Source organism: Coregonus lavaretus (genome assembly GCF_964263955.1).
Source record: "Coregonus lavaretus genome assembly, chromosome: 2".
Classification (NCBI taxonomy): domain Eukaryota; kingdom Metazoa; phylum Chordata; class Actinopteri; order Salmoniformes; family Salmonidae; genus Coregonus; species Coregonus lavaretus.
In genome coordinates this window covers 36,693,589-36,837,767 of record NC_139989.1, presented here as the reverse complement: position 1 = coordinate 36,837,767, position 144,179 = coordinate 36,693,589, and the positions used below count along the sequence as shown (strand labels likewise).

At 42.9% G+C, this 144,179-nt stretch overlaps 5 protein-coding genes across 8 annotated transcripts in view; 1 reads left to right on the top strand and 4 right to left on the bottom strand.

Annotated features, from left to right (window-relative positions):
- Positions 1-1,169: 1,169 nt before the first annotated feature.
- Positions 1,170-9,490, top strand: LOC311105088 (nuclear receptor subfamily 1 group D member 1-like). Its single transcript, XM_084147083.1, has 7 exons — positions 1,170-1,529; positions 5,027-5,305; positions 5,414-5,647; positions 5,770-6,431; positions 6,553-6,738; positions 6,871-7,081; positions 8,528-9,490. Exons 1-7 carry the CDS (start codon positions 1,469-1,471, stop codon positions 8,722-8,724), a joined length of 1,830 nt encoding a protein of 609 aa, XP_084003209.1. The 5' UTR covers positions 1,170-1,468; the 3' UTR covers positions 8,725-9,490.
- Positions 9,491-22,566: 13,076 nt separating this feature from the next.
- LOC311101702 (uncharacterized protein) lies at positions 22,567-30,844 on the bottom strand. The gene is made up of 9 exons (XM_084142854.1): positions 30,811-30,844; positions 30,474-30,570; positions 30,207-30,330; positions 29,896-30,053; positions 29,540-29,682; positions 29,047-29,227; positions 28,467-28,606; positions 24,615-24,777; positions 22,567-24,317 (listed from the first exon to the last, which is right to left on the bottom strand). Exons 1-9 carry the CDS (start codon positions 30,831-30,833, stop codon positions 24,252-24,254), a joined length of 1,095 nt encoding a protein of 364 aa, XP_083998980.1. The 5' UTR covers positions 30,834-30,844; the 3' UTR covers positions 22,567-24,251.
- Positions 30,845-38,876: 8,032 nt separating this feature from the next.
- On the bottom strand, positions 38,877-99,662 carry LOC311102318 (insulin-like growth factor 2 mRNA-binding protein 1). 4 transcript variants are annotated; one of them, XM_084143620.1, is made up of 15 exons: positions 98,913-99,662; positions 97,604-97,664; positions 47,309-47,357; positions 46,140-46,191; positions 45,308-45,371; positions 42,974-43,261; positions 42,504-42,638; positions 42,175-42,297; positions 41,683-41,818; positions 41,342-41,464; positions 41,001-41,117; positions 40,179-40,253; positions 39,729-39,860; positions 39,395-39,508; positions 38,877-39,221 (listed from the first exon to the last, which is right to left on the bottom strand). In XM_084143620.1, exons 1-15 carry the CDS (start codon positions 99,085-99,087, stop codon positions 39,057-39,059), a joined length of 1,809 nt encoding a protein of 602 aa, XP_083999746.1. In that variant the 5' UTR covers positions 99,088-99,662; the 3' UTR covers positions 38,877-39,056. The 4 variants fall into 4 exon arrangements, with proteins under 4 accessions (XP_083999746.1, XP_083999747.1, XP_083999748.1 ...); XM_084143621.1 differs by having other exon boundaries at positions 41,342-41,458; XM_084143622.1 differs by having other exon boundaries at positions 45,308-45,362; positions 98,913-99,510.
- Positions 99,663-128,119: 28,457 nt separating this feature from the next.
- On the bottom strand, positions 128,120-138,338 carry LOC311104510 (ubiquitin-conjugating enzyme E2 Z-like). The gene is made up of 7 exons (XM_084146369.1): positions 137,546-138,338; positions 136,133-136,205; positions 135,220-135,407; positions 134,283-134,394; positions 133,771-133,883; positions 131,201-131,291; positions 128,120-128,854 (listed from the first exon to the last, which is right to left on the bottom strand). The coding sequence occupies exons 1-7, from the start codon at positions 137,980-137,982 to the stop codon at positions 128,678-128,680; spliced, it is 1,191 nt and encodes a 396-aa protein (XP_084002495.1). The 5' UTR covers positions 137,983-138,338; the 3' UTR covers positions 128,120-128,677.
- Positions 138,339-142,517: 4,179 nt separating this feature from the next.
- Positions 142,518-144,179, bottom strand: part of LOC311100473 (ATP synthase F(0) complex subunit C3, mitochondrial-like) — a 4,746-nt gene continuing 3,084 nt past the window's right edge. The window contains exons 4-5 of the mRNA XM_084141393.1: positions 143,111-143,289; positions 142,518-142,847 (exon numbers count right to left, since the gene is read on the bottom strand). Of these exons, the coding sequence (XP_083997519.1) occupies positions 142,733-142,847; positions 143,111-143,289 (294 nt within the window). The 3' untranslated portion in view covers positions 142,518-142,732. The remainder of the gene's footprint in view (positions 142,848-143,110; positions 143,290-144,179) is intronic.

Sequence of the window (144,179 nt, the reverse complement as noted above, 5' to 3'; positions counted from 1 at the left end):
TTTCCTATTACAAAAACACTGGTTATAAAATGGTAATAAGTAAGGTGTTATGATACTGTCTGCATTTATTCTGGAGAGTTCTTGGACAGTTTTATTTTTGTATTCTGTACCACCATCACCAACCCTTCCAATTTCTTGCACTGCTGCCAGAAAAGCTGAATAAAAGCTAATCCTTGTTCTTGATGATATTAAGATGTTTGAAATGCCATGTTCCTCGCTACACAACAGGTTGCACTAATCTTTTTATTTGTTCTAGTGAATGTCTGTGGTCACATCCACATTCCCACCAGACATGAAAAGGGGAGCCCTTTGTGAGCCAGTATCTCAATTGAATTAATCCCACTGTATATATATTACAGACATCCGCTCCCTCCCCTATATATAATGGATTTTTAAATTTAGGGATTTAGGCTCAAGTTAACCAAGGAAAAGGGTGCTTGCTTGATAACCATTAGGCCTATATTTTCTAAATAAGGTTAGCACAAGTTGTTTGTACATAAGTACAGTCAGGGGGATACGGCTCATAACACCACATCACTTTACAACAAAGTCTGTAAAAAAATATTTGGGTAGAGCAATGAAAGGTCAAAAGTCAGCCCTATCACTCTCTTATCCTTCACAGACATACAATTTATGCAACAACCCTCACAATCAGTTGGCCTTTTTTCTAAAATATATTATGGTGTAATGGTTGGGCACATCCTCCCTTTTCAACTGCACTCCACATTATTCTCAACATCAGTAGCCTACTCTTGAAAATGACACGTCCAATTAGACCCAAATTAGATACCATTTGAATGATGGATGGAACATGTGCCATGGCATTGCGCAATGGCGTTGCGTAATTGGGCTACAAGAAAATATTGTGCATATGTCTGTCCTATCGCCTATAGTTAAAAATGGTAGCGTTAAAATAGTATTTTCCCACATTAAAGAACTGCAAATCCCGTTTTCGTAGGCGGAGTTACCATCTCCATGTGCACAGGTTTTTTTTTTTTATGCTGGAGATGTGTTTGGAGAAAAAGTGTGTCACTGGGACACGAGGCACTCCCGGGGGTCACATGGTCCCGTTTTCAGCCGCGTGCGGGCAGGCATGCAGTGCGTCCTCGTTCGTTTCCTAGGGATGAGCGAGACTGAGCAAAACCAGGCCGATTTGGAAACTGCGGCTCAGACCTACACGGATAGAGCCAGTGACAGCATAGACGCTTTTCGTAATTTTTTCACTGACACTGCTCACAGAGAAGTGATTCTCTTTACGCAGGAACTTGGTCGATAGCAGATGCATCCTTTGGTACAGTTTATTAACGTTGGTTCTAAATATTTTAATGAGTATTCGAACTCAAACAGAGCTATTATTATAAAGAGGAACATAATGACATCGTTATAACAGAGAATATATATTAAGGACCTGCTTTTTGCCAAGAAATTATCCTTTCCCAAGCTGTTTTCTTTTTTCACCGATATCTATATGAATGTTTTGGAGCTCAGGATGGCAACAACAGCAATGGACACAAATAACAACAATACAGGTAAATGTTCAGGATTATTTTGTTGTGCGTGTTTAATGGATGCCGTATTTGGGGTTATAATGTGTTTTACGCATATTGTTTTGGCTACCTGGCTTGCTGGCAGTCTGCTGAAGCTCTTTACAGTTTGTTGTTTATCAGTCCGAAATGCGTAAATCAATGATGAGTTGTATTGTATTGATGTACACCTGTCGATTAAGTAGAGCCACTTTTGTATATGGGACTTACGTGGCATCCTTGTGATGCAACACTAGATGGGGGAAAGTTCAGTGGGTCTCTGTACAGTTCTCCTCATGCCAAACCTCTGCCAAACCTCAGTGCATGACTGATTATGCTTGAAGTAGGCCTATTCCTTATACAGTGTGTATTTTGCATTCACTGATGATTGTGTGTTATCGTTACTGTAGCCTATAGATTTTACCCCAACTGTTCGACATAATTGTCATTGTCAAGGTCGAATTACTGGCCTCAGTAAAAGTAAAATGAAGAAATATTGTATCGTGAAGTTTGTAATAGCCTATAAGTTATCTGTACATTTCCTTAAAGAAGTATTTCAAATACTATACATTGTTTGATGGTGTGCGTGTGGTAGGTAGAAAATCATGGGTTAAGACAGTGTTCTAAAATAGTTCGGGGGGAAGTAGGTCATGTCAGGTGTACGGACATCCCTTTGATGCAGGCATCCGCGCATGTTTTTGGCCAATTCACATGGCCCGCCAAGCTAGCCATGTGCGTTTTGTTTTCAATCACTGTTCTCCACCAATCACCATTGGTATAGAGAGCAAGCTCATTACATAATTTCTCGTCAGAGTCCCATGTGTGAAGCAGTATTGGATGCCATGTGCGCACTGCTATTGGATAGCTGGCGGGTGAAATTATTGCGATTCGATCAGGACGTCTTTGAGTCACGTGTTAGATTGAAAAGTGGGACACGAACATTTATGTAAGGCATCGTAATTTATTGTTTCTGGCATAATTACACTGGCATAACCAAATACTTGCTCGGTGATTTGGGCATTTCCTTTCGATATCGAAGATGTCCAAAATAAAACTACCTTTATTATATTATTATTAGGGCAAGGCGATAGTAGGTCTAATAAAGCATTTATAGGTTCATTCATTCGAATATAGGTTGAGTAAATACATGTCCAATACAGAAAATAATATTGTACAGCTACAACATAGCAAAGTGAAAACATTGATAGGTACCAAGCTTTTCAGTTCTATTCAGCAAGTATGCTGTAAATTACATTAGAATATCTAATGAGTATATTGTGGGAATTGACTGTCTATTAGGTACCATGGATAGCGCCAGGCGGGTGGGAACGTGAGGCTGTCCTAGAAACAGTTGGTGTGTTCTATGGGCGTGTATTGCGCAACCAGTCAGGTTGACAGTCTTTTTATTTTTTTTATTGATTGAGGTTGCCAGTCTCGTTGAACACCCTGATGTCGGAGGCGCGCACGTTGAGTAGGGGCGTGACTAGAATGTACTCCAGCCAGCCTACACTAGTGTTGCTCCTCGAGCAACACAAGTCTTCTGCCCAACCTGTTTTCATTCTATGGCTCTCCCACGCATAGCTTTCGATGTATTATTATATTTATTTCAAGTACTTCACTCTGAATGTATGTTTACTCACAAAGACTAATTCAATATTCAGAGCTATATCTATTGATATTGTTTCATCATTTCACATTGACTTTACAAGTGTTGGTTTAAATGGCAGGTTATTGATTTTGATAGAAAAGCAATCTTTATTTTCCACTCACTGATTGGTTATTGTGGGTAATACATTTTTTTTAGATAGAAAGACAGGAGGTGGAAGACAGAGCAAAAGGGAGTGAAAACATGAGATGGAGAGAGAGGGAGGAGCGTTAATACTATAACACCAGGCAGGACAAGCAAGTGCACATGTTGTGGATATTATGGTGACACCTGACACAGTGACCCTATAAGACCTTATGTTCCTTTCCACAGTGAATTATGTTTCTCCCTCAGGGCTGCCTGGTTGGCTGGAATCTGAGATTGGAATGTCTCAAAAAGAACAGAACAGGACAGACAAACATTCTCTCACTGTTTGTGCAATCATCCAGATTTAAATGTCAGGATCACAGAACAGAAGTATAGAGTTTGGTTTTATTGAGCACAAAACAATGATCCCATCATTCAATAGGCCTCAACAACACCAATAAAATGTCCTGCAAAGGTATCAAAGACTCCTTAAAACAACACATTATCTCCTCACAACAACACATTATCTCCTTACAACAACACAATACAGTTGATCTGGTATTAGAGCACAGGTTAATTGGGGTCAACAGGAAGTGCAGAAAGTATTGGGCACATGCTTTGTAGGTTCGGCTTTCGGCAGGGACGCTGTGTGTGGCAAATGGCGGGGCACACCACTTGGCATTTAAAAAGCGATTAGCAATTCCCGGTAGCCTTGTGCGTGGCACCCCCCGGCGACCGGGCACGAGTTGGTGTGTGGGTGGCCAGCTGTGGCGAAACGTGATCCTTGGACGGAACTTGTGAGAATTAGCCTTCACAGCGGGAGAAACTGAGACAGCTGGATTAGAACAAGAGGCAGGGAGAAAGAGAATGAAAGTGAGAGAGGGAGAAGAGAAACAGAGTATGAGCAAGATAGAGTACAGAGGAGAGGGGGTGTGAAGAGAAAAGAACAGGGAGTTTCAAGGAGAGTGAAAATAGAGAGATGGAGAGAAAGGAAAGTAGGGCAAGGGAACGTTGTCAGGAGAGTTCCAACAAAGAGAGAGAGAGAGAGCGCAAGAGTATCTACATCCACTCGTGTGGGTGGCTATGTCTGGCCAATGAGACTGCACAACAGCAATAGCACTGTCTGTGCTATTGGGCAGCATCCAAAAAGAACATGCTCATTCTTCATGCTGCATTAGCGTCTTCCCATAATGTAAATAATGTTCTGTAGGCGATGCTTGCTCACGGGGCACAACCCACACAGGACAATCTTGCCCTTATGGCTTCCTATAAATGTACTCTGTGGTCAGGGCATCTGTTTTGGAAAGAGTGGTGGCCTCTGAACTAGAGAAATAAACGGAAAGCCAGTCAGGGCAGCCTTTCCTGCCAACATTTCCTGGAAAGCAGTGTTCTTTTCCAGCCACTTGTCTTCTTGGACTCTCCCCAGCCACTCTGTTGCTATGGGTATCCTAACATTGCCACGGTTTCCTTGCCTTGCATAATTGTCCTGTGTAGCTAAGGGAACATTTGGAATGTACAGAATTATACAAAGTTGCAGCCACCCCCTCGTTTTTTGTCAGTGAACGTGAATGGGCGCAATATCAATCCGAACCAGTGGGCGTCCTCTCTCTAACCCTCTTCCTCTTGACCTCTTCTGTCAGTTGACTGATGTCCAGTGGTTAGAGAGGCAAAGAACGGAGCACTAAATGTGACAAATCAAATGATCTCACTGTTTTTAAACCACACATCCATTCTAACAAGTTGTCCTCTCGCTTTTGCATTTGTCCACCAGGGGGCGTAATATCCTACATCGGCTCCAGTAGCTGCTCACCGAACCGCACCAGCCCGGTGTCTATGTACAGCGAGAACTCCTTTGGGGCCTCCTTCCCTCCCTCCCCCAACAGCTCCCAGGGCTACTCCAGTGCCTACTCCGGCAGTGGCAGCTCCAGCTCCTCCAATGGTGATGATGGCAACTCCTCTTCCGGCTCCGGAGGGTCCCCAAGGCCTAGGGGTCGTAATGACAACAGCATCTCTCGCTGCTCCCCCAGCAAGTCCGTGGCAAGCGTTACCAGTAAGTAGACCCCCATACCAGAACCTATCTGTCACTGCTGGAACTGCAGCTTTAAGTGTTTTTGGAGCTTGGACTCATTGTCTGACCTTCTCTTTATGTTTGTAACAGAACTAAATGGGATGGTGCTGCTGTGTAAAGTGTGTGGAGACGTCGCCTCAGGCTTCCACTATGGCGTCCATGCCTGTGAGGGCTGCAAGGGATTCTTCCGACGCAGTATCCAGCAGAACATCCAGTACAAAAAGTGCCTGAAGAACGAGACCTGCACCATCATGAGGATCAACCGCAACCGCTGCCAGCAGTGCCGCTTCAAAAAGTGTCTGTCCGTGGGCATGTCCCGCGATGGTAAGCATAGCTTTACATGCTAAAACATGACACAAATAGCCACAAAATGGCTGATAGATCTATTACACTCTCATCCCTATTAGGACTGTTGACTTGACATTGGTCTCTTTCTCTCTCTCCAGCTGTACGCTTTGGCAGAATACCTAAGCGTGAGAAGCAGCGCATGCTCGCAGAGATGCAGAGCACAATGAACAACATGAACAACATGCAAAATGAGTTCCAGCTGGCCAGCCTGACCCACAACTCTCCCCCTTCTCCCACTTCCTCCTCTCCCTGCCCAGGTCTGACTGTGGCACCCCATCCCCAGCCTCAGGCCCTGCCTTTCGCCCCTTCCCCCTCTCCTCCAGCACAAGCCCCTGCTTCCCCTCTGCCCCTACCATCCACCCAAAGCCCGTCAATGTTGGCCAGCTCTCCACCCCTGTGCCCCAGCCCTGGGGTGGACTGCACCATAACGGCCATTACCCGGGCGCACCGTGAGACCTTTGTCTACGCCCACGATAAGCTGGGCGAGTCCACGAGACAGCATAACGGAGAGGTGGACAACTGGGGCTCCAACTACTGTCCTGCAGGCTACCATCAGAACGGCCTCAACACAATCTACCACCACAACAACAACGTGGCCCTCCAGCACCATGGCTTCCAGGCCATGTCTGACAGACATCATCAGAACAACGGCAAGCAGTTCCACAACAGCAACCTGTTTGGGAGCCACCAAGGCATTGAGACCAGCAGCGTCTCCCAGGGGCAGAACTTCCCATGGAAAAACCACAAGGACATTGTGCTGGTGAGTCACTAAACAGAGCTGCAACATTGAAAAGATCTTGATGTTAAAGATTGTCAATAATAGTGTCATGTAGTCATAGCATATAGGAAAATGCTGATTACGATTCTCCTCACTCCTCCAGGCATGTCCAATGAACATGTGCCCCCAAGCCGAACCCAACAAGACCCCCCAGGAGATCTGGGAGGACTTCTCGCTCAGCTTCACGCCGGCTGTGCGCGAGGTGGTGGAGTTCGCCAAGCACATTCCAGGGTTCAGTGCACTCTCAGAGAACGACCAAGTCACCCTGCTCAAGGCCGGCACCTTTGAGGTAGGCATCCGTGAAATGTGTGCAAACACAGATATGCAAAGAAACTTCACTCAGTGATCAACAAAAATACTCACAGCTTGAGAAGATACGATGACTCACCACTCACTCGCTTTTCCCTTGCTTCTGTTACAGGTCTTGATGGTGCGCTTTGCCTCCCTCTTTAACGTGAAGGAGCAGACGGTCACCTTCATCTCTGGTGCCACCTACAGCCTGGAGAGCCTGAAGGGCATGGGCATGGGAGGCCTGCTAGACACCATGTTTGAATTCAGCGAGAAGCTCAACTCCCTGGAGCTCACGGCCGAGGAGCTGGGTCTCTTCACCGCTGTAGTGCTAGTGTCTGCAGGTAAGAACAATGAGAAGCCTTATTTATTACTTTAACAACATATCTAAGCAGTCAGAGCTCAAGTACTGTACTTCTCCTGCCAGTAAATCACCATGACTAATGTTCCCTCTAAGCTGTGTGCGGGATTGCCGTGCAGAATAAATATCAGCCCGCGCAGAGAAGCATGAGATTGAACTTCACTCAACTTTCTAGAGTTTTCCCCCTTAGTTGACACTATCAATGTTTCCCTTTACTGTGGGAATTGTGATCAAATCAACGCAATATTAGCCACTTTCAATGCAACAAAACAAACTATGCAAGGGATTTTGTTGTAGGCAGAATGCATCGGAGTAGGATTCTATTGCATTGACACGCACGACTCAGCCCGTACACTACACAGACTGGTGCGGCATAACCAATCAGAGCTGCAGTAGGCCTATATGCAAATAGGCTATTACCATATATGGATCTGGGCCATTCACTTTGAACTGGACTGTGTTTACAGCATGAGCGGTCATGAGTAGATGCGCTTGTTTTGAGATAAAAGCAAGCGCTGCATGTAGCCAGGTGTTCATATCCTTTGCTAGTCAGTGAGTTATTAGCCCAGTTGGGGCGGCAGGTAGCTTAGTGGTTAAGAGCGTTGTGCCAGTAACCAAAAGGTCGCTGGTTCTAATCCCTGAGCCGACTAGGTGAAAAATCTGTCGATGTGCCCTTGAGCAAGGCACTTAACCCTAATTGCTCCTGTAAGTCGCTCTGGATAAGAGCGTCTGCTAAATGACTAAAATGTTATAGATCATTTGTAGTCAGCAATGGGGGAGTGAATGCTTCCTACAAGAGCACAAAACGTGTACATTTCTAGAGTTGGATAAAGAGCTTTTTTTTGTCTTGTATTTTGAGAGAGGCTTGAATAAGCTATGTTTCAAAAAGGCAGTGGCATCATTTGTCTGATTCTCTGTAATAATGGTATGGGAATAATAATGCATTTTATTTTGTAAAGTAGTTTCATCAAACAACACAACAACATTTTCAGTCAAGCCCTGCATGTTTTTTTTCAAATGTCTCATGGAATGTAGGCCTACATTGAACACCACACATTACTTTAGGCTGAATAATAGAACAGCTATTTCCATGTTAAAATGTTATGGGATGCATTTTTTTCTCCATTGTTTTTGATGGTAGGCCTACATTATGATCAAATAGCCACAGTAGCCTACTTAACCACTGTCTGAAACTGTTACTTAAAGCGGGTACAGCCTCAGTGTTTTGTGCACTGGAAGTTGCACAGAATTTTCACAATGTTCAAGTTTGCGCTCAGCAGGCCTGAAATTTGCTCAGTGCCGAAGAAAATTAGAGGGAACATTGACCACGACACTTAAAAAAATCACTCACTATTATGGCATAGTAATGGTCTGTACTAACGTGTAAAGTAGTCTAACGGTGCTCTCTTTCTTATCTGTCCTCTTTCAGATCGTTCAGGCATCGAGAACATAAACTCAGTGGAGCTGCTTCAGGAGTCTCTGATCAGAGTGCTGCGTGCCCTGGTCAGCAAGAGCAACCCCTGCGACGCCTCTCGCTTCACCAAGCTGCTACTCAAGATGCCCGACCTGCGCACCCTCAACAATATGCACTCAGAGAAGCTGCTGTCTTTCCGCATCGACGCATAAGAATGTCGCCACTGATGACAAGAAAACCCGTCTGGAATCGTCGCCTATCTCCACCTCACAGACAGTGGTGGTTGGGCGGCTAAGGGGTGGGGCAAGTTGGGAGAGGTGACAGGGGATCTTATTCCACCTGCTCGCTTGCCCCCTTTCAGGGACACCCGCCCGCCTCCGAGTTGACTGATGTGCACATCAGCCAATGACATGGCCGAGAGACAGTGACTGACAACTGAGAGGGGTAGGGCCAATAGACCCATGGAGAGGAGGGAGACGAAGCCCTCTACATAAATGATTTTAGGTGGTCGCAGCTCAAAACTGCCCAGAACAAGTGCCCCCTCTACACCAGCTGGTCTGAGGGGGCCAGAGACCACTTGTCGGTTGAGGTGACCCAAAACCAGCATAGGGATTTACTACCCCACATGTCCAGCTAGGCCTGGTTCCTTCCAAGAGGCTGCTATATGCATATTAAACCATCTGCTCTCTGTTTTATCACAACTGTAAATAATCAGTCAAATGTATGCAGTGTTGTACACTTGATTCATACTGAAAACTGAGTTTGTACAAATTTGTAAATATAAACATCAATAGGCCTACTTCAAATGTTTGGACAAATATTTTTTTTTTTGTTAAGATGAAATGCTCAAAGGTGCAAAGTTATAAATGTGTGGGTACACATGTATACACTTTATTTAAGTGTATGGGTATGAAAAACAATATCCTGTAGTTCAAAAATGTTTTATGTAAAGAAGGCATTATAAAAAAAATACTTGAATTCCTTTGTGTGATCTTTTTCTGTAGTATCGATCTTGTTATTCTACTTCTGTCTGGGACTGGGTTGGAGAGACATCACCTAGCTTTTAGAGGGCTGAGCTATGTAATCAATTAGCCACATGTCACCCACATGTCACAACACTCACTGATGTTGCCTACTGACCAATGACCAAGGCTGCACATTTGCTTGGATAAGGTCTTAGTTATGGAATCCATTTCTAGTTTGAGTAACCAAGTCCACTTTGACCTTGAGATTAATTTATTTGAAAGGACATGCTGACAGTAATAATAACCCCTTCATTAGTAACAGATTATTGCCGTAGTTCAAGGTCTTATCAATAATTATTGAAGGGTAGTGGGGTATCTTCAGTTGAAACAGACCATGTGAGTGTCAGCTCTGAGTGACAGTGTAGTGCCGAAAAGCATGCTCTCTTCAGAAAACCAAAATTCAATCTACTTTCATAGAACACACTACAAGCAGGTGTAAATCTTATCCATTTATAAAACCACTCAAAACATTTCTCATGTTTCTGTTTGTTTCCTCACCGCGTCATGACAGCGACCACAAAGTACTGTATATGTTCTGCATTGTAGCCAATAGTCAAATACACTGCTCAAAAAAATAAAGGGAACACTTAAACAACACAATGTAACTCCAAGTCAATCACACTTCTGTGAAATCAAACTGTCCACTTAGGAAGCAACACTGATTGACAATAAATTTCACATGCTGTTGTGCAAATGGAATAGACAACAGGTGGAAATTATAGGCAATTAGCAAGACACCCCCAATAAAGGACTGGTTTTGCATGTGGTGACCACAGACCACTTCTCAGTTCCTATGCTTCCTGACTGATGTTTTGGTCACTTTTGAATGCTGGCGGTGCTTTCACTCTAGTGGTAGCATGAGACGGAGTCTACAACCCACACAAGTGGCTCAGGTAGTGCAGCTCATCCAGGATGGCACATCAATGCAAGCTGTGGCAAGAAGGTTTGCTGTGTCTGTCAGCGTAGTGTCCAGAGCATGGAGGCGCTACCAGGAGACAGGCCAGTACATCAGGAGACGTGGAGGAGGCCGTAGGAGGGCAACAACCCATCAGCAGGACTGCTACCTCTGCCTTTGTGCAAGGAGGAGCAGGAGGAGCACTGCCAGAGCCCTGCAAAATGACCTCCAGCAGGCCACAAATGTGCATGTGTCTGCTCAAACGGTCAGAAACAGACTCCATGAGGGTGGTATGAGGGCCGACGTCCACAGGTGGGGGTTGTGCTTACAGCCCAACACCGTGCAGGACGTTTGGCATTTGCCAGAGAACACCAAGATTGGCAAATTCAACACTGGCGCCCTGTGCTCTTCACAGATGAAAGCAGGTTCACACTGAGCACGTGACAGACGTGACAGAGTCTGGAGACGCCGTGGAGAACGTTCTGCTGCCTGCAACATCCTCCAGCATGACCGGTTTGGCGGTGGGTCAGTCATGGTGTGGGGTGGCATTTCTTTGGGGGGCCGCACAGCCTTCCATGTGCTCACCAGAGGTAGCCTGACTGCCATTAGGTACCGAGATGAGATCCTCAGACCCCTTGTGAGACCATATACTGGTGCGGTTGGCCCTGGGTTCCTCCTAATGCAAGACAATGCTAGACCTCATGTGGCTGGAGTGTGTCAGCAGTTCCTGCAAGAGGAAGGCATTGATGCTATGGACTGGCCCGCCCGTTCCCCAGACCTGAATCCAATTGAGCACATCTGGGACATCATGACTCGCTCCATCCACCAACGCCACGTTGCACCACAGACTGTCCAGGAGTTGGCGGATGCTTTAGTCCAGGTCTGGGAGGAGATCCCTCAGGAGACCATCCACCACCTCATCAGGAGCATGCCCAGGCGTTGTAAGGAGGTCATACAGGCACGTGGAGGCCACACACACTACTGAGCCTCATTTTGACTTGTTTTAAGGACATTACATCAAAGTTGGATCAGCCTGTAGTGTGGTTTTCCACTTTAATTTTGAGGGTGACTCCAAATCCAGACCTCCATGGGTTGATAAATTTGATTTCCATTGATAATTTTTGTGTGATTTTGTTCTCAGCACATTCAACTTTATAAAGAAAAAAGTATTTAATAAGATTATTTCATTCATTCAGATCTAGGGTGTGTTATTTTAGTGTTCCCTTTATTTTTTTGAGCAGTGTATATTGTAGCTAACCAAAATGCAGAATTGTTGCGCTCTATCTGCCCGGTAGTTGTTACCAAGTAAGGGTATGATACTAGTGATCAGATTAAAAATAAGGAAAGACGATGATTTTGTTAGCAAAAGTCGATGAACTACAGTCCTGCAGACAAATCGTAGGTTAGAAACTGTATTATGTAATAAATATGTATACGTAGGAACATTTCCAAGGACGCCAGGTTCTTCATGAATGAGCTATTTGTAATTTACTGTATATAACCGTTATACACTTCTATAACATAAACAACAAGTAATTGTCTGTGTAAAACTGCCCTAGGGAAAGCTAGGGAGCTCCCAGTCCATAGACACGGGTATTACTTGGGGACAAAAACAAAGTAGGATTGATGCTGTTTGATAAGACTACAATATCACATTGAAGAGAGAAAAACAAGATCCCTTTCACTTGGGTCCACAGTGTAATGGAATCTGATCTATGAAGAAGATTATCAAACCCCCCAATCCCTCTTCAACCACAAAGCAAGGAGAGGAGACTGTAACCTAATTACTGCAGAAGCTGCTGCCACATGGATCAGAAGTGGGTCAAACCGTCAGCATAACCAACTTTTCACAGCTCCGACATTGGCCCAGCCTGCTGCATCCCGGGGAGCCTATTGAAAGGCAGCTGGTGAGGAGTGAAGCATGAAGGGTACCTGTGACAGGTATGAAAAGCGAGAGGGAGAGCAGGCTCTGAAGTCGAAGCGCCAAGTAGCTCAAACGATTAGTTACCGGAGTGTAACTCCAGTTCTATGAGTGGAGCGGAGCCCCATAGGGGAGCTCTGCTCCTATTGGTTTACCCACTGCCCTAAGGCAGCATCAGCCTGAGATAAAATTATGTACACACCTGCAGCCAATAGGAGTACAGGTGTCCCTATAAGAGGGGATGCCTCCCCTCAATCAGCCTCCCGAGATATTTATCTTCAGCGAGACTAGAGAGGGTCGGCAGGGCCTTAAGTCCTATGGGGCTCCGCTCCACTCATAGAACTGGAGTTACACTCCGGTAACTAATCGTTCTATATTGTGGAGCTCCGCCCCTCTCTAGCTCTGCTCCTATTGGTTTAAGGCGGAGCGTAGCGCTCCAAAATGTACTCCCTGCCGAGCCCAACACTTCCCATCAAAATGAAAAGGTCAGGCCTAGCAATGGCTAGGCCTGAACAGCGCCGGAAGAAGATGGCTGCCGTTTTACAGCCCTCTAACCAATTGTACTATTATGTGTGTTTTTCCGCGTTATTTGTAATTTATTTTGTACATAATGTTTATGCCATCGTCTCTTATAACCAAAGAGAGCTTCTGGATATCAGGACAGCGATTACTCACCTCGCGTTGGACGAACCCTTTTTCTTCAACGAGGCGTTCGCGAAGGATATTCTACAGACTCCAGACAAGGCCCAGATCCCCGTCATTCGCGTGAGGAAGAGACGGAGATACCGTGGACGTAGGTCGGGGTGCCTTGTAAAGATCCGACGGCGAACGAGTAAACTGCCTCTCCCATCAATCCTATTAGCCAACGTTCAAGCTTTGGATAATAAAATGGACGATTTAAGATTACGGTTATCCTACCAACGGGACATTAAAAACTGTAATATCTTATGTTTCACGGAGTCGTGGCTGAATGACAACAATGACAACATTCAGCTAGCAGGCTATACGCTACATCGGCAGGACAGAACGGCAGACTCGGGTAAGACGAGGGGTGGCGGTCTCTGTATTTTTGTAAACAACAGCTGGTGCACAAAATCAAATACTAAGGAAGTCTCAAGGTTTTGCTCGCCTGAGGTAGAGTATCTTATGATAAGCTGTAGACCACACTATTTACCAAGAGAGTTTTCATCTATACTTTTCATAGCTGTCTATTTACCACCACAAACCAATGCTGGCATTAAGATTGCACTGAATGAGTTGTACAAGGCCATTAATCAACAGGAAAACGCTCATCCAGATGCAGCGCTCCTAGTAGCAGGGGACTTTAATGCAGGGAAACTTAAATCCGTTCTACCTCATTTCTACCAGCATGTTAAATGTGCAACCAGAGGGGAAAAAACTCTAGACCACCTTTACTCCACACACAGAGACGCATACAAAGCTCTCCCTCGCCCTCCATTTGGCAAATCTGACCATAACTCTATCCTCCTGATTCCTGCTTATAAGCAAAAACTGAAGCAGGAAGCACCAGTGACTCGGCTAATAAAAAAGTGGTCAGATGACGCAGATGCTAAGCTACAGGACTGTTTTGCTAGCACAGACTGGAACATGTTCAGGGATTCTTCAGACAGCATTGAGGAGTACACCACATCAGTCACTGGCTTCATCAATAAGTGCATCGATGATGTCGTCCCCACAGTGACCGTACGTACATACCCCAACCAGAAGCCATGGATTACAGGAAACATCCGCACTGAGCTAAAGGGTAGAGCTGCCGCTTTCAAGGAACGGGACTCTAACCCGGACGCTTATAAGAAATCCCGCTATGACCTCCGACGAACCATCAAACAGGCAAAGAGTCAATACAGGTCTAAGATTGAATCATACTACACTGGCTCTGACGCTCGTCGGATGTGGCAGGGCTTGAAAACTATTACAGACTACAAAGGGAAGCACAGCCGCGAGCTGCCCAGTGACACAAGCCTACCAGACGAGCTAAACCACTTCTATGCTCGCTTCGAGGCAAGCAACACTGAAGCATGCATGAGAGCACCAGCTGTTCCGGACGACTATGTGATCACGCTCTCCGTAGCCGATGTGAGTAAGACTTTTAAGCAGGTCAACATTCACAAGGCCGCAGGGCCAGACGGATTACCAGGACGTGTACTCCGAGCATGTGCTGACCAACTGGCAAGTGTCTTCACTGACATTTTCAACATGTCCCTGACTGAGTCTGTAATACCAACATGTTTCAAGCAGACCACCATAGTCCCCGTGCCCAAGAACTCTAAGATAACCTGCCTAAATGACTACCGACCCGTGGCACTGACGTCTGTAGCCATGAAGTGCTTTGAAAGACTGGTCATGGCTCACATCAACAGCATAATCCCAGAAACCCTAGACCCACTCCAATTTGCATACCGCCCCAACAGATCCACAGATGATGCAATCTCTATCGCACTCCACACTGCCCTTTCCCACCTGGACAAGAGGAACACCTACGTGAGAATGCTATTCATTGACTACAGCTCAGCATTCAACACCATAGTGCCCTCAAAGCTCATCACTAAGCTAAGGATCCTGGGACTAAACACCTCCCTCTGCAACTGGATCCTGGACTTCCTGACGGGCCGCCCCCAGGTGGTAAGGGTAGGTAACAACACATCTGCCACACTGATCCTCAACACGGGGGCCCCTCAGGGGTGCGTGCTCAGTCCCCTCCTGTACTCTCTGTTCACCCATGACTGCATGGCCAGGCACGACTCCAACACCATCATTAAGTTTGCCGACGACACAACAGTGGTAGGCCTGATCACCGACAACGATGAGACAGCCTATAGGGAGGAGGTCAGAGATCTGGCCGTGTGGTGCCAGGACAACAACCTCTCCCTCAACGTGACCAAGACAAAGGAGATGATTGTGGACTACAGGAAAAAAAAGAGGACTGAGCACGCCCCCATTCTCATCGACGGGGCTGTAGTGGAACAGGTTGAGAGCTTCAAGTTCCTTGGTGTCCACATCACCAACGAACTATCATGGTCCAAACACACCAAGACAGTCGTGAAGAGGGCACGACAAAGCCTATTCCCCCTCAGGAGACTAAAAAGATTTGGCATGGGTCCTCAGATCCTCAAAAAATTCTACAGCTGCACCATCGAGAGCATCCTGACTGGTTGCATCACCGCCTGGTATGGCAACTGCTTGGCCTCTGACCGCAAGGCACTACAGAGGGTAGTGCGTACGGCCCAGTACATCACTGGGGCAAAGCTCCCTGCCATCCAGGACCTCTATACCAGGCGGTGTCAGAGGAAGGCCCTCAAAATTGTCAAAGACTCCAGTCACCCTAGTCATAGACTGTTCTCTCTGCTACCGCACGGCAAGCGGTACCGGAGTGCCAAGTCTAGGTCCAAAAGACTTCTCAACAGCTTCTACCCCCAAGCCATAAGACTCCTGAACAGCTAATCATGGCTACCCGGACTATTTGCACTGCCCCCCCCACCCCATCCTTTTTACGCTGCTGCTACTCTGTTAAGTATTTATGCATAGTCACTTTAACTCTACCCACATGTACATATTACCTCAACTACCTCAACTAGCCGGTGCCCCCGCACATTGACTATGCAACGGTACCCCCCTGTATATATAGCCTCCCTACTGTCACTTTATTCTATTGTATATATAGCCTCCCTACTGTCACTTTATTTTTTACTTCTGCTCTTTTTTTCTCAACACTTTTTTGTTGTTGTTTTATTCTTACTTTTTTGTTTAAAATAAATGCACTGTTGGTTAAGGGCTGTAAGTAAGCATTTCACTGTAATGTCTGCACCTGTTGTATTCGGCGCATGTGACCAATAAAATTTGATTTGATTTGATTTGATTTGAACCAATTCCCGCAGTACTGTAACTACTGTCACCCTACAAGTGTCACAATATACTGCGTCATCGGTTAAAAACCCGCCCCACCTAGTCCAATGGCAACACCAATGACTAGTGGGCAGATCACCAGAATACAGGCCATACTAATCTGTACTAGCAGATAGATGGTACCTCAATATCCTGTTACAATACTACCGACCACTAATGGAATGACACAAAGTGTCACTCTACATTGTGTACACGGTAGGCCGCCTCACTCAATCAATGGAACCCCAGAGATTGGTGGGCAGATCCCAGAACATGATTCATACTAATCTGAACAAGCAGATAGATGACGTCACATTCCGTCAAATTGTCATGACCGGTCTAATAGTATCGTAACCAAGTTACTACTATTATCCCCCATCATTCCGCCTCACTCCAGTGAATCACTGGTGGGCAGATCAATACATGCCCTCTACTGTACTGAACCTGTCAGTCAGGAGTCATGCAAAAAATATGTCCTTCTATCAGAAGCGGACCTGATAGAGACCCTGTCTCCACAGTCCTGCATTCCTCTCCTCCTAGCTCAGTCTCCCTTCAGCCACGCTGAGTACAGACTGAGCCAAAGAGTTAGAAGACATATCCAAGAGATAGAAACTGATAAATGGAGACGGTGTTGACCATGACGCCGCTCTACATATATATCCTCTACCCCTGTTCCTCTGAAAAGGGCAGTAGAAGCTGCTACTCCACGAGTGGAGAGAGCTCTGATACCCTGAGGCAATTGTCGCCCGCTGCCTCATAAGCTGTCTCAATGCCCTCACAAAGCCAATGAGACAGACGCTGTTTCGAAAGTGGTCTACCTAGTGCAGCAGCACCATGACACACAAACAGCTGAGGCGATGACCTAATCGCTGCTGTGCGCTCGACGTTACACGCCAAGGCGCGTACTGGGCACAGGCGATGGAGCCTTTCCTCACTCCTCTCTCTATGAGGAGGAGGAGAAAAAGCCCACAGCTCCACGGTCTGTGATCTATATGAACTCCTAATAACCTTCGGCACAAATGCCGGGTTAGGATGTAACACCGCTCTGCTCAGATCGCCATTAATGGCCAGGCAGTCGGGTCTCGTCGAAAGAGCACACAAATCACTAACACGCTTAGCCGTAGTCAAAGCGAGCAACAGTGCTGTCTTCAAAGACAGCATCTTGAGGGGTATTTGATTCAATGGCTCGAACGGCGACTTACATAGCGCTTCGAGTACCAAAGCCAAATCCCACTGAGGAAGCGTTGCTCTAGGTGTTGGCCTAAGTCGCCGCGTTCCTAATAGGAAACGTTTCACTAGAGGGTGACTAAAGACATTGTCTCTGCCAAACCCCTTGTGACAATGCTGAAATCGCCGCTGCAAACACCTTAATGGTGGCGGGCAATCTCTGCTTGTCAAACATAAGCTGTAGGAAAGAGAGAATACTCTCAACCTGACAGTTCATGGGGTCTACACCTTGTGTGACACACCATTGTGAAAACACGTTCCATCTACTGGCATACATCTTAGAAGTGGAATTGGCACGTGAACCCTGTATGGTCCTGATCACCGCATCAGATAACCCACGGCGCTCTAGCCTGTCCCTCTCAGCAGCCAGACCTTCAGTGGTAGGCCGATTATGGGCAACTGCCCTATCGTGCCCCCCGCCTGAGACAACGCGTCCCGTCGATGTGGAATTGGCCAAGGTGGCGCAATCAACATCTGACTCATCTCCGCAAACCAAGGAGCCCCTGGGTGATCGGGGGCTACCAGTATCACTGACAGCCCTCCTGACCTCACCCTGGCTAACAGTGGGAGAATGCAGGACAGCGGAGGGAATGCATACAGAAGAATTCTCGGCCACGGGTGGTGCGCAAAGGCTTCACACGTGACGCAATAGATCCACCTCGGCTCTCCCGAACTGTTCCCAAATTTGGAGAACAATGTCCGGATGCAGACACCACTCGTCGTCTCGAGGACCCCCTCTTGACATGAGGTCTGCTCCTACGTTCAAGTAGCTCGGAATGTGTGCTGCTCTCAATGAGCGAAGGTGCTCGTGAGCCCACAGCCACAATTCCTCTGCCGCCCGATGGAGAGCAGGAGACCTGACTCCTCCCTGGCGATTTATGTGGGCTACTCTGGTCCGGTTGTCTGACCAGACCAGCACATCGTGACCCCGAAGGGTAGATGCGAAGTGGGTCAAAACCAGTCGAACCGTTTCCAACTCCAAGAGGTTGATGTGGCGACTCGAAAGAGGCCACACACCTCCTATCGCTTGGGTCTGTCATGTCCCTCCCCATCCCGTCAGAGACGCATCTGTGAACACTGGGATGTAGGAGGACACTTTGCCTATCGGGACTCCGTGCGTGAGAACGCGCGGGTTTCTCCAGTAGTTCAGATCTGCACTGAGCGAGAGGGGAACCACCACCAACCGATGACGTTGACGCAATGGGTCTAGTCTTAGTTGGGCGAACCATCGCTGCATCCTGCACATGTGCAGGAGTCCCAGCGGAACTACAGAGTGGGCTGACGACATGAGACCCAAGAGTGACATGATCGACAGCGCCGTCACCGTGTGATTCGGACGACACTTCCTCAGGGCTAGCAACAGGGCTACCCTTCGGGGGTCCGAAATTCGAGCCCTCAACATTACAGTGTCTAGCTGTATCCCCAGGTAGACAATCTGATGACTGGGCCAGGGCGCGCTCTTTTTCCAATTCACAGGGCCGTTTGGTTACGCTCTCGTTGAGAATGCGTAAATCCAATATTGGCCTCACCCCCCCCGTCTTTTTGGGCACCAGGAATTAGGGTGAATATAGCCCCTTGTTCCTTTGCTCCTGGGGAACCACTGTGACCGCCTCCTTCGCCAAAAGTTCCGTAATCTCTGAAACCAGAGCGGCCACTTTTTCGGGCGTTTTCATCACCGTCTCCACCACTCCCCTGAATGGGGGTGGGGTCCGATGGAATTGGAGAGCATAACCCTTCTGCAACATCTGTTCTAGCCAGCGTGAGAGAGTGCAGCTTCGCTGCCACTGCCAGCAATACAGAGGAAGCTGTGGTACATTCAGTAGGAAGGACCTGTATTCCTCTATGGCCCTTGCCGCCGCTGTTCCCCAACACTGAGGTGGTGGAACAGCCCAAGGCGGGCCTCCCATGAAAGGGAGAGGAAACATTAGTGCGTTCTGAACCAGAAGGAGGGGCAGAGACGTCAGTTAAACCCGTAACCGTCGTATTCCTGCCCTCCGTGAACAGAGCGCGGGTCTGAATTGCACTGACCGAGGCCACAGCCTGCGACAGGGCACCATCCCCAGCAAGCGATTGCTTCATCGTAGATGACTGCAATTCGCTATTAGAGCCCCTCACTACAATACTGATAGGAGTCTGTAATATGAGGTCTCTATGAGGTAACACAAGGCGGCGCTTTGATACCTTCTTAACCTTCACCTTCTGTGTGTGTTCAACTCTGCACCTCTGGTGGGTTGAGTCACGCTCAGTGTGGTGAGTATTAGCGCGTTCTGTGAGAGGTGGGGGCGCCGATACGTTGGTTATTCCCGTAACCTTAGTAATCCGGCCCTCCGTGAACGCAGCATGGGTCTGAATCGCACTAACCGAGACCTTAGTCTGCGATAGTGCGCCATCCCCAAATAGCGGCTGCGTCATCATGTCTCCTGACTGAGACTGCAGCCTGCTATGAGAGGCACTCACTACAGTACTCCTTGGAGTCTGTAATGTGAGGTCTCTTTGAGATAAACTAAGACGGCGTCTTGGTATCTTTCCTCCTTTCACCTCCTGTGTGCGTTCAGCTCTGCACCTCTGGTGGGCTGAACTACACTCAGTGTGGTGAGCATTGGCACGTTCTAAGAGAGGTGGGGGCGCCGATACGTTGGTTACTTTCGTGACCGTGGTAATCGGGCCCTCCGTGAACGCAGCATGGGTCTGAATCGCACTAACAGAGACCTTAGTCTGCGATAGTGCGCCATCCCCAAATAGCGGCTGTGTCATCATGTCAGTGTCTGACCGAGACTGCAGCCTGCTATGTGAGACACTCACTACAGCACTCCTAGGAGTCTGTAATGTGAGGTCTCTATGAGGTAACACAAGGCGGTGTCTTGATACCCTTTTTTAACATTCACCTCCTGTGTGTGCTCAGCTCTGCACCCCTGGTGGGCTGAGCTACACTCAGTGTGGTGAGCATCAGCGCGTTCTGAGAGAAACGGGGGCGCCGATACGTTGGTTAAACTCGTAACCACAGTATTCCGGCCCTCCGTGAACGCAGCACGGGTCTGAACTGCACTGACTGAGACCTTAGCCTGAGACAGAGCGCCGTCCCGAATAGCGGTCGCGTCATCATGCCATTATCCGGCTGAGACTGCAGCCTGCTATGTGAGACACTCACTACAGCACTCCTAGGAGTATGTAAAGTGAGGTCTTCATAAGGTAACATCTTAAAATTAATATCCTTTTTATACCTACCTTATGTGTGTGCTCAGCAACGCACTGTGGTGGGCTGAGCTGCACTCGAGTGGTAAGAGAGAGAGCGAGAGTGAGGAAGGTCGAACGCTCTCGGATGTATTATGGAAAAGGGGCTCTTTCTTTGACAAAGTCAGGTAGAGCCAACTCTTTATTACACACATCAACAAAAAACATTCTCCTCCATACACTCAACGGTAGGGTGGGGGGGAACAGTGGGCTCAGTCACACCAGGCGCTGCGCCGTCTTCCGTTCTCTCCCCCTCGCCATGTCATAAACGGCGTCTCTTCTGGCCGCCCTTCGGGTGATGCCAGGATGACGCTTTAATGACCTCTCTCGCCGGCGGAATGGTCGGCACCTCTGGCGCTGCAGGGGGGGGGGCGAGGCCCGCTCCCTTGCTGCTGGAGGCCGCCGTCTGACGCCAAGCTGTAGCGAGAGTAACGGCCGCCCTCCATCATGTCCACTTCCGGGTTGGAGGGAATGGGGGGCAGCTTAATCTCCCGCTGTTTAGTAGCCCACTCAATGAGACCTGAAAATTCAGAGCACAGAGAGGCTGTGGCGCCATCATCCAGGGATGTAAATGACCTCACACTTTCCTGAGGGAAAAGGGGTGTTAAACATCTGGGTCAGTGTAATGAATTGTTCCAATAGAATATTCATTTCTTCCCCAATAGCCCTGTCATCTCCTGAGTCAGCGCCTTCAGATGATGCCTCAGAAGCTGAGGCTAACACTGATAGCACATCCTCAAGAGGAATATCCTCCCTAAAAATGCCCAAAGCTGCTTTCTCTCCTTCAAAAAAGGAGGGCGCAGCTGGCGCATAGTGGGGGATTAATGAGGCCGTCCCTGGCGTGCTGTGTCCCTCAACCCACTAAACATAAGTCGGGGGGGGGGGGGTCGACAGCCACCAAGGGGAACAGCGACATTGAGCGCTGAAAATAGCTTTTGTTAAATACTTACCCTATGGATAAGCTTGGTGTGCTCATTGTAGGACGACGTCGATGATCTGGAAAATCGACGGCGTTTTCTTCGTCCTGAGTCTTCTCCTCGTCTCTTCTTGGCTTCTTCAGTCTAGTCGCTGAAGATAAAGGGAGGCTGATTGAAGGGAAGCGTCCCCTCTTATAGGGACACCTGTACTCTTATTGGCTGCAGGTGTGTGCATAATTTTGTCTCAGGCTGATGCTGCCTTAGGGCAGTGGGTAAACCAATAGGAGCAGAGCTCCCCTATGGGGCGGAGCTCCACGATATAGAACAAACCACCAAAGGGCCTGTCTTTTCAAGAATATGATTGCAGGTTTTGTAAAAAGCATGTACGTTAAGTTACAAAGGCAGGTGGGAAGAAATATAACACATTGCTTGTGGAACCCGTTGAAGACCCATCTTAGATAGGCTATTTCTCTTCAGGCTTTTGACAGCCTTCAGGGTTGACTTTGTCAAGAGCCACAGGCTCCGTCTGCCAACCCATAGATTATCTAACCACATTATGTCAGCCTACGGGGAGCAAAATAACTCAGCACAGCCACAGGATCAAATCAAATTTTATTTGTCACATACGTGTTTAGCAGATGTTATAGCGAGTGTAGCGAAATGCTTGTGCTTCTAGCTCCGAGAGTGCAGTAATATCTAACTATGCAGTGTACATAGTTACTACACTCTAGTGGTGAAATTATGGAAATACAACAAACACCATATCCTATAGGGGTGCTGATGACTAAAAGAGCCTACATTTTGATAAAGAAATACAAGTTGCACTCTTCATTCACCACAACGTGGTTTATTTATTTTGAGTATAGAGTATAGAGTGCACAACTTTCACCTCTTCTTTAAGTGTAAATATTAAGAAAAACCAATGGACAAAAGTTAACAGAGAAAAGGTTTATTTCTTTACACGCGAGTGGTAATACCGTTATAACAATACATAGATAAGACAACAGATACATCTAGAAGACAAAACAGAGCAATATTAGAAAAGGAGTCATGAGATATTTATTAGGGATGTGTAGCTCTCCTTTCTTGAATTATTCAATATGCATCTAGATACATGAGCTCTGATATGACACAGGAACTATATGTTTTAATCCTTAACAATTCGTGCGATTCGGTTTGATTAGGGGAACGAATTGACGCGATTCGGTTCGATACAGTAATTTATTTTGCATGAACACATTAATTTTCCATTTAAAATTAATATCTGCTAATGATTGGAGCTCAGGAGCTGGGCCTCTGACTGGATCTGTCAGAGATTACTTCTATTTTTTAAACTGAGTGGCCCTCTGTTAATGTGTGTGTGGTCCTCTGTAGCTCAATTGGTAGAGCATGGCGCTTGTAACGCCAAGGTAGTGGGTTCGATCCCCGGGACCACCCATACTTAAAGATGTATGCACACATGACTGTAAATCACTTTGGATAAAAGCGTCTGCTAAATGGCATATTATATTATTAATGGTGTAGGCACCTGAGCTGAGCCATAGGGCAGACTGAGCATATACCACCCCCATCAGATTAGGGGTGGAGGCAATTGATGCTTTTTGTCCCCCCACTTTTTATCTGCAATAACCATCACCCACTCATTAACTTCTCATTTTGGCAGATAAAAAATGTTGCGCTTGTACTATGTCAATATTTATCTTTAGAAATTATCGTGGCATTTAGCCAATTAATACAATGCAGCGTTAGATTTTACCTGCCTCAAAAGCTAATGGTTTAGACCGTTTGGAATTTTATGGAGCGCTTCTCCAGCTCTGACTAATGAATATGACCGAGCATGCGATGCTCCTAAAAATGATTGCGGTCATTATGAAATTACCTTGATCTATGTAAAAATGCACAAATACACTGACTGTAAAAAAAATTAAAAATAAAAAAAATTTCTCATGGTGACCTGAACAATTTAAAAAAAATCGGAATGAATGAAAAGCCCAATCAGCAGTTCAATGTTTGTTGTGCCCACTTACTCCAGTAGACCACACAACTCCAGTAAAAAAAAACCCAGAGCATTTGGTAACAATGACTCAGCAAATTACATTGTCACTCAACTAATAAACCCTACGATATGACATTGTGAAAGCCATTTTTCTAAGCATCTGAATGCTGAAGGTGCCGCTGATGTACGAATAGCCTATTAGAAGAGGGATAGACTACCTCTAGTTGGCGCAAGCAGCTCTGACTACCTGCACTGTGCGCACAGTCGTTATCTGACAGTCATATGCAGTTACATGCATAACAGTTCAATAGCCTACTGAACTGATGGAGAGGACGCATCAATTCAGTCACAACACATAGGAGGTAATTTCGGAATAAAACAGTAAAAAACATTAATGAACTGGCGATTGTAACGTTTGAATCGGTTTTCTGACTGATGCATGCTTCATTTGGATTGGGCTCCCGCAGAACCATGCACTAGTATCTTAAATATTTGAACCGGGAGCGATGCATATCAGTGAATTGTTACATCCCTAATGTTTACATATTAATTGAGGCAAGGGCACCCTTTAGTGACCATGGAGAGAAATAGCCACTTCCTCTGTGTAGACTAGAGAGAGGATGGTCAGATGTACGGACTGGAGGAGAGGAACTCCAGCCACTCGGTCAGAGAGGGGGTCTTCTGGGGAGGCTGCAAATTAAAACAACATACATGTCTCACATACATTGTAATGGAATGGACAAATCAACAACATCACTTACATGGTTGTATGTAGCTGTGGATATCTGATTTTAAGGTGATCTCCAAAAAAGTACTGACCCCCAGAGGGTAGAACCTGAACAAAATAATACATTTTTAAGGGTAGATAATAACTAGAACAAGGGAAGTGCTCCCTCTTTGCTAAAACGTTTTTACTAATACCATTTCTACGTGACTCGAATGGGCCTAAATACATCAATTAACAGGTAATGGCGGTGAATGTGTTACCTGTAGGACAGCGTTGTCAACCAGTTCTCCGTCCCTGCGTACAGAGATGAGTGTAGCTGTGCCTTTGGAGGGGTAGCCCTCCTCCACCCCCAGGTTACACACCCTAGAGGCAGTCTTCAGGAAGACTAGCAGTCTCTGGCCTGGACGCCAGTCTATAGCAAACCTACAAACAGGAGAAATTGTCACCATGCCAAACACAGGTGTTTCAGAATGAAAGAAGATTGGATGTTAGAAAACTTCATGTGTCATTGTGCTTGGAATATGAAAAAAGTCCACAGATATGAATAAGCTCTCACACACTAATTCTTGCTTAGAAGTGTTGGAGTATAAGGTTATGAACATAAACAGTGTTCCAGTGTGATTGAGAATGTATGGGAAAGGTCCTGAATATTTGCTGACAACTTCTACTCACATTCAGTAGAACTGAGTAGTTCAGAAGTAATACTGTGAAGATATTATATACACTGCTCAAAAAAATTAAGGGAACACTAAAATAACACATCCTAGATCTGAATGAATGAAATAATCTTATTAAATACTTTTGTCTTTACATAGTTGAATGTGCTGACAACAAAATCACACAAAAATTATCAATGGAAATCAAATTTATCAACCCATGGAGGTCTGGATTTGGAGTCACCCTCAAAAATTAAAGTGGAAAACCACACTACAGGCTGATCCAACTTTGATGTAATGTCCTTAAAACAAGTCAAAATGAGGCTCAGTAGTGTGTGTGGCCTCCACGTGCCTGTATGACCTCCCTACAACGCCTGGGCATGCTCCTGATGAGGTGGCGGATGGTCTCCTGAGGGATCTCCTCCCAGACCTGGACTAAAGCATCCGCCAACTCCTGGACAGTCTGTGGTGCAACGTGGCGTTGGTGGATGGAGCGAGACATGATGTCCCAGATGTGCTCAATTGGATTCAGGTCTGGGGAACGGGCGGGCCAGTCCATAGCATCAATGCCTTCCTCTTGCAGGAACTGCTGACACACTCCAGCCACATGAGGTCTAGCATTGTCTTGCATTAGGAGGAACCCAGGGCCAACCGCACCAGCATATGGTCTCACAAGGGGTCTGAGGATCTCATCTCGGTACCTAATGGCAGACAGGCTACCTCTGGCGAGCAAATGGAGGGCTGTGCGGCCCCCCCAAAGAAATGCCACCCCACACCATGACTGACCCACCGCCAAACCGGTCATGCTGGAGGATGTTGCAGGCAGCAGAACGTTCTCCACGGCGTCTCCAGACTCTGTCACGTCTGTCACATGTGCTCAGTGTGAACCTGCTTTCATCTGTGAAGAGCACAGGGCGCCAGTGGCGAATTTGCCAATCTTGGTGTTCTCTGGCAAATGCCAAACGTCCTGCACGGTGTTGGGCTGTAAGCACAACCCCCACCTGTGGACGTCGGGCCCTCATACCACCCTCATGGAGTCTGTTTCTGACCGTTTGAGCAGACACATGCACATTTGTGGCCTGCTGGAGGTCATTTTGCAGGGCTCTGGCAGTGCTCCTCCTTGCACAAAGGTGGAGGTAGCAGTCCTGCTGCTGGGTTGTTGCCCTCCTACGGCCTCCTCCACGTCTCCTGATGTACTGGCCGGTCTCCTGGTAGCGCCTCCATGCTCTGGACACTACGCTGACAGACACAGCAAACCTTCTTGCCACAGCTCGCATTGATGTGCCATCCTGGATGAGCTGCACTACCTGAGCCACTTGTGTGGGTTGTAGACTCTGTCTCATGCTACCACTAGAGTGAAAGCACCGCCAGCATTCAAAAGTGACCAAAACATCAGCCAGAAAGCATAGGAACTGAGAAGTGGTCTGTGGTCACCACCTGCAAAACCAGTCCTTTATTGGGGGTGTCTTGCTAATTGCCTATAATTTCCACCTGTTGTCTATTCCATTTGCACAACAGCATGTGAAATGTATTGTCAATCAGTGTTGCTTCCTAAGTGGACAGTTTGATTTCACAGAAGTGTGATTGACTTGGAGTTACATTGTGTTGTTTAAGTGTTCCCTTTATTTTTTTGAGTAGTGTATATCGGGGGTCATTAAAAACATCGTCTTTGATGGGTTCGTAGCTGAGCAAGTTATGGTTTATCTGGGATGGTAAATCAGACAAGATAAAGCGTGCCTATCTATATAATGAATATGAATTGGGTGGGTTAAGATCATTAAATATAAAAGCACTAAACCTCTCTCTAAAAGCATCACTTATTCAAAAGTTTTACTTTTGAACCCTAAATGTTTCTAAAGTAGATTACTAAGAAAAGCTCATCCATTGATTAAAAATGGCATTTTTGCCTTTGTGCAGATTACCATGTCTCATTTTCAATTAATTGAAAATGATTTTTTTCTAAGTATCTCTCTTTTTCAAACAAGCATTGCAGAGCTGGCTACAATTTCAATTTCATCCCCCTGAAAAGATAGAACAAATATTACAACAAATATTATGGCTGAACTCAAATGTGCTGGTTGATAAAATACCTGTATTTATGGGAAGGTTTGAAAAGGGTATTTTGTTTTTAAATGATATTGTAAATTGGAATGGTAGAGTTATGTCTTTCATGGAGTTATCCGAATTGTATGGGAAGGTCTGCTCAATCCAAGATTACAACCAATTGATTACAGCATTACCCCAAAAATGGAGGAGGCAACGGGAGGAGGTAGGGAACTGGTCTGTCTGCCCAATATAAAGGATCAAAATTGGCGGAGGAATGAATAGCAAAAAATAGGAAATTATACTAGTTTCATTTGAGGACCAGAATGTTGACAGCTGTGCCATACAGATTGCAAAATAGTTGGGAAGAGATTTTTGATGTACCGATTCCATGGTACAGGGTGTATGAGTTGATATATAAAACGATGCAAGATTCATGACTTCATGGTTTTCAGCTAAAACTATTATATAGAATTCTTCCCACCAACAAAATGTTGAATATTTGGGGCATACAATTATCGAAGCTCTGCAGATTTTGTTGTGAGGATACAGAATCAATAGACCATTTATTTTGGTATTGCCCTCAGTTAGCCTGTTTCTGGCCTCAGGTTCAGGAATGGCTGAAAATGCATAACATTGATCTAAAATTTACCCTAGAAATAGTACTATTGGGAGATCTGGAGAGACCGGGTCATTCAATTACTAATACTCTTAGTAAAAGTACTTATCTTCAACTCGCAATCTGTGGATTTTATTCGATTAGATAGATTGAAAATAAAGTAAACATAAACATGGAATTATTTAATTTTTGTCGGGGGGGGGGGGGTTCTCGGATGGTTGAGGGGCAGCTCTTGGGGAACTGTGGGGCTGGTGGCCGGGCGGTTGGGAGCTTGGGCCGGTGGCTGATGGATCGCTGGTTCGGGTCCCTGTTTTTGACCTTGTGGGAGATCTGTCGATGTGCCCTTGAGCAGGGCATTGACCCTGGTTGCTTCTGTGTGTCGCTCTCTCGATGGGAGTCTGTTAGATGACTAATATGATGTAGTTGTTGAGCGGCTTCACTGCAAGTATATTGTATGTTTTAAATATTCAATCAAATAAAAATAAAAGTTATGGTTGTTGAACGCCAATCCGCATGTTTTAGTTTGCAGAAATCGCTCCGTTTTGACTGTATACAACTGTTTTACATGGGTTTTTGTTAGTGTTTGTGTGTCTCAATGATCCCTCTCCAAGAGAGAGGCAGTGGGATATATTCAGACGGCTGCTTTTAATGCTTCAGATCATGTGGTAAGGCCATTCAAACAGCAACAGGATTCAGTCTCAGAAAGAAACATAATTCCACTTTATCAATGAACATCAAGGGTCTCGATTCTATGATCACTGACTGATCTTTGCAGGCACTGTGTGTGTGTGTACCTGGAGTGCAGGGCCTGGATCTCAGTCAGCATCTCTCTCTGGCTGATGTAGCACTGCATGACCTCCAGCAGGGCAGCACTGAGGTGAGAAAGGTGACCCTTAATTGACTCCTCTAACAGCCCTGCAGTACCTTGATACACCTAGAGGGATGGAGAGGGACGGGGGAGAAAGTGGGGGTTGTGACTAATGGTGGCAAAATATATATATTTTTTTCTCAATAGGTGCCAAAAACTGAGAAATAATGTAGAGAGATATCTTACTTGGCTAAATCTAACAATGATTCTCATCTAGGAGACAGGGACAGGAAAGGGGCTCAGGGGGAGCTAAGGAGAAGAGGTGTAGGAACTAGGATGGAACCGGAACAGGGGAAGGAGCTATGGAAAAGTGGAGAAGGGACCGGAAACCGAACCAAGAGTGTATTCATTACTCACACACCGTAGCAAAAAGTTTTGCAACGGAAACCGATTACTCCAAACTGAAAACTTTTTGCAACTAAAACGAGAGTTTCTATTGGACACATTCAGGTGGGTCCCTCCCCATGTTGTTTGCTTCACATTCGGAGGTCAGTTGTGTTGTTTACCTGGAGGTGGAAGTGGTCATCAGGGCTCCAAGTGACGGTCAGTCTGAGGGGCTCCAGCTGGCCAGAGGAGGAGGAGGACCCACAGGAGTGGGGCCTCAGTTCCACACACAGCTCCGAGGACCCCACCGACAGAAGCCTACACTGCATCACCCCCTGTGTCTCCTCCACACAGCCCTGCAGGCTGAGGACAGGTGACAATAGGGGAGAGAGGTGAGTACGGACTGCAGCAGCGCAGTCAGGTGCCCACCCTCGTTTGCAATTACCAAGGGGCTAGGTTAGGGGTTCTAGGTTGATTTTAGACTGGGCGAATCTCAATTTGTCTTTCTCACGTTCATTAGGAAATGGGAAATTGAATGAGAGTTCTAATAAGCTGAGTGAACAACATGGAAGTGTGGTAGCGCAAGACTAGTCAGGGCAAATTAGTGGGAGAGTAGAAATAGGACACGTTTCTGCAAGGACGTATGATTGGTGGATAGAGCTGCTTGTCACTCACGCTTCTCTCAGGTGCTGCCCGTCAGCCAAGCGGTCCAGGGAGGCGTCTGTCTCCGCCCTCAGCTGGGCCAGCTGCCCCTCACACACACGCAAGGCATTGTGGGCCGTCTGGAGGGCCTTCCCCATCTGCAGGCTGAGATCTTTCTATGGGAGAGATGTGGAAAGACAGATTCCACATTCAAAACGAGGCACAGGACTAATACAAAGTAACCATACGAAAGACCATGTCCGTCGAATGTGTGCAAATTGTGAGGGGACCGTTGCTTTTTTTTTCAAAGATGTGAAAAGTCACCATACAGAAAGTGTGTGTGTGTGTGTGTGTGTGTGTGAGTGTGCATCGTGTGTGTGTGTGTGTACCTTCTTCTCTAGTGCTGTGACCAGGTGTGTCAGTCTGTTCCGTTTGTGGTGCAGTTTATCCATCCTGTCCTGTAGGGTGCTGATGAGTGTCTCCACCTCCTGGACTCCCTCTTTATATTCACTCTTCAGGGCCTTCCAGCGTCTGTGAGCCTCGTTGCCTGAACACAGCAGACCAGTCATTTACAAAAGTACTACACTGGGGTAGACCTGACCCTTCCGAGTACCATTACATGGTACTCAGATGCCATGGAAGTAAGGATATCTTGAGTGGCATTATTGCTGATTATGTGTTGGGTGTGTCTGTGTGTTACCGGGGTTTGGGGGGCAGGGTTCATTAAGCAGCTGGTCAGTTGACTCCAGTCTCTCCAGAAGCTGCATCATGTCATCCAGCACAAACAACTGTCTGCCCATCATCTTCTGTATGCTACGACTCTCCTGAACAACAACACACAGATAGTACTTATAAACGTAATTAATGCCATGCATACATTTTTCTTTGACCATCTCCAACATTTTGACGAGTTGTTTGGTCAAGCATTTCAAAGTGTCTAAAGTAGGGGATGTGTTAACCTACTCACAGTTAGGTAGGGCACCATCAACTCCGCTTCCCCACCCTCCTGATGCTCTGCCCCATCGTACAAATCCAAATGTACATGGTCGCATCTTTCAAACAACCTGAAAACGATGGTTCAGAGTCAAACTCCGAATAGTTAGCTAACGTTAACAGATAACTTGCTTGTCTAGCCACTCACAACATCATCTTGACAGTTCTTTTTAGGGGTTTATAATTACCTAGACTATTATAAGAAGACTTACCTCGATTCAAAATGTGACGAAAGGCACGATATTATGGAATAGGGCTGAAATACATTGTATAACAGTATTCAATTAGATAAAAATGCTTAGGAAACTTACGCTTGAACAGCCTCAGTCGCCATTTTGGTTTTCAAAATTGAGCGGCCGCCGTACAACCTGGGGTGTAATTGGATAGATTATTGTCCAATTAGGTTGAAAGTAGACGGTGCGTCAAGGAAAAGGGAGCGGCTTCTCTCATAGAAGACAACATTTGAAAGAAAATCTATGAAAAGCCTAGAAATTGTCTGCTTTTTCATTTTCCTTAATTAAAAAAAATATATATATTAGCAGCAGCAGAGGCTCCTGACTACCGAACTCAACAGTTTGGTAGACATAAATACACACCACAGTGCTGGTCTTAAACAGGTATGAAAAAAAAAACAATTATGCACTCACTAACTGTAAGTCACTCTGGATAAGAGCGTCTGCTAAATGACTAAAATGTAAAAATGTAAATGATTAGTGACATTTCAATCAGGAAACTACCCAGCTAGCACATTTGGTTCCTTGGAAGTTGTGGGAACGTACGTTTTTGGTTTCACATGGGTTCTGGGAACGAAGTCATACTTTTCCTGACCGGTAAAACTGAAAGGTTTTAAACGTTCTGAGAACAGAAGTGAACATTTCGCTTGTTCTGAGAACGTTCATTTTTAGGTTGCAGGAAGGTTCTGAGAATGTTTTACTATGGTTCCCTGAAAGATTTCCTGGGAGGTTTTATTAACGTTCTGAGAGTGGAAATTATAGGTTATTTGGAGGTTTAAGAATAACTTCCTTAAAACTTAAATGAATGTTTTAATAAGACTTTTAATAACACTGCTAGCTTAGTTTGGGTTAACTGTTTTGAACTCCAAGCACAGATAGGACACATGGAAATTATTTTGCTTAGGCATTAATCATGCAAAAACGTTTCATTTTTTATTGTGGCACGGGCGTCAGTTAGGCTCAAACCTATGATCTTCTGTTCTCTATCCATGGAATTAGTCCACAGCACCACCAGGATGGAGCTAGCATGACATGTGTTTTTAACTCATACAAAGCGGTTCATTTTAGTGTATTCTAACACACCCCATTTCAAAGGAAACAAGCACTCATTAAGATCAGGTGTCGCCAATTAGTGCTCTTGGCCAACACACTTAACAAGATGGAGAATAGAGAGATTTTTGTTGGAGCTGAGAACGGAATGTCCCCTGTAGCTCAGTTGGTAGAGCATGGCGCTTGCAACGCCAGGGTTGTGGGTTCGTTTCCCACGGGGGGCCAGTATGAAAAATGTATGCACTCACTAATTGTAAGTCGCTCTGGATAAGCGCGTCTGCTAAATGACTAAAATGTAAATGTTTTTAAGTAACATTCTTAGAACGTTCTTTGAGCATTACTAATATTTTCTTGTGGTTTTTATGGAAAGTTTTCTTAATGTTCATTAACTTTAAATAGAACCATGAGGAAACCTGCAGAAAACGTTATGCTGAAGTACTGAAATTCCCACCTAAGAAACATATGGTTCTCAGAACTTTATGTGCTAGCTGGGTATTTTTTTATAAGAGGGGGCACTGTTAAATGTATAGACTGTAAAAACATTTAATTATAGGACCTTGACCTAGCCAAGTGTGTACCCATTATATAATTATTCTATGTGTCAGAGGAACACATTGCCTCAGAAAGTAAAGCATTTTGGTAAACTCCTGTTAAGAGTGTCTCCAGATATAGGCTTAAAGAAGTATATTTGTTAATACTAGTGTTTTAGGTTGCTTCTAAGAAATTCCAAGAAAGTTCAATACCTAAAGTGCATCCTCTTTGCAAATATTTGCAGCCCATCTGAAATTAGCCCACCCAACTACCTCATCCCTATATTGTTATTTATTTTGCTCTTTTGCACCCCAGTATCTCTATTTGCACATAATCTCTTGCACATCTAGCATTCCAGTGTTAATACTATTGTAATTATTTTGCACTATAGCCTATTTATTGCCTTACCTCCATAACTTGCTACATTTGCACACACTGTATATATATTTTCTGTTGTATTTTTTGACTTTATGTTTTTTACCCCATATGTAACTCTGTGTTGTTTTTATTGCACTGCTTTGCTTTATCTTGGCCAGGTCGCAGTTGTAAATGAGAACCTGTTCTCAACTGGCTTACCTGGTTAAATAAAGGTGAAATAAATAAAATAAAATAAAATATAGCCGTAGAGTCCCTAGACTTTTCATTGATATCTTTGATTGGAATTCCAAACGCTAGATCGAGGCCTCTGATGTGACATGATACACAGTGTTCCACTCATAGAAATATAATGAATTATTCTAGTTCTGTGGTTCCATTGTAATTTTTCTGTAAAGACCACAGTGGGTGAAGAATAATATGCCATTTAGCAGACGCTTTTATACAAAGCAACTTACAGTCATGTGCGCATACATTTTTACGTATGGGTGGTCCCGGGGATCGAACCCACTACCCTGGCGTTACAAGCGCCATGCTCTACCAATTGAGCTACAGAGGACCACAGTGGCAGTGTGGTGGAGGTACTGTATAGAGTAAAAAGATAACACAGAAAACACACAAGACAGAAGCGGGTTCCGGTTTTCTCGTCTTTTAATAACACATTCATATCTATGCTCTGTTTTGTTTACAAGGAGTTTAAAACAAGTCTTGATGAGAACTAAAGAAATCAGGCAGGCAGAAATAGAAAGGCCAAGGCCCCAGAGGTGGAGGAGGGTTGGCAGCAGAGCAGAGCCCGATAGATGGGCCTCTCTCTCTCCATGTCCTCCTCCTCCAGCTTCTCCGGAGACTGCAGCTAAACAGGTCCTTTCTTTTCAAATGAATCATTAAAAATTAAAATAAAAAATCGAATCGTTTAGACATCATGCTGCTCTGAAAAGGTTTCACCGAGTGTTATTATGTTGCAGTTCACAGAGAGAGAATCCTAATGCATCCAAACACAAGAAATACAATCCTATGTCATTTGAAAAAGCAATCAGAAAATAAATCAAACAAAAAAAGATGAAGAATTTTGAGGCTAAAACGTAAGTCTAATGAAGAACAAAAATGCAATTGGAAATTAAATATTGTTATTTTGTTTTTCGATAAAAAAAAGACAAGTTAATCTCTCCCCCTTGACTTTTTCCATTTCATAATCCTTTCAAAACAATTTCTAACAATGGAGAAAACGAAATCATCTTTGGAAGAAGTAAAAGTTTTTATTTTCCTTTAATAAACTATGAACTACAGTATATGGAGATACCGCTACCCAGTTATTTATTCATTTACTTAATTTTAATTTAAGCATTTTCAAATGTTACACTTTTTTTGTGTCCTTTTCTTATTTGTCCTTTTACCAATTTTTTTCTTAAGAGGTAGATCAACAAAAAAATTACATGGTTACAGGTATCGTGCCCCTTGAACCAGGAAGTGAAGACAAAGGGAGGGATGGTGGAAGAGGGGCAGAGCTGGAGGAGGACTGTGGGAGGAGGAGGGTGGGACACTGGGCCTCATGACCCCAAGGTGAGGGCCTCTGGGGAGCTGGTTATCCAAAGTGGTCACGGAGAAATGTGGAACAGGCACAGAGTGTGGTTTATCTACTGAGGGATAGAATACATTTCAGGGCCCTCGGGTTCTCATTCAAGAGAGACCGAACAACCCTGCTCCACCAAAAGAGCAACAAGGGTTTAGTTTCCCATTTATTCACTTTGTTCCAATCCTCGGTGGCCCCTTATCACTCAAACCAACATGTCCCAGGCCTACTAGATGCCCATAATAGACCCAGTCGCTCCCCACACTTAGACCTCTCCCTCCCTGCTCCTGCACCCCACTTCACCCTCTGTATTTTTATTTAATTTTTACAGTCCCAAATCTAAGCCGGAGAGGTAAAATGAAAAATAAAACAAAAAATTAAAGTGAATGAAAAAAAATACTGTAACATGCATTGTTCGCTCTTGCCTGGTTGATAAAAACAATCTTATGGCTAAGTCTTGAGGTAGCGTTCCCAGTTATGTGTGAGGTTTGTTTCATCTTTGTAGCATCCATCTATGATGTCTCGTTTAAGTGAAGACCAGAGTCTACCAATGAGGAAAAAACCATTGTGGTGTGCATCTTTGTTTCAATAATCATAGCTGTCATTACGAGAGCTTGAATCTGTCGTCAATATGCTAAGCTACAAGCTTTGATGGGAAGTTTCAAAATAGTTTTGTCATATTGTTGTGGGTTTGTTTTATCAGTGGATAATCAACAGTCCACATGCCAAATGTCAGTCATGAATACAGCTTGTTAACATATCACTCAAATTGCATAAAAAAGGACTTCAGTTTAGAGATGAGAGGAATTTTGTTTGTGGACACAATAGTGAGTCATTCGCTTTGCCACAGACAACGAGCATGGATTTCATGTTATAGTGCTTCAAAGTGTGAGGAACAGAGAGTAAGCCACTCAGTGAACAGACCAGGTGTCATCCATTCCAGATAAAACCAAATTCTTATTCTTTCTCTTTTTGAGTACAAAAACTTGTTTGGCACAGTTATTACTTACATCATGTAATGCGTTACATGTTAGTATTTTTTTTTTTTTAGTAGCTGTTTAAGAGATCTGTGCATTTAAAAAAGGATCAGAAAAAAATGTAATCAACTATTTTTCCAAACTAAAGCAACAGAAACAAATTGAAAAAGGTATATGTAATAAAACTAGAAACATCTGAACAGAAGTGAGAAAACGAACACAATCGAGGCCAGCGTGAGAGAGGGTGGAGGACTCTGTAGTTCCCCTCAACTCCAAAAAAATAATTGTTTTTTGTTTTTTTTAAGGTCCTCCTAGTCCTGTGGAGTACAGAAAATTACAAATACAATCCTGGTAGTAAGAGAGTGTGGGTAGAAGGATCTTAAACCAGGGTGATGAGATAGTGAAAGAAACCTAGAGGACAGGAGGTGGTTACTTGTGTGATGTTAAGTCCACTTTGACCGGACTATATGGTCGGTCTACAGTTGCATTTCCAGTGACGTAAAACAAATAGGCAATTCTTGTACGTCAAACAATGGTACACTATTTTCTGTCAGTCTATGACATAGTAGATAATAGTCCCTCCCCCGCTTTCCCCAAAAGATTGGCCCATCTCCCATCACTCTTCTACGCCTCCCTTACTAAATTGCATCACGTTTTAAAAAGTCCTGGAGGTTCTCGTCATTTCAATATTTAGTTGTTTACATTATTCAATTAGTGTAACAGTATTTAACCAGATGTCATGTCCAAATAAAGCTTGCTGTATAAAAAAAAAAAATGGCTGCAGTCTGAATAATCCAAAATAGTGTGTCTTGGTGTTTGTGAACAGAGCTCTATGGGTCGGAAAGAGACGGAAACTTCTGAGGAGCATTTGTACCCCACATGATGATGGAGTCATACGCTCATTGCCAAGGAGACCTCTAAACATGTCAGGTTAGCTCTTGCCATGGTGAAACAAGAAGTTGCCGTCTCTTGAAAAAAAATGGAAGCATAAACAGTAGAATAGACTTTCACCTGTCAATGGTAAGAAAGTATGTTTCAAAGCCGCTGGCCAGTCTACTGGATGTGTTTAGTGAGTAGCTCAGGTTGTGGAAATGATTATATCTGGCAGTGTCAATCGTGACCTGGCACGTTTTAGTCTTCGGCTTTTCCATCATTTTTTCACGATTTTTCCCCCCATAGTTATTTCAAAAATACAAAAGTCTGGTTATCGGTTTCCTTTTACATCTTATGAACAGGTTAAATCTATTTATTTTATGCATTTTTCAACTTCCTTGCTTTTTGCTCCCATTTTTAAAAGGTTATTGAATACCCTCTGTCTATTGAAAGACAAACCGAGGCCATAGGTTATCGTTCTACTTTTTTCTGCTTTTTTACACCCCACCACTTCCCCCACAAAAAATTTAACACTTAAAACCAATAAACAAAAAAACACTAACACACCCAAACCCACACGCAATCACACTCACAGATCAAGAGCATGAGAAATGGGGAGGGCTGAGGCTTATTGGTCAGTGCACAGAGCTAATAAATATTCACATTCAGTGTTTTCAGAGCAAGGGGACAGATTGAACGCCCTTTAGTCTTACATCAACATTTCTCTGGCACAGCACTAAAGATGGACTGCAACATGTAAGTAAACATTCTGCGCATTAAGATGATGTCATCATGAAACAGACAAGAGGGCCTCAGATACACAGTGGTCAAAGTCATATCATGGGAGTTCTGCCTCAAAAACCTGGCCTGTCATGTTGTCAGTATTCTAGTTCAGCAGTATAACAAATTATAGCTTGTATGACAAACATATATAATCATAAATAACCTTTTGAACATGTCAAAAACATACCTGATCCCCATACCCATGGTGTGGTATGGACCAACATGTGCCCAGAGACCCTCTTGACTAACAGCGCCATTCCCCATTGGCCAATACTCTGATTTTAAAGACCGAATGCTCCAATCATACTTCAGCAAGAGCCAGAGGCTGCCCCCAAAGCAGGCATGACAACACATGACATGGTCCTCTATCACCTGGCCATTGTTGGCTAATTTCATTTTATCTTCTGGGGCATCACCTCTAGGTCATTCTGATTTTGAAAATAAAAGTCACACCAAAAAACAGAAAAAAATTACCAAAGCAACAAGACAAAACCTAAAAAAAAAATATGTTTTCCCTTAAAAAAATAAAAAATATTCAGGACTATCAGCTTTATATAAAACACCAGCAAGCAAAAAAAAGAAGTTAGGAATACTGAGGTAACAATACCCTGAGGTAGGTTTTTATTTTTAATTTCATTTTATCTAATCTTTTCTAGTAACCATGCTTCTACCCCTCCTTCATTAGGTGGGGTCTGGAAGCGTCACCGGTAGGCCTTCAGCGGAGGGGAGAGAGAGAGAGGAAGCCATTCCCCACTAACTGTTATTACCTTTCCATCTAGAGGCAAGGACTGTGGATCAACCCACCTGACCCATGTAGTCTTGGTCCTCAAAGACCCCTGTGTGTACTGTTTTTGATTCCATCTGGTCTCCTAACTCGTTTGTGACCACAGTAAGTGTGGGTCCAATCCTGCTTGGTATCAAATTAACCAATGGATTTAGTTTTTGACGTTTTCGTAGATCCAATAAAACAAAATCCAGAACACACAGGGGGTTCCAAAGAACCGGTTTGGGTCTAAATAGGGTCTGAGCATGAAAAGGAAATGAGCAAAATCACATAAGACCTCGTCTGTCAGTCATTGCAGGACTGCTACATATCTGGCTCAACTGTCCACAGTATTTATCCTTGCCCTCAATTCATTCTCCCGAGGGACCGGGTTAACTCACATATCATATATATAATATATATAAAATATGCCATTTAGGCGTGGGCCGCTCGCCAGCGAGCATGGCTAGCTAGTTTACGGTCGTTCTCATCCGCGTCTCGGAGCTAAGCCTCTGCAATAGAACTGCAGGACTAGCTGCGGCCTCCACGCACTTACTGAACTCTCACTGCTCCAACCACCAGACGCCTATCGAGACCTCAGGAACAAACAGTGCCTCGGAAACTAGGCAGACCTGAGTCTTGAGGCGACCCCAAAAGGCAAGGCAATCGAGCACAGCATTTCATTACATTTCATGAAGATTATATTTACAACCTCATATTTTCTTTTTTTCTTCATAGTTTTCTATGAAGGAGTCAAAGAGCAGTGTTAACAACTGCAGCCCCTCTGCTGAACTTTCATTGGCTGACGAAGGGTCACTTGATCCATGACCCCACCCCCACCGCAATGGCTTCCCCGCCCCCTCTCCCGGCTCCCGATCACTGCATTCTATTAATAATACCTCTGAATAAACATTTCTATACATATATCTTTATCTTTAAAAAAAACACCCTTAAAATATAGGACTGGCTGGAGATGGTTAAGAGTTCAGTGTGGGTTTAGTATCAAGTAGGCTGGCCCATCCAAGTGTGATCAGGGAGAGTAGTCGATCTCCATATGAGGAGAACCAAATGCCCCCCATTGGTGTGAGAGAGAGACCCTCTCTGAAACACACAAGGAGGCCTCTACCTGCCACCTCCTCCAAACAACCCACCATTCCCAGTCAGTCGCTCTGGCCTGGCATCTGGTCTCTGTTTTCTCTAAGTATTTTTTCTCTCTTTTTTTCCTCTCTAAACTTTGTCCTCTCTCAGGCGTTTCCTCTCTCTGACTCAGTTTGACTCACATCTCTCCCTGTCTATCGCTGGGTCCGTGTGTCGCTCTCTTTTATCCGTCCGTTCATCTATCCTCCGTCCGTTTTTCTGTCTGTCTGTCTGTCTGTCTGTCCGGTAAGGTCCCTCTGCCGCGTCACTTTCTCTGGGGCCGGGGCTCCTGTGCCAGTCCCTGGGAGGGCCCCATCTCAGACAGGGCCTGTGGGTGTGGCCCCTGGCGCTCCCCCTGGCGCTCCCCCAAGCCTCCCTTCTGTTGCTGCCTGACCTGCGTAAGAATGTCCCTGATCTTCCTTTGGGCCAACTGCAGGAGAAACAACAACATATGAGTGAGCAAGTGAAGAGACTGAAGAGTACTGGACAAACTGTTGATGGAGATGATGAGGAGAGGTTGGGGCCTCTTCAAATCTCAGTAGGTTCTATAGCCAACTTCTATAGGCAGCTTATGGAAGAGAGTGAGGACTAGGAGATCCTCACCTGGCTTGCGTAGAAGTGGCCGATGATCTTGACAATAACCTGGTCATTCTCGTCTGGGGTCTGTTCGCGAGGGACCACCACCTCAGCTGCAGTGAGGTTCTGTAGCTCATTCACCTGAGGAATAAGAAGGTTTTGTTAGTGATTTGCACTTAGATAAAACAAACATGACTGTTTGTAGTGATTAGTGGTCCTATGCTCAGTTATTCTAGCTCAGGAGAGGATAGCCACAAGGAAATAGAGGAACAGAATTGATTGTAATACAGGGTACAAGCTATGCCAAAAAGACAACGTGATGGATCCTGAACAGGACCCAGAGAAGACCCTCTACACTCACCGTCTTTCCGCCTTTTCCAATGACTCGGCCAGCAGCGGCAGCGGCTACCTTGATGTGCGTCTCCAGCTTCACTTCCTCCTTTGGCCCAAAGAAGTTTTCCTCCTTCAGTTTGCCATAAATCCTGCCCTGAGCCTGAGGTGGCGACAAAGAGTCAGTCAGTTTGACATCGAAAAGTAACTACACCTGGCTTGACATGTGACTTGAACAGGGATATGGAGGGAAAAAGACAGTAGGAAGGAGAGGAAGTGTAAGGCTAAAGGTAGGGAAATACAGGGTGGAGGAGAGGAAATGGATGGAGGAAGAGAAGGAAGGACAGGCAAGCAGAGACCACTCACAAAGAAAGATGCAAACACCAAGAAGAGGGCTCCCAGTTCTGAACAATGATATGAACACTATGACAAACAGAGGCTGAAAAAGAGATTGTCTGATCATGCTCCCATTCTACTGTACCTTGAACTGGGCCTCAGGTGGGCCGGTTACGATGACCATTCGCATCTTGGAGTCTGGAGCCTCAGCTGGGGCAATCTGGAGGGGAAAATATATGAAGGTCAATTTAAACCACATAGATAGAGGTCTGGAAGGGATTATGGAGATGTAGCACATGGGGATGTGTGAAACTTACTCCTCAGCCTGAACTGTCCCCACTTGTGCCAGTGAATAGCTAGCTTTTCGCGTGGTGCCGACTGGTAAGACGCTTCAGAAGGGCGATCATGTGTGCAAGCAAGGCAGAGGTCCGAGTTTGAGCCAGATATGGGCCGAATCAGAAGGAAGTGGTACTCGCTAAACAAGCAGCGTGACGTCCTTTACATGTGGTGCCGTGACCCGGATCTACAGTTGCGCTCAGCTCAACGCTAGGGTCGCTGTTGAGTAAGTTTGAGGGGTGAATGTAGCACATGGGGATGTGTGAAACTTACTCCTCAGCCTGAAGTGTCCCCACTTGCACCAGTGAATAGCTAGCTTTTCGCGTGGCGCCGACTGGTAAGATGCTTCAGGAGGGCGGTCACGTGTGCAAGCAAGGCAGAGGTTCCGAGTTCGAGTCAGGTATGGGACGAATCGGGAGGAAGTGGTACTCGCTAAGCAAGCATCGTGATGTCCTTTACAGAGACATGATAAGTACAAGTATAGGTGTCTCAAAAAGTCATTGTTTTTTTCCTAATCAGTTTCAGAGCGGTGATGAAATGCACTATTTACATCAGCTTGGTGCATGATCTTTCCTCATTGACCAAATTCCTTGTTTGAGTGAATGTCTGTGTATACTAGTAAATGTCTCACCTTGATTGATGCTCCAGCGAAGCGGCTCAGCTGTTTTATATGCTGTCCCTTCTTGCCGATGATAGCTCCTACTGCCTGGGCCGGGATGTACACATGGACTGTCTCCTGCTCAGGGGCCTGTAGGGTGACATGAAACAGTTACAACTATATCACAACATAACCACAGCCCAACCAATATGTAACCCACTGATCTAGAGGTTATTCCCACACCACAACCCAACCCTGCGACAGACAGAGGTAATGTTTGTGAGAGCTAGCATCAGTGTTTGTAAACACAGCTAACTAAACTAAAGCTCAATGACTGCAACCCAACTAGCTTAGATAGAAGCCTGTGCACTTACCCCAAAAGAGCCGTAGGGGGCTCCGGATGCAGAGTTGCCTGGTGGGGGAGGGGGCATGGAACTGGAAGGGGGGAAAAGTCCAAGCGCTCCCAGGTTCAGTCCGGGAATCAGATGAGTCTGTTGCTGGAGACAAGAAGCAGATAAGTGCCAAAGGAACTGATCTGAGAGTGTATGATAGTTTGAGTGCACGTGACAATGACTGTATGTACGTTTCTCTCTATTAAAGTCAACAAATACAGGTGGCAACCTAAAGTGCCAGGGGCATGGGAAAGATCTATGTGAGAGACCATTGTGTTTTGAAGAGAATTGAAGGCCAGTAACTTTATTGAGCATTGACTCACATTCATGGCGGCCATGTCATTGTCATAGGCCTCACGCACTTTCTTCATGATCTCTGTCTCGGCCAGACAACAAGCCTCGATGGGTCCCTTCACTGTGATGGTCCTCTCTGGGTTGTACACAGTCAGGTCCTGCAGTCTGCAGACAGGAGCGGAGGGAATGAAGAGACAGGGTGGGAGAGGTGAAAGAGGAGGAGGAGAGGAAAGAGGGAGAGGTCAGGTGGAAAAGGAGGAAGATAAGAAACAGAAAGAAAGAAGAAGGAGAGAGGAGAAAAAGGGAGAAAAAGGAACCATAGTTGATAATTGGCGACTACAATAATGAACAAAGAACTCAGTACATTTGAACAGTCTCAGTCATTGGATGTTGTCATAGGTTTCCATCACATGTTGCATGATCTTGCCTAATTGACCATGGCAACTCTGCGTAAACATCCCCAGGGACCTGTGTGTTTCATGATGTGTGTAGATGTATGTTTTTAGATGTGAGTGACTAACGGGGAGATGGTGATCTTGGTGTCAGTGTCCTGCTCCACTTTCTTCAGGTTGCGCCCCTCCTTGCCGATCAGTCGGCCTACAAAGTTATTGTGAGCCAGGATCTTCAGGGGTACTTCCTCAGCACTGAGAGGATGAGGAGAACACAGTATTAGATTCAACACAGAAGAAAATCATATATATTGTTTCCTAACTGCATGCATAAACATCCAGCCCTTGCACAATTGGAGATAACGTTTTTCAATGGGAAAAGTTACAAAATAGCTGGAGGGTCACTTTAAAGTGTTCACACTGTGCAGGTTTGACAGCTGCTTCATGGACACTGCACTCACGTCTTGGTGTCCTTAGCCTCCTGTTGCATGATGTCCAGGATCATACGGCAGGCAGAGGAGCAGCCCTCAGGGGTGGAGTGGATGCTGATTGGCTTCTCAGCTGCGCCGGCATTCTCTTTGCGATGGACGTCGATTCTAGAAACAGGGACGGAAAACGTAGGAGAGTCTGTTTGGCCATACAGTATGGTGTCCACAAACAGGTGGGCAGGACGAAGACAGCAATTTCCACCACTTTTGGTTTGTTTGAATTTAATCGAAAGCCCTTTGGGTTGTGCAATGCTTCCAGTACATTTTCATATTCACTTTCAAAGCCTTAACAAAGATGGGATGTAAAAGCCTCATTTCAGTAATGGCTTTGCTCTGTCTATTCTAGCAACATGTTCTCTTTTAGAGGCCATATCGGTGACTTGCACTCACTTGATCTGGTTCTCATCTGTTACTTATATTGGTCAACTCATATTTGTACTCACTTGCTCTGGGTTTGTTTGGTGATGTTGCGGATGGTGGCACCCTCCTTGCCGATGATGGCCCCCACGTATTGGGTGGGCACCAGGAGTCGCAGGGGGATGTCAGCGTGCTGGTGTTTTGAGGGCATGCCCGAGCCCGGGGAACCGCCACGTGGGCCGCGGGGTCCGTAACCAGGGCGACGACTGTTGTCTGGGCCGCGTTGGGAGTCGACATCGGACGTCTCATCTGGGATGTAGGAGACGCGCAAGGAGTTGTTCTCAAACTCATAGCCGTTCAGCTTCTGGATAGCCCTGGGAGAAAGAGGTGGATGTTAGATTTCACATTTAATCATACATCGACAATATCAGCAAAACTACAAATTGTCATTTATGAAATGGTCATTTATAAGGATGACAAAAGAGAAAGAAAGAGTTCCCGTGGCTTGTGTCTTTCACCCATGAGGTTTTATGAAAACCTTTCTATAACGATGAGTTTTATCTGTTTTCACTCAAAAAATTTTTTACCTGGACTTTGAAAGCCAAAAGTCTCAAAACAGTGCTTTTCTTAAGTGAAACCTTCTACTTTGGCCAAATCCATCGGCTGCATGTGGTGTAGTTAATCTTTAATTTATTTGATAATTTTTCCTGTTGCAGCACAATCCCCAACTGCAGTCCTACTATCATACCACTAGAGGTCACTATATTTACAAAAGTATGTGGACGCCCCTTCAAATTAGTGGATTTCAGCCACACCCGTTGCTGACAGGTGCATAAAATCGAGCACACCGCCATGCAATCTCCATAGACAAACATTGGCAGTAGAATGGCCTTACTGAAGAGCTCAGTGACTTTCAACGTGGCACCGTCATAGGATGGCACCTTTCCAACAAGTCAGTTCGTCAAATTTCTACCCTACTCGAGCTGCCCCGGTCAACTGTAAGTGCTGTTATTGTGAAGTGGAAACATCTAGGAGCAACAACGGCTCAGCCGCAAAGTGGTAGACTACACAAGTTCACAGAACGGGACCGCTGAGTGCTGAAGCGCGTAAAAATCGTCTGTCCTCGGTTGCAACACTCACTACCGAGTTCCAAACTGCCTCTGGAAGCAACGTCAGCACAAGAACTGTTCGTCGGGAGCTTCATGAAATGGGTTTACATGGCCGAGCAGCCACACACGAGCCTAAGATCACCATGCGCAATGCCAAGCGTCGGCTGGAGGGGTGTAAAGCTCTGGAGTAGTGGAAACGCGTTCTCTGGAGTGATGAATCACGCTTCACCATCTGGCAGTCCGACGGATGAATCTGTGTTTGGCGGATGCCAGGAGAATGCTACCTGCCCTAATGCATAGTGCCATCTGTAAAGTTTGGTGGAGGAGGAATAATGGTCTGGGGCTGTTTTTCATGGTTCCGGCTAGGCCCCTTAGTTCCAGTGAAGGGCAATCTTAACGCTACAGCATACAATGACATTCTAGACGATTCTGTGCTTTCAACTTTGTGGCAACAGTTTGGGGAAGGCCCTTTCCGGTTTCAGCATGACAATGCCCCCGTGCACAAAGCGAGGTCCATACAAAAATGGTTTGTCGAGATCGGTGAGGAAGAACATGACTGGCCTGCACATAGCCCTGACCTCAACCCCATCGAACACCTTTGGGATGAATTGGAACGCCGACTGCGAGCCAGGCCTAATCGCCAAACATCAGTGCCCGACCTCACTAATGCGCTTGTGGATTAATGGAAGCAAGTACCCGCAGCAATGTTCCAACATCTAGTGGAAAGCCTTGCCGGAAGAGTGGAGGCTGTTATAGAAGCAAAGGGGGGACCAACTCCACATTAATGCCCATGATTTTGGAATGAGATGTTCGACGAGCAGGTGTCCATATACTTTTGGTAATGTAGTGTATCATGCATCAACATGTGGAGTTTGACAAAGATTCAAACAGCTGGGAGTCTTATCAAGTATTACTGTGTTCAAATATTGAGAGTAATTAGTGCATAATTTAGCCCTATACACTTCATTCATACAGTCCCGTGTAGCTCAGTTGGTAGAGCATGGCGCTTGCAACGCCAGGGTTGTGGGTTCGATTCCCACGGGGGGCAGTATGATTTTTTTATTTTTGTTATGTATGCACTCACTAACTGTAAGTCGCTCTGGATAAGAGCGTCTGCTAAATGACTAAAATGTAAAAAAATATGTAAAATGTATGCACTCATGACTAAGTCCCTTTGGATAAATGCGTCTGCTAAATGGCATATATTATATGGACACAAAGACATGCAGATAAGCAAGGTGTGAAAGGATATGGAGTGGGTACATTTGGAAGTAGAGATATAGAAAAGATCAGGCACTATGGGAGACTTACTGTCTGGCATGTTCCCGAGTTCCATATGTGACGTTGACAACCGCAGTCTCACTGTCTGTGTTCACTAAGAAAAGGAGCCAGAGTGAGAGGAGAGGGGAGGAGAGAGATGCAAGGAGAGAGAGGAGGAGAGGAGAGCAAGAGATGTGAAGGGAGGAGAGAGAGGAGGGGAGATTGCATAAGTCAGAGGCTATAAACCCACCTCCTTGTCAGACCCATTTCCTGAACTGTTGAGCACTGAGCGTTATTATTGATTGACCTATGACAGAGCATGGGATATCCCATTGATCAATCTGATTCGCTGACTGAGAAGCAGCGATTTACCACTGACATAAAGACTTCCCTCTTGCAGGGTTTCCGGTAGACTGGTATACTCAATCTATTTCTTAATGAGCTGTATTCACGAAGGGAGGTGCTTGGACTACAGAAGGAATCTCAGAACTCTGATCAGACCCCTTATTCATAAAACGCCTCAGATTAGGAGTGCTGATCTAGAATCAGTTTTGCCTTTTAGATCTTAATGATTAAGATTACCTGGACAGGTAGTACCTGATCCTAGATCAGCACTCCTTCTGTGAGACGCTTTATGAATATGTTTTTGTTTTGTAGCTCAGATGGATAGGGAAAGCAGATCCGGTCAGGTCTCAGGGATAGAAAACAGTGAGCAACATTTTTGTAGTGCAAAAGCATTGTGCGAAGTGCAAGAAATACTGTGAATCTCATTATTATCTCACCCAATGAGTGTGTAAATGAAGCCTTATCATCAGATTTGCAGATGAGGTGTTCAGAGCGAAGTCTGACTGGTTATGAATAGAATAGAATAACTTTATCTTACCTTGTTCGCAGTTCTCAACGGTTCCATATTGGGCCAGCAGACCATCCAGCACCTAGGGAGGGGAGAACACGATTTCATTATTGTTGTGTTTCAACATTTGCACCTAAACTGGGTTTCTCCAATGTTCTCCTATTTGTCTCTCTTGCTACATCAGTTTAAAGCAGTTCCAGTCCTCAAGAGCCAAAGTGTCTGCATCATTTCAACCTGCCACTTAATCGATTAGTGTGACTGATCGGAAAGAGAGGCTTCCCTGGTCCAAATCAGACACTGATGTCCTGTGTAGCTCAGTTGGTAGAGCATGGTGCTTACAATGCCAGGATAGTGGGTTTGATTCCCAGGACCACCCATATGTATAATTTATGCAGCCACTACTGTATGTGGTAAAAGTGTCTGTTAAATGGCCATCCAGAAGCTTGGTTTGACTGCCCTGGTGTAATGAGTTAGAAGTGTCTCTAACAGGGTTACTAATTCTGACATTGGGCCTATTTTTTAACTCCTTGCTGACTGTGGCTCATGTTCAGGGCTATAATGTGGGTGGAGAAACGTCACCCTCGTGTGGCCAGCTAGGGAAGGACATGCTGCGCTGCACGCGAGCGCTGGCAGGATGGAGTGGAGTGGAGTGGAGGGAGAGAGAGAGAGAGAGAGAGAGAGAGAGAGAGCCCCGCCTTAGCAGAGCCATGTGGCCTGTCTTCGTCCAGCTGTCAGCGGCAGTGTGCGCCGCTCAACGCCCACGCCAGCACACACACAATAAAGACACAAATGCACACACACGCTCACGCCCGCAGCCAATCTAAATGCCCTTTACCCCCCTAACTGACTCACATCTCAGATGACTACACATAACATCCTGAACAGATTTTTTCAGATTACTTACCTTTGTTGTACATTTACATTTCATTTAAATTTACATTTCAGTCATTTAGCAGACGCTCTTATCCAGAGCGATTTACAGGAGCAATTAGGGTTAAGTGCCTTGCTCAAGGGCACTTCGGCAGATTTTTCACCTAGTCGGCTCGGGGATTAGAACCAGCAACCTTTCGAGTACTGGCACAACGCTCTTAACCACTAAGCTACCTGCCGCAGGGACTAACCTATGCTTTTCCATATAAAAGTAACACTAACTGGTTGAGAGACGCTAACGATGTTATGGTCAAACTAGGGGCACTCACCTCCCACTGCAGGTGTGGAGGAATGTTTCTTATCTGGAGTTTCCGGGTCCTAAGAGTGAGTGAAAGAGAGAGAGAGAGAGAAAAACTATTAGAAGATATTCAACTCAAACATGGCTGTAAAACATTTACATATTTCATGCAGTCAAATGGTTTTGGTCAAACTATTGCCTGGTGTGTGGTTAGACTATGTTATACAACGGGTGGTTCTAATCCTGAATGCTGATTGGTTTCAAACCGCATTCCAGCCGGTGTCTATTCCACAAGTTACCACCCGCTAAACCTATGAAGTTAAAATGCCTATTTACTCTGTTCCATCTGACTGCGCAATCCACTGTCTCATCAGCCCAGCAAGGCAAGTTATAAACTTGATCTCCACTATAAAAAGCATCTAGACATTATCTCACATTTCTTTTTTCAGTTTCCAACAGCGGAGATTTGTATAAATCTTACTGTCTGTCTCTCCGACATTTGCAACATTGTTTCAATATTGAAATTCGATCTCCAGCTGTCCCATAGTAATGAACGTGTCGGGACGAGACAGACAGGCAGCGTTTCTCAGCCAGTCGAAATCATGAATCAGCTGGCATCATTTTTATGGATATAAACAAATGTCAATTTTAAAACGAAACAAAGTGTTGCTAGTTTGCAGTCTTTCCAGCTTCAGTTTGAAGTGATTGTGTTAGCTGTGTTGTTGTCTAGCTCCTCTGAACAACAGTGTCCTGACGAATGAGCACATTTTCTATGCCAGGCGAAATCGCGCCTCATTAGCTCATTGTTATGGATGTATCCAAATAACTGTCACTAGAAAACAGCTTAAACAAATGCAAGGTTACTTTGCTGTTATCTGGCTGCATTTTTTGACTTGACAGTAAGTTAACCGTAGTTGGCTAGCTAGCAAGCAAGGGATAAAAACGTTGCCAGCCAGTACAGCAATGGAACATTTAGATACAGAACAAAAAGACTGAACGGCTGTATCACGTCTCTAGCAACCGAACCGATAGAAGGAACAACCAGCCGGCTTGGGTAGCAACCCTAGATTTGTGTCGGGACTATATCTTGTGGAAGGATGAAATTGTATGAATAAATAAATCAAAATAACATTTTTAATGAAAATATGTCTATCATTATTTGAATATGTAGGGCGGCAGGTAGCTTAGTGGGTAAGAGCGTTGTGCCAGTAACCGAAAGGTGGCTGGTTCTAATCCCCGAGCCGACTAGGTGAAAAATCTGTCGATGTGCCCTTGAGCAAGGCACTTAACCCTAATTGCTCCTGTAAGTCGCTCTGTATAAGAGCGTCTGCTAAATGACTAAAATGTAAATGTAATGTTGGTAACCCTTTGTAAAAAAGTGATAATGCCCTCAAAGCCGGTGTTTGGATGATATATTGGCACGGTTTGCCGGCCCTCCACGAATATATCCTCCAAACACCAGCTTCTCGGGCATTATCACTTAATTAACCATCCAATTCGGAAACTTTTTTACTGTAAACCTACATGAAAATTTACCAAACTGGGTGCAACATAAAAAAAATAAAAAAAAATGTTGGGGGGGGGGGTCATTCTTTATTTTATTGAATCAGCAGCATGATTGAGTTCTCTGGTTCGCAGTTCAGCATCATAAAATACCAGTGTATCTCACAGTTTGCCTGCAGCGACTGTGAGAGGAAAGAGCATCGGTGTCACTACTCCATATATTTTATACTAGTTCACAAGTACAATTCCAATACTTTGAGCCTCTCAACTGAGAAGTCTGTGACCATAGAAAAAATGATGAGCTCCATTGTACTGACTGCCAATGCCGCATTGAAAGTTATGACAAGCTGTCAAGACAGACAGACAGACACACACACGGCTGGCAGTCTTGTGTTTCATGTCTTAACATCCTGGTTCAGTACACATGAGCGACGCTGAAAGTGTGTGTGTGTGTGTCTCAGCTCATCAGCATCTGCCAGCTTGCATATCCCGCTGCCTGTTGCTGGCCTGGACTCAGAGAGAGAGAGAGAGAGAGTGTGTTTGTGTGGGCAGGGGTGGGTTGGATGGTCTGAGGGGTGTATGGGGAGAAAGAATGGGTTTGTTGAAACCGGACACTGACGACAGCTTTAGTACTCTGCCAGCTGCCCTGGAACGTTCCCAACGCATGGGCACAGAGAGAGAGAGAGAGAGAGAGAGAGAGAGAGAGAGAGAGAGAGAGAGAGAGAGAGAGAGAGAGAGAGAGAGAGAGAGAGAGAGAGAGAGAGAGAGAGAGAGAGAGAGAGAGAGAGAGAGAGAGAGAGAGAGAGAGAGAGAGAGAGAGAGAGAGAGAGAGAGAGAGAGAGAGAGAGAGAGAGAGAGAGAGAGAGAAAAAAACCATAACCATGAGTGGTCCTCTGTAGCTCAGCTGGTAGAGCACGGCGCTTGTAACGCCAAGGTAGTGGGTTCGATCCCCGGGACCACCCATACACAAAAAAAATGTATGCACGCATGACTGTAAGTCGCTTTGGATAAAAGCGTCTGCTAAATGGCATATTATTATTATTATGAGGGAGTATAGTAGAGGGGGAGAGCGTGTGAGGTTGGCATTAAGCGAGAGAGAGAGTTGACTGCAGGGGGATGCATGCGAGAAAGGGACAGAGTGTGACAGAGCGCAAATAGGAGTGAGAGAGAAAGAACTGGAGCATGGGGAGGACAATCTCCATAACAACAACATCAAGGTTCCCCAAAAAACTTGTATATTGAACCACTCAGTACCAAAGTAGTACTCAAAGATGTATTCAAAGATTTGGCCACAGAGAAGGCAAGGTGGAGGATATCAGGGAAACATAGTGAGGAGAGATGAGAGGATAGGGAGAGGTAGCAGGTAGGTATTAGAAGCCTATCAAATCTTCCTGATTTAACCCCTTAGAATCTCTGGCTGGGAGTAGGATGACATCGCCCCTAGATGTACGGTCAGTTTTCGCATTTCCCACCAGATTTTAGAGGGTAGGCTGATGCTAGATCTGTATGCCTAAGGGCAACTGACACACAGAGCTGGGAATTGGTTGCCAGCGTCCTGATTGAAACTCTAGAGGGAGCTCTAATGATCTATGTGAGAGGTGAGGGGTTGTGTGTGTGTGTGTTGTGTGTGTAGAGGAGAGAATGGGCGCCAGGGGTCATAAGGGAGGGGCAGCTCACAGCTCTGCTGGTTTGTAAAGGGTTAATATGTGGGAATCCCCTGGTGACCTCTGAACCCTAGTTTCCACACCCAGGAGACAAAACCCAATAAAAATTCCCTGCCTCGCCTCTTGGGCTCTGCGCGACAAAACACATGGAAGGGCCAATCTAAGCTCATCTTGCCTCAGGCAAACGGCATTCTATACATATATTACCATAAAGCAACCCAATACAAACACGGCATGGGTTGTTTTCAAGAGCAGGAACATTCTGAACGGTTTCAGGACATTTTGGTGATGAGGTTAAGAGGTTCCCGTTTCCTGTGCAACACTGTTGGATGGTAGTTCAGCAATGCGTTGTATGTGCCCTAACAATTAAGGCACTAATGACTCTTTAGCTACATAGAATGATTCAGTCACTCGAAGGCCACCACAAAGTCTTGAAAACAAATCATTTTGGCCATTTTGGGGAAACGTGTGAAAGCCACCAAATCAACAGCCAACATCATGGCCGAGCTTCAGGCTTCACCACCCACGGTTGGCTATTTGTGAGGGGAGCAAGTGAGGGGGATGGGTGGGCCTTTGAATTGGGGTTGAGATTTAGGCCTGGTTTGATGGGGGGCATGCTGGTCTGGGGGGTTAGGGGAGAATGTGGGATGGTGCAGTGAGCAGCACTACCAAGGCCACCAAGCTCCTGGGACTTTTCCTCCTCGGCGAAAACCCTTCTTCATCCATCAAAGTCCCTGTCCCGCAAATCAATACATCAATAGACGTAACCATCCACCCAACCCCCACATCTACATACCCCCCCACCCAACACTTAACTCACATTTGCCCCATCATCCCCCCTCAACCATCGGCCCCACACCCACACCAACTGTGAAATTAAATGAACACAGACAACACTGACCGCCAACTCCCAGGCATCTCATTGGCTGACGCCATGACGACAGGGGAGGGGAAGATGAATGAGCGGTGGGGAGACAATATGGTTGCACCCGTTCATCTGTTGTTGTTCTTCACTTCAGGGGTGGTCTTCCCTCCACATGCTCCCAACCTCACATAGCAAATACTCCAAAATGAACAAACATTTTAAATTCTTGAAAAACGAAGCTCAGCTGAAGCTTAATGAATGTTTATGTCTGCGTTACGGACTTTGTCCTTGAGGTAGCATCTAACGTATCTAGCGTGTGTTGGTACCAACAGGACAATGGGAGAAAGAAGAGGGGCCTGGTCACTTAGAAGCCTGAAGCCCACAGCTGTGCGCTTGTGGGGTCAAAAGTGAAGGGCCTTTAGACTGATCAGGAGACTCTGAAGGTGGGGGGTGAGACCATAGCATTGTCTCATAGGAGGGGCTTGAAGGAGTTAGTTTACCATGTGAAAGAATATAATGGTCAGGGAATATGGGGTGGGGTGGGAGAAGCACAGCAGGTAGGAAGAATAGAGAGAGGGAATAGAGAGAGAGAGAGAGCACACCATAAAGGACAGACATCCCAAACATGGTTGAAAATGAGAAAGAGTGAAAGTGTGAGGAAACACGTTTGCAAAGACCTGTGAAGGTCCTAACTGAATGGCTTGACTCTCTGTCCTCCATTATACTCAAGTCATCAATTTTTGTTCCCGTGTACCACTCCTTTGAAGATCTCCCGCAACATTTCACTCAAGGATAGGCCTCCACGGCAGGGGTCCCCAATTACATTCAGCCGTGGGCTGATTTTTCCTTGAGTGGATGGTCAGGGGGCGGGAACATAGTTATAAATCATTTGTACACCACAAATTGACTGCAAGAATCCTAAACAGATATAGTATTTTACAAAAACAGAATAATTTCAAACCTTGATAACATTGGGATACGATCACATATGCCTCTATTTATGCGTGGGAATACTTAGGAACAGATTTCCTAATTTATAATCACTTTGAGCTCACTACTGTAAGTCGCTCTGGATAAGAGCATCTGCTAAATTACGAAAATGTACAGTGGGGAAAAAAGTATTTAGTCAGCCACCAATTGTGCAAGTTCTCCCACTTAAAAAGATGAGAGAGGCCTGTAATTTTCATCATAGGTACACGTCAACTATGACAGACAAATAAATAAATAAATTACCAGAAAATCACATTGTAGGATTTTTTATGAATTTATTTGCAAATTATGGTGGAAAATAAGTATTTGGTCACCTACAAACAAGCACGATTTCTGGCTCTCACAGACCTGTAACTTCTTCTTTAAGAGGCTCCTCTGTCCTCCACTCATTACCTGTATTAATGGCACCTGTTTGAACTTGTTATCAGTATAAAAGACACCTGTCCACAACCTCAAACAGTCACACTCCAAACTCCACTATGGCCAAGACCAAAGAGCTGTCAAAGGACACCAGAAACAAAATTGTAGACCTGCACCAGGCTGGGAAGACTGAATCTGCAATAGGTAAGCAGCTTGGTTTGAAGAAATCAACTGTGGGAGCAATTATTAGGAAATGGAAGACATACAAGACCACTGATAGTCTCCCTCGATCTGGGGCTCCACGCAAGATCTCACCCCGTGGGGTCAAAATGATCACAAAAATTCCAGAACCACACGGGGGGACCTAGTAAATGACCTGCAGAGAGCTGGGACCAAAGTAACAAAGCCTACCATCAGTAACACACTACGCAGCCAGGGACTCAAATCCTGCAGTGCCAGACGTGTCCCCCTGCTTAAGCCAGTACATATCCAGGCCCGTCTGAAGTTTGCTAGAGTGCATTTGGATGATCCAGAAGAGGATTGGGAGAATGTCATATGGTCAGATGAAACCAAAATAGAACTTTTTGGTAAAAACTCAACTCGTCGTGTTTGGAGGACAAAGAATGCTGAGTTGCATCCAAAGAACACCATACCTACTGTGAAGCATGGGGGTGGAAAAATCATGCTTTGGGGCTGTTTTTCTGCAAAGGGACCAGGACGACTGATCTGTGTAAAGGAAAGAATGAATGGGGCCATGTATCGTGAGATTTTGAGTGAAAACCTCCTTCCATCAGCAAGGGCATTGAAGATGAAACGTGGCTGGGTCTTTCAGCATGACAATGATCCCAAACACACCGCCCGGGCAACGAAGGAGTGGCTTCGTAAGAAGCATTTCAAGGTCCTGGAGTGGCCTAGCCAGTCTCCAGATCTCAACCCCATAGAAAATCTTTGGAGGGAGTTGAAAGTCCGTGTTGCCCAGCGACAGCCCCAAAACATCACTGCTCTAGAGGAGATCTGCATGGAGGAATGGGCCAAAATACCAGCAACAGTGTGTGAAAACCTTTTGAAGACTTACAGAAAACGTTTGACCTGTGTCATTGCCAACAAAGGGTATATAACAAAGTATTGAGAAACTTTTGTTATTGACCAAATACTTATTTTCCACCATCATTTGCAAATAAATTCATTAAAAATCCTACAATGTGATTTTCTGGAATTTTCTTTCAAATTTTGTCTGTCATAGTTGACGTGAACCTATGATGAAAATTACAGGCCTCTCTCATCTTTTAAAGTGGGAGAACTTGCACAATTGGTGGCTGACTAAATACTTTTTTCCCCCACTGTAAATGTAAATGTAATTTCCTGGTATTTTATATCCAAGAACGAAAATGATATAGATTAAAATATATATATAAAATATAAATACACTACATGACCAAAAGTATGTGGACACCTGCTCGTCGAACATCTCATTCCAAAATCATGGGCAATAATATGGAGTTGGTCCCCTGTAGCTCTGTTGGTAGAGCATGGCGCTTGCAATGCCAGGGTTGTGGGTTCATTTCCCACGGGGGGCCAGTATGAAAAATGTATGCACTCACTAACTGTAAGTCGCTCTGCTAAATGACAAAAAATTTAAATGTAAAATGTCCCCCCTTTGCTGCTATAACAGCCTCCACTCTTCTGGTAAGGCTTTCCACTAGATGTTGGAACATTGCTGCAGGGACTTGCTTCCATTCAGCCACAAGAGCATTAGTGAGGTCGGGCACTGATGTTGGGCGATTAGGCCTGACTTGCAGTCGGCAATCCAATTAATCCCAAAGGTGTTCGATGGGGTTGAGGTCAGCGCTCTGTGCAGGTCAGTCAAGTTCTTCCACGACGATCTCAACAAATTATGCACGGGGGCATTGTCATGCTATAACAGGAAAGGGCCTTCCCCACTGTTGCCACAAAGTTGGAAGCACAGAATCGTCTTGAATGTCATTGTATGCTGTAGCGTTAAGATTTCCCTTCACTGGAACAGCTAGTGAAGGGAACAGCTAAGTGAAGGGAACAGCTAAGTAAATAGCCGAATCCACAATTTGAAGGGGTGTCCACATACTTCTGTATAGAACAGCTCAAATAAGCAAACAGCTAACCCGAACCACAAGCTTTACACCACTCCAGCCAACGCTTGGCATTGCGCATGGTGATCTTAGGCTCCAAGCGGCTACTCAGCCATGGAAACCCATTTCATGAAGCTGACATTGCTTCCAGAGGCAGTTTGGAACTGGGTGGTGGACAGATGATTTTAAAGCGATGCGAGCTTCAGCACGGCTGAGCCGTTGTTGCTCCTACACGTTTTCACTTTACAATAACAGCACTTACAGTTGACCGGGGCAGCTCGAGCAGGGCAGAAAGTTGATGAACTGACTTGTCGGAAAGGTGGCATCCTATGACGGTGCCACGTTGAAAGTCACTAAGCTCTTCAGTAAGGCCATTCAACTGCCTATGTTCGTCTATGGAGATTGCATTGCTGTGTGCTCGATTTTATGCACCTGTCAGCAACAGGTGTGGCTGAAATAGCCGAATCCACAATTTGAAGGGGTGTCCACATACTTCTGTATATATAGTGCATACATACAGTACAAGTCAAATGTTTGGACACACCTACTCATTCAAGGGTTTTTCTTTATTTGTACTATTGTAGAATAATAGTGAATACATCGAAACTATGAAATAACCCATATGGAATCATGTAGTAACCAAAAAAGTGTTAAACAAATCAAAATATATGTTATATTTGAGATTCTTCAAAGTAGCCACCCTTTGCCTTGATGACAGCTTTGCACACTGTTGGCATTCGCTCAACCAGCTTCATGAGGAATGCTTTTCCAACAGTCTTGAAGGAGTTCTCACATATGCTGAGCACTTGTTGGCTGCTTTTCATTCACTCTGCAGTCCAACTCATCCCAAACCATCTCAATTTGGTTGAGGTCGGGTGATTGTGGAGGCCAGGTCATCTGATGCAGCACTCCATCATTCTCCTTGGTCAAATAGCCCTTACACAGCCTGGAGGTGTGTTTTGGGTCATCGTCCTGGTGAAAACAAATGATAGTCCCACTAAGCGCAAACCAGATGGGATGGCATATCGCTGCAGAATGCTGTGGTAGCCATGCTGGTTAAGTGTGCCTAGAATTCTAAATAAATCACAGACTGTGTCACCAGCAAAGCACCCCCACACCATAACACCTCCTCCTCCATGCTTTACGGTGGGAAATACATATGCGGAGATCATCCGTTCACCCACACCGCGTCTCACAAAGACACGGTGGTTGGAACCAAAAATCTCCAATTTGGGCTCCAGACCAAAGGACAGATTTCCACCGGTCTAATGTCCATTGCTCGTGTTTCTTGGCCCAAGCAAGTCTCTTCTTCTTATTGGTGTCCTTTAGTAGTGGTTTCTTTGCAGCAATTCGATCATGAAGGCCTGATTCACACAGTCTCCTCTGAACAGTTGATGTTGAAATGTGTGTGTTACTTGAACTCTGTGAAGCATTTCTTTGGGCTGCAATCTGAGATGCAGTTAACTCTAATGAACTTATCCTCTGCAGCAGAGGTAACTCTGGGTCTTCCATTCCTGTGGCGGTCCTCATGAGAGCGAGTTTCATCATAGCGCTTGATGGTTTTTGCGACTGCACTTGAAGAAACTTTCAAAGTTCTTGACATTTTCTGTATTGACTGACCTTCATGTCTTAAAGTAATGATGGACTGTCATTTCTCTTTGCTTATTTGAGCTGTTCTTGCCATAATATGGACTTGGTCTATTACCAAATAGGGCTATCTTCTGTATATCACCCCTACCTTGTCACAACACAAATGATTGGCTCAAACGCATTAAGAAGGAAATAAATTCCACAAATTAACTTTTAACAAGGCACACCTGTTAATTGAAATGCATTCCAGGTGACTACCTCATGAAGCTGGTTGAGAGAATGCCAAGAGTGTGCAAAGCTGTCATCAAGGCAAAAGGTGGCTACTTTGAAGAATCTCAATCTCATTTGTTTAACACTTTTTTGGTTACTACATGATTCCATATGTGTTATTTCATAGTTTTGAAGTCTTCACTACTATTCTACAATGTAGAAAATAGTAAAAATAAAGAAAAACCCTTGAATGAGTAGGTGTGTCCAAACTTTTGACTGGTAGTGTATATATATATATGTTTATTATTTATTATATTTTATTTTGCTCAGAAAACTTGGGGGGCAAATAAAATCACCCGCGGGCCGCCTATTGGAGAACCCTGCTCTACAGTGTCATCTCTCCATTTAATAAACAAAGACAACTACAATACTCAAACCTTTACATTCATACTCTAGCCATTACAAATAAGGAACCACAAATGTATCAAAAAAGCCCTTTCTGTGCCAAGATCAGGCTCAATTGCATAGCACACACACCCTCAGGTCATTTTACATGGGGGTAAAATGTACACAACCTCACAAACGCATACACAGAGGAGGTGCGATTTTCACAGTGAACTGTTACACAGGCATGCATGTCGCCCTGGGAGGCTCACCTCCCCTTCCCATCAGGCCGTCTGTTTAGCATTGGAAAGGTCCCTAGAGCGCCCCCACCGGTGGCTCACCGTTGCATGATGGGCCAGTCTCAGCAGAGCTGGAAGACCCGGACGGCCTCCCGGTAGAAGGAAAAACAATGAGGAGCATTCCATAGCCCATAATCATAAACACACACTGATACGCCCACATGGAGCCCTGCACATAACAAACCAAGTCGCACACCCACCAAGTAGATTGAAAACAAACACACCCACTCATGCACACGTGCACATTTGAACATACATCAGAATGAGTATTGTAAAAAACACACAAAAAACACCCACACAGTCATTTAGGCTCCACACGTTCACGTTTGAACACACACACACACACACACACACACACACACTGTGTGTTGAAAACATAAACACAACACACGTATCAAGTGCATACAGACTTTGTAGACGCCCCTTAATTTACAAGATACAGTCAAAAACACACAAAGGCACACCATCAATTTAGGTCTCAACACACTGGCTAAAATAAAAGGCCACATAGATAATAATAATAATAATATGCCATTTAGCAGACGCTTTTATCCAAAGCGACTTACAGTCATGCGTGCATAAATTTTTTTTTGTGTATGGGTGGTCCCGGGGATCAAACCCACTACCTTAGCGTTACAAGCGCCGTGCTCTACCAGCTGAGCTACAGAGGACCACGTAGATAAAATACTAATCATCATACTAACATACTTTAAATGCTTACCAACACAAATACACACATACAAACTGTGATTATATGATTAACTTTTAAACTTAAATCAGTGGGTGGCCTAAGTAACCCTTACTGTCCTTTTCATTTGAGAATTTAACTACAACAGACCATGGAGTTTTGAAAATGGAGGCCAAAATCAGTTTTAGGGAAGATGGCGTAGCCGTAGAATGGCGACAATTACACACCAGCATTACATATACAGTCTACTACGCAAAGGGGCCCACGACAACTTAACCCACTCAGCGGAATGAAAGAAAGAAGTACACACACATGCTAACACACACACACACATGCACCTGTGTAGCTGCAGACCTCCAAATCCCACCAAATGAACAATGTGTGGCCCATGGGCAAGGTGAAAGGTCAAGCAGGAAATGGAGCACACAGGAAGTCTCAGTCATGTAGCACCGCTTTGCTTTTTATTTTTATCCAGAGCTACTTCCTGTCTAATTTCACCCACTCGTGGGCTTGGCCAATCAGCAACCAAGCTCAGAGAATGATGGGGGAGTGGGGAATGAAATGCGGAGAGAGAGAGCGAGCGAGCGAGAGAGAGAGAGAGATCGAGAGAGAGAGAAGAAAAAAACTATAGGCTTCAAAGACAACAGCGCGTATTCTCTCAATTCAATTTTCAATTCAATTTCAATTCAATTTAAGGGCTTTATTGGCATCATGGGAAACATATGTTTACATTGCCAAAGCAAGTGAAATAGATAATAAACAAAAGTGAAATAAATCTCTCTCTGAGCAATGCGCCCCTCCCCCACATGCACACACCCCCACTCCCAGCTAACTTCCTCTCAATGCATGTGGAGAGCAGAGGAGAGGGGGGAGAGATGGAGGGGAAGAGAAAGGGCTACTGATTAATGGCTCCTATGTACACTCTTTTTGGTTCCAGGCAGAACTCTTTTGGGTTCCTTTTGGGGAAAGGGTTCTACCTGGAACCAAAAAGGTTTCTTCAAATGGTTCTCCTATGGGGACAGCCGAAGAACCCTTTTAGGTTCTAGATAGCACCTTTTTTTCGAAGAGTGTATAGAGCAGTAGGGTAACAAGATTAAGCACCGAACTGCCAAAGCCGTGATATATGTTGGCACAGTACTCCTGCTACAAAGCAGACAACATGTGTAGACAACATAACGCATAGATTTTATCTGGTATTTACAACTTGTTATCTGAAGCTTATTTCACTGCAACTATCCTGTGAATTTGACAATAAAACATTATTCTTATTCTTATTACTTTATTTTTTATGAATTAATGTTTTGAATTCACATTAAAAAAGACCAGTCTGGCAACATTGACATTGAGAAATTATTTCAACACACAATTCTTATGGCTATACCCACAACAGGTGTGTTCGAAAGGTGTATTTTACAAATGGTGCATTCAGAATGCCTAAAGTTGCAATGTACGTATCAAACGTTAAATTCAATACTGTTTTTGTTTTGAGCGGTCATTCAACATTTCAGCCAAGCTGAATTCACCTCACATCCCTACTAGCCATTCTCTGACGCCTACGCCCTTCAAAAGAGGCAGCAGTTTTTCAAAGGTTGCAATGGAACTCTAGCCTGAATCTCAACCCTAAAAGAAACCAAATCCACTCTCACCATACAAGGCTCAAAGGCTCTAGATAGTAACTGTTACAACAAGGCCATACAATTGCAAGGAATGTAGCCTAGCAGCACCATAGCTTGTGCTCAGAGAGAACGATAGCGCGCTAATTGTAAATTGCAATCACTTAATTGAAAAGCTAAGCTAATTCCCATAATTGACCTCAGTCATGGTGTCATGTTAGCTTGCCATACAACGTACACCCCAAAGCCCCACACTCATCTTTCAATTGTCCCAAATTACATCAATTTGGTTGGTAGACACAGTTGTTGCACCTTCATTATGACATTTTTACACAAAAAGACCAACAACTTGTTAATAGTAATGGAATAGTATGACATGCAGATCTTGCTTATTATACAGTCATGCCTTGAGATTTGGTTGTATTGATAGTGATACAAACCAATATATAGTAAAAAAAAAAAAAAATCTCTTATTTCAGCAAAATTAACAAACCTTAACATGTTAAAGGAATGTTTTTCTTTTCATGCCGTTTCTCCAAAGTGTAGTAATTGATTTAGCAAGCCTCAGGAGAGCACTACAGATGTAGGATCTTAATTTGATCACCAGGTTGCAGGATAACTTTCCTGCAATGTAGGACATTTTAAACTCTGAGTGTATTTGAAGTTTAAAAAGTATTCTAAAGTTTGTAATTTCCACTTTGAAATGTCAGACTTGATTTTCCCTGAGAAAAATGCAACAACCCCTACAAAAATGCCCATTAATTATAATCCACATAATAATTCACATTTCCTGTTGCTGCAGGATTATTTTACTGCTGTAGCAAACTGGCTCAAATTAAGATATTGTATACACTATACTGTAATGTGTGGGTCAACAGCCTATCCATCCTGGGAATGTTGGTCAAGAAAGCTGATTGTGTGTGTGTGTGTGTGTGTGTTTTGTGTGCTGTGTGTTGTGTGTTGTGTTTATGGGGTGAGCTGGGAAATCTGCAGGATAGCAGGCCAATGGTTGCAGTTCTAAGCTGATTATGCCGAATGAGAGAGACAGAAAGAGAGAGAGATTACGAGCGGGCTACTGAAGTAAATGAAAAGCACTACACAAAGCCTAGTTAAGGAATTGGATCAGTGTCCACCTTGGTGTTGGTGAAGATGGGAAAAGGAGAGCGACACCACAAAAACAACCACCTTTACACACACACACACACACACACACACACACACACACACACGCACACACAGACACGCACACACACACACGCACACACACACAAATCAGATCCAAGTTTATTGGTCACGTACACTGATTTGCAGATGGTTTATTATTGTTATATTTCTAGCTCCAACAGTGCAGTAATACCTAGCAAAAATAAATAAAAATACACACATAATCCCCCAAAATATACAAAAATAAGTAATATAGGATGAGCCATGACTAGAATACAGTATATACATATAAAGTGGGTAAAACAGTATGTAATCATTATTAAAGTGACCAGTGTTCAATGACTCTATGTACGTACATAGGGCAGCAGTCTCTTAGGTGCAGGGTAGAGTACCGGGTGGTGGCCAGTTAGAACAGTGACTAAGGTTCAGGGCAGGGTACTGGGCGGAGGCCGGCTAGTGGTGACTGTTTAACAGTCTGATGGCCTGGAGATAGAAGCTGTTTCTCAGTCTCTCGGTCCCAGCTTTGATGCACCTGTACTCTCTCCGCCTACCAGATGGTAGCGGGTTGCAGTTGTGGTTGCGGATGGTGCTATTGCCGTACCAGGCGATGATACAGCGCAACAGGATGCTCTCAATGGTGCATCTGTAGAAGTTAGTGAGGGTCTTAGGGGCCAAGCCACATTTCTTCAGCCTCCTGAGGTTGAAGTGGCGCTGGTGTGCCTTCTTCACCATGCTGTCTGTGTGAAGGGACCATTTCAGGTTGTCAGTGATGTACACGCTGAGGAACTTGAAGCTTTTGATCCTCTCCACTGCGGCCTCGTTGATGTGGATGGGGGCGTGCTCTCGGCCGTCAAGAAGTCCAGCACCCAGTTGCACAAGGAGGGGTTTAGACCCAGGGCTCTGAGCTTAGTGATGAGTTTGAAGGCTGAGCTGTAGTTGATGAACACCATTCTTACATAGGTATTTATCTTGTCCAGGTGGGATAGGGCAGTGTGTGCAGTGCAATGGCGATTGCGACATCCGTGGATCTGTTGGGGAGATATGCTAATTGTAGTGGGTCTTGGGTGTCGGGCAAGGTGGAAGTGATCTGCCTCTCAAAGCAATTCATGATGACAGAAGTGAGTGTTACGGGGCGATAGTCATTTAGTTCAGTTACCGTCGCTTTCTTGGGTACAAGAACAATGGTGGACATCTTGAAGACAACAGACTGGGATATGGAGAGATTGAATATGTCCATGAACACTCGAGCCAGTTGGTCTGCACATGTTCTGAGATCGCAGCTTGGGATGCCGTCTGGGCTGGCAGCCTTGCGAGGGTTAACACGCTTAAATGACTTACTCACGTCGGCCACGGAGAACGAGAGCACACAGTCCTTGTGAGGCTATATGTTTTTTTCCTCGAAGCGGGCGAACAAAGTGTTTAGCTCGTCCGAGAGGGAGGCATCGGTGTCCGTGACGTGGCTGGCTTTCCCTTTATAATCTGTTACTGTCTGGAGTCCCTGCCACATACGTCCCACCGCCTGAGCCACTGTGTTTCATTGTTGTCTGTGATGAGGCCGACTATGGTGGTGTCATAAGCATATTTAAAGACCTTAACTGTGGTCTCCTGAGATGTAAACTGGTTTGTGAAGAGGGAGAAGAGCAGAGGGGACAGCACGCAACCTTGTGGTGCACCAGTACTGAGGGTCAGAGGGCGAGATGTCAGATTGTTTACCTTGACAGTGTGGCTTCTGTTCCCCAGGAAGTCCAGTATCCAATGGCACATAGCTGGGTTGATGTTCATGTCCTGCAGCTTAGTGAATAGTTTGTGGAGATTGATGGTTTGTAAGTTGCTCTGGATAAGAGCGTCTGCTAAATGACGTAAATGTAAATGTAATTGTATTGAAGGCCGAGCCAAAAGTCTATGAACAAGAGGAGTAAGTAGTTGTTAGGTGTCTGCAGGTGTTGCAATGTGGAACGCCAGGTTGACAGCGTCTTCAACAGGCCTATTAGCTCTCTAGGCAAACTGGAGTGGATCCATCAATGGGGATGTGAATGATGTTAAGTAGGCTAGGACATGGCATTCAAACGCTTTCATGGCCACAGATGTCAGGGCGACCGGTCTGAAGTGTTTGAGGCAGGGTGTTTTGGGTGATTTGGGGACAGGAATGATGGTGGATACTTTGAAGCACTCTGTTACTGTACAATGGCATAAGGAATTGTTAAAAATGTCAGTGAACACTGGAGCCAGTTGTTCCGCACAGTGTTGGAGCACAGCTGGGGCAAGTTGATCCGGCCCTTCGTCTTTCCTTATGTTTAGCTTTTTGAAACAGTTCTCACCTCATCTTCCTATATGGTGAATGGTGGCAGGAGGGGGGGGGGTACCTGAAGTGGGGGGGTTGAGTGTCTGTGCGCTTGTTTCCTCAAAGCGTGCATAAAACTCATTAAGCTTGTCTGGGAGGTCAGCGTCCTCATTTGAAGGGGAGAGGATCGTTTTTTGTAATTTGTCATCTCCTGTAAGCATTTCCAGACTGATCTGGAGTATTTGGCAGTGAATTGGTCTTCCAGTTTTTTTTGTGGTTTGTTTCAGCCTTCCTTATTGCAGAGCGAAGTTCATATTTGGCTGATTTGTATTTTGTTAATCATTAAACAAACCCCTCCGCCTTTCTTTTTACCTGAGAGTTTTTTCTTCTTGGCCGCGAGATGGATGGAGAACCACGGCTGAATGGACGGGGACAATATATCCGGAGAGAGCCATGATTCCGTAAAAAACTGAGTATGTTACAGTCCCTGATGTCTCTCTGGAAGGAGATCCTCGCCCTGAGCTTGTCTACTTTATTGTCCAAGGACTGAATGTTAGCGAGTAATATACTCGGAAGCGGTGGATGGTATGCACACCGCCTGGGTCTGACTAGGGACCCACTCCTTCTTCCTCTTCTCCAGCGCCAACGTTTTGGTGCAGCCCCCCCAAACAAAGGATCCAGGTCAGGGAAGTCGAATTTCTTCTCGAATTGAGTGACCGTCGAGCTAATGTCCAAAGGTTATTTCTGGCTGTAGGTAATAATACAATAAACGTTCTGAGAAAATAATGTATGAAATAACACCAAAAAATATATATACTGAAAAGTTGTCTTGGAGCTAGAAACAGGGTGACCATCTTGGCGGAGATTCCATGAGGTCCATACCTGGATGTTGTTGGCGCCCATGACTCCAGGAAGGTATTTCACAAGAGCCATGGAGCTAACTACTCAGAAACAAATAGTGGATGTGTGTTTATCACAATGCTTTGTGAAATAGGCTTACTACCAACCAAGAAGCTCTCAACAAAGCATGGAGGCTAAATTACTTCATCAACATACAGTGCAAGCAAGGCGCACTGACATGAGACAAGAGATAGGGGAGAGTGGGGTAATCTACATTCAGCATCACTCCGTCAAGGGAAATATAGTATTCTTTCTAACAAAGATATATACATATATTTCAGGATGGTGTGTATCCCTGGAAATAATCTGAATTCATGTAATAATTACAGTTTTGAAAACATAGCTAGTCCAAAAAAGTGGTTTCTTGGTACAACTTACACCGGGTATTGGGTAAATTGAGCGGTAGGACAGATTAAGTTAAACTGCCTACAAATTTCTGTACTGAATGAAATATTATCACTAACTTTTTAAAACCATGACAATCTTTATTTCCCAAACACAAAATCACTTTTTTGTCTTTTAATAATTTTAAGCATCTTTTAACACAGGCTTAACACCTAACAAACACTTGGTACTTTTTTAAACACTTTTAACATAGGCCAGGCCCTGTTGTTATCTCATATCCCAGCGATAATGCCTTGCATTATGCCTGGGAAGAAAACCCTTCAATTTGGTCAACTTGCCAATGGCTCAACCATTGGCTCAACTTACCCCAAGGCATACATGTTGACTATATTAGCCCACACAGCTACAAGGATGCACTTTAATGCTAGGTTTAGGACCTCATATTGAAGCTTATAGAGACCCCAACTGATGTATAGAACAATCTTTAAATTATCTACTTTGGTTTAGGTACAAGCATCATGAAACCTCTAACGCAATAAATTAATTTGACTTTGTAAAAATCCCTTTTTTTAAACTAACTTGCTTACCACTTTTTCCATGTGGTTTCTTCCTTCATAGACTCCATGAAATGATGACCTCTTCCTAAATAGTTGGTCAAATTATTAATTTTGTGTATGGTTTCCTAGAAACAAGGGTGGCTCAACTTATCCCTTTCGCTCAACTTATCCCTTATCCCTTACCCCACTCTCCCCTACACTGTATATTTACAACCCTTCCTCCCCCTCCCTCTACCCCCACTTGACCTCCCCCCCACCCCCCCTTGGAATACCTGATAGCTGCCCCCACCTTCCCCTTTTCCCCCCTCCCCTCTCCGCTCCACTCCCTGCCCTACAACGGGGTGAAAGGTCACTCCGCTAGCCAGGCAATCAGGAGGCGCGGATGCAACATTAACCCTCAACGCGCCATGGACTCCGGGAGGGAAGAGCCACCATAAACACAAAGAGGAGGGCCTTTTGCTGCTATAGCAGGCTGTCTATGTCACTACCTATGCCTGCCTACCGCTCGTTTTCACCTAAATCTACAGTAGAACCTCCTACTAGAATATAAAGCTCTACTCTTTTAATTTTTATTTATTTCACCTTTATTTAACCAGGTAAGCCAGTTGAGAACAACATAGACCTGGCATAGACCAGTTGAGAACAACATAGTCCTCGCTCTAATGCAAGTTGCTGTGAAGGGGAAGAAATCTGTTCTTCCATTTTGTAATTTCTCAGAAATCATTCCTATAGCAACCTATAGGGACTTAGTGTCATATGGAAATGCCAAAAACAAGACATGCTAACAAAAAACAAACACAGGGAGATCTTGCATAGGTAGAGTCTAAATAGGTCAAGTCTGTTGCATGAAGAGAGAACAGAGAGCAGGTGGAAAGACTGCCACTGTCTATATGATTACAATCTTCACCTGGTTCATTACACTTCAAAAACAGTGGTCAGGAATAGAGGCTCCAAATTTGCCCTTGTGGAGAGAATTGCTGAACAACAAAAGGGGGAGAAATAGCATGCAGAAGTCTTATTTTCTCAGAGTGCTCTAAAGGTATGTATATAGAACGCATTGAACAAAACTACAGAGTGGGATGACTTGTGGAAATGGTTATTATCCCAAATGCTACAACTGTGAACTGTAGTAGGCCTATTTGAATAAAAGACAGTTCCCACTGGGCACAAATTGGTTGAATCAACATTGTTTCAGCGTAATTTGTCAACGTATTGTGACGTGGAATCTATGTGGAAAATACATTGAATTTGCAAAAAGTCATCAAAACTGTTGTTTTGAGGGAGAAATTTCAACCACAGAATTATGTCATCATAGTAACCAATTTTCAACATAGACAAACCTTTTATAAAATATGTGGAATTTGTACCTTTGAAACAACATCAGATCTTCAATGTTATATCCATGATCAGAGAAAACCCAAAGTTGGGCAGCACCTTCTACTGGAGTTGATCTAACTACAGCTATCAATTTAGTCTGCCATCTAGGGTTTTAACCAAGCCCTGCTTAACTTTGAAATTCGTCACTGACTACTACCAGTGTGCTATCATGAGAATGACTTTTGAGAGATCTCTTAATAACTAAATAGATTCACTGTTGCTATCGAAGTCATTCCAAAGTGAAGGTTAAACAGAGCAAATAAAATGTAACCATAAGTCATATATCATCAATACTATTTAGGCAACATGCAACAATTTCAAAGATTTTACAGAGTTACAGTTCATAGAAGGAAATCAGTCAATTAAAATAAATTCATTGCGCCCTAATCTATGGATTTCACATGACTGGGAATACAGATATGCATCCGTTGGCCACAGATTGTTTTTTAAAGGTAGGGGCGTGGAACAGAAAACTAGTCAGTATCTGGTCTGACCACCATTTGCCTCATGCAGATCTCCTTTGCATAGAGTTGATCAGGCTGTTGATTGTGGCCTGTGGAATGTTGTCCCACTCCTCTTCAATGGCTGTGCGAAGTTGCTGGATATTGGTGGGAACTGGAACAAGTTGTCATACACGTCGATCCAGAGCATCCCAAACATGCTCAATTGGTGACATGTCTGGTGAGTATTCAGGCCATGGAAGAACTGGGACATTTTCAGCTTCCAGGAATTGTTTATTATCAGGCTGAAACATTCGGTGGTGGCGACGGATGAATTTTATTTTTATTTTATTTTTATTTCACCTTTATTTAACCAGGTAAGCCAGTTGAGAACAGGTTCTCATTTACAACTGCGACCTGGCCAAGATAAAGCAAAGCAGTGCAATAAAAACAACACAGAGTTACATATGGGGTAAAAAAACATAAAGTCAAAAATACAACAGAAAATATATATACAGTGTGTGCAAATGTAGCAAGTTATGGAGGTAAGGCAATAAATATGCTATAGTGCAAAATAATTACAATAGTATTAACACTGGAATGCTAGATGTGCAAGAGAGTATGTGCAAATAGAGATACTGGGGTGCAAAAGAGCAAAATAAATAACAATATAGGGATGAGGTAGTTGGGTGGGCTAATTTCAGATGGGCTGTGTACAGGTGCAGTGATCGGTAAGGTGCTCTGACAACTGATGCTTAAAGTTAGAATGGCAGGACAATGGGCCTCAGGATCTCGTCACGGTATCTCTGTGCATTCAAATTGCCATAGATCAAATTAAATTGTGTTCGTTGTCCGTAGCTTATGCCTGCCCATACCATTACCCCCCGCCACAATGAGGCACTCTGTTCACATCGTTAACATTAGCAAACTGCTCGCCCACACAACGCCATACACATGGTCTGCGGTTGTGAGGCCAGTTGGACGTACTGCCAAATTCCATCATGCACTCAAACACAATAAATGGTTGGCTTTCACGTCATCACACCAGTCAGTTTCTATGTACAAGCCATCAGACTGCTGAACAGTCGAAGTGGACTGACCACCTGCTCTGATTCTTCGCACCTTAGCACACATGCACACACCCACACAGACATACACACACACACATACATATACATTCATGCTACACACACATCACAACTGCTGCTACCATACTCTTATTATACTGTGAAATGTATACACATGCCCCCTTCCCCAATACACGTGTAAATGTTGGACTATAACTTGTGCCTTCCTGTATTATACTTATGCTAAAATATTGCCATTTACTTTATGTTCGTATTCTTATATTTTATTATTTCTTATTGTTGTTGCATTTCGAGAAGAAACTTGCAAGTAAGCATTTCATTGGACGATGTATACCATGCGCTTCCTTACACAAAACTTGAAACTGAAACAGACTATTTGGAAGTCCTATTGAGGATGTAATCTCACATTCAAACAACGTTCAGAGCAAAACAATGACACTAAGAGATGATTGGAGCTCTGTGGTCATCAGTAACAGATAAGCTACGTGAATGGGTGGCAGGTAGCTTAGTGGTTAAGAGCGTTGTGCCAGTAACCGAAAGGTCGCTGGTTCTAATCCCCGAGCTGACTAGGTGAAAAATCTGTCGATGTGTCCTTAAGCAAGGCACTTAACCCTAATTGCTCTGGATAAGAGCGTCTGCTAAATGACTAAAATCTTTCAATTAAAAACAATATGTCAGAGGAGCTGATCAATTATTGATAGAAATGCATCACGCTAATTCAATGCAGAATTATTTGCATAACAAACAAGGGATTGTACACAAGCTAGACCACACTTCCAACATGGCAACAGCCTGACGTTGTTAACCGACTGAAAACTACACTTGCATGGATTGGTTATGCTCATTGAAATGTTTCAATGTGCAAATCTTCACAATGTGCCATAACAGCTTACCAAGACGCTCACTCACATTTTTCAAAGTGCAGAGAACAGAGTGAGGGAGGAAAGGAAAGAAAAAGGAAGCTAGCAAGTTGACATATTCCAAAAAATGAAAGACCCACACTGTCTACTATAGGAGCAGCTCTTACGTAGGAGAGAGAAGTAGACAAGTAAATATTTAATGGGGACTATCTAGCATGCATAAAATCAGAGATGAATATTTCATTGTTAATGGGAAGGTGCAAAGGCAACCAAATATCATGACACTGTACGTTGGTTCGACTGAACAAGCTGCTAGAGCCTGAAGTGCCAATATTCCTCAGTGTGTCACTCAAAGACAGACACATGAACCCTTCTGTGGATGTAATACTGTACTTCATGCTTTAAATAGCTAGAGTGTGCAAGAGAGGGAGGGAGAGAGGGAGGGGGTGGTGAGGTGAAAGAGAGAGGGAGTGGAGAAGAGCGCAAAGAAAGAGTGGTAGGGGAGAAGAAGTAGGAGGCACAAGCACTTGGTGAGATTTCTTGAAGTCAACTGGCAGCATGCTGTCAACTGGCCGCATGCTGTCAACTGGCAGCATGCAGTCGTCAACTGGCAGCATGGATGACGTGTTCTTTACACACGCTGAGCTTCAGTGTGCTTGGGGATACCACTGCTTGGAATGAAATAGGTGCCAGTACTTATTTGAGGTACTGGAGTCAGATTTTAGAGTCAATATTCTATAGAGTTTGAATCTAAATTCAAGTTCCTGGTACTCGCTACCAGTGTGCACCTACCCAGCTCAAGCGTAAGTGGATATGTATTAAATAATGAAAAGACAATGAATTGACCTTACAAAGACACTACAGTAGCAAGAATATCCGGGAGAGTTCAAAGACTCGGACAACCTCATTGGCAGAGAAAACCTGCTGAGAGGGATGAATCTCTTCCAATCAAAAATGTATTGATATGTCACAATACATTTCCTCTGTGGTCGAACAGTACCGGTGGTTGGAGGTGGTCAATTGGTTTGGGAGAGAGGGGCTAACAGGTCTACTGTGAGGAGCAGTGGTTGAAGGTAGAGGAGTGATTCCCCTGGCACTGATCTGGTCCTGCTCCCTTTCGCATATTAGTATCTCATGATTCATGATTAAAGACAGATCAAGAACAAACAAAACAATATATGAATAACTAAGCGATATACAGTGCCTTGCAAAAGTATTCAGACCCCTTGGATTTAATTGTCATTTTCTTTTCAACAATCTGCACAAAATACTCTGTAATGTCAACTTGAAAGAAATATTATTTACTTTTTTAAAATTCAAAATAAAAGTCATAACGCAAATATAGTCGTTGCATAAGTATTCAGCCACTTTGTTTAGGCAAGCCTAAATTAGTTCAGGAGTAAGATTTGGCTTACAAAATCACATAATAAGTTACATGGACTCACTCTATGTGAAATAATAGGGTTTGACATTTTTTAATCAGTCAAGTATTGCATTTCAAGCACAGATTCAACTACAAAGACCAGGGAGCTTTTTGAAAGCCTCAAAGGTCAGTGATTGGTAGATGGGCAACAATAACACATCAGACATTGAATATAATAATAATAATAATAATAATAATATGCCATTTAGCAGACGCTTTTATCCAAAGCGACTTACAGTCATGCGTGCATACATTTTTGTGTATGGGTGGTCCCGGGGATCGAACCCACTACCTTGGCGTTACAAGCGCCGTGCTCTACCAGCTGAGCTACAGAGGACCACATAATGACTAAACATACAGAGATATCATTTTAAACAATTTTTAAAAACAAAGTCGTTTATATCGCTTGCCCTCGAAGCAGCTATTCAAGATATTGTGCAGATATTGTGTACAGAATGTGTAAATTGAATATCTCTTTAAGCATGGTCAAGTTAATAATTAGGCTGTGGATTATATATATTAAACCACCCAGACATATCAAAGACACAGTCGTCCTTCTGAACTGAGCTGCAGGACAGGAATGCAACTGCTCAGGGATGTTACCATGAGGCCATTGATTATTTTAAAACAGCTACAGAGTTCTGTGATGGTAGAAAACAGAGGATGGATGAACAACATTGTAGAGTCTGCACAATAATGACATAAATGACAAGAGTGAAAAGATGAATACAAATAAATATACAGAATATTCAAAAACTTGCATCTTTTATGCAACAAGGCACTAAAGTAATACTGCAAAAACAACAGCAAAGGAATACACTTTTTGGCCTAAATCCAAAGCTGTATGGGGCAAATCTATCACATCACATCACTGAGTAACTGCTTACTTATTTTTAAGCATGTTGTTGCTGCATCACGGTATGGGTATGACATCGGCAAATACTGGGGAGGTTTTTAAGATGAAAAGTGTGATGTAGCTAAGCACAGGCAAAATCCTAGAGGAACATTTGCTTTAGTCTGCTTTACACCAGAGACAGGGAGAGGAATTCACCTTTCAGCAGGACAATAACCTACAACCTACAACAACCTACAAGGCCAAATCTACACTGGAGTTGCTTACCAAGAAGACAGTGAGTGCTCCTGAGTGGCCAAGTTACAGTTTTGACTTAAATCTGCTTGAAGATCTATGGCAAGACTTAAAAATTGCTGTCTAGCCATGATCCCCAACATTTTGACAGTGCTTGAAGAATTGTGAAAGAATAATAGGCAAATATTGCACAATCCAGGTGTGGAAAACTCTTATAGACTTACCCAATTAGACTCACAGCTGTAATCGATGCCAAAGATGTTTCTAACATGTATTGACTCAGGGAGCTGAATACTTATGCAACGACTATATTTTAGTTATTTAATTTCTATTAATCTTTTTTAAAATGTTAGAATTTTTCTTCCACTTTGACATTAGGCTACAGAGTATTTTGTGTAGATTATTGATTTTTTTTTACAATTAAATACATTTTATTCCCACTTTGTAATAAAATGTGACGAAATCCACGGGGTCTGAATACTTTTGCAAGGCACTGTAGCTTCCTCTTCTCTGGAGATCCCAAATATGTCATGGCATGATAAGATTTGTTTCTAATCACAATTTTATTGAAACAAAACTCAATAAATTCCAGAAAATGTGCAAATCTTACCTCAAGTAAAGGATGCTATTTTCTTTGCAATCAAGCGTCCATGGCATTCTAGTTTTTTTAATAGCATTGATTGATTTTCAATCTAATCAATAATTTTATCTTCGAGTCCCATTTATTTCAGAATCATAAAAGCTCCTCATCTTTGAAAACGCATCCATAGTAATCAAATATATGACGACCATATTTTTGACAATGCCATGAAAACCAAATTGACTAATAAAGCATTCATAATACATTCATAAGCACTACAGGAACATGGCAGTTACAAGGTTACATAATAAACATATTATTACTCAGATACAGCATGAACATACTATTAGGCATTAAAGCATTAATAGCCTAACACTTCATGACAAGGAAAATCATTAATGCCCAATGGTAGGTTTATAATGTTGCCTATACACTTTTACAATATGATTAATATAGTGTACATTACTGTTGGTTGAGGTAATTTATGTAATTGTTCACTTAACCATTAAATAACGTGTGTGTGTGTGTGTGTGTGTGCGTGTGTGTGTGTGTGTGTGTGTGTGAGGTGTGGTCAGTCCTGACAGTTTGAGGCCCCTGGGAGCCTCTGTGTTTATGGTCGCCATCTCTCTCACGCATCACAGTGCTGCACCACACACACGGATGGACTGAGGAAGAAAAGCTCTGCTCAGCTGAGGAATGTGGGGCTTCTGCCATGGCAACCAGCAGGGGAGGGAACACAGGTCCTCTCCTGCATTATCACGTTACGAGCTCCCCCTCCTCTCACTCACTCACTCCTCCCTCTCCCAGACGCCGAATTCCACAGTTCCCGAGCCCAAAAAAAATCTGGGTAGGCTTTCGATCCTAGCTCATTCCATTGCAGCAATGGCGGATTGACCCGAACCATACACCGCAACACTTGACCCCGGAGTGGTTCTGGAATGCTGTAGTTTAAGAGTTTGGAAAGGGCCAGAGGGCAGGCATGGGCAGGGGGTAGCACTAGCAGCAAACAATTGAACTGTGTAGCCGCCATAGCGGGGGATGGGCTTCCCCTGACTTAAAATAGGCTGCGCAGGGTATGCGGAACACTATCAGACAGTCAGCTGCACACTACTGCTCATTTTCACAGTGCTTCCTCCGGCTCCCCTCTTACATGACATCATACATATTACTAGGCTACATAGGGATGTCATATGTGAGATTTTACGTAATTGCTTGAATCAAAAAACGACAAGTCAACCAACAACCGCACGAAAGCGGGAGATTGATAGCATCTGATATGCAGGCGTTTTGTTGCATTTTCAGAGCAGTTGAGTACCATTTGTGCTTTCGCCACCGTATTACAGAGTTGTGGCGTGCGTATGCTAAACCTATTCTATTGCCAAATGCTGAGGTACAGATTTAGGATTTGATCACTCTTTTGATGCTGAGAATTTTCCTGCAAAGCAGGAAATGCAAACTTGTAGTATATTTGAGCTTTAAAAAGGCTCCTAAAGTTTGTAATTTCCACTTAGAAATGTCAGATTTGATTTGCCCTAACGAATAATGTATCAGCCTCTACTAAAATATACATTAATTATAATCCACATAATAATTAACATTTCCTGTTGCTGCTCAAATTAAGATCCTACATCCGTAAATACACTGTGCACATGAATGAATGATGCGAATCGCAGCCAAGGACCCTCTCCTTCACTGTTGAAATGAGTCTACTCTACAGATCTGGCCTACACAGTAGAGAGTGCATTCGCGCCATTGCCTGGAAGAGGTGGGGTGGTCGTTGCGGTGGCTGGTATACGGAGAAGAAGCTGAACCTGCGACAACAACAACTTTGGCGTTCATTAGCAGTGGAGAACGAGAGACGTGCCTTTAGTCTGGCTCAAAGTTAATGCTTATCTCCACAATGACCCGTTCTCCATGAGAAGATGGCAGCCGCAAGGTCTCCATTTTGTGTGGCACAGTAGCCTAACAGTGCGTAATCTCCACGTTGTAGGTGAGACATTGATCTCCATCAAGTACATTTACCCATTGTCACTTTATTAACACATAACTTAATATATATATTTTTGTCATACCATTCTGAGTACTGAAATACACTTATATAGCCTATATTTCCATTCTGATAAGAGCAAGGTTGCGAGAATCTAGCCATAGGCCTACGCGTGCAGGGCGATGAGTGCCTTCATTTGTTTCCAACATACGATATGGAATAATAAAGAAATATTTATGCATGACAGTTGGTAATACTATTCCAATGCACGTTTTCTTTATACTGTAGATGTGCTACTGGAGTCTGGTCACTTTATGCCCTGTGTCGCTCTGGATAAGAGCGTCTGCTAAATGACTAAAATGTAATGTAAATGCATATGGTTAGTCCCATAGCCTTGCAGTAGGCTATAGGTTGAGGGGTAAAACGGTGAACATAGACCACATTAGGAGAACAGAGAATGAACCTACTGTAGCACACTACGTAGTACCACCCTTGATACTGCCTGCGCCCCTTGCTCACCACTTCCTCGTGCGCCATTTTGTGCGCAACAGTGGCCTACATTTTATGCACTGCATGGGTTCGAGAGAAAGGCATGTCCACTTCACAGCATATACAGTAAATTATTCTCCAGTTTTGATTAACTTTGATTGAAAGTATTCCATACATTTATAATAGCTCAAGAATAGTCTATAGGCTACTCGTTTAATTACTTACAGTTTGATCATTAGGAAAAGTTGTCGCTCAGATTTGGGTTGAAGTTATTGAGAAGAGGAGGGTCAAATGTATTAATTTTGGTAGGAGCAGGCTACCAAGGTGGATGACCTTGCATGTATTTCTCTTCCAAAACGATGATATTTCGTTGTCCCTTCCCCAGTAACACACCCAATTAGACAGGGTCTGCCATATCACCTGAGGCCCTATGCCCATATAGACCTATTGATTAGATATATCTATGCAATTTTAATGCCCAAATAATTGCCAATTTATTTCTATTGATAAAAAAATCTACAATAAACCCTGCTATACAGGTTTTAAACTAATATTCTTTCAACAGTTTATCCAATCAACTGATGGTCAAAAGACAAAAGTCTTTAGAAACCTGTATCCAGTTTTTGTATAGGCATAGGACTACTTATCGCCTAAAATAATCTCGACTGCCCAAAAGGCAATAAAAAGAGAAATAGGCTACTTAACTGAGGCCATAGGCCTCAACATTCCTCATACATAAGGCTATATGGACTATAACCTCATAATCAGAACCGAAGGCTATTTGCCTTATTTGCCTCTCCGTCCATATTCCATATTTGCCATGCAGAACCCAGCGTGTAAACATCTGAATCAGACAGATAAGAAAGCAATTTTTCAAATTAGAAGTAGTCTGGATTGGGATTAATTTGCGGTTAATGAGAATGCATATGTTTATAATATAAACAAAACCAAAACACTGCATATAAACTTGGGACGGTCGCAGTTAATAAACACTTACAGGGCTCTTAGACACACACGTCTGTAAAACCGGATTTTCTAGTTCACTGCGAATGACACCACCCTAGATAAATCTGAACCATGTGAGCCAGCAAGTAGGCAGCCATCTTTTTTTGACAACGCCCAATTACCACGAAATACAGTCACATGTGGCAGCGCAGAATATACCAGAACATGTAGAAACATCATTGAGAGCACTATTCATCTGGGCATCACCTATTGAATAAATTGATATGGATGAGTGTCACAGTCAATCACCACGTTGAGAATTTTTGGCTAAGTTCCTGTATGGGCAAAACAAACGCTTGTAAAGATAAGATATTATTCATAACTTACACTAAAAACCCTAAACAGCTGCCATTTTATCACTATTATTTAAAGGTTAAACAATAGGCGTCATATAGGCTATGCAACCATAGTCAAATAAATGCACAATATTGTAAATGTACATATTATGAATGGACGTCTGGCTATATTTCATTCGAAAGGAAGGACTGTTCATTACATTCTATTGAGAATGCAAAAACTCTTGCTTCTCTCTCTGTCTGTCGGTGCGGTGGCTACACCCCCCCACCCCCCATCGCTCAGCTGCTAGCGCTCGCTCTACAGCCTAGCGCTGCTGTTAGGAGGAAAACCTGCCTTCATTCATAAAGTCTGTAAACTACTCGACAGTACTACAGCATCGTGGAAGAGGCGGTTCTCCGAGTAGCTGCACCGCCCACCTAGAGAAGAGAAAGGGAGGGGAGGGGGAGAAGATAGAAGCAGTCATTGGATAGAAGAAAGGAGGGAGCGTGTGGCTACAATGTATGCCAGAGAGCACGCCTGACGCATACAGGGGGTATAGCAAAGGTTTGGCCATGCTGGTGATATCGGGCAGTGACACATTTCTGATACATATGCACTGTTTTCGAAGAGTGCCTTACTTCAGATTAATCATTGCTACAGTTCACGTGGACGATGTGTTTCCCGTAGCTGCACTGTTCAGGAGAAGTCAAGCCTCATAGCCTATAGAATAGAACCACGTAGGCTGCTTGCTATAACGTTTAACATGACTCATGGAACAGAAACATAACCCCACATCCTTACATTCGCTTTTAATTTGATGTCGACGTCTGCGGGTTCTAATGAGATCGAGGTTAAGGGTGTTCAAACGGTTAGCCTACATTTTATATGCATTATAGCCTATACATGAAATAGGATAAAAAAAACACATTAATTTTCAAAGCCTCATGCGTCCTCGTCAACGTGAAAAATGTATTTCTTAATTGCCCATAATACGTCCAAGAAAGCAAAGCCAAATCCATTCGGTCACACAAAGTGTGTCCGTTTTAATCAAAGCATGGGAGGAAATAAACCACTGTTTATTCCAAATAAGTAAGTAGTGAGATGGCTGACCAAACCCCACTAAAAGCTCTACTTGAAATGGATGTAATAACCGAGTTATTTGCGTTGATAGAGTGAAAATAAATATATCAATCTAAGTATTAACTCACAACTACACTCAAGAGTGTAATGGCTATTGAAATTCCATTATCAAGCACTAAAAAACATCTTATTAAGAAGTTTAATTGAAATCATAATGTAGCATAAAGATGACAACAATATGTTCCATCTGAATCCAAACTTTAGATCTATGTTGTCAAAGGTTAGAGCATTCATATGGGAATCTCACTCATTTCGCATTCAAACAGCATGCCAATGATTGCAAACAAATAATTCAATCCTAAGGGAGAATGCCTACTAGTTGAAATAATTATAGCTAATATAGCTAATATCATATTATATAAACCCAAATAAAATGCAAAATTCTCAAATGTATCCACATTGTTTTGCCAGAGTAACAACTTTAGTGTAGTCAACTCATTGCTTTCTAATGTACACTATGAACAGAACTTCTAAATCTTTACATTCTAAAATGAGAAATGTACATATGTCAAAACTAAATTCTTTAAGATAAACAATTCTTCCCACAAATAATATAAAGTATTACACCAAAGAAACAAGAAACAATTACATGAAACAAAACACTGGTGAACATTTGTATATTTGTATATCTGCTCATTCTCTTACAGCTCTATGCTCACTCTACCTAGTTGTATATAATGTATGTAAACTTTGTTTAAACTCCACTGTCTGTATTCTGTCTCTAAATGCTGTCTATCACTAGTAGCACAATGTGAACTTCTGAGTATGTGTAAATGTACTTGGCGAATGAAGGTGATTCTGATTCTGAAATAACTGCTATAGGCCTAGGCCTACTGCTATAAATCTGATATCAATCACGGATAATTATCTGAACTTAAATAAATAAAAATAACTTTGAAAATGGAATAACATTAAAGTTGGTGTAATGTCAAATGGTTATTTTGTTACTTTATTATATATCAAGATACATTATATTTTCAGATTAACTCTGATGTAAAACAACTATCAAGAGTAACTTTAGGATGCACAGTGAATAACATGAATATACATGAGAATAAGGAGACAAATATTACTCCTAAATTAGAAAAATGAAAACATTATATTAAGATAGTCTTAAATCTGATAGTGTTAAAGCATTGTGCCCACATCCCAATGAAATAACAATGTTACCACTGCAATGTTCTGAATTCAATACAACTTGTCTACAAGTAAATTAAGCCCAGAAACCTTTACAGTTAATTAACATAACATACTCAACAAAGATATAACATATCTTTTCACATAAATGAACATAATTGAATACCAAAATAATTTCCATAGAGTAATAACATAAATTATATTGTATTATACTCAATTATAAAGTACTATTTCCAGTTAAACTTATAGGACCCTCTCCAAATGGTCAGCATTGGGGTAAAAGCCTGTCCTTTGCCATATTTGAATGAACAAAAATAAAATTGTGGAAAGAATGTCATTTTCTATCAAGTACATGCTGTGTTAAATGACGTCCAATTGCTCAGAGTTTGGTTTTCCAACACTACAATAGATAATCTTTTCTATTTTCAAAAACATTATTTTTGTTTCTAAATTCTTCAACCACAAAGTTCTATGCCATTAACACCATCATCTTTAGTTAACTATAAACTTGGTCCAACCAGAAGCCTTCTGTGAGTTTCACTTTAGAAGAATAGATCAGTTATTCTTCCAGTTGACCTTTAAAAAGGTAAATAAGGATTTGACTAAAGAAGATTTTCCTAATTTTAGAGAATTTAGAGTCCTTGAACAAATTGGAACACTTCAAAAGTAACCAAGTGTGAGGTAATCATTCACTACAATGCTCATGTATAGATCTCTGTTTACCCCAGTCACATATCAACAGATGAACACAAATAAACACTAAAACCTGCCTCTAAAAACAGCTACCAAAATATCCATATTCATCAATATGACCCCAAACCGTTTTCAAACCCTTTCTTGAAAAGTCTGCAAAATGTAACAAGCATCTCCAACTTCAAAGTTCACTTTGAGAGAGAAAGAGAGAGAGAAAGAGAGAGAGCGAGCGAGAGAGAGAACTCGAGCCACAATGGTCTTGTGTTTCTTGTGTTTCTTCCTCGGAGGGTGTGACGTCAGCTCTGACTTTGTTTTGAATCAATGAACCCCAAGGATCTATAGAACGTCCAGAATGTGGGGGCCAGTCCACTCTATATGCAACTGACTCCTAGGAACAGCCAAGGCGCCCCACCCACGCCCGTCCTCCCTTCCTTCCTCTGTTTCGTTCCCTCCTCATGTGCAACTTCCAACACACAGCACAACACCATGGCTGCTGCCCCAAACATTGATAGAGGAACGTCGGGTAATGATCATTGCTGACCCAGAATGACAAAGATATTTGGGCTCTGGATTCTAGTGAAAAAAACAGTTTTAAGACACACTAGAGCTCAACCCCGTTAATAATTTGTTATGTTTGGTACAGTCCACATAGCCTTAGAGGAGAGAAATTACAAGAGCTCAAACGAATCCAACTAAACTAGCTCTAAACTAGTTGACAAATATAATTTATGTCAAGCATTTTGCTCAATACTTGAATATTGAAGCAAGGACCCTCTTCATCATAATTCCGTTGCATGGTTTCAGATTGCAATCTTTTTTAACATTTACTTGAGGTATCAGAAGTTCTTCTAAGAAATTAGCAAACTGCAGGGATTCTCTGTACAGGTCTGTTTTATCAACAATCATCAAATATATCAAATTTGCGGACTCAAAATATTGACATTTACATTTTAGTTATTCAGCAGATGCTCTTATCCAGAATGACTTACATTTAGTGCATTCATCTTAAGATAGCTAGGTGAGACAACCACATTCACAGTCATAGTAAGTACATTTTCCCTCAATAAAGAAGCTATCAGCAAAGTCTTATAACAGAAGTATTACTAGAAGTGAAGAGGAATTGAAACATATTTAAACTCACTATGCAGAGATCAATCAACACAGTGGTTAATAAACCTACAGGTAACTGCCAAAATAAAGGAAACACCAACATAGAGTGTCTCAATATCAAATCAAATCAAATCAAATTTTATTGGTCACATGCGCCGAATACAACAGGTGCAGACATTACAGTGAAATGCTTACTTACAGCCCTTAACCAACAGTGCATTTATTTTAAACAAAAAAGTAAGAATAAAACAACAACAAAAAAGTGTTGAGAAAAAAAGAGCAGAAGTAAAAAATAAAGTGACAGTAGGGAGGCTATATATACAATAGAATAAAGTGACAGTAGGGAGGCTATATATACAGGGGGGTACCGTTGCATAGTCAGTGTGCGGGGGCACCGGCTAGTTGAGGTAGTTGAGGTAATATGTACATGTGGGTAGAGTTAAAGTGACTATGCATAAATACTTAACAGAGTAGCAGCAGCGTAAAAAGGATGGGGTGGGGGGGCAGTGCAAATAGTCCGGGTAGCCATGATTAGCTGTTCAGGAGTCTTATGGCTTGGGGGTAGAAGCTGTTGAGAAGTCTTTTGGACCTAGACTTGGCACTCCGGTACCGCTTCCCGTGCGGTAGCAGAGAGAACAGTCTATGACTAGGGTGACTGGAGTCTTTGACAATTTTGAGGGCCTTCCTCTGACACCGCCTGGTATAGAGGTCCTGGATGGCAGGGAGCTTTGCCCCAGTGATGTACTGGGCCGTACGCACTACCCTCTGTAGTGCCTTGCGGTCAGAGGCCAAGCAGTTGCCATACCAGGCGGTGATGCAACCAGTCAGGATGCTCTCGATGGTGCAGCTGTAGAATTTTTTGAGGATCTGAGGACCCATGCCAAATCTTTTTAGTCTCCTGAGGGGGAATAGGCTTTGTCGTGCCCTCTTCACGACTGTCTTGGTGTGTTTGGACCATGATAGTTCGTTGGTGATGTGGACACCAAGGAACTTGAAGCTCTCAACCTGTTCCACTACAGCCCCGTCGATGAGAATGGGGGCGTGCTCAGTCCTCTTTTTTTTCCTGTAGTCCACAATCATCTCCTTTGTCTTGGTCACGTTGAGGGAGAGGTTGTTGTCCTGGCACCACACGGCCAGATCTCTGACCTCCTCCCTATAGGCTGTCTCATCGTTGTCGGTGATCAGGCCTACCACTGTTGTGTCGTCGGCAAACTTAATGATGGTGTTGGAGTCGTGCCTGGCCATGCAGTCATGGGTGAACAGAGAGTACAGGAGGGGACTGAGCACGCACCCCTGAGGGGCCCCCGTGTTGAGGATCAGTGTGGCAGATGTGTTGTTACCTACCCTTACCACCTGGGGGCGGCCCGTCAGGAAGTCCAGGATCCAGTTGCAGAGGGAGGTGTTTAGTCCCAGGATCCTTAGCTTAGTGATGAGCTTTGAGGGCACTATGGTGTTGAATGCTGAGCTGTAGTCAATGAATAGCATTCTCACGTAGGTGTTCCTCTTGTCCAGGTGGGAAAGGGCAGTGTGGAGTGCGATAGAGATTGCATCATCTGTGGATCTGTTGGGGCGGTATGCAAATTGGAGTGGGTCTAGGGTTTCTGGGATTATGCTGTTGATGTGAGCCATGACCAGTCTTTCAAAGCACTTCATGGCTACAGACGTCAGTGCCACGGGTCGGTAGTCATTTAGGCAGGTTATCTTAGAGTTCTTGGGCACGGGGACTATGGTGGTCTGCTTGAAACATGTTGGTATTACAGACTCAGTCAGGGACATGTTGAAAATGTCAGTGAAGACACTTGCCAGTTGGTCAGCACATGCTCGGAGTACACGTCCTGGTAATCCGTCTGGCCCTGCGGCCTTGTGAATGTTGACCTGCTTAAAAGTCTTACTCACATCGGCTACGGAGAGCGTGATCACATAGTCGTCCGGAACAGCTGGTGCTCTCATGCATGCTTCAGTGTTGCTTGCCTCGAAGCGAGCATAGAAGTGGTTTAGCTCGTCTGGTAGGCTTGTGTCACTGGGCAGCTCGCGGCTGTGCTTCCCTTTATAGTCTGTAATAGTTTTCAAGCCCTGCCACATCCGACGAGCGTCAGAGCCAGTGTAGTATGATTCAATCTTAGACCTGTATTGACTCTTTGCCTGTTTGATGGTTCGTCGGAGGTCATAGCGGGATTTCTTATAAGCGTCCGGGTTAGAGTCCCGTTCCTTGAAAGCGGCAGCTCTACCCTTTAGCTCAGTGCGGATGTTTCCTGTAATCAATAGCGCGTTGGGCCACCACAAGTCACCAGAACAGCTTCAATGGACCTTGGCATAGACTCTACAAGTGTCTGGAACTCTATTGGAGGGATGTGACACCATTCTTCCACAAGAAATTTCATAATTTGGTGTTTTATTGATGGTGGTGGAAAACACTGTCTCAGCTGCCGCTCCAGAATCTCCCATAAGTGTTCAATTGGGTTGCGATCTGGTGACTGAGACGGCCATGGCATATGGTTTACATCGTTTTCATGCTCATCAAACCATTCAGTGACCACTCGTGCCCTGTGGATCGGGGCGTTGTCATCCTGGTAGAGGCCACTCCCATCAGGATAGAAATGCGTCACCATAGGTTGAAGGTGATGACACAGAATGGCTGGCTGTGTATTTATTGGCGTTTACCTTGCCCTCTAAGGGGATGAGTGGACCTAAACCATGCCAGGAAAATGCACCCCACACCATAACAGAGCCGCCAGAACCATCATTTACTCAAGTGTTTCCTTTATTTTGGCAGCTATCTGTATATGGATAATGAAGACAAGGATTAAATGTTGACCCAATGGCATCCCATCATGCCAGTCATTTTAATTAGACCCTTAACTGAAAACCTGACCCTTAATTTAAAACAACATCGGTCAGAGTGTTCAATCTCATCCTTTATGTGTGAGACTGAAATGGCACCTGCAACCACAACCGTTTTCACAACAGTTGTACATTCTCAAATAACAAAGCAACCATCCATGTTTAGCTTTGCATGTATGCTGGACAAAATGATATCAATATGAAACATATTTCAATAGATTTAGAGCTCATTGCTCCTCGATCCATGTGCTCAGCAACTCAGTAAATAATCTTAATCCAGAAATCCAACACCACACTCACATCCATGTGAGCATGTGTCCTGTGTGATAGGGAACACACTCCCAGTATGATGAAGTGACTAGTATGATGGGGAGAGGTATGAGGTGGCTCACTCAGTGTATGGGGGAGGGGGGTTGAGCAAGGGTGGAGGCTTGTAAGCTGCCCTCGCTCCCTCTGCCTTGTAGTGTGTGTGTGTGCGCAAGGGGATATCATGGCCATACCAGCACATGCTTGTTTGGCAGACATGTGACCTGGAGGCTCCATTTTAACTGATTTGGAGTCAGAGCTGTGAGACTGAGGGAAAGAGCGAGAAGGAGCAATACAGGGGGAAAGAATGGAGGAGGGGAGACAATGGGTCTTCACTGGGCTCTGTAAGGCCTCATAAGAAGAGAAGAAGAAGAAGAGAAGAAGAACGCACACACACTTATTTATATATAATTTGACACACCCACTTCTTACCACCTTATATCCACATTTGAATTGCAGCAGAGACGTGTCTACATCAAATTATCTAAACACCTCTTCATACATCTATAGTAATCATGCTCACTGATATTATACTATTTCTATCTTTTTCCATTGATGTTGCACTCTAATTATACACATTTTAAAGCTTGATATAGGCTTATTTTTGTATATATATTTTTGTATTTCCTTAATACTGCATTGGGCTAAATCAGGGTAACACAGAGTGTTTCTTGGTAGTCTTAAACAAATCTACTTTGAAACAAAAGTATACACCTCACACACATGGTTATGGCCTTACAAAAATAAGAAGACACCTACCTGTACAATGTCAGATATATACTTTTTGAGTTTGCATCCCAATATTATGACATAGAAACACCGAATTTTCAGCGGTTAAAAATAAGAATGTTTAATTAATTATGAAGTTATTAAAAATATTAATAACATTCCACCCATGAGGCCACTAGGTCATTTGACTGCAGGAAAGGGATACAAAAACCCTCAAACTGTCACCAAGGTCAATGGATCTGGTAAGGGAAGCCCCATCAACACATCACTGTTAGCAAATATTAAGCCATCCTTGCATGTGCCTCAGATACAACACAATCTTCTTAAATGTATGGGAAGGTTTACATGGAGTAGTCCAGTCTTTCAGTAACTAGTTGGGAAAATGGTGATGACTTCAAGGCACTGATAGAGCATGGTACTACCAAGAGTGTTGACCCGTAAAGGCCAGAGCTATTTGGTCACTAAGACATACTTTAAAATACAGATAAATGACCTGTAAACCTAGACTCTGTTCAGTCACAATTATTTTAATTGTCTCAATAATCATTTGATCATTTTGGATGTCTAAAATAACAATGCTTTCTCACCTGTGATGCAACAAAATAATTAGTTTATAAACCATCGTTTATTAAGGTTCAGTAACACTTTTATGTGTGATGTCATATTACATACTTTAAACACAAACTATTTTCCTTTTCAATTCAATACTATGAATTGAAGACAGTTTTCAAAATGTACTAACAACTTTTCCACTGAGGTCGAACATGTTTACAGCATTAGAGAATTATTCATATCAATAGTTATTCATTACAAAAAGGTAAACATTCTGATTAGTGTCTAAGAACCCCATCGTAAGTTAATATAAGAACATAATACAATTATGAATCTTTGGCACACACAACTCCACAATCCTTAGATCATAATGCTACTGCTACTACCATGAATCGCATAACATTATGTTCCCACTTCAAACTGTCTTTTCAGACAGAAACACTGCAGACAACCTTTCAATAATTTCATTGAACTATTTGAAATGTATTATGAGTTAATGCTCAACAGTCTATTAACTTAGAAAAACTTAGAAAGCAACTTGCCAAAGAACATGCTGTCTACAAAAGCTTTATCTTTCTCAAAGCTTTGATGACCTTGTACAGTACATAAAATATGCGCTCTGAAATTTCATCTGTTGCTTGTCCTTAACAAGGTTTACAGCACCTATGCGTTCCACACCTGGGATCTGCAAACCTTCCACGTTCTGGCATTTTTGGGTGCCGAGCCCCACTGTGACACCCACAGAAAGGAGATGTGAAAACAGTTGCAAAATCCACATAAGGAGACACAACACCTCTTAAAGCAGAGCAGAACAGCAAGGGGACTGACTGGGGGAGCTCCGCCCACTAGCCTCTCTGCTCTTTGGTGTCCAAGTGTACAGGGAGCACTCTGGAACAAAATCGCTGCTCTAGCTGACCATCTAGGTGTATGATGAAGCACATTCCTGACAAGCAACATTTGGGTCCTTGATGAGAAGAGGTGATTAAATGCAACAGAGCTGGTGAAAAGTGACTATTTTACTGCTGTGAACTAACTCTAAGGAGAGAAATACTGTTGACACTACACAAATTGTCAACATTGGTGGCTATGAAATGAGTAATCAACATCTTCACATTTAATATTTATCCATTCAAAATGTGCAAATACATTCAAACATATTTGTGAACTAATGAATGTATACTCAAGCAAAAAAATGACACAAATAGTCAACATCAGAATAGCTCAGTCACTTTGAAACGAATAATCAACATCTTGGCATACAACATTTATCCACTCAAACTGTGAAGTACTTCATGTTAAATTTCAACTGTTAAATATGTTACATTTCAACTGTTTACTAAATTAAGAGCAACGTTTTGAGAAAATAAATGCTATGATTTCATTTATACTTTCAAGAGAAACAAGTGTTTCTGTCTACAACGTCGGTCATAAACTTAATGTGAATTACATGTGAAGTGTGATCTTTTGATGATGCCTAAATGTGACTACATTCAAACTTTGTGCAGCACTTTATATTACAGCACATAAAGTGGTAATAACATGTTAACAAGATGCTAGTTTTTTTTTATAAATAGACTACAGAAATAAAGATAAACCAGTCACACCTAAAAATGTATCCAGTTGGAATTTTCACACAGTGAAATGAAACAAGACATTTAGCAGAAGATGTAGCTTCTGATCGTCTCTCACCTGTTTGTTCTAACGTCCTTCAATTTTCAATGAATCGATATAGTAATAATAATAATAATATGCCATTTAGCAGACGCTTTTATCCAAAGCGACTTACAGTCATGCGTGCATACATTTTTGTGTATGGGTGGTCCCGGGGATCGAACCCACTACCTTGGCGTTACAAGCGCCGTGCTCTACCAGCTGAGCTACAGAGGACCACATATAGAGAGGATAGCAGTTGTCACTGGTCATTTACTGTGACACCCTGGTCTTGCCTTTTGACCCACTGTGGATTGACTGTGGCCAAAGGTGCTGAGAGACGCAGCATACTGTCTGCCATCTAGAGCAGCCCGGAGGCTTATCTTAGCTTCCTTTGGGTTTGCAGATGTAGAATACAGAGGCTCTGTCTAATTCCCTCTGGCCTTGCTTTTCCATATCAATTCAGAATGATACAAAGGAACAGTCGTGATAGACACAGCAGTGATAGACAATTTCATAACAAGCCATAACAAGCCAACAAGACAAGCTTGTCTGCATTGAGTTTGGAAAGCCAACAAATTCAAGGAAAAATCCAACAAGGACCTCCAGACAGATTCAATTTGTTGAGTCAAACTCGCAAAATAAAGAAGATTGCACAAGATGCACACCCATGATGTTATTCATCTTTTAACTTTCTACACATTTAGAGGGGAGATGATATTCAGTGTTAAAAGAGCCTTTGTCCTTGAATACATTTTTACAGTTCGGTCATTTAGCAGACGCACTTAGAGACATACAGTCAGTGCATTCAACTAGGTAAGAAAACCACATATGGGTCTTTCCACAGACCACAGTAAACATACTGATAGTGTAATACATTTTAATACAAAGGTACTACATACAAGGATGTCAGTCGGATCTAGCTATTACTGTGTCAGGTTAACTTATTTACAAAAAGCTGCATCATATAGGAGCAGAAGCTATATGTGACAACTTAAAGAGGGAACATCTCCCTGCTTCAACAGTTTATGTGATAGAAATAATATTTCAGAAGAATGTGCCTTTAACATGTGCCTTTGCCATAACGCCCATGGTACACATATTTCCTGTGGAAGTTTGCAAAACCCCCAAAAAAACAACATGGAAATGCCTCCATATCGGTCAAGTACACTCAGTGCGATAGAGCACTATTATATTATTTTAAAGCAGTCAACTTCAGGTTTGTAAAGATCCACATGGATAGCAAGAGAGGGACTTTAATTACACTGAATAACTCTGCCACAACAACCACTGACAAAAAATATATAGCTCTTTGATCTTACATTTCTCTCATTGCAAAATATGAAATCAAATCAAATTTGAGTTGCCACATGCACCGAATACAACAGGTGTAGACCTTACAGTGAAAAATGTAATTACAAGCCCTTAACCAACAATGCAGTTTTAAGAAGAAAATAATATATATATATATATATATATATACATACACACACTACCGGTCAAAAGTTTTAGAACACCTACTCATTCAAGGGTTTTCTTTATTTTTACTATTTTTACTATTTTCTACATATCCTCAAAAAGTTATACAGCTGCACCATCGAGAGCATCCTGACTGGTTGCATCACCGCCTGGTATGGCAACTGCTCGGCCTCTGACCGCAAGGCACTACAGAGGGTAGTGCATACGGCCCAGTACATCACTGGGGCCAAGCTTCCTGCCATCCAGGACCTCTATACCAGGCAGTGTCAGAGGAAGGCCCTCAAAATTGTCAAAGACTCCAGCCACCCTAGTCATAGACTGTTCTCTCTGCTACCGCACGGCAAGCGGTACCGGAGCGCCAAGTCTAGGTCCAAAAGGCTTCTCAACAGCTTCTACCCCCAAGCCATAAGACTCCTGAATAGCTAATCATGGCTACCCGGACTATTTGCACTGCCCCCCCACCCCCACCCCATCTTTTTACGCTGCTGCTACTCTGTTAATTATTTATGCATAGTCACTTTAACTCTACCCACATGTACATATTACCTCAACTAGCCGGTGCCCCCTCACATCGACTCTGCACCGGTACCCCCCTGTATATAGCCTCCCTATTGTTATTTTATTTTACTTCTGCTCTTTATTTCTCAACACTTTTTTGTTGTTGTTTTATTTTACGTTTTTTTTTTTTTTTTAAATGCATTGTTGGTTAAGGGCTGTAAGTAAGCATTTCAAGGTAATGTTGTATTCGGCGCATGTGGCAAATAACATTTGATTTGATTTGATAGTGAAGACATCAAAACTATGAAATAACACATATGGAATCATGTAGTAACCAAAAAAGTCTTAAACAAATCAAATATATTTTATATTTGAGATTCTTCAAATAGCCACCCTTTGCCTTGATGACAGCTTTGCACACTCTTGGCATTCTCTCAACCAGCTTCACCTGGAATGCTTTTCCAACAGTCTTGAAGGAGTTCCCATATATGCTGAGCACTTGTTGGCTGCTTTTCCTTCACTCTGCAGTCCAACTCATCCCAAACCATCTCAATTGGGTTGAGGTCGGGTGATTGTGGAGGCCAGGTCATCTGATGCAGCACTCCATCACTCTCCTTCTTGGTCAAATAGCCCTTACACAGCCTGGAGGTGTGTTTTGGGTCATTGTTGAAAAACAAATGATAGTCCCACTAAGCGCAAACCAGATGGGATGATGTATTGCTGCAGAATGATGTGGTAGCCATGCTGGTTAAGTGTGCCTAGAATTCTAAATAAATCACAGACTGTGTCACCAGCAAAGCACCCCCACACCATAACACCTCCTCCTCCATGCTTTACGGTGGGAAATACACATGCAGAGATCATCCGTTCACCCACACCGCGTCTCACAAAGACACAGTGGTTGGAACCAAAAATCTCCAATTTGGACTCCAGATCAAAGGACACATTTCCACCGGTCTAATGTCCATTGCTCGTGTTTCTTGGCCCAAGCAAGTCTCTTCTTCTTATTGGTGTCCTTTAGTAGTGGTTTCTTTGCAGCAATTCGATCATGAAGGCCTGATTCACACAGTCTCCTCTGAACAGTTGATGTTGAAATGTGTGTGTTACTTGAACTCTGTGAAGCATTTCTTTGGGCTGCAATCTGAGATGCAGTTAACTCTAATGAACTTATCCTCTGCAGCAGAGGTAACTCTGGGTCTTCCATTCCTGTGGCGGTCCTCATGAGAGCCAGTTTCATCATAGCACTTGATGGTTTTTGCGACTGCACGTGAAGAAACTTTCAAAGTTCTTGAAATGTTCATATTGACTGACCTTCATGTCTTAAAGTAATGACGGACTGTCGTTTCTCTTTGCTTATTTGAGCTGTTCTTGCCATAATATGGACTTGGTCTTTTGCCAAATACGGCTATCTTCTATATACCCCCCTACCTTGTCACAACACAACTGATTGGCTCAAACACATTCCAGGTGACTACCTCATGAAGCTGGTTGAGAGAATGCCAAGCGTGTGCAAAGCTGTCATCAAGGCAAAGGGTGGCTACTTGAAGAATCTCAAATGTAAATTATATTTTGATTTGTTTAACACTTTTTTGGTTACTGCCTGATTCCATATGTGTTATTTCATAGTTTTGATGTCTTCACTATTATTCTACAATGTAGAAAATAGTACAAATAAAGAAAAACCCTTGAATGAGTAGGTGTTCTAAAACCTTTGACCGGTAGTGTATATGTTTTTTTTTAAAGTATTTAGGTCCAAGGGGCAGTGCCTGCCGTCCCCCTGCCCCTTCATGCACACACACCCCTCCCCTTTGCCCCGGGGGGAAACTTTGGGAGTGTTTACTGTGTTCCTCACCCAACCGAGCCTCCGGAGAGGCCGGTTCACATGGCACACAAAGAGAGGTCAGGGGTGCGGGGGGCGGGAGGCCCCTAACACAGGGAAGTAAAAACATTTTTTGGGGGGTGAAGACGTTCTGTTAGACTGAGCGAGGCTGAAGACTTTGTATTCCAGGAACAGTGAGGTAAGTAAGTAAACATCAGCTGACTGTGTGAAACAGGGTATATAAATGTGATAAATAAAAGCAAATGAACAAACGCCCGTTAGTCGTGTAAGCTCTTCAGATTCAAGCCAGACATCACAAAAGGGCCACTTACTTTCAGTACTCCATTCATAAATGTTCTATATGGCATTTATTTAACCCTATGTTGATGTTTTTATTCAAACCAAATTGAACCATCTGTAAAATATCATAAAGGAGAGTAAAGGAACGGATTTAACTTAACAAAGTACTTTCAAAATGTATGGGCATAACCTAAAGCATGAATCACACCGAAAATCTCATTGCCGATAGAGTGCCAATATATATTTATCACAGTGGGAGGCCGTTCCTTCTCTTGCTAGAAGAAAACTGGTACCTGTGTCGTGCCGACCCGGTAGCAACGAACCTGCCGTTTCTACTTGTAGAATCGCAATGCTCTTCAGTGGCCAACAACTTGACTTTGAGCCAATCAGAGAGCTCAAACCCCCACGTGAGGAAGCCAACAGGAGTGAGAACAAAAAGGAAAAAAAGAGGGCATTTTACATCCACGGTTAAATGTCATGAGCCAGTCACACTTCATATGCAATGTAGTCTATGGGATGGTAGCTAGCGAAGTGCACAGATGCAATGCACACAATACAAAATACTTCCTCCAAGCTAGATAACTAGTATTGACACTATAATTAAATCACAATGGATTAGTTTACATGAAACAGCTGCCTGTGTTAGCTGCCGAGATAGCGCAGTGTCCTTAGCTATCTAGCTATGCTAGCTAGAAAATACGCTAACGTTAGCTAGCTAAACATTTGGCTATGGGGTGGCACTGGCCGTATGGGATTATGGAGAGTGAATTAAATTGTTTATTCGTCAACTTGCTAGGTAGTTATCTAGCTGTGGCCATCTGGCCAGTATCAACTATGGCTATCTAGCTAGCTAACATTGGAATCTAGACCATAAAATAAGCAAACAACTCTACAGCCACCTTCTGGTTTGGAGTATTTTAACAAGGCTGAGTGGCTGACGACTTCAAGGTCTTTGCTGAACGAACACAAAAGTGATTGACTGGTGACACTGTTCAGAGATGCTAAGTACTGTCGGCAGGGCAAATGTTTGACAAGCCTACCAGTGTGTGTGAGCTATAAGAAAGTGTTTCTCACACGTCAACTGTTCTTAGGAAACTATATTTAACTTTCATAATGAATCTAGAGAAAGTGCAATCAAAAGTATATTTAAGATCATTTTGAGACATTGTACCATACACATTTTACAATGCAAAAGAATTGCATCTAGGTTCATTATCATCTAATTGTTTAGATTTTCTTGAATTCATCCACAATAACCTGTCTATTAATCGTTGTAAGTTAATTTTGTGCTTATCTGCCCCATCAACTGCCCTTTCTATCCAGCTGTTTGGTGCAGAGCCACCCCTGGTCACATCCACTCTCCAGGAGGCTTCTTCTGGGTGACGTGCCCTTGGATGGGTGGGGTGGAGTGGAGTGGGATGGTGAGGCGAGCCTCCAAAATGGATGCCCCCCTTCTCCTCCGTCCCCCCACACAGGGACAACTCAACTCTACCCCAGGGCCTCCCTGCTATGTGTGTGTGTGTGTGTATGTGTGGGAAGGGTTGGCTTCCCTTGCATTTCAATTGCAGCTCGGAAAAGCCTGACTCTCACACATGGAGAGGAATCCATTTGGCCGCACATTGATCCCAGCCGAGTGGATCGCTCCTTTGCTCCTTTCCCTACTCCATATAGGCTCTCCCATTCAACACAAAACCCAAAGATCTCTCCTTTTTTTTCTGTCCCTCCGCCTTTTTTTATTTTCACCCTTGGCTTCTTCCAGGTCAACGGTTCACATTTTAACCAAAATGTATGAGACACGTTGCCAATCCCCCTGCATTTTTCCCACAGCAGCCATGGTTGGTTGATGTGTGTGTTATGGGAGGGGGACAGGGTTGGGGTGGATTTAGAGGTTAGTGGTGTCCATGGCAAGTCCAAAGCTGTGAGAAGATCTGAAGGGAGTGGGACTCAGCCCCTTTAAAAACAGAACAGATGGTTCAAACCAGAGAGGGGGAAGAAGGCACATTAGCAAGGGGTTGGGGGTTTCTTAAAGAGACGGTGCACATTTTCCCCCAGCTAGCCCCCTCCAACAGATTCCCTTCCCTCTCTCCAATCCATACACACAGAAATGGACACGTCTCTCTCGCCATCTCCACAACCCACACAACCCCCCACTAGATTTTCTTTCCTTCTGAAAGCCCATAAGGAAGTCCTTCCATGCAACGCACCTGCCTCTCCTCCCTCCACTATATTCCGCAACTGAAGCCCCGGAAAGAGAGAGAGCAGCTAATCATATGACCCTGTAGAGGAGTGCGTGTGCATGTTTGCGACGGCTCTCTTTCTTTCTTTCTTTCTCTCTTCTTCTCATTCACTCACTCACTCAGCCGCTCGCACGCACACTCAGTCTCTCCTCATTCTGCCGGGCTGGCAAAAAGTTATGTATCAGGAATGTAATAGAGCACAGAACATGCCTTTCTGTTGTGGGTGTGTGAGAGGTCGGGTGTGTGTGCGTGTGTGTGAGAAAGAGCGAGGGAGAAGGAGAGGGAGGGAGCGAGGGACTGCCTTTTTGTGTGCTGCAGCGTCAACGGCCTCTCGACGCTGCACACAGGTGTTCCAGCCAGCTGATTGGTCGCACCCCCTCTCTCCCAACGCCCCAGCCCTCGCTTTGCCTTTGGTAGTACAACAATCGTGAGAGGAAGAAACAGTGAGTTTGCTGGCTGCTAGCTTGAGACAGGCAATGGGAGCAATACTACAGCACTACTAGGGGCTTGATTAATGCAGATCAAGGACTTTTCATATGTGTCACATATTTTAAGGCAGTTTGTTTGCAACGCGGGAAAGGAAAAAAAAAACAATAGGACCTGTTTTGCATACACATTTGGACTCATTCTTTCAATGTACATTTCAAAGTAATTTCAAGCATCTGTGAAACCTTTTTTGAATAATCATATACTGGGCTTTTCCCTCATAATAAAACCACACTTGTAACCTTTTTTCCCCATTTAACCCTCTATATAACAACAAAGAGCACATAGATACTTTAAAACTGTACATATGCAAATATGTTTATTACAACCAATAAGAGGACGAACACAACTAACACAATCAGCACAAATCCTATAAAACCCAGAGGACAACGTATTTTGTGCACATAAGCGCAACAGTAACAGAAAGCCATACTGTATGGATAGGAGGCAAATGGGAGGATAATTACAGAACAGTTAAAAATATATATATTTACAGTAATGTACGCAATCAGGAGTATAGAGGGCATGCTCTCTTTTTCACTAAGCACTCCAGCAACTACCCTACCCCCCAAATACAGATGTGCCCAAAGCGTTCAATTGCCAATCCCTGCATCCCACTGGGCATAGACAAGTGGCCTGGCGGCCAGCAAACACTGGTCATGATGTCAGTCGCTCTGGATAAGAGCGTCTGCTAAATGACGTAAATGTAAATGTCACAATAGGAAGCCAACCTTTCTTTTTTTCATTTCAGGTTCTCTCAGGGTGGTGTTGGGTGATACTAGAGGGTGATACTAGAGGGGGGGGGGGGGGGTGACATGGGGGTAGTAGTAGGCTATTGTAGCTTTTTTTTTTACCAGCACCTGGCATTTAAGAGTGGGTCTGGAACTTCCCATTATTTCAACATCTCTCAGAAGTGTAGGCACATCAAAACAGGCCCAACACGGCATTGCAAACGCGCATGCTCGAGCTAACTTAGCATCTTTGCTTTATCTTGGCCAGGTCGCAGTTGTAAATGAGAACTTGTTCTCAACTGGCTTACCTGGTTAAATAAAGGTGAAAAAAAAAAAAAAAAAAAAAAAAATTCCTCATTAAGCTTAAAGCAGTGAAGCAGGGCCAGGGGTTTGTGTGCAAGTGTGAGCGGAAGAGGTGTTGTACACACAAAAGCTGTACTCACCCACACCAACACACATATTAAAAGAGTAGTTCACTACTGAACAACGTGATGTTAGATGGTTCCTCACCCTGAAAGTAGTCTATGGGCCAAGATAAACTGTAATCCAGGGTTCAGCTTTCTTTAAACAGCCACAACAAACTTCAGCTAACCTTAGCCACCACAAGGTAACAATCAATGGAAGTGATTGGGGCATAATATATTCCATTTAGCAGACGCGACTTACGGTCATGCGTGCATACATTTTACATTTGGGTGGGCACAGGAACAGAACCCACTATCCTGGCGTTGCAAGCAGCATGCTCTACCAACTGAGCTACAGTGGACCATGTGAGCATATTCTAAAAACGTATGTCCAAATCACCTGAAATCAGTTAAAATCAACTCCATATTTGGTTTGATGTTACTTAAAGATGATTTGGCCATTTTTTAAATAAATACACACATGCTCCCATCACTTCCATTGATCGTTAGCTTGTGGTGGCTAAAGTTAGCTGAACTTTGTAGTGGCTGTTTAATAAAGAGAACTGAACCATGGATTACAGTTTCTCCTGGCCCATAGACTACTTTCAGGGAGTGGAACCATCTAACATCAAATTGTAAAATAGTTAACTACTCCTTTAAATCAAAAAAATTCACACACAAAAACATAATGTTCCACAGTTGCTTTTTAGAGTAGATAACATTTAAAGCTGCAATATGTAACTTTTTGGGTGACCTGACCAGATTCACATAGAAATGTGAGTAACAGATATTTCATTCTCATTGAAAGCAATTCTAAGAAGCGGTAGATCTGTTCTATGTGCGCTATTTCTATGCTTCCCATTCTTAAGTTTCAATTTTGGATATTTTACTTTCGGTTTTGTACACCAGCTTCAAGCAGTTGAAAATACAATATTTTTGGTTATGAAAAATATATTTCATAGCGGTTTAGATGGTACAAAGATTTACACTTGCTTGTTTTGTCACATAAACTGAAATCAGGCGAACGATTAGAATTTTAGCAACCAGGAAATGCCGGAGCCATTTCTACATATTGCACATTTAACTTACTCATCTCAAACAATGTCTCCCATTTTTTCTCAAAACATCAAACACAAACTCGGAGTTGTCACAACATCTTAATTCTAATAGTAAGTAAGCATTTCACTGTTAGTCTACACCTGTTGTTTACAAGCATGTGACAAATAACATTTTATTTGATTTTGTAGGCCATTTCAATGCCCAGGGCCACATCAACAGATTACTTGCAGGGAGGGAGGGGGTTCCCTCCCTGCATACATTTCTCATTTATGGTGTATGCACTTACGTCAGTAGGGACAGAGTTATGTCTGAAGATCCTTCTTCTATCACCCCTCCCCCTCCCACCTCTCTACATCGTACAGTGTACGTCACTCACTGGCTTTAGCCCACCTCAATACTGCAGAAGCTGCAGAAAGGACACAACTTGTGAAAATATATATTTGTATTAATCAACAAGGGTGTAAGCCAATACAAAGAAACAATTATAAATATAAAATATAGTTTGAATATTGGAGAGTAGCCTAATTTAAGCACTAGTATGCAGAAAACAAACGAGATCAAGATAAAATGCTGACGTGATTTCAAATAGCCTACAGTGAGTGGAATGTAGCCTAAATTAGATATGTCAAAATGAGTGCTTTTACAGTAGGGGAAATAAGAAGAAACAATGAGTTGGTGTTGCACTCGAGTCACATGGTTTCTCTAGCAGAGGCATGAGCCAAAGGAGCAGAGTTTGAACCATTTTCTAATTCCTCATAAAATGACCACTTTCTTCAAATGATTTTTTTTTGTGGGATTAAACCATCGATGCCTGGGCTTCTCATCCAAATCAAATGAGGCTTTGCGTAGCATATTCATTGGAAATCTAAAACAACACAACTCGGCATAGGCTACTGTGGTAGCTTTAAAGAATTCCCAAATAATTGATAGGCCTACAATTTCTATTTTCAGGTGACAACGAGGGAACTATAAAAATGTATTTACGTGAATTTAAATTCCTAATGCTGGTTTTAACAGAATTTGGCCACCGCTACTTGAGTTGTTGCGGCCATTTTGAGTGTGAGCAAGATATTAGGCCTAGTCGAAACATTAATTCATAGTCTATGTTTAACTTCATGGTAAAGCCTATAAAGGCCTAAGATTAGCGGGAAACAAAACTTCCAACAGCTTTGCTACATTAATAGAGGAGTGAGTGCTTTGCAGCAGTGAATGAACGAAAGAAAAAGAACACCCTTTACCATTCATGATAAGGCTCGCCATTTTTCCCACTCAAGTGACGTTGGATGACTTCTCTCAGTGCGGGCGACCACGTGTTGTGTATCACCAAAGGTAGGCATCTCCAGTAGCTCTGAAATGTAAGCTATTCCATGGGCGAAAACCTCAACACAACTATATTTCTCTATGCCATTCAAGGTTGGTAACTTAGGACATATAGCCTCGTTCAAATTACCCATAGGCCTATCCGTGCATTTGTTATTCAGACAAAGGTTGTAAAAAGGCTTTATGCATCAATTGGTGTTATACTAGTTTTTCACAGTTAGGCATATAATCCACCAATGAATGGCACTTGAATGGTAGGCTACAAAACATATTTATATTATTATTGCAACACAGCCATGACTTTTCCTTGTCAGGGCTACCGTCTATTACAGACTTGAATGTAGTCTATTCACTTACAATAGCCTACATACATACTACTTTTACAGATAGGGCCTAACATATGTTTGAATATATTTAGTAAGTCAAAATGAATTGCCTTTGATTCAAAGTTCTTGACAAAAGGCTGGCAAAAAAATAAATTAAAAATACGCATACACCTGAATTAAAAACTGTTAGCCTAATCTCTAACCCGTCCTTTCGTATACTAATAATTCCAAATAACCTACGTGTGTTAAAAGGTTAATGGTTATGAATATTTTTTAAACTAAGCTAAAATTTCGTTATATTTTTAACTGGGTCAACTGTAATGGAGGGAGGGCGCAATGTCCCCATTTTGTTATAGCGTGTAAATAGACAGGATAAATAACCTAGGCTCCTGAAATTATTTTTGACGAACGGTCCATTGAATTTATGTGAGTATTGCATTACATTTCAGCACAATATGTGTTTACTGCCATAAACACATACACATGTCTGTTTAAGGACAAAATACGAATAGACATAGCCTATGCATGCACATATACCCATTTATTTTCTACAGGCCTACTTCATGATTAATGACCAGAAACAGTATTTTTCACATTTCTACCCAGAGACCAAATGTATTGCTTATTCAACATTATAAAACAACGCCCAGACAAAACCAAAACAACGTTAGTGTGCAATAAAAGCAAAAACGTAATTAAAAGGTTTCGCTCTTCATAATGAATAATCGTAGTGCAACAAATTACTGAAGTTTCAGTAGTTGTCGTGACGTGAATTAAACACATTTCAATCCCACATGTTGACATAGCAAATCGATTGTCACTAGGCTGTGCATGAAAATATAGTGCCAACATACACGTAACTAATGCCACTAAACTTCATAACATTACACGTAAAATGTGAAAAGTAGCTATGGCCTACACATGTTTTCTAAATAAATAAATAATTATGCACACAGGAAGGAAGGCCTATGACAAGGCCTTCGGGAGGTAAAATGAACATGAGGTATTTAAGTGATGACGTTGCAACCAACATTCTCTTCAATGTGACAAATACGTGTCCCAATAATTAATGGGCATCCATCATTTTCGTTTTAAGAGTAGACTTTAGTGCACACGTAGACAAGACTCGTGACACCACATACTCCACACGTGAGTAGGCCACATCGTTTACAGCAATGTAATTAAAGAGTAGCCTAAATACAAAAACTTCATTCAAATATTGGATTGGTGAGTCTTACTACTACATCCACACACCAGGCATATAACTCGACATCTAATGCGTGCATTAACGTAAATAGCAACATGTCCCTTCTCCAGCAAAATCCATACATTACCAGATGCAACAATTGAAGTGTTATTGGGGGAGGGGTGCTAAATACCTTTGCTTCTTAGGGACAGAGTGTTCGACCTCGATATGTTTCCCATGGAGCTCCACTTTACCTGTAAAATAAATGTTTATGTTGAAAAAAAATATGAGGCCATGTCCTCCATTCAGAGTGTAGAAAATGTATTGTATTTATTTGCCATATGGAAATAATATTTACCATGTGACTGAGTTGTGTGTTCCTTAATTGTGTCTATGTTGTCTTAACGCACTAATAAATGTTCAAGATAAGTAGTTAGGGCCTAATAACGGAATAGGCCTGTCATTGAAAGATGAGGGGCAAGAAGTTACCTTCCTGGCTCAACTGGAAAGCCATTCAACAATTGCGTTGTGTATTAACTCATCAACTCCTATTTTACTTACACACATTGTTGATCTTTTACAACTCATTCTTCCCAGTTCCTCATGTCATATAGAGTAAAACAGAACACTTATAACTTAATAGTCCATTTGAAAAGGACATTGTCAAACATTAATTAAAAGCTGAAGGTACACATTTGCGTGCCATAGAGTTCTTAGTGATCTACTTCAGGCTCAACACACGAGCAGTATGGCGACCTTCGTGCTATATAGAACACACATCACATGTAGCATGTAGGAAATCATTAAAATACATTGAAGGAAATCAAGCCCGTTCGTGACTTGTGAGAAGAATGGGAGAGTAATTTGGAAATGTAATGGTCAAGGCAATCAAAGCCATTAATCTATGAAAGAATAGTGTCGATGTATGCTTTTAAACTACACATACAACGCATTTTTATCTTACCTATAGTGGCCTATTCGCCAAAAGGGGGAGGTGTGCGATTTGATTATATAGCTCTACCGAGTACACAGAACCTAGTGATACAAGGCACCAGAGAGCAAGGCTTCGGTAAGTACAATAAAAGCGTGTGGCAATAAGGCCGAAATATAGGTATCTGGCTATCCTATCCAGGACTAAACATGCGTTTTAGTGTATGTGAATGCCCTAAAATAGAATACGATTCGAGAAATCTGGATATCTTGATGTTCACATTCAAATAGGTAGGCCTACGTGATGGGCCCCCTCTCCCTGTAAAAGTTGAGTATCTTGTTGTTCGGCTAAGCACTTCATAAATCTCTCCTCGATTATTACAGGCCAATGGAATATATTTGCTACGAAGTGTATCTTAATTCTATCACGTCTTCTACAGGACATTAACATTGGGACGCGTGAGGGAAGTGGGCAAGCCCTTATATATTTGAGCCTAGGTGGTTTCCCCATTGAATTAAATTACATAAAGGTAAGACGCTATTGAAGTGCTCATTTACGTTCAATTACTTACCAGAAAATGCTTCAATGGCTTTCATAGCCCATTGGTCGTCCGGACAATCAACAAACGCGTAGCCAGTTTTCATAAGAAACTGCCCAGAGTATGGAATCTTGTTGTCATCAAAGGTTTTAACCAAGTCCTCTGCAGTCACGTTTTCATTGAGATTTCCAATGTATAGCTTGTTCATGTTGAAAAATAGAGGTCCTCCAATTGAAATGAAAAAATGAGAGCAACAAAACTTTTCTTTCTTTGAAAACGCAACAAGATAAATCTACCCAGGATGATCACAGGTTGAAAACACTTACAAATGTCCACAAGCAGTAAAAGAAAACGAAAGACATTTATTTTCAAAGTAAAACTAAAAGAAAAAAAAGTTGAAAGTAATGGTAATATTGTAGTTTGATTAAGTCCAATACTGAAGTGGAGACACCTTGACTGCAGCAACCCACGCGAATGTATCGCACAATGTAGAAATTGATCAATTTGAATTAATTTGATGGTGGTTATGGTGGAATAGTGGTAGAAGTATGGCGGGATCTGGAGAAATGTTTTCCTCTCTCTGCCCCTCAACCTCGAGTTGTACCCTGCACTGTCACAGATCCTTCTGCCTGGCGATGGCACCGCCTCTAAACCGACTCGAATTCACTATTTTTTTTTGTTTGCAAAGAGGAAACCACGTGGTATCGGAGTAGCTAGAGAAAGGGCCAGCCTCCTGGCCGCGTAGCTCACCAGATGAGTGTACGAAGCGAACCTTCGTGCAATGCCACCGTGCTGTGTGCGTATAGGCTTTATGCATACGTAGCCCACACATGCGCGAGTGTGTTGGGCTTGTGTGCGGAATATCAGTCACCGGGAGGGGAGACTTCCTTCAAGATGCGGATGTGTGTTTTGTCCTTTAAAAATATATATATATTTCGCAGGTTTTGGATAGGAACACAATGGATGACTATGGTGGTGGACGTGTGCAAGTTATGATCTACTTAGTTTAATATAAGTTTTTAGCTCATATACCATTTGGTCATGACATTCTCTCTTCAGCCCAGCTCTTGAAATCATCCCGCCTCCAATGAATATGCATTGTGATAAAGAATTTAAATGCCAGGAGGATGTTACATAACTAAAAAATCATGAACTTCAAGTCATTTTCGAAAGGCTCTAACAAAAGGTTGTGACATAGGCAATGAGGCCACCAGAAGTCAAGCAATACATTGTAACAAACTGCCGAGAGTGGAAGGAAATTGTTACATTGTATCATTGTTTAGGTTCAGGTCATTGTAGCACTCGTAACATTGTTGCATTCGCCTGCAACTAGAAGGCCTTGGTTTGAAGTCAATCTTTGGACCTATAGCCAGCCTTACAAGTTTCTTATCGATTTGTATCAATATTCAAAGGGTGAATGACAATAGTCATGGTATGCAATTACGCCCAAGCCTCTTGGGTTAACACAACTCGGCAAAATAGGCCATCAAAGCCAAAGAAGAGCTTAGTTTCTTCCGTTTTCATCATATTTCTGTATAGGGTTTTGGGGAAACTGACAGCTCGCTGCACATGGTGCACACTACTCTACCAGGCGAAAGACGCCCAATCCCCTGATTTAATTTTCAAAATGGAGGATCCAGTGGTGCAGGCCCCAAAAGCGCAGAGCAGCTTTTCATTGAAAGGGGAAATGGTAGAGCTTCTGCTGCAGTCAGTTTTCGTAGTGTGCTCCACCGAAAGTCGGATACTTCATCATGAACAGTCACGAACTTACGTTATAGTGAGTTAAGTGTGTTTTTAATATAATAATGCAATTATCTCTACAGACAGAACACTTACTTTGTATAAATCATACGATAATGAAGCTCATTGAGCCATTAAGTTGACTACTGAGACTGCAGAATATACTGTATTCAACGTGGCATACAGGCATACTGTATCGCTTAGTTGTAAAATGGCTCGCCTACCGACATTGGAGGGTTAAAAACTCAAAATACGGGATCTTCCAACAATTTCATTATCCGTACCACATGGCAACGAATCATGTTATAACACATGTGTTATGGAACTCTTGATTTATTGTGATTTATTAATTAAAATGACAATAATATCACAATAATCACAATAATGAATGCTATATACGAAACATGCAAGTCGTGGGCTTGAGAACCAACAGCAAAATTATTTTTAGGCTAATTAAATGTTTAACATTTAATCATTAATGACACATTATGACTACACCTTACTGTAGGCTAAGTTTCGCTTACATAAAGCTACTCTAGAACCTATTTGATATTAATAGCAGAATCTATAGCCTATACCACTTCAGCTTCACACAGTAACTGCAGACAGAACAATGGCCGAATTGTCCTGAAAGGAAACTGACCAAATTCTGTTTCAAATTAGCAACTAGTAAGCCTATAGAATAGGTACTGTGTAGGTACATAGTTATTATAACAAGAACTTGAAATTCCATGTAACCACATGATATATGTTCACTATTTATCTTTTTAAAAACTTTATACGAACACACAAATGCACATAATGAAAGTGAGTTATAAGATAAAAAACTGTAGAAGACATAAATAACATACATTTTGAAAGTGCATATGGCCAAAACATACCATAACATTAGAAAAACAACATAGGCAAACACTTACAATACATACAGTAATGCACAAAACAAGTGAATAATGAACACATTGTGATAATTTAGTTTGATCATGAGGACTTGGACTTCACACATGTTAAAAAGATTTACAAATACTAATGTAAGGGGGAACTGCCTCAGCCTTTGGCCCACCCAATATAATGTGTTAGTAACAGTGTAATAGTATATGCACTGTTTATGTTGAATCCAGGCCATGTGTAGCTCAGTTGGTAGAGCATGGCGCTTGCAATGCCAGGGTTGTGGGTTCGATTCCCACGGGGGCCAGTATGACATTTTTTTATGCACTCACTAACTGTAAGTCGCTCTAGATAAGAGCGTCTGCTAAATGACGTAAATGTAAATGAAAGCTATGAGCAATGGCACCAATCACTCAAAAAAACAAATGGTAGATGTCACTCAATATTGAGTCAAATAACAAATGCATGTTTTGTGTTGTACCATTGATGTCATTTGTTGGCTGCAAAAAGTATTACAGTGCCTTGCAAAAGTATTCATCCCCCTTGGCGTTTTTCCTATTTTTCTGTAATACAACCTGTAATTTATATGGATTTTTATTTGGATTTCATGAAATGGACATACACAAAATAGTCAAAATTGGTGAAGTGAAATGAAAAAAATAACTTGTTTCAATAATGGAAATAAATAACAGAAAAGTGGTGTGTGCATATGTATTCATCCCCTTTGCTATGCAGCCCCTAAATAAGATCTGGTGCAACCAATTACCTTCAGAAGTCACAGAATTAGTTAAATAAAGTCCATCTGTGTGCAATCTAAGTGTAACATGATCTGTTACATGATCTCAGTATATATACACCTGTTCTGAAAGGCCCCAGAGTCTGCAACACCACTAAGCAAGGGGAACCACCAAGCAAGCGGCACCATGAAGACCAAGGAGCTCTCCAAACAGGTCAGGGACAAAGTTGTGGAGAAGTACAGATCAGGGTTGGGTTATAAAAAAAGATCAGAAACTTTGAACATCCCACGGAGCACCATTAAATCCATTATTGAAAAATGGAAAGAATATGGCACCACAACAAACCTGCCAAGAGAGGGCCGCCCACCAAAACTCACGGACCAGGCAAGGAGGGCATTAATCAGAGAGGCAACAAAGAGACCAAAGATAACCCTGAAGGAGCTGCAAAGCTCCACAGCAGAGATTGGAGTATCTGTCCATAGGACCACTTTAAGCCGTACACTCCACAGAGCTGGGCTTTACGGAAGAGTGGCCAGAAAAAAGCCATTGCTTCAAGAAAAAAGTAAGCAAACATGTTTGGTGTTCGCCAAAATGCATGTGTGAGACTCCCCAAACATATGTAAGAAGGTACTCTGGTCAGATGAGACTAAAATTGAGCTTTTTGGCCATCAAGGAAAACGCTATGTCTGGCGCAAACCCAACACCTCTCATCACCCCGAGAACATTGTGGTGGCAGCATCATGCTGTGGGGATGTTTTTCATCGGCAGGGACTGGGAAACTGGTCAGAATTGAAGGAATGATGGATGGCGCTAAATACAGGGACATTCTTGAGGGAACTCTGTTTCAGTCTTCCAGAGATTTTAGACTGGTACAGAGGTTCACCTTCCAGCAGGACAATGACCCTAAGCATACTGCTAAAGCAACACTTGAGTGGTTTAAGGGGAAACATTTAAATGTCTTGGAATGGCCTAGTCAAAGCCCAGACCTCAATCCAATTGAGAATCTGTGGTATGACAAAGATTGCTGTACACCAGCGGAACCCATCCAACTTGAAGGAGCTGGAGCAGTTTTGCCTTGAAGAATGGGCAAAAATCCCAGTGGCTAGATATGCCAAGCTTATAGAGACATACCCCAAGAGACTTGCAGCTGTAACTGCTTCAAAAGGTGGCTCTACAAAGTATTGACTTTGGGGGGGGGGGGGGGGGTGAATAGTTATACACACTAAAGTTTTCTGTTTTTTTTGTCTCATTTGTTGTTTGTTTCACCCAAAAAAATATTTTGCATCTTCAAAGTGGTAGGCATGTTGTGTAAATCAAATGATACAAACCCCACAAAAATCCATTTTAATTCCAGGTTGTAAGGCAACAAATTAGGAAAAATGCCAAAGGGCGTGAATACTTTCGCAAGCCACTAGAACAAACTGTCTGGTTAAAGCTTAATTGGTTCAGTGGTTCCTATACTCTCATACTTAATGTAAACAGGCTATTCAGTCTGGTACATTGTGGAAGTATTAGTCACTAGGGAATTGAAGTTGTAACCCGGGAGGTTGCTAGGTCAAATCACAAGATACTTAACATAAATTGGAGAAAATACCCTGAGGACAACAAAATAAATAACTTGAGCTACTTGTAATGGTCTAAATGGAAAGGTTGCAAAGTCATGTTTTTGTGCTTAGGTCTTACAATGTGTTTTGTATCGATATGTTGCACTCACTAAAACGATCAATGCAGTTATTATGGAGATCCACACACAACTGTGCTTGATAGGGAACTGGTATGTACAGATGTAGGATCTTCATTTGATCACCCTGTTGCAGGAGAACTTTCCTGCAATGCAGGACATTTAAAACGTGTAGTGTATTTGAGGTTTAAAAAGGCTTCTGAAGTTTGTAATTTCCACTGAAATTTCAGACTTGATTTTCTGTTAAGAAAAATGTATTAACCTCTTAAGGATCGGACCCTTTTTTTAAATTTTCGCCTAAAATGACATACCCAAATCTAACTGCCTGTAGCTCAGGACCTGAAGCAAGGATATGCATATGCTTGATACCATTTGAAAGGAAACACTTTGAAGTTTGTGGAAATGTGAAATTAATGTACGAGAATATAACACATTAGATCTGGTAAAAGATAACACAAACAAAAAAACATGCATTTTCTATTTTTATTTTTGTTCCATCATCTTTGAAATGCAAGAGAAAGGCCACAATATAATATTGCAGTTTAGGCGCAATTTAGATTTTGGCCACTAGATGGCAGCAGTGTGTGTGCAAAGTTTCAGATTGATCCAGTGAAGCATTGCAATACTGGACTATTTTGTATCAAGTCTGCCCAAATGTGCTGAATTGGTCATTTTCAAGTACATAACTATAGAGAACATACAAAAATGATATGGTAATACAAAATGTAAGTTTACACACTCCCAGGAATGTCATACATGATGGATCATTAGCTTATACACTAACTTTCACACATCTAGATGGCTGGGCGGGTTGGGAGTGGAGCCAGAGACAGCAGGGGTTTAAACTGTAGAACCCAGTTCCTACATTTGAATATAAAAATTGATTTTATCAAACAAAACTATGCTACATTTTATCTCTGGGACCCTTAGGATGACAAATCAGAGGAAGATTACTGAATGTAAGGATATTATTTACCTTCAGAGGTGAATGTATCAAACCAGTGGCCGTGATACGTTTTTTGTTGCTGTGAACTCTCCTCAAACAATAACATGGTATTTTTTCACTGTAATAGATACTTTAAATTGGACAGTGCAGTTAGATGAACAGGAATTTAAGCTTTCTGCCCATATAAGACATGTCTATGTCCTGGAAAGTTTGCTGTTACTTACAACAGTCATGCTAATCACATTAGCGCACGTTAGCTCAACCGTCGCGTATACGGGACACCGATCCCGTAGAGGTTAACCTCTATAAAAATGTCCATTCATTATAATACACATAATAATTCACATTTCCTGTTGCTACATGATAATTTTTCTGCTGTACCAACCTGGCTCAAATGAGACATTTGAAACCCCACCTCTTTAAGGAATACCTGGGATAGGATAAAGTAATCCAAAAAATTGTAAAGTGGTTATCCCACTGGCTATAGGGTGAATGCACCAATTTGTGAGTCGCTCTGGATAAGAGCGTCTGCTAAATGACGTAAATGTGCCCTTGAGCAAGGCACTTAACCCTAATTGCTCCTGTAAGTCGCTCTGGATAAGAGCGTCTGCTAAATGACTAAAATGTAAATGTAAATGTAAATGAAGATCCTACATCTCTATGGGATCACCGGTATGTAAAACACACACTGGTAATGGAATAGATTGAACCTAGCTAAAAGGTTTGATAACTTAATGAAACAAGGTTCTGATAACTTCATCATCAAATCAAAATGTATTTGTCACATGTGTCAAATACAACAGGTGTAGGCTTTACCGTGAAATGCTTATTTACCAGCGCTTTCCCAACAACGCAGAGTTAAAAAGTAAGAAATAATTATAATAATTAGAAAAAAAGAAAACAATAAAATAACAATAACGAGGCTATATACAAGGAGTACCGGTACCGAGTCAATGTGCAGGGGTAGGAGGTAGTTGAGGTAATTGAGGTAATATGTAGGGTAACGTGGGATAACTATCCCCCCAGGGTAGATGCCTCCCCCCACCCTGTAATTCTCACAGAAACCACTTTGTCACCTATTTATTTTATTTTTTAAACACTTTCCCAGGCTGTCACTACTGTTGCTTAACTAAACATATTATCCGTCTCATCAAAAAAAGTTAAGTCATTCTAACAAAACGATTCTGAGGGAAATTATAATAATTTTTGGGGGGTTCTGTAGGAAATTTGGAGGTAATTTGATCTAATATTTCATCATTTAGAAAAAGTTATATATATTATCTAATAAGGTTAGATCTATACACTTTTATATATATATATACCATTAAGGGAGCCTAAAGATACATCATCCACTTGTTTAGAGATAAAAATTGTAATCAGCTTTTAATAAAGCAGTAAAATTTATGGTAAGTGTGTTGGGGCTAACTGCCTCGGAACTTTGGAAACATTTAATTAAATAACAAAACAATTGTCAATTGTAGCCACTTATTTCCCTTCATAGCTTGTTTGCCTTAGCATGACCATCATTCACATACCTAATTTTTACCAAACATTGCTTTTTTTGGATGCCAAGCAGTTGCCATATCAAGCGGTGATGCAGCCAGTCAAGATCCTTTGGATGGTGCAGCCAACATATTGAAAATCAAGATAATTTTATTGTCCATCGTCCACAAGTGTTCAACAAAAAATGTGTATTCTACTTTATCCCAACCCCTTCGAAAGACACACATAGCCTACACACACAGAGGGTGGCGACATTAAAGCATAGGGTCAGACATAGTACGACACCCCTGGAGTAGTTAAGGGGGTAAGTGCCTTCCTCAAGGGCACACTGGCAGGAGACGGCATCTAGGATACAGTAAGTGAGGAGTACCAGTGCTTTTGCTGTACAGAATCCCCTATTTGTGTTTTTCAACCATCTCTCTGCTGCTATATGAGTGAGGGGGACACTGACGATAACTATGTTATAGAGGTAACAACAGAGAATGCTGTCCAATCAGTGTAATGCACTGTCAATTACTAACTCTGGCACCCCAATGAAAGGTTTTTCCACATACAAAAACAGTTATGTCAGTTGATGCCTGATGGCACATCATAAGGGCGTCCATTGTTGGGTGTTCCAAAGCCTCATTCTTCCTCATTGATATCTCACTGGTCTACCAGCAACATGAATGTCTGTAACAACAGCAGGTAGCTTAGCAGTTAGAGGGTTGGGCCAGTAACCGAAAGGTAGCTGGTTCGAATACCCGCACCAACAAGGTGAAAAAATCTGTCGATGTGCCCTTGAGCAAGGCGCTTAACCCTCATTTGCTCCAGGGGCGCTGTACTACTAAGGCTGATCCTGTGAAAACAACACATTTCACTGTGACAATGAAACATATACATTTTGTATATATATATATGGGTTTTTTGAAGGGTGGGTTGCTGTTTACATTGTGGGTTAAAAGCTACGCAGATGGGAGAGTTATGGACGTGCTGTGCAAAACAAAATACAAAAAACACCCATTTCCTACTTTGACTTTCACCAAATCAGCTCACCTCCCCTTCTTCACTGGTAGTGGTGGTTGTGTGTGTGTATGTTTTGGGGGAGGTGCAAAGAAGGAGGTCAAGAGGTTAGGATAAGCAGGGGTTAAATTGGGCGGGAATGCAGAAGTAGAAGAATGGTGTCTCACTACTTTTTGCATGATGGAAAAAACCTGGTAAACACTGGTGATGAATACCAGACTACATTTTTAAATAGAGCCATTAGTTAGGTTGGGTGCTATACCCTCAAAATACCATGGAATGATTAGGTGTACTATCCTCAAAATACCATGGAATGATTAGGTGTACTATCCTCAAAATACCATGGTGGAATACCCTCAAAATATCATGGAAATCCCTGTGAATAAGCAACACAAACTTAATATTGTTGACTTAAAAAAGGGTGAGACTCCCATTACCAAGTTACATTGCCTAACACACAACATATTTGTAGGGAGAACTTTGTGGATGGAAAGAACACGGAAAGGCGATGAAAGAAAGCTCAACTGTATAAATCTAATATAGTAGCTAGTTTATTTTGGGTTTGAACTAACTTCATCATTATCACTCCACCTGTCTTGAAAAGTGATGTCCTCTCAACCCCTTTTTATGGACCCTTTTCTGATTTCTCTATATTCTCCATTTTATATCTGAGAGATACAGAGATCTAAGTAGGAAACTAAAACCTAAGCTGCATGAAACATACGCAGTGGGTCAGCAACAAGGAAGGCTATATGGAGTTCAGCAATTGTACAAGGTCTTATCTGTCACGCCCTGGCTCGGGGGACTCTCGTATGTTGAGCCAGGGTGTTAGTTTCTATGTTTTGCATTTCTATGTTGGCCAGGGTGGCTCCCAATCAGAGACGGCTGTAGCTCGTTGTCTCTTATTGGGAGTCATACTTAGGTAGCCGTTAGGCTTTCATTCTTTGTGGTTTCTTGTTCCGTGTTGGTTCGTGTATGTAACCAGGGACGTCACGTTTTCGTTTTGTTGTTTTTGTTCGTGTGTTCATTCATTTAATAAAATGTTCGCATTCAACGCTGCGCCTTGGTCTCTCCCTGACGATCGTGACAGAATAAACCACCAAAACTGGACCAAGCAGCGTGAAGAGGAGAGAGGAAGGACTTGGGATCAATGGAGTAGGGGTCTCGACTGGGCTAAGCCAAGTGAAGAGCAGAGAGGTTGGAATTGGGAGCAGTGGAGTGAGAGTTGGGCGAGAACCATGGAGGCCTGGTCCACGGGGGAGAGACTAGCCCAGAATTTTTTTAGGGGGGGGCTCACGACGGGGCAGCAGGAGGCCGCGATGGAGCGGTCCAGCGGGTTGGCAGAGGAGGCTGCCAGGTTAAGGGGGCCACTGGTCACTAAGGGGAAGGAAAGTGTGGAGGCACGGCGAGAGGTACTGGGGTGTGTTACCAGTCCGGTCCGGCCCGTTCCTGATCCCCGCGTAGGGCCAGGGGTGTGTGTCCCCAGTGCGGTCCGGTCTGTTCCTGTTCCTCGCATCGAGCCTGTGGTGCGCGTCGCCAGCCCGGTCCGGCCTGTTCCTGCTCCCCGCATCGAGCCTGTGGTACGCTTCGCCAGCCCGGTCCGGTCCGTTCCTGCTCCCCGCACCAAGTCAGTAGTGCGCTTCGTCAGCCCGGTCCGGCCCGTTCCTGCTCCCCGCACCAAGTCAGTGGTGCGCTTCGGCAGTCCGGCACGGCCCGTGCCTGCTCCCCGCACCAAGCCTACGGTGTGCGTCGCCAGCCCGGCCCGGCCTGTTCCTGCCCCTCGCGCCAAGCCTACGGTGCGCATCGCCAGCCCGGTAAGGCCCGTTGCTGCTCCACGCACCAAGCCTACGGTGCGCGTCGCCAGCCCGGCCTGTTCCTGCTACTCGCACCAAGCCAGGGGTGCGAGTCGTCAGCCAGGTCCGGTCCATTCCTGCTCCACGCACCAAGCCGGGGGTGCGTATCGTCAGCCAGGTCCGGCCCGTTGCTGCTCCACGCACCAAGCCGGGGGTGCGTATCGTCAGCCAGGTCCGGCCCGTTGCTGCTCCACGCACCAAGTCAGGGGTGCGTTTCGTCAGCCCGGCTCGGGTCGTCCCTGCTCCCCACACCAAGCCAGTGGTGTGCGTCGTCAGTCCGGCACAGCCCGTGCCTGTTCCACTGGTGCCTGGTTCAGCACGGGTCAGCTGCTTCACGCCGGAGCTAGAGCAATCCGCTCCACCAGTGTGCAGTCCAGCTCCGGTCAGCAGGGCCAGACCGGACCAGGGGTACTTTGGGGGGTTAGAGAGCGAGTGGGGATCATGCCCGGAGCCGGATCCGCCGCCAAGGCGGAGTGCCCACCCAGTCCCTCCCCTGTTGTGTTTGGTTGGCGCGGTCGGAGTCCGCGCCTTTAGGGGGGGGTACTGTCACGCCCTGGCTCGGGGGACTCTCGTATGTTGAGCCAGGGTGTTAGTTTCTATGTTTTGCATTTCTATGTTGGCCAGGGTGGCTCCCAATCAGAGACGGCTGTAGCTCGTTGTCTCTGATTGGGAGTCATACTTAGGTAGCCGTTAGGTTTTCATTCTTTGTGGTTTCTTGTTCCGTGTTGGTTCGTGTATGTAACCAGGGACGTCACGTTTTCGTTTTGTTGTTTTTGTTTGTGTGTTCATTCATTTAATAAAATGTTCGCATTCAACGCTGCGCCTTGGTCTCTCCCTGACGATCGTGACATTATCGAGTTCCCACTCTTAGGTATAATGGCTCCATGGTACATGAGTAAGAATGTTTCTATTCAATTATGTTTCTATTCAATGATTCAATGATGTTGGTGATATTCTATTTACCAAGATGTCCTCTCTTTTTCTTGATAGATTCAATGAAAATGTAGCTTCAAAAGCTACAGCATAAACATTTGGGCTCACATAACATAGCCGCAGTGGTGTAAAGTACTTAAGTAAAAATACTTAAAAGTACTACTTAAGTAGTTTTTTGGGGTATCTGTACGTTTACTCCACTACATTCCTAAAGAAAATATGTACTTTTTACTCCCATACATATTCCCTGACACCCAAAAGTACTTGTTACATTTCGAATGCTCAGGCAGGACAGGAACATGGTCCAATTCACACACCTATCAATATAATATGTCATCCCTACTGCCTCTGATCTGGCAGACTCACTAGACACAAATACTGGCGTTTGTAAATTATGTCTGAGTGTTGGAGTGTGCACCTGGCTGTCCGTAAATAAAAAAAACAAGAAAATTGTGACATCTGGTTTTCTTAATATAAGACATTTGATGTATAGCATTTACTTTTACTGTTAATCAAGTATGACTATTGAGTACTTTTTCCACCACTGTACTTAAGTACATTTAAACCAGATCGTTTTATACTTTTACTCAAGTACTATTTTACTGGGTGACTTTCACTTTTACTTGAGTAATTTTCTATTAAGGGATCTTTACTTTTACTCAAGTAGGACAATTGAGTACTTTTCCCACCACTGCATAACCTCTGCATAAAACGGTTCGAAGTAACATTTTCAGAGGCATCAAAACACGAGGTGATAGTAGTAGTTAATACAAATAAAGGGAAAAAATATGTGATGAAGTTAACAAAGATAAAGTTGAAAAAAAGCATAGAATAGTTTAGTTATAAGCAATTCCAGTAAAGTAATAGTAGTAATAATATATGTAATGCAGTGCCAGTAAAAGCAGCTGCAGTCGATTAACCGGCTACTGATCAAATTTTTTTTTTTAAACACAGCTCAAAAGATTTCAAATGCAATTTTCTCAATGAAAATGAGACTGCAAAACAACGACACTAGGCTACACTGCTGCTGCTGCAGCCAAAGAGGCTATACAGTACGGCCGACCAAAACTGTTTGACAGTTTGTCTTTAGAGTGTGTTCTACACTTTTGTTTTAGTGGCATAATCATAACAAGAGATTGATACCTAGAAGGAGGAAAGAGACATGTAGTAAACATAGTGAAGCGTTATTGTAAATAGCCAAGAGGGACACCATGTTGACATGCAAGATGCAATCAAGAGCCGGAAGGGAAGTTTCATACTGCTAACATGGTATTAAGTTTGAGAATGTAAAGTATAGTGTGTGATTTAGGCGGAACACCTGAGGGGAGAACATATTGGTTCTGCATCTATCTAATATTGTCACAGAACACATCATCTTGTATTTATTGTTTCCACCTTTGGAGAAGATACATGAAACATCCAATGAGAATGTGCCATATCTACCATAACATTGATTGCTGTTTATGAAACCGGTAGAGGTTGACTGACTGACTTCGGAGATGGAGTGTTTGCGTGATGGCATTGCCTACACAGCCAAACTATTCCAAGATAAAAAGACAACTTCATTCATACCGTCTTACTGGCATTGTTAGCTGGATAACTTGATATTGAACCATCTGAATACCCTGGATATTCATATACACTCCTCAACTACAATAGATACATACTACTACAGTATGTAAGGATTCCAAAGGTAGTTTAGACAATGCTTGACAGTACACATCAGGTCTATGTCTGTGAATTGGTTCGATCTGCACAAGGTAATGAGGATGTTCATCACTCTCAGTGGACGTCACAGTCTTTGCTATGTCCCAAATATTCCCACATAGTGCACTACTTTTGACCAGAGCCATATGGGTCCTGGCCAAAAGTAGTGCACTATATAGGGATTAGGGTGCCATTTGGGATGTATCTTTGGGTTTCCCATAAGGCCAAGTGTATGAGCCCCTTTCTGCTGTCTCTGCAGATATATGACATAATCTGTTATACTGAGGACCCCCATCCTAATCCAGATGTGCTTATCTCAGGGGACAGTAGGACACGTTAGAGTCCTAAAGTGTGCTACCTTTTCTGAGACTTGTATAGGATATCAGTGGGTGCTGTTTGGTAAGTGTTGTTTCTTGTTTGTGTTTTCCCTCTGGTTGTCAGTCACTCTTACTTCTGCGGTTGTGTGGTACTACACACTTCCTAAAGGAAAGGTTGGCTACATGAATGTATTAGGAATACATGGTACTGTATATGAATGATAGTGTGCTTTCGACAACATTTTTAGTGCAGTTTAAATTTCCAAGGTGACTTACCTTTCTACCCATTTAGAGAATTACAGGGTTAAGTGAGAATATGGACAGAATTTGTACATGGTATCTCTTTTCCCAAATTGAATGTAACACAATAAGTCAAATCAAACTGGAAGTGAGAATACTTGTCTAAAAAGTAATAAAACATCAGCTTTAATGTCTGGAAAACCAAACTTGTAATGTTGTAAAGTAGTTATGGCTAAAAGGGTATACATTCCTGTTCTTCAATTAGCCTGCAACAGGCGTGGGTGTATAAACACAATTATTCAAAAGTTTGTCTTACTTGATACAGCATTTGTGGAACTAAAACATAAAACGATATATATTTTGCAAGGCAAATATTTAGGAAATTAAGTGCAAGAAGTTCACAGTAAATTCAGATGCAAGAAGTTCACAGTAAATTCAGACAAAAGTTGAACATCAACAACAACAACAACATTATGAAGGTAAAGCTTCATGCTTGATACATTGATTCGTAGGCTATAAAACATTTACAACTAAATATTTGTGAAAACGTTTAATTCAACCTCAATTTCATGACAGGAAAAACTGTTAAAACTATATCACCATTTCAGTCATATTGATCCATGTTTGTAACAAAAATACAGAAAAACAAATACTTATTTATGATACTTCATAATTCTGTTCATTACAGAAACAAAGAAAACTTTGGCAGATAAACAGTTACTAAACAAGTTTTTAGAAACATTAAGGGATGTATTTTGTAATTGAATTGTAATCAAAACAATCATGTTAGAGACTTTACAGGTTATATACTGGATATTACTATTCACCAAATAAATTCTTACACAATTTATATAAATCAAAACATGAGAGATGTTAGTCAGTGATCAAAACATTGTTGTATGATCTTTGAGGTAGAAGGACAAGGTAGAAATTACTAGGTGTGCTCATATTAAGTCAAAGGCTACGAAACAGACCCGCGCCCAATTAAAGTAAATAAAAACGTTTAAAACATTTTACTTATTGAAAATCTTAGTAACTCTTACCATTGACTTGTTCAGTAAATCCTCATGTGTTGTTCTCTGATACGATAGTTTCTGTTGTTTCAGTCTGTCAATGCTCAAAATGGAGAGAGAGGGGGGGAAAGGGAGAGGGAGAGAAGAGAGCGAAGTTATTTCCAACGAGAAAAGCGCCAACAGGAACAAAACAAATACCACTGAAGAGGATACTGATTTATTCCCTGAACGAATATTAAAATAAATAAACGGTGTTCCATTTTTTTCAATATCCTTACGTTTTAGGTAGCCTAATTGCAATAGCCACTTTCAATCAATTATGAACTTGCATTGCACAAAACTTTCAGTTTTACAGGAATGGCTTAAATATTTATTTGAAAAACACAAATATGATTTTGAATTTTACAGCATGTGATTTTGATTGCTACTTCATTGACCCATAACTTATTGTTTGTTTGTCATAGTATCTCGCAATATCAGTAAATCTGCCCAACATTTCGTTCACTAATCAATTGCTACAGAAGATCTTTGAGAAGATAAACAGTTCTGTGTTCAGAAGAATGATTGATTAAGAGGTGGTCCTAAATGACGTTTCACCCACCAAGATTGTTCTGCTCGTAGCTACCCCCACCAAGTGGACATGTTGAGATAACGCATGACATGTGCACAGACATGAACTAAAATGGTTAAAATGTATAATATTTTTCATCAACTCAGAACATAGCCCACCGTGAACATTATTTTTTATGTTGTATTATCCTTCATTAAACTGTAATCCGTTAAACAGGCCTGTAAGGGAAATTATAAAATGATCATAGAATGCAGCACTTTATATTCATATTAAGATGTTTTTTTATACTGAATGCAGGCTACTGCAGCGCAGTAAACATTTGAAATACAATACTTTATTATAGCCTACCAAACAATACAAAATTAAACATATAAAATACATGCACATATAGGCTACATTGTTAAGTATGCTGGCTAAAGCCAAACTATTAATTCTTCTGCATATCGAAGGAGCCTATATTTATCAAACATGACAAGAGGCATGCCTGGTGACTACAATGATGTTAGCTTACTTTCACGGGAACATTTCACAACAAATTTGTGAATGAACTGTAGTGAGCTATCTGGTTAAATCCCTTTGTCTTTTAAATGTTAAATTATTCAATTTATTAGAATAATTACAGATAACCTTGTTTGTCATCGTCAATTATTGTGTAATTAAATTGTTAAATCATGTTTTGGAACGATAGAACAATTCTTCAAATTTCTCATCAAAAGTTGTACTGAAAGCACAAACGAAAAGCTATCGAAAAGGCATATAATTACAAATCAACGCTCACCTTAAACTAAATCAGATCATCACAAGGGCAAAACATTACATGAAATAGCTTTCCAGGTGTAAATGTGAACATGTCATTGAATACACCTTTGTTTTCCTTGATTTTATATTGTATAAATTGTGTAGTAATAATAACGATAATAATATGAATAATATGATACAAATAATATGAATTATATCAATGAATAATAGGCTACAATAGACATCTGAATTGGTGTCAAGACTGCCTACTAACTATCGATGAATGTTTTTAGAGTATATTCCGTTTAAAATTCAACACACATGCCATATGAATAATTACAAAACATCAAGAGACTTGATCAGTTACTAAATCGAAAAAAACAAGGAACTGTATGGGGCGACCTTTGGAAGCCCATCAGAGTCATATTAAATCTTGAATCAAAATGTTGAAATGACAAAAATATATTGTATCCCTGTATCAAAAATGACTACATTCTTTCAATATACTGTATTTCATACCAATTCACTAAGTTGTTGTCGGTTGGGATGCAGCTACCTGTTGAGATGAAAGAAAGCGTCTCCCGCCCATCTCAATAATAGGCTGTGTGTGAGGGAGGGTCGATTGAATTTTGTCCGTGTTCCATGGCATCCATGACAACGAAGTAGGAGCGTTTACTAAACCAACATTGTGACTATTGAACAAGAATACTGTAGAAAACGTATGTCAAAAAGTAGTTTAAAAAATTGATACATTATATAGGCCTATAGAACAATAGCAAAATGTTATTCGTCGACGAGACAACTGGAGAGAATGACTGTCTCACATTAAGCTGTCATCAACTCATGTCCCCAATGAAGACAGTAGTATATCAATCACAAATGTTTCATCATGGAGTTGTGGCTTTCAATATGGTTTCCTCAATAATTAAGATCAATAGTCTTATTTTTGGTCTGAATTCAATGTTTTCATCCTCTTTTAAACTGTTATTATAACTACAAATGAGCAGAGAAAAACATAATTAGAAATAATCGTTATTTAACGTTGTCCAAAGCAGCCTGCCCTCAGAATAACAAACATTGCAACATTGCTCCAGTAGTCCCTTATCTCACATGATGGAACGCTCTTATTTTAGTCAAGTAAGTCTCATATGTAGTATAGATTAATGTAATTCCTGTGTATTGATATACAAAGTGAAGTTAAAGAGGGGTGTGCTTTAGGTTTAGTACTGTCAGGGGTGGTAGGCAAACAGTCACTTTTACATTTGTAATGCCAAGCAGGGGCTTAACTTTGGTTTTAGAAGTGGGGGGGGGACATAATTATAATTATTACTTATTTTTTATCCAGTTGGATAAACATTCCAAACAGCCTACCCGACCGCTTGTAGGTGTCCGCATGGTCCTAAAGCACACTGGCGCCTTGTTTTGTATCACATTCCAATGATAAAATTGGGCTGGACAAAAATGCAATATCAGAATGTGGGGTGAAAGTTGCGCCCCTGATGCCAAGCACTGTTAGGCTATTGGACAAATTCTTCAAAAGCTATACATTTCCACCTCACTCTTTTACTTTAGTCCAAATTTGTCAGTCTTCATCTGAATTTTCTAGAGATATGCACAGGCCACTCTTTATATTAAGCTGGACAGGAGAACATCATAACATGATTTTGTTTTGCAACCAGTGATTGATCGATAGGGTATGTTGCCTAAGTTTGAATCAGCAGTTTGACTCACAGCATTCAGACAGGGTGGGCGAAAAATGTATCACTCAATAGCCCTTCATACACCAAAACTTTGCTTTTAACAAGGTCTGTAAGCCCTGGTTTCCTCAACTCTGACCCTAAATACGCGGCACTTGTGAGCACATCAATCTTCCAGGTAGCCCCTGAATACACCTGATGAGGAACCCTGGTTTGTCTGGGTTCCCCAAATACACAAAAGCAGACCCAGGTAAACCAGGGTCAGACCCACCTCCAGACCAGGGTTCAACAGCAGGGACTGATAACCTGTGAAGACCCAAACACACCCAAGGCAGAACCAGGTAAAACGTGGGGCGCATTCAGCAGGACCCAACGTTTTGGAACATTCAGTAATATGTAATATAGAACAAACATGTGTTTCCAATATGTAGACCAATGAGTCAGGTTGGCTCTATTCCTGGAATTTCTATTTGCAATGTTTGACAACATTAAGCAACTGAACGTGGCCCTGGGTAGGTAGCCTGATGTACAGTCAGGTCCAACATGATTGGCACCCTTGATAAAGATTAGCAAAAAAGACTGCATAAAAATAAATAATACAAATACTGAGATACTGTATATTGTATGCAAAAATAAAATAAAAAATTATATTATTTTATACTAATACAACTGCTCAGATAAAGAGATTTTTTTTGAACAAGTAATACTTTTTTCTCTCAAAAAGATAGGGGTCGAAATTATTGGCACCCATGTTTTCAGTACCTTTCAATACCTCACCTTGCGAGGATAATGGCATTGAGCCTTTACTTTTTTTTTAAATGAGATTGGAGAACACATTGGGAGGGAGCTTAGACCATTCCTCAATACAGAATTTTTCCAGATCATTGATATCCTTCTTCTGCGCTTATGGACTGCCCTCTTCAATTCAAACCACAGGTTTTCAATGGTGTTCAAGTCCGGACACTAAGATGGCCATTGCACAATTAAGATTTTGTGGTCAATAAACAATTTATTATGGATTTTGATGTGTCCTTGGGGTTATTGTGTTGCTGGAAGATCCACTTGCGGAAGTTTCAGCCTCCTGGCAGAGGCAACCAGGTTTTTGGTTAAAATGTACATTTACATTTACGTCATTTAGCAGACGCTCTTATCCAGAGCGACTTACAAATTGGTGCATTCACCTTATGATAGCCAGTGGGACAACCACTTTACAATAAAAAAAAATATATATGTTAGTACATTATATATTCTTAATTTTTCAGTATATTCTTATTTTTCATTAGTTTTATATATATATCTTTTTATTAATTTTTCCAATTTTATTTTTTCATTTCATTAGTATTTTTTTTATTTCATTTTATTTTTAAAATACTTGTATATTTCTATTTATTTTGTATTTTTGTGGGTGGGGGGGGGGGGGGGGGGGGTAGAAGGATTACTTTTATACTATCCCAGGTATTCCTTAAAGAGGTAGGGTTTCAAGTGTCTCCGGAAGGTGGTCAGTGACTCCGCTGTCCTGGCGTCGTGAGGGAGCTTGTTCCATCATTGGGGCGAACAGTTTTGACTGGGCTGAGCTGGAACTGTGATTCCGCAGAGGTAGGGGGACCAGCAGGCCAGAGGTGGAAGAACGCAATGCCCTCGTTTGGGTGTAGGGACTGATCAGAGCCTGAAGGTACGGAGGTGCCGTTCCCCTCACAGCTCCGTAGGCAAGCACCATGGTCTTGTAGCAGATGCAAGCTTCAACTGGAAGCCAGTGGAGTGTGCGGAGGAGCGGGGTGACGTGAAAGAACTTGGGAAGGTTGAACACCAGACGGGCTGCAGCGTTCTGGATGAGTTGTAGGGGTTTACTGGCACAGCGAGTTGCAGTAATCCAGACGGGAGATGACAAGTGCCTGGATTAGGACCTGTGCCACTTCCTGTGTAAGGTAGGGTCGTACTCTGCAAATGTTGTAGAGCATGAACCTACAGGATCGGGTCACCGCTTTGATGTTAGCGGAGAACGACAGGGTGTTGTCCAGGGTCACACCAAGGTTCTTTGCACTCTGGGAGGAGGACACAACGGAGTTGTCAACCGTGATGGCGAGATCATGGAGCAGGCAGTCCTTCCCCGGGAGGAAGAGCAGCTCCGTCTTGCCGAGGTTCAGCTTGAGGTGGTGATCCGACATCCACACTGATATGTCTGCCAGACATGCAGAGATGCGATTCGCCACCTGGTTATCAGAAGGGGGAAAGGAGAAAATTAATTGTGTGTCGTCTGCGTAGCAATGATAGGAGAGACCATGTGAGGATATGACAGAGCCAAGTGACTTGGTGTATAGAGAGAATAGGAGAGGGCCTAGAACTGAGCCCTGTGGGACACCAGTGGTGAGAGCACGTGGTGCGGAGACAGATTCTCGCCACGTCACCTGGTAGGAGCGACCTGTCAGGTAGGACGCAATCCAAGAGTGAGCCGCGCCGGAGATGCCCAACTCGGAGAGGGTGGAGAGGAGGATCTGATGGTTCACAGTATCAAAGGCAGCAGATAGGTCTAGAAGGATGAGAGCAGAGGTGAGAGAGTTAGCTTTAGCAGTACGGAGAGCCTCCGTGACACAGAGAAGAGCAGTCTCAGTTGAATGACCAGTCTTGAAACCTGACTGGTTTGGATCAAGAAGGTCATTCTGAGAGAGATAGCAGGAGAGTTGGCTATAGACGGCACGCTCAAGAGTTTTGGAGAGAAAAGAAAGAAGGGATACTGGTCTGTAGTTGTTGACATCGGAGGGATTGAGTGTAGGTTTTTTGAGGAGGGGTGCAACTCTCGTTTTCTTGAAGATGGAAGGGACATAGCCAGCGGACAAGGATGAGTTGATGAGCGAGGTGAGGTAAGGGAGAAGGTCTCCGGAAATGGTCTGGAGAAGAGAGGAGGGGATAGGGTCAAGCGGGCAGGTTGTTGGGCGGCCGGCCATCACAAGTCGCAAGATTTCATCTGGAGAGGGAGGGGAGAAAGAAGTCAAAGCATAGGGTAGGGCAGAGTGAGCAGGACCAGCGGTGTCATTTGACTTAGTAAATGAGGATCGGATGTCGTCAACCTTCTTTTCAAAATGGTTGACAAAGTCATCCACAGAGAGGGAGGAGGGAGGGGGAGGAGGAGGAGGATTCAGCAGGGAGGAGAAGGTGGCAAAGAGCTTCCTGGGGTTAGAGGCAGAGGCTTGAAATTTAGAGTGGTAGAAAGTGGCTTTTGCAGCAGAAACGGAGGAAGAGAATGTAGAGAGGAGGGAGTGGAAAGATGACAGGTCCGCAGGGGGTCTAGATTTCCTCCATTTCCGCTCGGCTGCCCGGAGCCCTGTTCTGTGAGCTCGCAATGAATCGTCAAGCCACGGAGCAGGAGGGGAGGACCGAGCCGGCCGGGAGGAAAGGGGACATAGAGAGTCAAAAGATTCAGAGAGGGAGGAGAGGAGGGTTGAGGAGGCAGAATCAAGAGATTGGAGGGAGAAGGATTTAGCAGAGGGAAGAGATGATAGGATGGAAGAGGAGAGAGTAGCGGGAGAGAGAGAGAGTAGTTGCGACGGCACATTACCATCTGAGTAGGGGCAGAGTGAGTAGTGTTGGAGGAGAGCGAGAGAGAAAAGGTTACGAAGTAGTGGTCGGAGACTTGGAGGGAAGTTGCAGTGAAATTAGTAAAGATGAGGTCAAGCGTATTGCCTGCCTTGTGAGTAGGGAGGGACGGTGTGAGGGTGAGGTCAAAAGAGGAAAGGAGTGGAAAGAAGGAGGCAGAGAGAAATTAGTCAAAGGCAGACGTAGGGAGGTTAAAGTCACCCAGAACTGTGAGGGGTGAGCCATCCTCAGGAAAGGAATTTATCAAGGCATCAAGCTCAGTGATGAACTCTCCAAGGGAACCTGGAGGGCGATAAATGACAAGGATGTTAAGCTTGAATGGGCTAGTGACTGTGACAGCATGGAATTCAAATGAGGAGATAGATGGATCGGGGGAAAAGAGAGAATGTCCACTTGGGAGAGATGAGGATTCTTGTGCCACCGCCGCGCTGACCAGATGCTCTCAGGGTATGCGAGAACACATGATCAGACGAGGAAAGAGCAGTAGGAGTAGCAGTGTTTTCTGTGGTAATCCATGTTTCCGTCAGCGCCAAGAAGTCGAGGGACTGGAGGGTGGCATAGGCTGAGATTAACTCTGCCTTGTTGGCCGCAGAACGGCAGTTACAGAGGCTACCGGAGACCTGGAACTCCACGTGGGTCGTCCGCGCAGGGACCACCAGATTAGAGTGGCAGCAGCCACGCCGTGTGAAGCGTTTGTATGGCCTGTGCGGAGAGGAGAGAACAGGGATAGACAGACACATAGTTGACAGGCTACAGAAAAGGCTACAATAATGCAAAGGAGATCGGAATGAAATTAACTAAGCATCTGGGAAAGCGAGAGAGCGGGGCCTCCCTCACGTTTCACTGAAACACTCAAATATAACTCCCAACTTCCACTTTAGATGAATAGACTTTAGTTAGTGTCTGGTCTGTTAGCGATGTTACCAAACAGACTATTTCTGTCTCTTACCTCTAGTTAGCGTCTGGTCTGTTAGCGATGTTACCAAACAGACTAGTTCTGTCTCTTACCTCTAGTTAGTGTCTGGTCTGTTAGCGATGTTACCAAACAGACTAGTTCTGTCTCTTGCCTCTAGTTAGTGTCTGGTCTATTAGCGATGTTACGAAACAGACTAGTTCTGTCTCTTGCCTCTAGTTAGTGTCTGGTCTATTAGCGATGTTACCAAACAGACTAGTTCTGTCTCTTACCTCTAGTTAGTGTCTGGTCTATTAGCGATGTTACTTACAGTTAGTGAGTGCATACATAAAAAATGTCCTGGTACTGGGTAAAGTTCATGATGCCGTTGACCAAAGGGCCCCAGGACTAGTGGAGACAAAATTGCCCCAAAACATCAAAGATCCACCACCATATTTTACAGTAGGTATGGGGTTCTTTTCTGCTTATGCATAATTATTTAGATGCCAAACCCACCACTGGTGTGCGTGCAGAGTGCGAAATATACCGTTTTTTTTTTTACATACATTTTTTTCACGGGACATCCTACATTTTTATGGGCCTAATAGTAAAGGGAAAGGGAAAGGGAAAGGAAGATACCTAGTCAGTTGAACAACTAAATGCATTCAACCGAAATGTGTCTGCCGCATTTAACCCCTCGACATCGGCGCCTGGGGAGCAGTTGTTGTTGGGGGTTAACTGCCTTGGTCAAGGGCAGAACGGCAGATTTTTCCACCTTGCTGCCTCGGGGATTTGAACCAGCAACCTTTTTATTTGGAATGAACACAACCAGTCATTGTCACACATTCAGCAATCGTCATTGGGTCTTCACTCTTGTAGCCTGAATTAATTGATTTGTCTTGCTGACAAAAGGACCTTTTTTGTAGAAAGAAAAGTTGGGACACCTGAAAAGGGGCTGAGATACGAGACGGTTCCGAGTGCAGCCACATGGGGAAAAAATTGTTTAAACCATGACACAGACGTGGGAGTGTTCATTTAATTCGGAATAAGCTTTTATTTTAATATTTACTGTCACAGTACAAATTACATTTTAAACAAATAGGAGAATGGTTAAATTAGCATTAATTATTAATTATTTAGTTTTTTGTTTAGTATTTTATTTATTTTACCCCCTTTTTTGATCTTGTCTCATCGCTGCAACTCCCCAACGGGCTCGGGAGGCGAAGGTCGAGTCATGTGTCATCCGAAACATGACCTGCCAAACCACGCTTCTTAACACGGAAGCCAGCCGCACCAATGTGTCGGAGGAAACACTGTTCAACTGACAACCGTTGTCAGCCTGCAAGCGCCCGGCCCACCACAAGGAGTCGCTAGAGCGCGATGAGCAAAGTAAAGCCAAAAACCTGGTTGCCTCTTGCTTGACGACTCAAACTGAATTCTTCCGCAGCTCTATGATCGCGAATCGTTCGTGGGCGTGGCTACGCGTTTGCCCAGAGCAATGTAGTTGGGTAGCCAGGCAAGGTTGCCTCTGCCGGAAGGCTGAAACTTGGCCGCAAGTGGATCTTCCAGCAAGCCAATATCCCCAAAATCCACAAAGAAATTGTTAATTGACCACAAAATCAACATTTTGCAATGGCCATCTCAATCTCCGTAGGGCAGTGCATAAGCGCAGATGAAAGATTCTGTATAAAATCCCTCCCAATGTGTTCTCCAATCTCATAAAACATTATAGAAATAGGCTCAATGCTGTTATCCTCACAAGGTGAGGTATTGAAAGGTATTGAAAACAGGGGTGCCAATAATTTTGACCCATATCTTTTTGAGAGGAAAAAATATTACTTCATCTGAGAAATTGTATTAGTATAAAATATAATTTTCCTTTTTTGGGGGATTAAAATATAGATCAGTATTTGTAATATTTATTTTATACAGTCTTTTTTGCTCATCTTTATCAAGGGTGCCAACAATTTTGAAACTGATTGTATATGGGGCTTTTTTGTTGTTGTACTTTTACCCCTTTTCGTGACATACAATTTGTAGTTACAGTCTTGTCCCATCGCTGCAACTCCCCTACAGACTCAGGAGACGCGAAGGTCGAGAGCCATGCGTCCTCCGAAACACAGTCCAGCTGGCGACCGGTCTGCCACAAGGAGTCACTAGAGCGCGATGGGACAAGGAAGTCCAACCTGCCAAACCCTCCCCTAACCCGGACGACGCTGGGCCAATTGTGCACCACCTCATGGGTCTCCCGGTCACGGCCGGCTATGACACAGCCTGGGATCGAAGTGACGCCTCAAGCACTGCAATGCAGTGCCTTAGACCACTGCGCCACTCGGGAGGCCGGGCTTATGGGACTTGTAGTCCTCCTTGGCATTACCAATGGTGGCTGGGCTGAAGCCCTCAACTGAATGCCTATAAAATTGTCACTATTAACAATATAAACACTCGCACTAAAACAGAATGCCACAGATCAAAATAGCCATTGGTATATTTTATTAGTATTTTTATTTTTTTACATATACAATATAATGAAAAAAAGTCAGATGAAAATAGTCTTGCATAAACTTGGCAGTCGAAGTTTTGGGACTAATGCCTTGCCCTGGAACGTTAAATCAAGGCCTAAAATGGGTCCCACATCTTCTGTCAACTGAAACATGTAAACCTTTCACTTACCATTGACTGAGACAGAGTGAATGGCCGTTAGTGTTGAGAGCCCCTGTGGGACTGTACTGTAGAGCAGGATTTCCCAAACTTGGTCCTGGTCCTGCCCCCCGGGTGCACGTTTTGTTTTTTGCCATAGCACTACACAGCTGATTCAAATAATCAAAGCTTGATGATGAGTTGGTTATTTCAATCAGCTGTGTAGTGCTAGGGCAAAAACCAACACGTGCACTGAGGGGGGGGGGCAGGAACAAGCTAGTTTTAGCGGCCCTGTACATTGCTGGTAGCTAGCTAAGAAGCAATGTGGTCTAATCTACACCATCCCAAGTGCTAAATTCAATCTTGGGGAAAAAAGGTGCAGTATAATTTTAGGGTCACATTCTCATCTCATGAAAAATTACATAGATTGAAGGTCAGGACATACTATGAGGCAACTAACACAATGGGACTCAATACAAATGTTACTCATCTCATTGAGATGGCTGACAGATGAGTTCTCCCCGTTTGTATATATATATACACAGTGAGGGAAAAAAGTATTTGATCACCTGCTGATTTTGTACGTTTGCCCACTGACAAAGAAATCATCAGTCTATAATTTTAATGGTAGGTTTATTTGAACAGTGAGAGACAGAATAACAACAAAATAATCCAGAAAAACACATGTCAAAAATGTTATAAATTGATTTGCATTTTAATGAGGGAAATAAGTATTTGACCCCTCTGCAAAACATGACTTAGTACTTGGTGGCAAAACCCTTGTTGGCAATCACAGAGGTCAGATGTTTCTTGTAGTTGGCCACCAGGTTTGCACACATCTCAGGAGGGATTTTGTCCCACTCCTCTTTGCAGATCTTCTCCAAGTCATTAAGGTTTCGAGGTCTAACGTTTGGCAACTCGAACCTTCAGCTCCCTCCACAGATTTTCTATGGGATTAAGGTCTGGAGACTGGCTAGGCCACTCCAGGACCATAATGTGCTTCTTCTTGAGCCACTCCTTTGTTGCCTTGGCCGTGTGTTTTGGGTCATTTTCATGCTGGAATACCCATCCACGACCCATTTTCAATGCCCTGGCTGAGGGAAGGAGGTTCTCACCCAAGATTTGACGGTACATGGCCCTGTCCATTGTCCCTTTGATGCGGTGAAGTTGTCCTGTCCCCTCAGCAGAAAAACACCCCCAAAGCATAATGTTTCCACCTCCATGTTTGACGGTGAGGATAGTGTTCTTGGGGTCATAGGCAGCATTCCTCCTCCTCCAAATACGGCGAGTTGAGTTGATGCCAAAGAGCTCCTCTGAATCATTCAGATGTTCATTGGCAAACTTCTGACGGGCATGTATATGTGCTTTCTTGAGCAGGGGGACCTTGCGGGTGCTGCAGGATTTCAGTCCTTCACGGCGTAGTGTGTTACCAATTGTTTTCTTGGTGACTATGGTCCCAGCTGCCTTGAGATCATTGACAAGATCCTCCTGTGTAGTTCTGGGCTGATTCCTCACCGTTCTCATGATCATTGCAACTCCACGAGGTGAGATCTTGCATGGAGCCCCAGGCCGAGGGAGATTGACAGTCCTTTTGTGTTTCTTCCATTTGCGAATAATCGCACCAACTGTTGTCACCTTCTCACCATGCTGCTTGGCGATGGTCTTGTAGCCCATTCCAGCCTTGTGTAGGTCTACAATCTTGTCCCTGACATCCTTGGAGAGCTCTTTGGTCTTGGCCATGGTGGAGAGTTTGGAATCTGATTGATTGATTGCTTCTGTGGACAGGTGTCTTTTATACAGGTAACAAGCTGAGATTAGGAACACTCCCTTTACCTGTATAAAAGACACCTGGGAGCCAGAAATCTTTCTGATTGAGAGGGGGTCAAATACTTATTTCCCTCATTAAAATGCAAATCAATTTATAACATGTTTGACATGCGTTTTTCTGAATTTTTTTGTTGTTATTCTGTCTCTCACCGTTCAAATAAACCTACCATTAAAATTATAGACTGATCGTTTCTTTGTCACTGGGCAAATGTACAAAATCAGCAGGGGATTAAATACTCTTTTCCCCTCACTGTATATATATATATATTTTTTTACTATGCCATGCATGGCCTTGCCAACATTTATTCTTGAAGTTTCTACGCTTTACATACTTCACTTCCTGAAAACACCTAAATGCAAATCCATACCATTATGGATTGAAGATGCCTTAATAAAAGCGATTCAGATAGATACTCTGGGTTGGGGGCACAAACCCAAAATAAACCATCAGACAAGGGTCACATCAGAATGCTACAGGAATATACACAACAAACCATAACAAGGCTTCAAACTGACTGGTTGCTATATTGAGCATGAAGTGTCATCTCACACCTACTCCTCTGCAGCTGGGCAGGAGGATATTTGCTTTAATAGCTTCATTTGCAGTAGATTCATACATTTGAAATAATTTTTTTCTAACTTTGCAAACAAAGTCAGCAGTATTATCTCAAACATGAGATCTATTAAATCCCAGTCCCTGTCGACTGAGAACTGAGCAGAAATGCACCCAGATGGGAGGGAATAGAAAAACATGTCCATGAGAAAGAAAAGAAGGGTGTGGTCTGGTCCTGTTTGGGTGCCACTCTGCACTGGAGCTTGCCTCCTTAATTAGACAGTAGATTGTGGTCCAGACAGGCCATTACAAAGCAAGAGGTTTTGCTGTATCCTGAGTGGGTAGTATCAAAATGCAATAAGGACCGAAGACAGAAGAGTATAATTCTTAATTGCTCCAAATGTCACATCTTGCTAGATCGGATTACAAACCAAGTGACATGGTAGAGGTGTTTAGCCCCCTCTACCTTTAAGCAGTTTTGATAAAACCAGAAAGATGGAGAGCCTCTACTGAGGCCTCAGTCCAGGTTCTTGGTGAGCTGCTCTGGCCGATAGGCACAATGTTTTGTGACACTTTGAAGGGGGACGAACCCTTGGGCAGAAGTCTAGAAGGGGCATCTGACTTAACGTCTTTCAAAGCAGGAATAACTCCACATCAATATGAAAAAATAACATCTACCTCTTACCACTGGTTATAATGGGTCATACAGTTTATCGTATTTTTTATTTTTTTTTATCCTCCTTGATCACTTGATGTCCATTTGAAGTTTGTGTTGTCAGTCTGACTGCCAGGCTAGGTTTATATAGAACCTGTACCTAAGACTGTGTCAACCTGTGGAACGCACTTCTGACACCATTTATGTAAGCCAATGTAGAACTTTTAGCGCACAAATGGCCAAACCAACATAAAATCATTCTACAAACCAATCGCAGGCAAAAACTCAGTTTCCAGAGAAATGAAAAAAAGTTGACACTGCATTGAAGCAGGTGTCAGGTATTTTTGTTACCATCATAAATCATTTCCTGTGGCTTGTTTGAAATCTTGGTGGTGGCTTTCAGATGACTGAAAAGGTGACACCATGGAGGTCTAACACAGATCTGTGCCTGTTTGGTACCGGCTGACGCCGCTATATGGAGCTGAAGAGGCACCAGTCCACTGCTCCCAATGAAAAATGCAATGGAAAACGTGGCATTGGTTAAATGGGACAGGTCAAATGACAAATCCGGCTTTCTAGGCGTTTTCTAGTGACCCCAAACCTAATGTCCATAGACTCCACCATTTAGCTTGAATGGAGATATTAGAATCCCTATTAGTCCCTATAAGCATTTCAGCATCATTGAAGAAAAACAGTTTAATCCACAACACCATAGCTGAATGATAATCATGAACATCAAATATTGATTCAAAGAGCATCGTTTTCATGCAGAAAACTTTGTTTCCATTCAGGCTTTAGCATTCAGTCAATGGACAATTATTTGAAGACACTGCCCATACACTGGGCTCCCGAGTGGCGCAGTGGTCTAAGGCACTGCATCTCAGTGCTTGAGGCGTCACTACAGACCCCCTGGTTCGATTCCAGGCTGTGATTGGGAGTCCCATAGGGCGGCGCACAATTGGCCCAGTGTCGTCCGGGTTTGGCCGGTGTTGGCCGTCATTGTAAATAAGAATTTGTTCTTAACTGACTTGCCTAGTTATATAAAGATACAATTTAATTAACACCATAATGAAATCTCTCGTTGTGCATCATATATATGTATAGTTGCGGACAAATATATTGGCACCCTTGAATGATTCACTATTTCTTCTCAAATAAGTTGAAAGAAACATGTTCACACGTGCATATGTTTGATTTACATCTGTACAGGACCAAGATTTTTTTTAATCAAAACTGAAATTTAGATTTTTCAAAGTCAAAATATGGCCTGGACTACATTATTTAAAATTCTAATTAATTTGGTTGGAAGCAAGTGATTCTCGTTTTGTCATAAGTTGCAGGTGCCTACAGGGTAAAAATAGCCATCCAACCAGTTTTGAAAATAATAAACTTAACAATCTGCTCGATTGTAAAGTGCAAAGGTGCCAATATATTTGACCGCAACTGTACATATTTTGTACTAGGCATTAATGGAGTTTTATTTTTATTTTTACTATTGCAATTCATTATGAATTCATAATGTAATTATGACTCAGTTCATAATTTTATTAAGTACTGTTCAGATTAAGGAAAGAACATCATAGGAGACAATGGGACTTTAGAAGTGGATAGTCTGAGGTATGTGTACCGATGTATGTATGAATGAATAGAAGTTTGGTGATCTGATTAAGAGGATTGATGTGGTTGTACTGACTGTGAATATTGAGAATGGTCAATCTCAGATGTCACCTCTACTTCCTAATCCAATCAAAGACAACAAAAGGCAGAGGCTATGACAAATTGCTTTCAAACAAACTGTCAATTTCTACAAGCCAAACTCCCCCAACACCATCTAAGTGTACACTAGCATTGTTTACTTACATCAGTTGAAAAAAATAATCAAAAGGCAGTCATTGGGGGGGAGGAAAAAGAACAACCAATCAAAACAGACATTAGCTATCCCATGCCTTTGAATCATAAGTGCTTCCTGAAAATCAGGCCTTTCCCCTCCCCAACATCTCACTTATGCCAAAAGCATCCTGTAAAAACAGAATGTGGGAAACAGAAAAATAAAAGGTAGTGTGGCGCCATCTGGTGGCTAAGGTTGGGAGCTGCCCTGGCTATCTGGGTCTGTGCCTGAAGAGCTGGTGTCAGAGTCTGAGTGGTCATCGTTGTCCTCCGGTGGGCATTTCTCCCGTATGCGCCTCTGGGTGGCGCTCAGGCGTGCCAGTAGGCCCTGGTAGTCGAAGCGACCCCTCTTCTCCCCAAAAGGGTCCTGGAGGTGTGTAAGGAGAGAAAGAGTGTGTGTGGGATGTGCATCTCACATTTCCACATCTCATATTTTCCACTGTTGTGGTGCAGGTTTAAAGCATGTGGGAGCAGTGTATACTGTGTTTTTTATTTATTTTGTATATGTGTACAAAGACACCTTATTTATACATGTATAGATAGCATTTCTTCATATGTGTATTAGAGAACCTTCTGTAAATAAACAGACAAATTATTTTGGCAATGAAGAGTCAGATGAACTTGTGGACAGTGGCATGTTTTCATGGATGCCAAGGGAAGTCTGGCTTTCCCAAAAAAATGACCAAGCAAAAAATTAATAATAATAAATCTTTCATCTCTCTGTGTTTCATAAATTTCCTTCAACTCGCAAGAGGCTGAATGTATCTCACAGGAGAAAGCATCCGAGCGAGCAAAACAGCGCCCCTCTGTCTCTGTATGTGTAGGCCATCTATCTGATGCCGTCTGGTCTAAAAGAGTATTACATTGTTGCCGCCTGTAGCCTTGAATGCAAGGGAAGCCAGCAAGCATTTGGCCTCCCTTGATTAAAAAAAAGTATAAAATAACAGCCAATCAGCGTTGAGCTAAACTGAGCGAGCTCAACTGAGAATGGTCCTGGCGCAACAAAAAAAGTGTCAAGGGAAGCCAGTTTGGATTTGCCCTCACTCCTACCAAATCACATCGAGAGCATACGTAATTGACAGAACCAACTTGAATTGTTGCATCTGGTTGTGTTGTAGTCCTCCGGTGGCTAGCTAGCTAACTAAAATTGGCCCTTTCCTAAATTAGCCATGGATGGAGATAGGGATTTGGACTTGTGGTTTTACTTAATTCTCCATACTGGCCATTGATTATAACGGTGATTCTGATCCAACCATTAATTCATACATTGTTGTGCCCCTGGCCTGAGAGGATGAAAGTTCAATATGTAGCTAGATGTAGAAGGCTAATGTTAACTAGCTAACGTTGCCCATGAAAGGAAGTTAGGCTAGCGAGCAAGCATTTTAGCCAGGTAGCCTAGGACAACAAAAAATAAGTGTGTCCTGTATGACAGTGATAGACCGTTTCGTCAACATGAAAGAGAGGAGGATCGCATTGCCGTTTCTCTACAAGTAGGGCGAGTCAACATGTTTTCTACTTGCACAAACACACAGAAATCAGAACCATGGACAACCACATATTTAGCTTACGTTGATTGGAATAAATTGTTTTTGGTCTCTTTTAGTTGTCACTGTATTAGAATAAGCATGGGTGATTTAATGATGTTGAAATGTTTTAAGTTGAAATGGTGCTGGAATATTGGAGGCAGCTCCTGTTTTCTTTGCGACTTGCAGTAACTCTCCGTGGTTCTAAATCAATAGTTGTTTAGTGGTCTGAAAATGTTGGAAACATTAACTTGCTTGACCATGCTTTAGGTTATGTTCCTGTTTGTTACATGCAATATGTTTTGTGGACTTCACCTGACAGATGTTGCTCTCCGGTTTTGTGATGAAACAAAGGTGTGGTTGAATTTATTCTGCCACTGTCTTCTTATTGTCTCGGCCTTAGGCCTATATATCATGGTCGGAAGGCATATGAACTGGTTATAGAGCAAACAACGCAATTATCACGACACATAGGTTGTAATATGGCTTTTTTTCCCGCCTCTGGCTTCCCCAGTGATTTTACCCACGCATCACTCCTACTCATGGATATCATTATGTCTCTGCGTACAGTTTGAAGGAAGTTGCTAACTAGTGTTAGCGCAGTTGCTAACTAGCGTTAGCACAATGACAGGGCATCTAAGCTAACAGCTAGCATGCTAGCTGTTACCATAGACGTCCAGTCATTGTGCTAATGTTTGTCAGCATTAGTTCGCAAAACTACCTTCAACTTCCTTCATAAAAAACATTAAAATGGTATCCACAAGTTCACCTGACTCTGGGGAAGTAGATAAAGGGCGTAATTGCCAAAATCCTGAAGTACCCATTTAAATGTTTGGGCATGTAAATCCCTCAGTCTTCCTCTAACCCAGGGTTTCCCAAACTCGGTCCTCGGGAACCCAAGGGGTGCACGTTATGGTTTTTGCCGTAGCACTACACAGCTGATTCAAATCATCATTAAGCTTTGATCATTTAAATCAGCTGTGTAGTGCTAGGGCAAAAAACAAAACGTGCACCCCTTGGCGTCCCGAGGACCGAGTTTGGGAAACGCTGCCTAACCCCAGGGCAGGTGCAGTGCATTAGTCATCAGGATGTGTGATACATTATAACCTGTGTGTTTTGCTTCTCTAAGGTGCATAAAGAAACGTGTACAGTATACACACACAAACAGAGAATGAGGTCTCTGGTAATACCTGCATGTTCTGTCCCTGTTGGTGTAGTCTCTCTTTGCAGACCCCCTCGTAGAAGTCATAGTACTCCAGGAATGATTTCTCCATCACACTCCTGCAACACAGGAACATTCATGAGGCCAACCACAAAAACAAATGCTAAACATCTACAAATGAAATGACACCATTGGAAGCTGTGTTCTAAATGTATTGTGGGTCAGTGGCTTTGAACATGTATTTTGTAAACTATTAAGAAGATTCAACTATGTGCCTCATATACAATAAGGATATTAGACATTCAGGCACATACAGCACCTCTAGAAAGTATTCACACCCCCTGACTTTCTACATTTTGTTGTGTTACAAAGTGGGATTAAAATTGATTTAATTTTTGACAACGATCTACACAAAATACTCAAACTTTTTTATTTATTTTTATTAATGGAAAATAAAACACTAATATATTTTAATTAGATAAGTATTCAACCCCCTGAGTCAACACGTTAGTCACCTTTGGCTGAGATTACAGCTGTGTCTTTCTGGGTAAGTCTCTAAGAGCTTTGAAAACCTGGATTGTACAATATTTCCCATTATTCTTTTTTTTAAATCTTCAAGCTCTGTCAAGTTAGATGTTGATCATTGCTAGACAGCCATTTTCAAGTCTTGCCATAGATTCAAGACACTAAGTCAAAACTGCAACTAGGCCACTCAGGAACATACAACGTTGTCTTGGTAAGTAATACCTAAACTGGCGTTTTAGTTACCGTATTATCCTGCTGAAAGGTGGATTTGTCTCCCAGTGTCTGTAGGAAAGCAGACTGAAACAGGTTTTCCTTTAGGATTTTGCCTGTTCTTAGCTTTATTCCTTTTATCCTAAAAAAAACTCCCTAGTCCCTGCCGATGACAAGCATACCCATAACATGATGCAGCCACAACCATGCTTGAAAATATGGTGAGTGGTACTCAGTGATGTGTTGGATTTGCCCCAAACATAAAGCTTTGCTTGTTTTCAGGACAAAAAGTTCATTTTTGTTGCCACTTTTTTTGCAGTATTACTTTAGTGCCTTATTACAAACAGGATGCATGTTTTGGAATATTTTTTTATTTTGTACAGGCTTCCTTCTTTTCACTCTGTCATTTAGGTTAGTATTGTGGAGTAACTACAATGTTGTTGATCCATCCTCAGTTGTTTTCTCCTATCACAGCTATTTAAGTCTAACTGGTTTAAAATCATTGGCCTCATGGTGAAATCCCTGAGCAGTTTCCTTCCTCTCTGTCAACCGAGTTAGGAAGGACACCTGTATCTTTGTAGTGAATGGGAGTATCGATACACCATCCAAAGTGTAAATAATAACTTCACCATTGTTGGGTTCTAGCTTGAAATATACTTATTAATGTAACACACTAGAACTTATTGATTACTTTACATGTATAAGGAATGTATATGCTGGGGTCAATGGAGGGTGGATAAGAACTAGGTGTATGGAAAGTTACTGAGTGAGGAAGGGGGAGTGTAGAAAGTTTACATTCTGTCAAAACATGGTATTATTAAATCTCATGGCTCCTAATGAGGGAGGCAAAAGGTAACAGTCTGGTTTCAATCACTGATAAGGTAGGGCAGTCGCGGGTTAGGGAGGAATTCTCCCCGAGGTCAGGTCAGATGAAGTGAGAAGGAACAGTCCTATCCCACACACATATACGTCCATGCCCATGAAGGTTCTAGCATGAGGCAGGGCCATGACTACACGAGTGAGAGGAACCAATTAAGATCCTGACTTAGCAACAGAGATGTATTGGCTTTCTAGATGTGCAAGGAGTTGACTCCACCTAGTAGGAGGGTATAAATATGTGCTTGTGTAAACATGTCTGTCTGTGCAGCTGTATGACCCAGTGGGTGAATAAACTTGATTTGAGCTTTTTCTAGTTGTCTGTGAGTTTTTACTCTGTTTGTTCAGAACCTAACACCATGCTCAAAGGGGTATTCAATGTCTGCTTTTTTATTTTGACCCATCTACCAATAGGTGCCCTTCTTTGCGAGGCATTGGAAAACCTTTCTGGTGTTTGTCGTTGAATATGTGCTTGAAATTCACTGCTTGACTGAGGGACCTTACAAATAATGGTATGTGTTGGGTACAGAGTTGGGGTAGTCATTAAAAAAATAATGTTAAACACCATTATTGCACACAGAGATAGTCCATTCAATGTATTATCCGAGTTGTTAAGCAAATTCTTACTCCTGAAGTTATTTAGGCTTGCCATAACAAAGGGGTTGAATACTTATTGACTCAAGACACTGCAGCTTTTAACTTTTTATTAATTTTTACAAAATTCTAAAAGCATAATTCCACTTTGACACTACGGGGTATTGTGTGTAGATCAGTGACACAAAATCTAAATGTAATCAATTTTTAAACTCCAGCTGTTACAACAAAATGTGGAGAAAGTCAAGGTGTGTGAATACATTCTGAAGGCACTGTAGCTGGATCTAGACAATAGATGCTGTAGAACATTGACTCATTTCGACATCAGTCCACTTTTGAGGTCTGAAAAGTGTCAAACTTTTATTTTGGAGTGAACCATCAAGACTAACTCACCACAGGGCTTCTGGACAGGGCACCTTCCCATCCAGCATGTCACAGACAGCCACGCGCATGGTCTCATGGCGGATGCACTCATTGTAGTTCTTGCTGTCCCCCGGGTGTCTCTCCTGGCAAAGGGAGTGTCAGAGGGAGCAGGTGTAAGGGGGACAATTCTCAAGACACAAAGTGACACACATTTCACACTGATATGGTCAGTCTGTAGCTGATGACAGAAATAAATGATTTTCACACACACGTTTACACAAACATCTACAAATGGGGAAGAAATGGCAAACAACGGACTAAATAGACACATAGAACAATGGCTGAAGACTTCTGTAAGTCAGACAACACAGTCAGTCATATTTCATCACAATATCATATGCCAAAAACACAGTAGCTTTGTTGATCAAAATGGCTGCATTGCTTCAGTTAACCATATTTCCCGTAAGGCAGTGGGATTGAACTGCATTCTGGGGATTGTGGTTTGGCTTGCCAGCTAAATTAGAGACCAAATTGCCACTTACCTGTTCAAAGCCTGGCTCATTGTGGTAGGGGTTCTCAGTCATCAGGGACTGGATGGAGATCAGAACTGAGGAGATGCTTTGGGCCGGGCTCCATGCTGGCCCTGTCCAAGTCCTACACAACAATCCAGAACAAAGAGGAAAGGTTAAAGCACAAAAGATTCACGATCCCGCCCACCAAGCAAAATATAAAGTTGAAGTTGTATATGAGCTACGGTGCTTCACCCAAAAATGTATTGTAGACCGAATAGTAGATCAATTTTATTCTTGGGAGTGCAAGCTTTTGAACTCCCTGTAGGTTCGAGACTGACCAACACTACTATAAAAGGTAACGAGAGGAAGTACTTCAAAGCTGCTTCAAGGAGCCATAGGTGCAAAATAGCCTTACGATACATGGGCACGTTATTGTAAGAAAAATAAAAAAAAGTATATTATTGAAACCGGGCGAATGATGGCATTGCATCCTCTGGGCCAAAGTCACCCACACATCGACAGCGAGGGGGAGATCTGGACCGAGTCTGGGAGGAAGTGCTGAAATGCAAGAAATTATCTGTGTCTCTACATAGAGAGCTGCCATAAATAGCCATGTTCCGCCAAAGAATGACCGCTACCTGAATCTACCCCTTACAGTTGTGGTCAGACCAGGTCAGGCATGCGTAATACAGACTGACTTGCAGCATTGTCTGCAGTTTTTCATTCTCTGTGTTTAATTAAGTGGAATCAGGATATTGATTGCAGGTCACATCACACAGTGTCCCAAGTATATAATTTGTTAGAGCTGCTATTCTATGGGCCTGGGTTTAATAGGTAGACTGGTGAATGCCTTATCCCATTTCAACCCCTAGTCACCCCATCCCCTAGTTAGAAAGGAAACTGGGCATAGATGTATGGGTTGCTCAGGTGCAGCAGGTTTCCCCTGAGCTGCAGGACCCTGGCTTACCCGAGGATGCTGAGGCATATTTTGCCGTTACGGTAAAAGTTGGGGTTGAAGCGCACAGTGTTTTGACCGGTGGTGATGAGCTTGACCCGTGGAGGGTGGATGGGGTAGTCCGGGGGGCAGCGGAACAGAAAGAGGAAGAAGCCTCCCTCGTAGGGCGTGTCGAAAGGTCCTGTGATGAGGGCATGAATCTGAGGAGGGAAGACTAGAGTCAGAACTAATATATAGTGAAAGTGTTGATGCGTTGAATTTCTCCATAATTCTCATGGTTGCCATAATCCTCATAATAGTTGTGCAGAAGACTAATTCCAAGATGGCTGTGGTTCCTCTTGCCACAGCAAAATTTATTCAATGGCTGTATTGTTTGTTTGTTTAGTAAGTCCAATTTCATGGATTTTTTTTTGACCTAGTACAAACATTGAGTCTGTGGGTTATAATTTGGAAGACGAACAAGGGTAAATTACCTGGTAAATACTTAAGTAAATTGGGGCCTGACTAAATTAATAATGTTAATTTTATTTCAACTTGAGCCTGGGATAGGGGTTGCTTTAACTTTAACTCTGCATCAGCATTTGAAGGACAGCCCCTGTATTTCAAGCCCCATATAGGATAGTTTCATACACCAGTCAAATACTTCACATTGTCTGGCTAGCTCAATGTACAACAGTAAGGTCTAAGGCTCATATTTCATCATCATCATAGCCAAATGACGATGCCCATTCATGAAACCCACACTGCTGTCTGACTTGGTACAGTTGTACCAGAACAGACCCTGTGGACCTAGGGAGTGGTATGAAAAATGTATGCACTCACTAATTGTAAGTCGCTCTTCATAAGAGCGTCTGCTAAATGACTAAAATGTGAATTGGATCACAAAAAAAAAAAAAAAATTGAGGTGGAAGTCTGGGAGCTTTACCTTAGTCATGTCGTGAGGGTCAGGAACCACAAACATACCCGGGGGAGGCTCCTTATAGATGGACATGATATCCCTGAGGAGAGGGTAAGAAGACAAACTTAAGAAAATATGTAAATACATATGATAGTAGCCTGGTCCCAGATCTGTTTGTGCTCTTGCCAACTTGACATGATAGCACAAGCAGACTGGCACTCAGGGCACAAGTGGCACCTTTTATGTCAACAATGTAACGTTGACAATGTTATGTTTATACGTTTCATAATATAAGGTCAATATATTTCTTACCGAGTCACATCATAGTAAGCTAATGGATTTAAATGTTATGACATCAGTAACTGACCAATTAATACTAACTATTGGCCTAACTAACCATTTTCTTAGGGCACATTTTCCTACAGGATTTACCCCAGTGTTTCACCTTTAAAGCTCAGACTTTTCTGTTTCCATCTACGCGGGCCAGCACCAGTGTCTCATTGGGTCATGGCTCCGATGGACCTGCTCTCACTTGGGACCAAAGCCAGGCCTCTTGTACTTTTCAGCTTGCATTTACATAACAATGGCTAACTATTAACTTTAACATCTTCTCACAAAGCAACTGTTGATTATGAAGAGGTGGTTGATTCTGCTCTTTCCAAATCCTCACCTTCAGGCCTAGCTCTCAAACTCTAGGCGGCATTCTGCCTTCTCCCTAGTTTTCAGCAATTACTAGCTTCGCCCAAGACTACCTCTTTTGAACTACAATCCTGACGCTGTGTTTTAACGTTTAGAAACGTCATTAATCATCGCTTGCGATAGGGCTTTCGAAACATTTGGCCCTTATCTTTCATCAGCGGGAAAGAATCCTTCAAATAAAAAAAATATACACTTACTGTAGACGTTTTGCTCAGGTCCATACAGCTATGGGTGCCTCCATCCAACGAAACGACACTTCTGCTACACTTCCAGAGTTTTGCTTAGACACAGGTGTTCGGAGCATGCTAGATAGCTAATTAAACAAGCGCTGTAAAATTGCGATATGGCCGTGTGGCAACACTAACCCTATGAAGGTGTGTATCAATTTAACCTTTTGTTTTTGGAAATTATTTCCGCCTGATATGAAAGGTCCTTCCAAAACCGTACTGCAAGCGACGCGTGTTAATGTTCAGATTGAGTGTCAGGGCTCTTAACAAAACTCCCCAATAGAGAAGACGCCTTCGTCCAATGACTCATGTGTAATGTCATGGAACTGAGAGTCATGATCAAGGACTATGTCTAGGTATGGAAACACACTAGTGTAACACTGGTGTTAGTCGAAAAGTAGCATTTATATTCACAAAAATACACGTTCTTTCGTTTTCAGACAGCATGGCACCACATTCCATATGTTGTAACAGGCAAGCCAACCAGTGTATATCTGTATACTCAAATGTTTACCTTTTGATTCGGAGAATGCATTGCTGGGACGTCTTCTCGTTGTCCCAGTCGGTACTTAGTGTTGGGTCCCAGGACGTTGCGTGAATCTGGGACAGGAGGCCCGCTCCGGCCACCCCCAAACCGATACCGCCTGGAAGAGCATTGGTGGCCGAGTAGGGGGGTACTGGAATGGCAGAGCCCACTACCGTGCTAAGAACACCTGCACCTCCAAACCCGCTCCCAGTCCCCACCGTTGAGGTGGTTGTGGCTCCAGGGGCCATGACGGCTAGGCCAGTCTCCGCGGCCGCTGCTGGAGGTGGTGAGGCCGGGTTAGCTCCACTCGTTGAGTGGCCCGGCAGAGAATTACCCAAACACGGTAACAATGGAGCTCCATTTCCCTGACTACCGACACCTAACCCAATTTCACCATTAGCACCCTCTCCTACGCTATCCGCCATTGTAAATTAGCACTTGTTCAGGTTATAGCTAGCTAGTTATTGACACTTGTCGATACAGTAGTTTCTTGTGCGAGTCCGTCCTCACGCAGTCGGTAAATGAGGGAGACGAGCAAGGAGAGTCGAAGATGAGAAAAAGCGCTCCCACGGCATTGTATGCCTTTCTTCTCGCCTCCAAAAGTAGCTAATCGTGTTTAGCTATGTCTTATAAAACTACAAACTGTCAGTCTAAAAGTTAATGCTATTATATATTACCCGTCACGAATTCTCAGTTTTACCATTCATCAACGCAGTTTGCGGTTTCAGCCTGTTTATCGCTTTGCTTTTTCTTCTGTTTACCATAACCACTTCCTCTCCACAGCACAGAATACCTTTACTGCCACCTGGCGGAATTGTAGTTGGACTCAGTGCGTCCATGTTATGAATAAAATAAAATAAAATTGCATTTGCCAGATGCGCCGAATACAACAGGTGTAGACATTACAGTGAAATGCTTACTTACTAACCCTTAACCAACAGTGCAGTTTTTTAAATAAAAAATAAAATTAAAAAAAGTGTTAAGTAAAAAAATTGATAAGTAAAAAATATAAGCAAATAACTAAAGAGCAGCAATAAAATAAAATAACAGTAGGGAGGCTATATACAGGGGGATACCGGTTCAGAGTCAATGTGCGGGGGCACCGGCTAGTCGAAGTAATTGAGGTAATATGTACATGTGGGTAGAGTTAAAGTGACAATGCATAAATAATGAACAGAGTAGCAGCAGCGTAAAAGAGGGGGATGGGGTGTGGTGTGGGGGCCGTGCAAATAGTCTGGGTAGCCATGATTAGCTGTTCAGGAGTCTTATGGCTTGGGGGTAGAAGCTGTTAAGAAGCCTTTTGGACCTAGACTTGGCGCTCCGGTACCGCTTGCCGTGCGGTAGCAGAGAGAACAGTCTATGACTAGGGTGGCTGGAGTCTTTGACAATTTTTAGGGCCTTCCTCTGACACTGCCTGGTATAGAGGTCCTGGATGGCAGGAAGCTTGGCCCCAGTGATGTACTGGGCCATACGCACTACTCTCTGTAGTGCCTTGCAGTCGGAGGCCGAGCAGTTGCCATACCAGGCGGTGATGCAACCAGTCAGGATGCTCTCGATGGTGCAGCTGTATAACTTTTTGAGGATCTGAGGACCCATGCCAAATCTTTTCAGTCTCCTGAGGGGGAATAGGCTTTGTCGTGCCCTCTTCACGACTGTCGTGGTGTGTTTGGACCATGATAGTTTGTTGGTGATGTGGACACCAAGGAACTTGAAGCTCTCAACCTGTTCCACTACAGCCCCGTCGATGAGAATGGGGGCGTGCTCAGTCCTCTTTTTTTTTTCTTCCTGTAGTCCACAATCATCTCATTTATCTTGATCACGTTGAGGGAGAGGTTGTTATCCTGGCACCACACGGCCAGGTCTCTGACCTCCTCCCTATAGGCTGTCACATCGTTGTTGGTGATCAGGCCTACCACTGTTGTGTCATCGGCATACTTAATGATGGTGTTGGAGTCGTGCCTGGCCATGCAGTCATGGGTGAACAGGGAGTACAGGAGGGGACTGAGCACACACCCCTGAGGGGCCCCCGTGTTGAGGATCAGCGTGGCAGATGTGTTGTTACCTACCCTTACCACCTGGGGGCGGTCCGTCAGGAAATTCAGGATCCAGTTGCAGAGGGAGGTGTTTAGTCCCAGGGTCCTTAGCTTAGTGATGAGCTTTGAGGGCACTATGGTGTTGAACGCTGAGCTGAAGTCAATGAATAGCATTCTCACGTACAGTTGAATTCTGAAGTTTACATACACTTAGGTTGGAGACATTAAAACTTGTTTTTCAACCACTCCACAAATTTCTTGTTAACAAACTATAGTTTTGGCAAGTCGGTTAGGATATCTACTTTGTGCATGACACAAGTCATTTTTCCAACAATTGTTTACAGACAGATTATTTCACTTATAATTCACTGTATCACAATTCCAGTGCGTCAGAAGTTTACATACATTAAGTTGACTGTGCCTTTAAACAGCTTGGAAAATTCCAGAAAATGATGATAGGCTAATTGACATCATTTGAGTCAATTGGAGGGAGGTGTACCTGTGGATGTATTTCAAGGCCTACCTTCAAACTCAGTGCCTCTTTGCTTGACATCATGGGAAAATAAAAAGAAATCAGCCAAGACCTCAGACATTTTTTCTTAGACCTCCACAAGTCTGGTTCATCCTTGGGAGCAAATTCCAAACGCCTGAAGGTACCACGTTCATCTGTACAAACAATAGTACACAAGAATAAATACCATGGGACCGGGTTAGATGCTGTCAAATCAAATCAAATGTTATTTTATTTGTCAGGGACAGTAGCAACATACAGCAGTAGGCCTACACAGTCATTATTTGTGACTACACATTTGCTGGATGCATTTGTAGTTTGTTTTGGCTGTGTTTTGGATTATGCCAGAAATTAATGGTAAATAATGCATTAATATGGATGCTACCATGATTACTGATAATTATGGATGAATCGTGAATAATGATGAGTGAGAAAGTTTGAGGCACAAAGATCATACCCCCAAAACATGCTAACCTCAATCATCATTATTCACAATTCATTCATGATGATCTTTAATCATGGCATAATCCGTATGAATGTAGAAGTGTTCCGAAGCATATTCTATTCTTATTTACAATAAAAGTGACTCCAAAATGACACAATACATTATTTACCATTAATTTATATTGGGCACAACATAATTCGAAACAACCAAAACAAACTGCAAATTCATCCAACAAGTTTGTAGAGTTAAAAGCTTGATGTAGTCATTGCGTGCTAGGAATATGGGACCAAATACTAAGCTTTTAATTACTTTAATACACCAAGTGAATGTGTCCAAATACTTATGACACCTTCAAATGGGGGGGGACTAGATAAAGTGCTTTAAGTCTAAACAGTAAAATGAAAATACCCCTATGAAAATACCCTTAAATAAAAAGGTGACATTCAGGATTGTTGCCGCATATGAAACATTTGATCTCAAATCCAAAATGCTGGAATATAGAGCAAATGAAATGTTTCAGCTTCACCGTCCAAATAAATTAGGGGAGTGTATAGCCAATTTAAAGTGCTCAAAGATGTGGTTCATCCTCGTGACACTGGCCCATAGTTGTCCAGAAACAACACCTAGGCACTCATGTCTGTGCTGAATTCATATTCTCCCCCCAAAGTGTGCCCATTGGCTCCCCCTCATGCATTCAAAAGCAATGGACAGGTGTAGGAAATGTGGAAAGTACCTATAGCCTGTGGCTACACCAAGGGTGAATCTCAGAAGTTCTTTGATTCCTTGCGTCCCCTCATTCTATCCTCTTCCAACTCAAAATGTCTGAGGTAAGCATGGTCTACTACTAGACTGCGGGAAGTTAGATTCTTTGCGAGTTTACTTAAGAAAACAGATCATTTCCCAAATCAGCTTTTGAATCAAGTAATTGCAGCAAGCAATCCTGTATATCAACATTTTGTGCAGACTAAAAATTGTATTACATCAAATATACAAAGCATGCTCTTTCTATGACAGACTGACCAGATGAAAGCTATGATCCCTTATTGATGTCCTGTTAAATCCACTTCAGTGTAGATGAAGGGGAGGAGACAGGTTAAATAAAGACTTAAGCCTTGAGACATTGTGTGCCATTGAGGGTGAATGGGCAAGACAAAATATTTAAGTGCCTTTGAAGGGGGTATGGTTGGTGCCAGGTGCACCAGTTTGAGTGTGTCTGCAATGCTACTGGGTTGTTCCACGCTCAAGTTTCCAGTGTGTATCAAGAATGGTCCACCACCACCCAAAGATCATCCAGCCAACTGTGGGAAGCATTAGTCAACATTGGCCAGCACCCTGACAAATTGAGGCCGTTCTGAGAGCAAAACTCAATATTAGGTAGGTGTTCCTAATGTTTTGTACACTGTATAAACTAACACAGGGATGGGCAACTTTAATTGGGGTGGGGGCCACAATAAAACGGAACTCATGAGGGGCCGCAGTGGCCCGTAGGTCTGCGTACCCACATCCATACACCCCCCCCCCCCCTCCCAAGCAAAACATTTTAGCAGCCCCCCTAGTTTCCTGAAATTCTACACATTTTGCCATAGGGTGGAGGAAAATGCTTGAAGTTTTTAATATGATAACTGATTATCAAATGGGCCTCACCCTGGTCGGTAATTTGACCATGCTTACTACAAGTTTACATTGCTGGTCGCTAGACTAATTTACCAATCTAAAAATGCTTTGCTGACATGGGCTAGTTGAGTGACTGCTGATGCACAACTACATTTAGAAATTGCACCTTGTGTTTTCTATTATTCTAACTCTCAGCAGTAAATTGAGACCCCGACTTAATTTCTAAGAAATTCCACCACTAGCACATTTAGCTTATATTGTATTCAATGTGATAATTTTACTAGTACTTTCAGTTTGTATCTTTTACATGTCTTTCAGTCCAGCACCCAAACACCACTGAAAATAAAGACCAACAAGTTTATAGTTATCCCAACCATTTATTCAGACACAGTCTAAACCAAAGTGAGCTCATATGTAAAACTTCTGGAAAAAAGGGGAACATAAAAAGGCAGGCTTTGTAGTCGTAGATTTTGATTGGAATGGCGGTGCCATGGCCTCGTGAGCTTCACATCAAGAGTTCCGATTCCCTGGGAGAAGGGAGGTGACAGGGACGGGAACAGGGTGTGACTAAATTACATAGCAAACAGGATGAGGAACGCCACCATGAGACAGAAGAGCCCCATGGCCTCGGACAGGGCAAAGCCCAGGATGGCATAGGAGAAGAGCTGCTGCTTCAGGGAGGGGTTCCTATCCGAGAGAGAAAGAGGAGAGGACTGAAAGTTATGATTTAGGCTGGACGACAGCAGCAAATTGTTTGTTTATGATATGAACCCAAAATTAAAATGAACCAGCTCACACGCTTCATCAATACTCTTGTGGTAAAATTTGAGCATTTCTCTGCCACCCACATAATCACTGATTACAACTATTCTTCTGCTGCATCAGATTTTGCTTCTGAATATGCCCACTTCCACGAACAAAGGAATGAATCCTTTTCGTTCATCAGTTACCTGGCATAACCGATGATCAAGCTGCCGAACACTGTTCCAATTCCAGCCCCTGATCCGGCCACTCCCACTGTGGCGGCTCCAGCGCCGATGAACTTGGCGGCAGTGTCGATGTCCCTGGAGACGGCGCTGGTCTGGAACCCACGGGTCAGAAGAGAGGCCTCACCGACAGGCAACAGGGCCTGGGGAAGATGCAGGGTGCACAGCGGTCAAAATCAGAACATAGTTCCATTTCAGCCACCTGACAGGTGTATATAGCCCCGTGTAGCTCAGTTGGTAGAGCATGGCGCTTGCAACGCCAGGTTTGTGGGTTCGATTCCCACGGGGGGCCAGTATGAAAAAAATAATAATAAGTATGCACTCACTAACTGTAAGTCGCTCTGGATAAGAGCATCTGCTAAATGACTAAAATGTAATAAACTGGGTGGTTTGAGCCATGAATGCAGATTGGCCGAAAGCTGTGGTATATCAGACCGTATACCACGGGTATGACAAAACATTTATTTTTTTACTGCTCTAATTACGTTGGTAACCAGTTTATAATAGCAATAAGGCACCTTGGGGGTTTGTGGTATATGGCCAATATACCACGGCTAAGGGCTGTATCCAGGCACTCAGTGTTGCGTCGTGCGTAAGAACAGCCCTTAGCCGTGGTATATTGGCCAAATACCAAACCACCTCGTGCCTTAATGATTAAATAGCCCACCCCTCCCCCTCTAATACGATGGAAGCTCATAGCTCCCGATTGCCTTCACCTTGCCAGTTCTCAGACTACCAGAAGGGTCAAGTAATAACAGATAAGGGCTAGGGACACATCTGGAACTGGGGTTTGTTTAGGAGTGGAATGTCATGGAACAATCAGAATGAAATATATGGTGTAGTACATCTCTCTACCATTATGGTGTAGGAGTACATTGACCCCACTTAATAAAGCCCCAGAACAAAACCTATCAAGAAGAACAGAGACTAGTACAGAGGTTGAAAGTGCTGCTCGGGTCTCCCAAGTAGTGCAGCGGTCTAAGGCACTGCATCTCAGTGCTAGAGGCATCACTACAGACCTGGGTTCGATCCC

Bases quoted from the DNA above. Each gene is read 5' to 3' on its own strand.
- LOC311105088 (XM_084147083.1), top strand. From the start codon at position 1,469: ATGAATGTTTTGGAGCTCAGGATGGCAACAACAGCAATGGACACAAAT. The intron at 5,306-5,413 runs GTAAGTAGACCC...TGTTTGTAACAG, and splicing joins GTCCGTGGCAAGCGTTACCA to AACTAAATGGGATGGTGCTG. The intron at 7,082-8,527 runs GTAAGAACAATG...GTCCTCTTTCAG, and splicing joins TGTAGTGCTAGTGTCTGCAG to ATCGTTCAGGCATCGAGAAC.
- LOC311104510 (XM_084146369.1), bottom strand. From the start codon at position 137,982: ATGGCGGATAGCGTAGGAGAGGGTGCTAATGGTGAAATTGGGTTAGGT. The intron at 135,408-136,132 runs GTAAAGCTCCCA...TTCCCTCCTCAG, and splicing joins ACCCTCACGACATGACTAAG to ATTCATGCCCTCATCACAGG. The intron at 128,855-131,200 runs GTATTACCAGAG...ACACACCTCCAG, and splicing joins AACAGGGACAGAACATGCAG to GACCCTTTTGGGGAGAAGAG.
- LOC311102318 (XM_084143620.1), bottom strand. From the start codon at position 99,087: ATGAACAAGCTATACATTGGAAATCTCAATGAAAACGTGACTGCAGAG. The intron at 97,665-98,912 runs GTAAGTAATTGA...TTTATTTTACAG, and splicing joins AGCCATTGAAGCATTTTCTG to GTAAAGTGGAGCTCCATGGG. The intron at 45,372-46,139 runs GTAAGATAAAGT...TCCTTTTCTTAG, and splicing joins CGTTGAGAACTGCGAACAAG to TGAACACAGACAGTGAGACT.
- LOC311101702 (XM_084142854.1), bottom strand. From the start codon at position 30,833: ATGGCGACTGAGGCTGTTCAAGC. The intron at 30,571-30,810 runs GTAAGTTTCCTA...CATCGTTTTCAG, and splicing joins GCGACTGAGGCTGTTCAAGC to GTTGTTTGAAAGATGCGACC. The intron at 30,054-30,206 runs GTAACACACAGA...TGCTGTGTTCAG, and splicing joins ACCCTGCCCCCCAAACCCCG to GCAACGAGGCTCACAGACGC.